Consider the following 121,948-nt stretch of genomic DNA (forward strand, 5'->3'; position numbering starts at 1 on the left):
GGTGCAGGTTTGGGGTGCGGGGAGGCACTGGACTCTGAGTGGGCTCCACAGCCCGGGGTTGCAGACACAACTGCCTGATCTACCCGCAGGGTAACCTGCCCTCTCGTCAGGGCTTCGCAGATGCCCGGACAGAAGGTCACATCCCCACTGGGCAGGTGGGCAAGCCAAAGCTGAGAAGGGGAAGGGACCTGCCCACTCTGCTGGGCAGTGTCAGAGCAGGACGCCAGGTTTCCAAGGTGGTCAGATGCTAGGCTCATCTCCCCACTCACATCTCACACAGCAGCCCCACCACAGCCCTGGGGTGTGTGGGTGCTGCCCACAGCATGTGGGTGAGGAAAAGGAAAGTGGGAGGCTGACTGACTGCGGCCTCAGTGCGGTCCCTGGTGGGCGGAGAACCCATCTGCAAGGCTCTGCCTGTGCTGTGACGTGGCTGGGTTTGCTTCTTTCCCACCCGTACACTTGAGAGCTCTTTCTGATTTCAAAATATTAGCTTTGAAATCCTGAGTCCAAATGGGGAGAATATTGGAACACACTTGGAAAAAAATTTTTCTTGAGGTATAATTGACATACAACATTATATTAGTTTCAGGTAAACAATATAATGATTCAATATTTGTACATATTGCAAAGTGATCACCACAATAAGTAATTAACATACATAGCTGTCAAGTTTTTTTATTTGTAGATTTCAGCTTTTCTTTATCCTTTGACCACGTTTCCCTTGAACCCCTTCCTGGAAAAACCCAAAGTTCAGGCTCTGCGTCTGTCCCCGTCTGGCTGTGTGAGTGCCCACAGAGGGTGACTGGTGCAGCCCCAGGGAGACTGACAGCTTCTTGGAGCATGAGACCTTGAGGGGGCTGTTCATGGGGGTGACCACCCGTTCTGAGCCACTTCCCCTGTTCCCTCTGGCCCTCATGTCTGGTCCACATTAGGCCCTGGGCACAGGTGAGAACAGGTCAGAAGGCTCCAGCCCCACCCAGCTCCATGGCTACTGCATGGTCTTGGGCAGGTCACGTCCCCTCTCTGGGCCTTTAGCCGCCTCAAAATAAATAGCATCTGAGGAAGCCCTTCAAAAGCAGAGCTAAGTGTTCTGGTGTTCTTTCTACGTCACCTGGAGTCCTAACTGGGACCCTCTGTCCCCCTCTCTCTAGCAATGGCCAATGTACATGGTGGACTATGCCGGCCTGAACGTGCAGCTGCCGGGACCTCTGAATTACTAGACCTCAGTGCTGAATCAGGACCTCACTCAGAAAGACTAAAGGAAATGTAATTTATGTACAAAGTGTATATTCGGATATGTATTGATGCCTTTTAGTTTTTCCAATGATTTTTACACTATATTCCTGCCACCAAGGCCTTTTTAAATAAGTTCAAAAAAAACAAAAAAAAAGCATTGCCTTTGCTCTTGACTGTTGCGGCGTCTTCTCTTTTGGAATTGTGTCTGCAGGTGTCCTAGGACGAGGTCAGGAGACCCACCTCAGGTGGCCTGCCAATGCCCTCTTTCCTTGCCAAAGCAGTGGTGGTGTCCTTGACCACTGGGCCATGGTGTCTGAGTACGGACTCAGCTCATTTCTCTGCTGCTGGGTCCATGGGACATGAGGAAGGGGGCCCCAGAAGGCCAAGTGCCAGACTGGCCCCCAAGGGCACCATGAGGTAGGAGGCTGTCTCGGCCCCAGTAACTCAGGTGAAGTCAGACTGGTCAAGTATGATCATCAAGCGTGGGGTCTCCAAGGCTGGAGGGAAGGCGTTTCGGACAAAGGGCTTTGGGTTGGGCCTGGAGGGTAGGGTGGATTTTTGATGGAGCTCAGGGTGTTTGAGCAGCAGAGTGATGGGGTCACATTTACATCTCAGAAAGACCACTTAGGTGGCAAGTGGAACAGTGGCAAGGTAAGACTCCAGGTAGAAACAGAAGTCACTGGCACACTGGCGGGTGATAAGCATGCCAGCCAAGGATCCTGATGAGGAAGGGCAGAGGGCTCTGAGGTCACAAGGCAGGGTGACCTCCCCTAGTACAGAATCGGGAAACCAGTTCTTGAAGCGGACTTGGTGGGACCAAGTGGGGAGCGTCGGGGCAGGCAGTGCTCTAGGTGGAGAGAGGCACAAGTGCAAAAAGTCAGGGACTTTGGACAGACAACGCGGGCATTCCAGGAACAGCAAGGAGTCACCGGAGCAGAGAGCCTGAGAATGGCCGGAGGTGACATGGAGGGGTCGGTGGGGGCAGTCAGCAGGCTGTGGACATGGCGCTGCGCTGAAGGAGGGAGTGAGGGCGCAAGTGCAGGCTGGGTTCTGCTTGCCCAGCCCTGTTCTCTGGGGCCGGGATTCATCCTTTTCCTCACAGACTTATGGAGTGTGGGGGTGGGGGAGCCATGACCAGAACCACATCTTGGAAGGGTCTGTCCACCTGCAGAGAGGAAGTAGCCTCCCTGAGAGAAGCTGGAAGAACCCGTGGGAGGCTCTTACATTTGTTCCAGCAAGAACTGGCAGTGGTTTGAGCCGGTGGAGGAGAGTAACAAGGTCAGCCAACAGAACTTGAAGGTCAATTGGTCTGGAGTGCTGGGGCTTGGAGGGGTCAGAGTGACCACAGGATCCTGCCAAGTTTCAGCAAGAGGCTTCAGGCTTGGAGGAACTGAGTTCTGAGTGGGCTAAGGGCATGATCCAAGCAGTCCAGTAGCTTCTGCGAGCCCTCTGGGTCACCTCTGTGCCCAGATCTGGGAGGGAAGGCTTCCCAGCCTTCCAGACTCTGCTTCCTCCTGGAAAGATGATGGGAAAAGCCAGAAACCACAAGCTTGGCCTGCCCCACCCAAACCGTTCCCCTCTAGGCTGGAGCCAACCCCTCCCTCCCTCAACCCAGTGGCCCAGTGCTTCCCCAGAACTCTGGGCTCCATCCTGTGGTCCTTGCCCTGGGTCAGGTCTCTCTCCAGACCAGGGGAAGGTCAACTCTACACTGACCACCATCCTCAAGGCAGAAACTGCCCATGGAAACAAGGCCAATCTAGCTGCTGACACTGTGCCTTCAGTCCCTCTCTCCTGGAACCCATCTTTCCGCCGTCTGACACTGTCTCTCCCCGAGTTCAAAACCTCCGTGGGTTTTTAATACCCCATAGCACCGAGTTCAAACTTGTAACCTGGGCGTCTCAGGCTCCTCACTGTCTGTCCCCCATGCTGCCTGTCTGTCATCCCACGGTTCTGTCCCCTTTCTTCACGGCTGCCACCACCCCGCAGTGAGTGGCCGCAGCCTGGGCATCGGTCTGGCCACGGGCCTTGGTCCCACCTTGGGTCCCGCAAGCCTCCCGGTGGGCTGGCACCTCTGGATGTCTAGACCGACCCTGGCCTCCTCTGCCCCGCGGCTCAGATCTGTGCCAGAGCCGGAAGTGGCTTTCCCGGGGCTGGGAGGGTGGACCAAGGCCCGCCCAGCAGGGCTGTTCTCCCGGGAGCTGCCTGGAGGGGGGAACCCGGATCCAGTGACGCTGAGGCCTGTAGAGACTCCCCCATCTGTCTCCTTTCACCCTCGCAATGCACGTGTGCAATTAAGTGAGTTGGTGCAGCAAACCTTCTCACTCTAGTGTCCAGCCACATTCTGTGGAATTACAAGGGGATTCTCCCACCCCAGTAGAGCTCTTGAACCAAGAGGTGACCTGTGTTAGGGTCCCCTCTTTTCCTGAGAGCTCTGGGCTTTGCGAGGTGTATCCTGGCAGAGGGCAGAGGGTAGGGGAGGAGCTTGGGGCCCCTGGCCGCCTGCCTTCTTGCTTTGCCCAGCCCTGATCCACTGGAAACGCTTCCCAAGTATTTCCTCGCAAGCACTCGCTGCTTTTTGCAGAGCAGCCCAGATGCTGTTTATGCAACCTCTCCAGAATCTCAGTGTAGTGTACTTTTTAAAGTGATTTGATTCAAAGCACTCATTCTTTAATTAAACTTCATTTAGCTGCCATCTGTCAGGGTTCAAAATGGCTTCGTGTTTTGCAACTCTAAATGAGAATTGTTACTGGATTTGTAAACACATCCACAAAAGAAAATCACAAAACACTTTCAAAAGTAATAAATGAGGAATGTGCAGAAGAAGTGTAAGGAGCTGCATCTTAAACATCCTAATTGCCGGGGATGCATTCTGGTGGGTCGGTAATCATTTTATATACAAATCTTTGTATAAAAATCTGGTATCAAAGAAAAGATCGAGATGATAGAAAATGCGAGACTTATATGTGACTGAAAACAGTAATAAAGCAATAATCAGCACAGGGACAAAGCTAGGGTGAGGCAGGTGGGGAGGGGAGGGCTGGGGCGACAGTGGGGGACAGCGGATCTCCCTGCACCTGCTCCCGTTCCGAAGGCTCCCTCACTGCCCAGGTGCTCACCTTCTGCAAAAAGGAGCTGGTTGATCCTGAGCCCCAGTAGGAGGGGCTTCACAACAGCTCAGTGGCTTTTTTAGTTTTTTTATGTTTTTAAAGATTTTATTTCTTTCTAGACAGAGGGGCAGGGAGGGAGAAAGAGAGGGAGAGAAACATCAATGTGTGGTTGCCTCTCACACGCCCCCTGCTGGGGACCCACCCACAACCCAAGCATGTGTCCTGAGTGGGAATAGAATTGGTGACCCTTTGGTTCACAGGCCAGTGCTCAATCCACTGAGCCACACGAGGCAGGACTGTTTTTATCATTTTTTTATACTTTCATTAAGAAAAGGTTTTGCCATAACTGGTGTGATTCAGTGGGTTGGGTGTCATCCCGCAGACCAAAAGGTTGCAAGTTCAGTTCCCAGTCAGGGCCCATGCCTGGGTTTCTGGCCAGGCCCCCAGTTGGGGATGTGCTAAAGGCAGCTGATGGATGAGTCTCGCTCACATCAGTGTTTATTTCCTTCTCTTTTTCCTCCCTTCCCCCTCTCTAAAAATAAATAAAATATTTCTCCCAAAAAATCATCAAAGTTTTATTAATGATAGTCTACTGCCCCTATTGTACAGGGTCCCCTTCCTCCCACCTGGCCCAGGAAAAAAAGGAGAAAGAAAAGATGGGGAGGAATGATAGCCCCTCTTTTAAGCCTTATGTGGTGGTTCCATGAAAGTGAATTTTGGGGGGAAATGACATGAACTGCGTTTCAGTGGGGAAACTGAGGCTCGAAGACAGTGCAGGAGCAGGAGTGGACGTTCATGTGAACGGCCTCTGGGCAGGCAGTTCTTGGGACACAAGCGCCACTCTTGTCGGCAACATTCTGGGTGATCGAGGTTCAGGGATGCAGAAGTGGAGATTTCGGAATTGAGGTGTGGATCAAAACAGGACCCCAACAGCCCTGCAGGTGTGGCTCAGCTGGTTGGAGCACTGTCCTGTCACCAAAGGGTTGCAAGTTTGATTCCAGGTCGGGGTGCGTGCTGGGTGGTGTGTTGGTTCCCAGTCCAGGCATGTATGGGAAGCAACCAATCCAAGTTTCTCGCACATCGGTGTTTTTCTCCCTCCCTTCCTCTCTCCCTAAAGCAAGGGGAAAACATTCTCAGATGAAGAGTAAAAAACAGGACTCCAACAACCCCAAGACTCCACACGACTGGGCCTGTGCCCCATGCTTCTCTACTCTCATTTCCTGGGCCGTCTCCACAGCACTGCCTGTCACATGGGGCTGGGCGCCCTTCGCCCACTTCCTCAACACGGCCTCCCCTTCCCAACTCATGAGGCGGCTCCTTCCCGTTTTACCTTTCACCGAAATGTCCCTGAATGTCCTCTCCTCCAAGAGGCCTTTCCAGAACACCCAGTCTAAAACAGATACCTCCACCTCGTCAATTTTCAATTCATCTCCTTTAAAAAATATATTACTACCATGTGCAATACTTTCTTTTCTGTGCAGTTATTTTCTGTCTGTCTGTCTTGCTTTATTTAGCTTTGTGATGGCAGACACAGTGTTCATCTGCTTGCTGTTAGAGCCTCACCACCTACCACAGACACAGGACACGGGAGCTGCTCGCAAAATGTGAGCCACGTGGATGCCTGCATCAACCACACCTGTGTCCACAGGGCAAATGAGTGCTCCCTTAAGTCTAAATCCCTCCACAATGATTCCAGACACCGTGCCCCTCCCCCCCCCCCCCAGGATCCATGCAAAGGAAACCATGACAGGTGCCTCTGCCTGTCCTTCCACTGTTAAAGCTTGCTGTCTTTACTGCTGGGTAAGTGTTTGGACTCCAGAAGCCCTAGATTTCAACATCAGTGTCCCTGAGACAGCCCACCCAATGAGACAGGGTAGGAAGAAACTAGGAGAGTTCCTTGGCAAGTGGAATAGGGAAACCGAGACAGCTGAACACAGTGGCAAAGCAATTTACAGCCAGGTGCAGGTCGCCTCCCTACAGATAACATCTAGGCCTCAGTGGTATTTCAGCTCCAGGCTCAGGAAGCAGCAGAACCAGGTGCAGGACACCAGGACCAACTGCAATGACTAAACACCCTGCCCTGGAGCCGACCAATCAGTGGAGACCACAGCCCAGAAGAGACTCACCTGGAAAACTGATCAATATTCTACTGAAACCCTCGCCTGAGACCTCCCCTAAGATTCCCACCTGCAAGAAAAAGAAAAGCTTCAAGATAATGAACCCAGCATGTGCTCTCCTTCTGGGGAATATACACCGCCTTCCCCTTCTTCCCCCACTTCTTTCCCCACAGGCACGCATCTCCCTAAGCTCCAAGGCAACGGGCAGCAGCAGCTCGTCCCTGGCCGAACCCTGGAACCTGTCCCCAAAGCCCCTTTTCTCTGACTTCCCAGTGAGCTAGGCAGCTTAGACGAGGCTCTCCTTTTGCTTCAACTATACTAAGCCCTTCCTTGTTTCACCGTCCCCAGCTTTAATAAATGTACCCTCATAGTCACCTGGACTCGTGTTATAAAGTCTTTTCAACTTGAAGTCAAGAAGCCACACACCACCGACTGGCCCTAGGCAGGTCCACTCGGGGCCAGGCCCCTGTCCAGTAACACAAGATGCAGGAAATGGGACCCGGGATGAACTCTCGGTGCTGGAAGAGGCAGGGCAGCCACCACTAGCAGTTCCCCAAACACTCCACCTTTCTTACACTTTTGCAGTTAATATTGGGCTGGCCAAAAAGCCTGTTATGTTTTTTTCATACCATGGCTCTGGTAGTGCTTAGTTGGAAACAATTTTGTTAGATTCATTGTGACAGCTGTCATATCAGCATTTGCTAAAAAAAAAAAACTTGAAAACTGGTGAATTTTTAACACCACTTTTGGGTGAAGTGGCAGCATGTCGTGTGGTTTTGCTGCAAGCGGTGGTGTGACAACGGAAAAAAAACCATGAATTTTTGTGCAGTCATGTTAATATTGCACAGGGAAGAAAATATGCAACATTTCCAGTGTATTATGCTTTATTATTGAAGAAAAATAAAAACGCAACTGAAATGAAAGAAAAAGATTTGTGCAGTGTGTAAGGACAAAGTTATGTGACTAATCAAATGTGTCAAAAGTGATTTGCTCAGAATATCCAAATCAATCAAGTTACTGGTGAACGTGAAAGCTTTTATTTTACAGAAAAAAAGTAAATGGACTATTTGGCTGAACCAATAGTAAAAACAACTCATATATTAATGTCTACAGTGTCACAGCCATTGGCAAGACCTTTTGTGTGCAGTTAATCTTCACAGTTCTGCAAAGTAAACATTATTTCTTCTGAAACTCAGATGAAGAATCTGAGTTTCAGAAAGATCAAGGGCTATATCCAGGGTTACACAACGAGGAAAAATTAAGCACCAAGCCAGGATTCGAGATTAGGGCCCTGACTCAGAGACTCAGGCCACCAAGTCCCTCCCAGAGTGATTCCTGCCTGCAACTGGCCTTCCAGCAGAGATGGGAAAGCAGTGGCAACTTCATGCTGGGAGGGGAGCTTCCCTCCTGGTTTCCCCTTGTTGGAAGAAGAGAGGTACAGTGCATTTGAGGAGAAAAAACAAGTGAGTGTCAGCAAGTTTGTTCAGACCAGACACCACTCTTAATCCCCAGGGAGGGGCCTCAGCAGAGACGACAGCTGGAAGGACCAGAGGAATACACGCACACTCACACACATGCACTTGTGTACACACATGCACACACATATTCATACACACATAGACACATATACTCACAAGCGTGCACACATAAAACACGCTACGCATTTGAAAACTTAATTAGAGGTGTTGCCACAATCTCCAGTTCCAGAGCACAGTGCTTGACTCACACCTATTCAGAAACTGGCATCTGAAAAAGAGCCCTGCTGCCCACAGCGCCGAGCGTGCTCCCCGACCCCAGGTTTCAGCCTGGCTCTCGGCCTGTCTCTGATGGCCTCCGCTGTCCCAGGAGGAAGTCCACAGGCCTTGCTCTGGCATCCAGGGTCCAGCCCCCAACAGCTCACTCCTGTATTTCCCAGTGCGCCTTGGACTCCAGCCAAACCACGTCCTCACTGTTCTCAGAACATTCTGGGGCCTCTCATGCTTCCACATCACTGCCCAGGGCTTCTCCCCCTGGCCTGGCTGGCCCTCCCCCCCCTTTTTTTTTTGTTTGGCAAGGGCCTGCTCTGCTTTGTGGTCCGGCAGAAGGGTCCTCTCTGTGCAGCCTCCGCAGGCGTCCCATCCAGCAGGTGCTCTCAGAGTGCTTACCTCCATGTGCCATTGTCCCCTGAAAAACAGCTCATCGAACACAGGGCCCGACACACAAACTCCTAACATCTCCTAAATATCCCCCAGAAAAAAGAACGTCCATTTCTTCTCTGGAGCCTATCAGACATCATGCTCTGCAAACTTTGAGATACAGGCCTTCTTTGCTCAGGAAATCCGCCATGCCTCTTGAAGCCTCTTTTGTTCTCCCTGCTGTAGCGTCCTCCAGACTTGTTTATTTTACATTGTGAGTGTGTACCTTCTGGCCAGCTTCATTCATTACACCCACCCCCCACCTCTGGCAACCACCAATCTGTTCTCTGTATCTATGAGTTTGGTTTTTCTAGGGTTTGATTTTAGATTCCACATGTAAGTGAAATCATATGGGTGTTTGTCTTTGTCTGACTCGTTTCACTTAGCGTAATGCTCTCTTGGCTCATCCTTGTTCTCACTAAAGGCAGAATCTCCTGTTTGATGACTTAATAATATTCCATTGTGTATATACACCACTTTTTCTTTACCACTCATCCACTGATGGACCCTTAGGTTGCCTCCGTATATTGACTATTATAAATAATGTTGCAATGAACATGGAGGTGCAGATATTTTTAAGTTAGTATTTTGGGGGGTTTTCTTGATAAATAGGCAGAAGTGGGATTGCTCAGTGGTAGGGTAGTTCTATTTTTAATGTTTTGAGGCTCCTCCATACTGGTTTCCATAGTGGTTGTACCACTTACATACCCACCAAGAGGCCCTAGGGGACCCTTTTCTCTATGTCCTCCCCAGCACTTGTTCTTTCTTGTTTTTTTTTTTTTGATAATGCCCATTCTAACAGGTGTGAGGCGATATTTCACTGTGGTTTTGATTTGCGTTTCCCTGATGATGAGTGATGCTGAGCACCCTTCCATGTACCTGTTGATCACCTGTATGTCTTCTTGGGGAAATGTCTATTGCAGTTATCTGCCCATTTTTAAATTGGATTATGTGTTTTCTTACTATTGAGTTGCTTGAGTTCTTCATATATTTTGGATATTAAGTACTCATTATCAGATATAAGATTTGCCAATATTTTTCCCATTTAGTCTGTCATTTATTGTTTTTAAAATCCGTACCTGAGGATATGTTTATTGGTTTTAGAGATAGAGCGGGAGGGAGAGAAACATTGACTGGTTGCCTCCCACAGGTGCCCCAACCCAGGATTGAACCTGCAACCCTTCTGGTGCCCAGGACAACTCTCCAGCCAGCTGAGCACCCAGCCAGGGCTCAGTGGGTCTCGAGGTGATTTGTCCTTCCCCAGAAGCTCTCCCTGCTCTTCCAGTATGTGAGGTCCTGCAGGCAAGCAGCCTGCTGGCGGCAGTCTGGCCGCGCTCCCTTGGTTTCCACCTCCCCCCCTTCTCCTTCTCCTGCTGCTGCCCACACCACCTATTAGAAGACTGGCTCTGAGGGCTCTTTGTAAGAAACGTACTTGCCTTGTCCATGGCCCCAGGGGCTTGCTTCTTCATCTCAGGACCTTGGACACCCTCATGGCCTAGGCACCGAGTTCCTTAGGCCCAAAGGGAGAGAGTGGTTTGAAGTGAATCTGGAAAAGGGAAGGAACTGCACAGGCTGAGCAAGTCACCTGTTGTGGCTTCAAGTGAGACTGGGCCCCTTGAGTTGGCTGTTAGGGCCTGAGGTGGAAGTGATCACCGTGTCTTCCCAAAAGGCCCGTCAGAGACAATTCGTCATTAAACAATCTTTCATGAAGCTCAGCCACAGCCTCTCCCAGCCCCTGTGCCCCTGTTTCTGATGGACAGCAAACAAGTACACATGTAAGTACAAGCAAAAAACAAATCTGTGAAGGAAACCGTTAGCCGGGCCCATGGCTGGGGTACGCCGAGGAAGGCCTCTCTGCCAACCTGGGCCTGAAGCCGAGTCAGCCAGGCAAAGAGCAGAAGGAAGGCAAACCCCTCCAGACAGAGGGAGCAGCTCCCGCAGACTCTGAGATGGGGGGGTGTGAAGGTAGAGAGCCCTGAGGCTGGAGCGTTGAGCCGAACTGAGACTTCTCTCAGAGCGGCCGGGACACCGCCAGGACGCTTCGGTCAGGGAGTGCCACGATCCAATTTGTGTTTTTTAAAAAGTCATTTTGGTTGCTATGTGGAGAATATGAAGAACTCCTACAACGCAACAACAACAAAAACACACAGCCCAACGACGAAACGGTTGGGCTTGAGTGGACCTGTCTCCAAAGAAACCATATACAGATGGTCAATCAGTATGTGAAAAGCTGCTCAACTTCATCCGTCATTAAGGAAATACACACCCAACCACAGTGAGATGCCATTTCACATCCACTAGGATGGCTATTATAACAAATAAAACAGAAAATCACAAGTGTTGGTGAGGCTGTGGGAAACGGGAGCCTTCACGCGTTGCTGGAGGGAATGTAAAATGGTGCGGCCACCGTGGGAAACAGCTGGTGGGTTTACAAAGAGCTGCACACTCGGTCGTCCTATGACCCAGTGCCATGCTGTAACACAGTAAGAAATATGTATTTTGGTCTCTTTCCTTTATGGGACCAGCTTCTAAAACCGTTGGGATTTCCTAAATGGTAAGAGCAATGAAGGTGTCTTTTGTTATTCATAACAAGCCCACTCACCTACCCCAGAGTTAATGTAAATGAGGTGCCTTCTGGGCTTCACGGAAGGGTGGAGCCAATCACGTGATGAAACTTTCAGGCCACCCCCTGGCCTCCAGGGAGAGAAGGTGGAGGCTAGAGACTGAATCAATCCCCAATGGCCAAGGACTTAATCAGCCATGCCTATGTAATGAAGTCTCCATATAACATCCCTACAATAATGGGTTCAGAGAATTTTCAGGCTGTGAACAAGAATGTATCCACATGCCAGGAGGGTGGTACCCCTCAGACTCTAAGGGGGCAGAAGTGCCTGAGCTCTGGACTCTTCTGGACCTTGCTCCACATATCTCTTCATTTGGTGAGGATGTAGGGAAATAGGAACCTCAATTTATGTCCTTTCATATCTTTTGTAATAAACCAGAAGCTAATAAGTAAACTGTTCACCTGAGTTACGTGAACCACTCTAGCAAACGAATGAACCCAAGGAGGGGGTCATGGGAACTCCAATTTATAACCAGTCCCTCAGCACAGGTTGATAGGTTTTCTCAGGTTCTGCAGAGGAAGAAATGCCAATCAGCCACAAAGTTAGGCAATATAGTTTTATTGGGGTTTGTGTACCCAGGCAAGGTTCTGTGGTTCACAGAGTGGGGCCAGGGAAGTCGCGCCCAAGCAGGGAATATGGTGGGGTTTTATTCTGGTTGGCTCCATTCGTGGGAGCTGGAGATTGGTCCCCTTTGAACAAAGCGGCAATGTATCATTAGTGGCTTTCCTTGGACTCAGGTTGCTATGAGGATATCTGCTTTGGCAAAGCCCGCCCTTTCGGCTCTCTGGTTTGATGTCAGCCGCCATTTTGGATTGTAGTCCAGCTGCCATTCTGTCCTACCTCGCCCATTCCAACACAGATGGCAACCTCAGCTTACAATTGGTGTCCAGCATGGGGGCAGCCTTCAGGGACTGAGACCTTAACCTGTGGGATCTGAGGCTGCCTTCAGGTAGAGAGTGTCAGAGCGGAGTTACTAAGTCATAGGACACCCAACTGGTGCTTGAGAATTGCTTGGTGTGGGAAAACCCCCACATGCGGTGACCGCGAGTGTTGTGGTAGAATAGAGGAGAAACATGGGAGAGTTTCTTCTCTTCACCCAGCAGTTTCTCTCTAAGCATACTCCCTAAAGAATTGAAAGCAGGGGCTCAAACAGGCACTTGTGTGCCAGTGTTCTTAGAAGATTGATTCACACTAGCCAAAGTGTGAAAACAACCCAAGTATCCACCATCGTGAAAACAACCCAAGTATCTACCAACGGATGAACTGATGGACAAAATGTAGTCCATCTGTACAGTAAAATAGCATTCAATCATAAAAGGGATGAAGTTCTGACACGCTCTGACCCAGGTAAATTTTGAAAACATGCTGAGTCAAAGAAGTCAGTCGAAAGGGACAAATATTGTATGGTTCCACATATAAAATGTACTTAAAATAAACAGATTCATAGAATCAGAAAGTAGATTAGAGTTTACCAGGGATTTGGAGGTGTGGGGGAGGCACAAGCTTTCTTCTACCCTCAAGATTCTTCTGGATGATCTAATCAAATAGACATGAAACAGACTGGCCAGAAAAAATAACCCAATTTAATACATGCATAGGTATGGGAATCCCCATACATGAGAGAGTCAGAGACCCCATATGCTGGAGAGCTTCAGAAATAGAAAGGGGGATTGAGGTATAGAAGACACTCTGATGCCCTGGCTGGTGTGGCTCGGTGGGTTGAATGTGGGCCTGCAAACCAGAGGACTGCACTAGTTCGATTCCCAGTCAGGGCGCATGCCTGGGTTTTGGGCCAGGTCCCCAATAAGGGGTGTGTGAGAGGCAACCACACATTGATGTTTCCCTCCCTTTCTTTCTCCCTCCCTTCCCCTCTCTCTAAAACTACATAAATAAAATAGAAAATTAAAAAAAGACATCTTGGCTAGGGATGAGGTAGTGTGCCTTGGGTCTGCTAATGGTCCCTGCAGGATGATACAGGCAGATGCTTAGTAAACAAAGTTTGTCCTGCCCTTACAGACAGGTCAGAAGAGGTGATCTTCGATAATCACTTCTTACGGACAAGGTCCCTTGTTCAAGTTCTTCCAGGTAGTGAGGGGAGAGGCAGAATTTCTCTTGAGCCTGCAGCTAAAGTTGCAAATATTTGTTTGTTTGTTTGTTTGTTTGTTTGTTTATAGAACCACACACACCTTTATTACATAACCTGAGATAGGAGGGAGGAGGGTCTACTGGCCTTTCTGGGCCTTGACTTCCTCAGCTAGAACTCCAACTCCTTGCCCTCCAGCTAAAGTTGCCTTTAGCTCAAAAAATAACAGTAGGATCTGAAAAAAAAGAAGAAACCAAAAAATTTCCCAGAAAAAAAAAAAAAAAAAAAACCCAACCATTAAAACCAAAAAACAACCCCCCCATACCACAAAGGCACATCTTCAGGTGACTAGCTCTGAGCCCCCAGAGTGAAGGGGAGGAATGGCGGTTGTTGTTTAATGGGTACAGAGTTTATTCGGAATGATGAAACAGTTCCAGAAACACTGGTGAGGGGCACACAACTTCGTGAATGTGCTCAATGCCACAGAGTTGTGCCCCAAATCGTGAATATTAATACCATAATTTTACCACAGTAAGTCGATGCTCGGTTCTTCAACGTCTCTCATCTTGAACAATTCGGTTCTTGACCAACTCGTTCATGGGAAAAAAATGCCCCGGTAGTGGAACAAAACTGTGGTTCTTGACCCAGTGACTCTTCCATGCTGACACTGGTATGATCAGTCACACGTGTCTGAAGTGTGATTCAGTTTTTGAGCAAATCGCTTCTTGAACAGCCTTCCGGAATGAATGAAGTTCGTGAACCCAGGTCCCACTGTAAAAACATTCTTTAAAAAAGCACTCTGGCTGCTGTGTGGAGCATGGCAGCCTCTAGATCATCCCCTTGGTCATCAAAATCAAATTCCTTCCTTCCATTTTTCCTCCTGTCCAGCCAAGCTGGATAAAGCAGATAGTATTGACCATACCATCCTCTGCCTGCCATTCAAAGACTCCCATCTCAGTTTCATCCCTGCCCCACCAGGTAACCCGAAACTCCGGGACACTCATAGGCTGGTGTCTGGGAGACACCACAAGCTTGATTCACCCAACCTGATCCAGCTGGTCCAGGGAAAGCAATTCCCGCCATAGCACCTTCCTGCTCACCAAGCTCACCACCGCCATCCTAGGGGCTGCAGGGGAAAGAATGGCTGCATGGACGGCTCTTTCGGACGGTGGCAGTGTCACCACTGGGTAATGTGAGAAGTGCCATCGCAGCAGATGCTACCCATAGGCATCCCCTGTGGACTCCCGAGCGGCCACTGGCACCAGGCAGAGGGCAGGTGCAAGGCCTAGTGGGGGCCAAGTAACTCTCTGGCTGAAGGAGAGAAGCAGAAATTCGATCTCCCTGGATCTCATCTGCACCCACCACATGCTGAGTGCTGGCCAGCTGTTCAAGGGCCCTGAGTCCCACTCCTCTCCCAGGCCTGAGTCTGGCATGTGGAGAGGGTTTTCAGGACAAGCGTGATGAATGAATGAGCGCTGGAGGCCACAGGTGCCAGCCTAGGAGGCAGGGAAACCCAGCCACTGCCCAGAGTGACCCACAGGGACTTGGTGGCTGAGCCAGGATTGGCACCCGGTGCCACCTCCTGGCCTGGCCTTCATCTCTGGGCACACAGAGGGTCCCTGGGCCCTCAGACCCCAGAGGCAGCTGTGAGTCACCCACATGCTCTTATCAGAAGTAGTGTTTTTCTTTTCTTTTGTGCTGTCTCCTCCTCCCCCTCTTTCCTTTCTGGGAAATCCCAGTAGAACTTTGAAAGCTGAGCCATCTTAGGATCAGGTTGCCAGATTTAGCAAATAAAAATACAGGATGCTCAGTTACATGTGAATTTCAGATAAACAACAAATGATTCTTTGGTTCCAATATGTTCCATGCAGTAAGTGGGACATACATACTAAAAAGTTATTTGTTATTCCTCTGAAATTCAAATTGAACTAGGCTCCCTGTATTTTTCTGGCAACAGTACCTTGCGAGCCAGACTCTGTTATCAGCAAACAGAAGGCCTTTGAGTGGGGGAGGGTGGAACAGGAGGCGGAGCAGTCAGGCAGGTACAGGAAAATGGCGGCCTCCCTGCCCCAGCTGCCCCTCACCCTAGCCGGGCCCTGACAGGCTGAGTTCCTTCCATGATGCCCCTTTGAACAATCCAGGGGCTCTGCTTGGTCCCGGCCTGAGTTTCCAAAAGCAGAAGCAATCCAAACACTTGCTGCAAGCTGTTGAGAGAGAAACAAGGAAGCTGCTCAGCCAGCCAGAGGGGACAGGAAGCCCCTGGCTGCTGCAAGAGAGGAAACTGGAGCAGGCAGGCAGTGGTGGGGAAGGTGGTCCAGATCCAGGACCACAGCACAGTCACCTTCATCCCCAGCACCTTGGCTGCGCAGAGTGGGTGCCATGAAGACCCAGGAAGCAAAGAGTCGCTGACTGAGAAGACAAATCATGAGCACATCGGCTTCACAACTTTCTTGTGATTTGGGACAGACACCTGGCTTGTGTGCCCCGACCTGCTTGGCTGCATGAACAGTGGGCTCTAACTGCAAGCCCAGGCCTGCAGAGTGGGGAAGGTAACTGAGCCCTGCTCCCAAAAGCAAGAACCCATCTCTGGGGATCTTGGGGCCAGCCTTCCATGCCACGGCTGTGCTATGCCACAGGTCAGGGCCCCCGAATTGCATCCCCTTACCCCAGACCCCAGCACATGCTGAGTGCTGGCCAGGCTCCTTCTCTCCTCTGCCAGGCTACACTTGCCCCTTTGGGCCTCTTGCCCGCTGGCAGGGCTCTGATAGTCCCCCAGGTGCCTGCAGTGTTAACCTGTCAGGCTGGAGCCTGACCCTCCACACTGACACCCACTGAACAACTCTGAAGCTGGTACTGTTGGCTTTAACTACACAGCTCTGCCCAGTCCTCCATCCCTACTTAGCTCGCCCAACACTCAGCCCAGTGTCCACCCAGTCACTGGGGTCCAGCTTGCCTTGAGCCTGAGCTGGCTGAGTGATAACAGGTAATTCCAGAGTGCTGTCATAGCCTCTTTTCTTTGTCCCTCTCTTTTTCTGAGGTTTCTGGACATTATTATATTTTTATCACAAAACTGACAAATGTCAAGTGTGAACAACATAGAGTAAAAATAAGAGCTTCATGATCTCTCCGTTGCCTCCAATCTCATCCCTTGCTATTAACTGTCAGTGTTAATGGTGAGATATGTATCCTTCATCTTAGGCTCAAATATTTAAGCACACACATGATTTTTCTCCCTTTTTTCCTTTAAGTGGAAATGCATCATAGAATAATTAGGACTGCATTCAGCAGCTAAGTAGTGGCTTAAATAAGAGAAGTGTTTCATTACATGATGCAGGTTGCTGCAGCTGCTAAGGCACATGACCCATCTCCTTATGCTTCCCATTTTGAAAGTGCGATGTTGGTCCCCTCCAGGCACTGAGTTCATTCCAGACAGAAAGAAGAGAGAAGGCAAAAACCAGCAGGCACAGACTAAGTGACTCTAATGAAAAGTGCATGTAATACACACTACTAGAAAAACAATAGTTTTCCCACTTCTTTTCTGCACATTTCCACTTATATTCCATTAGCCAGAAATATGTCATGTGGTCTTGCCTAGCTGCAAGGGAAGCTGAGAAATAAAGATTTATTTTTGAAGCAAGGCACATGGCCTGTGAATCAGGTGGAAGGGAGTATTAATAGTGGGGAGACACATCTGTCAATGCCTACCCCTGGTGTTACTGTGCACCTTAGTATTTCTCCCCATTTGATAGGACATGAATCTTTCCAGATTAATGCATATAAGTCTACTTCATTCTATTAAAAGCTTTACAACAGTCCCATAGAATGGTACCACCGTAATTTATAATAATATTCAATATGTTTTTAAAACAGTGATTTTTCAACCAGTATGCATGAGTGGCAGGTAGGTGTGCTATAAGAATTTTTAAAACAGACAATAACTGACTAGCAAAAAGTACTGACCTCTTTTCCCTTAGATTGTCAAAAAATTCCAACAGCCAACACAACAACAGCCCTCTGGTGTGAATGCCCTGTCTCAAACCATATAAAAAAAGTTGCATCTTATGGGTCCTGTCACATAATAAGATTGCATCTCATTGGTTAATTCTTAGCAGCAGAAATCCTTATATACAAATATAGGCACTTGATTTCTTTTAAAAGTCACTTTGGAGCAAAATGAGTAGGTAATTACTTTTTTGGGTAAAAAAAATAGAAATTATATCTAATTTTTCATCAGATTAGCAAAAAAATATATTTTTTGTTGTGCCACAGAATTTTAGTAATGAGTTTATGTCTTCCATGAGAAGAAAAAGTTAAAAACCACTGTTCTAACACTCAGACAGGGGCAATAAACATCCTTGTAGATCCATCCTTTGGCATGGGTGCTTCTGTTTCTGAAGTTCAGATTCCTCCAGGTGGCTTATTGAGTGAAAGAATGTTGTATCTATTGCTGTTACCCATTGCTATGAAATAATTGCCCTGAAACTTAGGTAGCTTAAAACAACAATCATTTATTATCTTATAATTCTAAGGGTCACAAATCCGGGAGCAGCTTCCATGGTTGTTTCTGTATCAGAGTGCCCCAGGATGTTGCACTGAACAAGATGTGGGTTGGGCCGCTGCCATCTGAAGGCTGAGTTGGGGCAGGAGAATCCGCTTCCAAGCTCATTCATGGGGCTGTGGGCACCTCAGTTTCTTCATGGCTGTGGGCTACAAGCTTCAGTTTCCCAGCCCATTAGCATCTCCTCAGGACTTCCCACGGCATGACAGTATGCTTCCTCCAGAAAGAGTAATTTGAGAGAGAAGTGAGTACCTAAGTCAGAAGCCACAACCTTTTTATAACCTAATGTCATCCTTTTTGCCTTGTATTGCTGATCACACCAACAAATGCTAGTACAACATGAGAGAAGACTACACGAGGGTGTGAACACAGGAAATGGGGGACATTGGGGGCCATGTTCCCCCAGCCACTGGCTACCACTTACTCTTTTATGTATTTATTTTTATTACCCAGCTAAAAGCTTTATTATCTCATTAGTATTCTTTTTAAATTTTTATTATTTTTAAAAAATATTTTACTCATTATGCTATTACAGTAGTCCCATTTTACCCCTTTTACTCTCCTCCACCCTGCACACCCTCTCCCACCCACATTCCCTGCCTTAGTTCACATCCATGGGTCATACTTTTAAGTTCTTCAGCTCCTACATTTCCCATACTATTCTTGCCCTCCCCCTGTCTATTTGCTACTCACCATCCATGTTACTTACTCTCTGTACCTTTCCCCCCTCTCTCCTCCTCCCACTCCCCTGTTGCTAACCCTCCATGTGATCTCCATTTCTATGTTTCTGTTTCTGTTCTAGTTGTTTGCTTAGTTTGCTTTTGTTTTTGTTTTAGGTAAGGTTGTTAATAATTGTGAGTTTGCTGTCATTTTACTGTACATGTTTTTTTTATCTTCTTTAACTTAGATAAGTCCCTTTAACATTTCATATAATAAGAGCTTGGTGATGATGAACTCCTTGAACTTGACCTTATCTGAGAGGCATTTTATCTACCCTTCCATTCTAAATGGTAGCTTTGCTGGATAGAGCAATCTTGGATGTAGGTCCTTGTATTTCATGTCTTGGAATATCTCTTTCCAGCCCCTTCTTGCCTGTAAGGTCTCTTGAGAAATCAGCTGACAGTCCTATGGGAACTCCTTTGTAGTTGACTGTCTCCTTTTCTCTTGCTGCTTTTAAGATTCCTTCTCTTTAATCTTGGGTAATGTAATTATGATGTGTCTTGGCATGTGCTTCCCTGGGTCTAACTTCTTTGGGACTCTCTGAGTTTCCTGGATTTCCTGCAAGTCTATTTCCTTTGCTGGATTGGGGAAGTTCTCCTTTATTATTTATTCAAATAAGTGTTCCACTTGTGGCTGTTCCTCTTCCCCTTCTGGTACCCCTATAATTCGGATGTTGGAACATTTAAAGATGTCCTGGAGGTTCCTAAGCCTCTCCTCATTTTTTTAAATTCTTGTTTCTTCATTCTTTTCTGGTTGGTTGTTTCTTTTTTCCTTATGGTCCACTCCATTGATTTGAGTCCCAGTTTCCTTCCCATCACTATTGGTTCTCTGTGCATTTTCCTTTATTTCACTTAGCATAACTTTTATTTTTTCATCTCATTTGAGACCAAATCAACCAATTCTGTGAGCACAGTGTTTTGAACTGTGCATCTGATAGGTTGGCTATCTCGTCGTCGCTTAATTGTATTTTTACTGGAGCTTTGATCTGTTCTTTCATTTGGGCCATTTTTTGTTTGGGCCTGTTATGTAGGGAGGGGCGGAGCCTTAGGTGTTATCCCACCAGGAGTATCCCACCAGGGTGGGATAATCCAGTTGCTGGGTTGTGATGCTGTAAGTGGGGCAGGGGTCCAAGAGGGAACAATGGAGCTTGCCCTTCTCTCTGCCGGATTTCAGTCACTTCCTCTGTTTCCCATAGGCAAATTGGGCCCTTCTGGTGCTGATTCCCATGTGGGTGGGCTTGTGTACATTCTAGGGCCCAGTGGGTCTCTCCAACGAACACTTCTGTGAGGCTGGGAGTCTCTCCTGGCACCTCAACCCCCACAGGTGTTTTCAATAGGTGTTTTGAGGCTTTATTTCCTGGCGCTAGGACCCTGGATTGTGTGGTTTGTCTTGTTGCCCAGTTTTACTTGGTTTATCTGCGTGTGAATGTGGGACCCAGGTCAGCCAGCCACCTTGTGCACTGCGCCCCTCCAGAATCCACTGCCTTTCTAGGTCTGCCCACTACCACCTTGTGTGCCTGGGGTCCGCCAGCCACCGCTTTGCAGTGACCCCTCTGCCCTGCCCCCCAACTCCACCCCTCCTACCAGTCTGGATGAATGTCTACTTTCATTCCTTGGTAGTCGGACTTCCATACGGTTCAATTTTCTGCTGGTACTGGTTGCTTTTTGTTTCTAAATTGTTGTTTTTATTTTGGTTGTTCGAGGAGTCAGTGTGTCTAACTACGCCTCCATCTTGGTCGGAAGTTGCACACACATATTCTTTTATATTTTCCTTTTCTTTTAAAAGAAATATCTTTTCTTTAAAAGAACAGATTTTATTTGTTTTTAGAGATAGAGGAAGGGACAAAGAGAGGGAGAGAAACATCAATGTGTGGTTGCCTTTCACACACTCCCTACCGGGGACCTGGCACAAAGCCCAGGCATGTGCCCTGACTGGGAATTGAACCGGCAATCCTTTGGTTTGCAGGATGGTGCTTAATCCACTGAGCCACACCAGCCAAGGCTGATTTTAGAAAAATTTGAAAACAAAAATATATACAGAAGAAATTAAAAAAAACACATAATCCCACCACTGAACAATAATTGCTACTTACATTTTTATACATTTCCTTTCACCCTTTCTTCTGTGCATATTTTATGAGTTAGGATGCTTTTGTCAAATAAAAAAAAAACTACCTTGACTCAAACAAGCTAAAATAAAAGGAGAACTGTCAATGGGAGCTCAGGGAGCAGGGAACCTAGAGGCAGCAAGGTGTTCGGGTGGTGGAGGTCAATGACTTTCCAAAGGACCCAGCTGACTTCTCCTGGCCATCCACCACTGAGTGCCTCCCAAGGGTTTGTCTGCAGCAAAAACTACAAGGGCAGCATCTGGTTTACCTCTTGCAACAGGGAGATGATTAAAGGGCCTAAACATCTGATTGGGCCAACGTGGTTCATTCCTGAGCTATTCATTGTCATTGGGAATGCCATGTTCTAGTCAACCAGTGTGGGTCAGATGAAGGGGAGGATTACTGCTGCCGGCTCAGAACCGTCATCCCCAGAGCTGGGTCAGCTTCCCTGAGCATGTGGTCTGTTCAGTCAGAAGAAGAGGAAAAGGAGGCTGGGGCAGCTGCCAGCAGTGTCTCCTACACAGACAGAGTTAGATAGCTGATGGAGTACAATTTTGTCTATCATTTTAACTAAACATCATGTTATGAGCATGTTCTTTGTGCCTTAAATAGTTTACAAATAAATAACCATATAATAGTCCAACAAGTAAAATAATGCATAATTTGCTGTTTGTAACTGTTATACTGAGATACAATACACTTGTTTAAACTGCACATGTGGTTTTTATTTTTATTTTTTAATTTTATTTATTTATCTTTAGAGGGGAAGGGAAGGAGAGAAGGAGAAAAATATTAATGTGTAGTTGCCTCTCGTGGGTCCCCTGCTGAGAACTGGCCTGCAACCTAGGCATATGCCCTGACTGGGAATCAAACTGTGATAGTGTGGTTCACAGGCCTGTGCTCAATCCACTGAGCTCCACCAGTCAGGGCTGGTATTTAATATTTTTGAAAAGATTTTATGTGTTTCTTTTTACAAAGAGGGGAAGGGAGGGAGGGAGAAAGAGAGGGAGAGAAGCGTTAATCTATCGGTTGCCTCTTGAACACACTCAACCAGGGACCAGGCCCACAGCCCAGCCATGTGCCCTGAGGTAGTCAAACCAGCAACCATTTGTCTCTGTGGGGGTGATGCTCAACCAACGGAGCCACTGTCAGGCCTAAACTGCGCATACAGTTTTTTAGTGTAGTCACAGAATTGTGCAACTATCATCACAATCAACTTTAGGACATTTTTATCACCTTAGAAGGAAACCCCATATCCACTAGCAATCATTTACCCCCACTCCCCACAGCCCTAGGCACCCATGAATCCACTTTATGTCTCTGTGGGTTTACCTATGGTGAACATTTCACATAAATGGCATCACACGATATGTGGTCCTGTGTGCCTGGCTCCTTTCACCTAGTATAATGTTTTCAAGGTTCATCCCTGTTGTGGCAGGTATTAGCATTTTTCTTTTCATTGCTGAATAATATTTCATTGTGTGGATATACTACATTTAAAAAATCGATCTGTGAGGCCCTGACAGGTAGGGCTCAGTTGGTCGGGCACAGTCCCACAAAACGATAGGTCGTGGGTTCAATTTCCAGTCCGGGCACAAGCATGAAACATGCCTGGGTTGCGGTTAGGTCCCTGGTCGGGTACATGTGAGAGGCAACCAATTGATGTTTCTCTATCACATGGATGTCTCTCTCCCTTTCTTTAGCCCTCCTTTCCCTTCTCAAAAATAAATAAATACAAGCTAATTTAAAGGTCTGTTTGTTAGCTGATGGACATTCGGGTTGTTTCCTTTTTTAACTGCTATGACTGTTGTCCATTTGGGCTGCTATAACAAAATGCTAGGTAGCACATAGACAGCAGAAGCTTATTTCTCACGGTTCTGGAGGCTGGGAAGTCCAAGATCAAGGTGCTAGCAGGTTCCGTGTCTGGCGAGACCTACTTCCTCACTGACGGCCATCTTCTCACTGCAACCTCCCCAATGGCAGTGGAAAGGGAGCTTCCAGGGTGTCTTTTAAAAAGGCACGAATTCCATTTATGAGGATTCCACCTTCGTGACCCACTAAAGGCCCTGCCCATATTTCATGTTGTTGGAATAGGTTTCCACATATGAATTTTGGAGGAGGATAAACATGCAGCAGATATTTAACTATGAACATGCATGTACAAATGATTGTATGGACATACGTTTTCATTTCTCTTGGGTGGATAATTGCTGCATTGTATGGTAATTCTAGTTGAACCATTTGAGGAACTGTCAGATTACTTTCCAAAGTGGCCGCGCTAGTTTACATTCCTGCTTTCAGTGTCGGAGGAAACCAGTTTCTCCAAATCATTGTCAGTACATGTTATTGTGTATCTTTGTTATTTTAGCTATCCTCCCAGGTGTGAAATTGTATCTTATTGTGGTTTTGATTTGCGTTTCCCTGATAACTAATGATCATGGCCGTCTTTTCATGTGCTTATTGAACATTTATATCTTCTTTGGAGCAGTAGCTATTTAAGTCCTTTGCTTATATTTTGATTGAGTCATCTTATTATTGAATTATAAGAGTCCTTTATATATTCTAGGTTCAAGTTCCTTATCAGATATATAGTTTGTAAAACTTTTCCTCCACTCTGTGGGTCCTCTTTTCATTTTCTTGATGGTGTTTATTAAAGCATAATTTAACAATATTTTTAATGATGTCAAATTTATCTATTTTAACTATTGTTGTTATGTAGTTGTCTCATCTAAGAAACCACTGACTATTCTGTTTTCTTCTAAAATTATTATGATTTTGCACTGTCTGGTGCACCTCAGTGGATTGGGTGACGGCCTTTGAACCATAGGGTCACCTGTTCGATTCCCAGTCAGGTCACAAGGCCATCAGTTGCAAGCTGGGTCCCCAGTGAAGGGCGATTGGGAGACAACAACACATCGATGTTTCTCTCCCTCTCTTTCCCTCCCTTCCCCGCTCTCTAAAAATAAATAAATAAAATCTTGAAAACAAAGGAAGAAAGATTATTATGATTTTATCTTTCACATTTAGGTCTTTGTCTCATTTTGAGTTAATTTTTGAATATGGTATAAAATATGGGTCTAATGTTATTCTTTTTTAATTTTATTTATTTATTTTTTAAAGATTTTATTTATTTATCTTTAGAGGGGAAGGGAAGGAGAGGGAGAGAAATATCAATGTATGGTTGCTTCTCATGCATCCTCTGCTGAAAACTGGCCTGCAACCCAGGCATGTGCCCTGACTGGGAATTGAACCACGATTCATTGGTTCACAGGCCCACGCTCAATCCCCTGAGCTACACCAGCTAGGACTAATGTTATTCTTTTGCATATATATATATATATATATATATATATATATGCAATTTGTATGTATATGTACCAGAGTTAGTCTTTGTTGAAAAGACTTTTTCCCCCCCACTGAATGGTCTTGGCACCTTCACTGAAGATTAACTGATCATAAAAGTGAGAGTTTATTTCTGGGCTCTCAAGACATAAATATACATGCATACTCATACATATATATATATGTAAGACATGTTTATATGTCTATTCTCATGCCAGTACTGTCCTCTATTTATTATATAACTTTGTAGTAGTTTTGAAATCAGAAAGGAGTAAGTCCTCCAACTTTATTCTTTCATTTGACAATTCTAGGTCTCTTACATTTCCATGTAAATTTAGGATCAGCTTCCCAATTTCTGTAAAAACCTAGTTTGAACTTTTAATATATTTTATTGATTATGCCATTACAGTTTTCCCATTCCCCCACTTCATTCCCTTCCACCCTGCACACCACCTCCCCCCACATTCCTTTGCTTTAGTTCATGTCCATGTGTCATAAATTCTTTGGCTTCTACATTTCCCACACTACTCTTGCCTTCCCCCTGTCTATTTTCTCCCCATTGTCCATGCTATTTATTTTCTGTACCTTCTCCCCCCTTCTCCTCCTCCCACTCCCCTGTTGCTAACCCTCCATGTGATCTCCATTTCTGTGGCTTCGCTCCTGATCTAGCTATTCTCTTAGTTTGGTTTTGTTTTAGGTGTGGTTGTTGATAACTGTGAGTTTGCTGTCCTTTCACTGTTCATATTTTTTAACTCCTTTTTCCTAGGTAAGTCCCTTTAACATTTCATATAATAAGGGCTTGGTGATGATGAACTCCTTGAACTTGACCTTATCTGAGAAGCACTTTATCTACCCTTCCATTCTAAATGAAAGCTTTGCTGGATAGAGCAATCTTGGATGTAGGTCCTTGACTCTCATGACTTGGAATACTTCTTTCCAGCCCCTTCTTGCCTGTAAGGTCTCTTTTGAGAAATCAGCTGAGTCTGATGGGAATTCCTTTATAGGTGATTGTCCCCTTATCTCTTGCTATTTCTAGAATTCTCCCCTTCATTTTAATCTTGGCTAATATAATTATGATGTGCTTTGGAGTGTTCCTCCTTGGGTCCAACTTCTTTGGGACTCTCTGAGCTTCTTGGACTTCCTGGAAGTCTATTTCCTTTGCCAGATTGGGGAAGTTCTCCTTTATTATTTGTTCAAATAAATTTTCCCCTTGTTGGTCTTCCTCTTCCCCTTCTGGTACCCCTATAATTCAGATGTTGGAACATTTAAAGATGTCCTGAAGGTTCCTAAGCCTCTCCTCATTTTTTAAAATTCTTGTTTCTTCATTCTTTTCTGTCTGGTCATTATTTTCTTCCTTCTGGTCCACTCCCTTGATTTGAGTCCCAGTTTCCTTTCCATCACTATTGGTTCCTTGTGCATTTTGCTTCATTTGGCTTAGTGTAGCCTTCATTTTTTCATCTAATTTGTGACAAAAATTAAACAGTTCTCCGAGCATCCTGATCATCAGTTTTTTGAACTGTGCATTTGATAGGTTGGCTATCTCTTGGTTGCTTAGAAGTATTGCCTCTGGGGCTTTGATCTGTTTTGCTTGAGCCATAATGTTTTGGTCTGTTCACACCTGTTATGTGCGAGGGGTGGAGCCTTAGGTGTTCACCAGAGCGGAGCGACCCAGTTGCTGGGTTGTGATGCTGTATGTGGGGGTGGGGTCAGAGAGGGAATAATGGCAATTGCTTTGCTCTCTCTCAAATTTCAGTCCCCTCTGCCACTTCCCACAAGCAAATTGGGCTTTCTGGTGCTGATTCCCATGTGGGTGGGCTTGTGTACATTCTAGGACCTGTTGGGTCTCTCCAACGAACTCTCCTGTGAGGCTGGGAGCCTCTCCTGGCACTTCAACCCCCCCAAATTTTTCTAATCGGTGCTTTTAGGCTTTATTATTTGTTGCTGAGGCCCTGGGTTTCGTAGTCTGTCTCCCTGCCCCCTTTTTGCCTGGTTTATCTGTGTGAATGTGTGTCTGCAGTCAGCCAGCTACCTTGTGTGCCTCCTTACTGGGTTTGCTTGTTTCCTCCCTGCACCTGGTTCTTCCAACCATCACCTCTTCCTGCCAGCCGCTGACTCCACCTCTCTTACCTGTCTGGAAATGGCTCGTTGTTGTCAGACTTTGGACTTGGGTACAGTTCCATTTTCTGTCTGTTTTTGTTGTGTTTTTGTGTCTAAATCTTTGTTGTCCTTAAATTTGGTTGTGCCAGGAGGTAAAATATTTCCACCTACACCTCCATCTTGACTGGAAGTGCCCTAGTTCGGATTTTGATAGTAATTGCTTTGCCTCTATAAATCAACCTGAGGAATATTGTCATCTTAACAAAATTAAGACTTCTGATCCAGGAACATGTCCTAACTTTATTTAGTTAAGGGTTTTTTTTTTTAATTTATTTTTTTCTTTATAGTTCTGGAGAGAAAATTCTTTGACAGACTTTTTTTTTTTGGACAGACTTTTTAAATACCACTTGTTTTTTGTTTTTTTTTTCCCCAAGATTTTATTTCTTTATTGTTAGAGAGAAGGGAATGGAGAGAGAAAGAGAGGGAGAGAAACATCAGTGTGTGGTTGCCTCTCACATGCCCCCACTGGGGATCTGGCCCACAGCCCAGGCATGTGCCCTGACTAGGGACCCAACCATCAACCCTTTGGTTTGCTAATACCACTTGTTTCTTAAATCTAAATTTTTGTTTTCTTCATATATATATGAAGAAATATATATATGTATATGTATATGTGTATATATATATATATACACACCCACACACACACATATATATAATATAAAAACAAAGTATAAAAATTATATTTTATTTTGAGCCTTCTCTTTATTTTACAGTTAGCTTTAGGAGATAATGAGAACATCATCATGTTTAGTTATGGCCTTCTAGAGAGCTTGCTTTGCAGTAATATTGCTACTGTGAATAACAATAGAACAGAATTGCTTGTGTCTGTGTGTGCATATATACTCTGACATCTTGTCAGGAAGAATTCCTTAATTTCTTTAATGGATGTGTAATAGTCCTCAGTGTAAAGATCTTACATTTAAAAAAAATTATTCCTAAATATTTTATTCTTGCCCTGGCCAGCGTGGCTCAGTTGGTTAGATCATTGTCCTTTAGACAGAAAGGTCACCAGTTCCATTCCATTTGGGGCACCTACAAGAAGGCAACCAATCAATGTTTCCCTCTCACATCGATGTTTCTCTCTCTCATTCTCTCTCTCTCCCCCCGCACCTCTCTCTAAAATGCAATGAAAAAGGTTCTTGGGTGAGGAATAAATAAATAAGTATGTTATTCTTTTTGATGCTATGATCAGTAGAATTATTTTCTGAACTTCATTTTTGGATTGAAATACAATCGATTTTTTTGTGTATTGGTCTTGTATCCTGTAACACTACTAAGCTCATTTATTAGCTCTGATGGGTGTGTGTGTGTGTGTGTGTGTGTTTATGGGCTCTGTAGGATTGATATATACACAATCATGTCAGTTGCAGGTAGAAGTAACTTAGTTCTTTCTTTCCAGCCTGGATTACTTTTATTTCTTCTTCTTCCCTAATTGCCCTGGCTAGAATATCTAGTAAAAAGTTAAATAGCAATAGCAAGAATGGATATCCTGGTCTTATTCCTGATTTTAGGGGAAAAGATTTTAGTCTCTCAACATTAAGTATAATGTTAAGTGTAGGAGTTTTTGTAGATTCCTTTTATGAGGATGAAGTCATTGGCACAGTTTTGGCACAGAGTAAGCCATGAGGAATATTTGTTATCCTCATCATTCACTTAATCATCCTCCCACAGTTAGATATTTTTTCTATTTGACCATTATAAATAACTCAGCCATGAATATCTGGGCTGATTCCTATGCCCTTTTAAAACTAAATAGTATCTCACAATTGTTGGGAACTGCCCTACCTGGTTTCAGAAACTATAATCCCCCCATGGTTTAGGCTGAGTGAGCGACCTTCGGACCAAAAGCCACTAAGGAGACAAAACCTATCTCCCTGGAAGGAGCACTGCTTCTGCTCCTTTTACTTTATCCACAACTGGCCCCAAATGCTTGATTGGTTAGCCAATGATGGGTAAGATTCCCCAAGGGGGGAACGACCTAAGACAGGCATGATCACAAGGAGGCCCTAGGGAAGGACTTGAGGAGCCATAGCAAAAGGGGGTGATGGACCCCCCTTGCTTTGACATAGCCTGAGTAATCATTCTATCTGCAAGAAGTCTCCTAACCTCTTGGCTGCCTTACTTCCCTTGCCTGACTTAAGCCTGAAACAATGACAGAGGGCGGTGCAGCCCTGTGCTGGAAAGGGCGGGCTCCCTGGGTGATCAATCCTAAGAAAGAATAGGTAAAATCTATGAAATCTGCTTTGGTAACAATGCTCTCAATTAAATGATAAGGGTCCAAGCAGGAAATGAGTCTGTTTCCCAAAGTTTTGTAGCCCTTTAGCTAACACACCCTGACTCAGAATAGGCCCTCGGACTTCTTTGTATGTTATCTATTGTTTGATCCTTACTGCCTGACAATGATTAATGAACTTTACCGTATTCCTGTGCAAATTGAAACCCAATAAAAATCTGTCACGGCAAGGGTTGGGCGCTCTCTCCTTGAGAGAGTGGCTGTGCCGTCCCTTTTCCTCCACAGGACTCGGTAGTTCGTGTGAATGTATCTCGTCTCATCCATAAGGCCACAAACATTGCGGGCCAGTGTCCGTGTTACACAATATGTGTAAGTCAAGTCATTATGCTGTACACCTTAAACATATACAGTGCCACATGTTAATTACCCTCAATAAAAATGGAAAAAATAGTAGCCCCAAATTTGAAATACTATATCACATCAACTGCACTCATGAAGCTTGAGAATGTGACAATTTTGCCAATCCCCAGCAGTAATATCTCCAAATCTTCTCCATAAGGAGAAGTTGAATTGTGTTGTCCTAAAAAAGCACTGAAGTCCTAATCTCCATTCCTCAGATTGTGACCTTATTTGGAAACAGGGTCTTCCCAGAGGTAATTAAGTTGCAATGATGTCATTAGATGGGCCTCGATCCAATATGACTGGTGTTTTTATAGAAGGAGAATATTCGGACAGAGACAGACACGCAGAGCTGCAGACTGTGTGCAGAGACAGAGGAGAAGGCCATGGGAAAGCAAAGGAGCGCCTGAGAGCACTGGGCAGCCAGTGGAAGCTGGGGGAGACCTGGAGCAGGCTCCCTCACTGCGCTCGGCAGGAAGCAATCCTGCTGACATGCCCATCTTGGACTTCCAGCCTCTGAAACTATGAGACAATAAATTTCTGACAATTTTAAGTCGCCCGGTTCATGGTTCTTCGTTACGCAGCCCTAGGAAATGAACACAATAACTGAGACAGGGAAAATGGAGAAATTAGGTTTCTGGCCATGTCTGTGGCTTGGGGTCTGTCTGTAAGGGGAGCCTTACTTCCCAAGTTGGACTTCTGACGCAGATGCATTCCTATCATGCACACATCAGCGGTCCTGCTCTGGGTTACAGATTAGCTGTTGTCAACTTTGCAGCTGGAGGCTGCCTGGAGCCTGGCATCTCCTCAGCCTCGTATAATGTGCACATGTTAGGGCTGGACTTGGCTGGTGGAGCTAGAACATGTTAGGGCAGTTGTGAGAGAGCTATGGCTCCGGCCCATACACACTCACTCTGAGCTCATTATTGTGATAATATTTGTGTGGAAAATGAGGTTTTCAATGCCTCATTTGTGCACACCTGCACCCATAAAACACAATGGAGCATGCACACTCTGTTCAGCACAGGGGCATCAAAGATGAACAAAGCCCATCCTCTCGGCAGAAGCCAGTCTGGGCGGGGGAGAGGCAGGAGTGCTCATGGGCAATTACAGTGTGGACAGGAGCAGCGGGAGTTCACACCTCCATGGTGCTCCCTCTGCCAGGCCCTGCTCTAAGCAAGTGAATATTAATTCATTTAAGGCTCACGACAGACAAGCCTTTGAGGCGATACTACTACCTCCCTTTTGTAGCGGAGAAAAGTTGCCCAAGGTTATACAGCTAGTCATAGGAGAGTCAAGATTTGAACCTGGAGTGGGAACTCTTGGCTCTCATGGTATTCATTCCCTCTAGAAAACCATCACAATAAAATGAATATGGTGGTCTGGCAGGAAATACAGTGACAATAAATGCAACCCTGGCAAGAAGCAGAAAGTTTTGCAGAAACAAAGAGGGGAATGAGAAACCAAAATGAGCTGGGGATGTTTCCATGGGGGAGCTATTCCTGAGCTGACCCCTGAAAAGAGAATTCACCGGAATCCAACAGTGGGGAGGTCATTTCAGGTATGTGTGAAATCAGGCAGGCAGGAAGGGGCTCACTGTGTTCAGCTAGCACAGGTCTCATTGCTACAGAAGTGCTGTCCTAAAATAACAGGGACGAAGAAAGCTAGGGAATAATTTTATTTATTTGCTTATTTGTTTTTAGAGAGAGGGGAAGGGAGGGAGAAAGAGAGGTAGAGAAACATCAATGTGTGGTTGCCTCTTACATGCCCCCTACTGGGGGCCTGGCCTGCAACCCAGGCATGTGCCCTGACTGGGAATCAAACCAGCAACTCTTTGGTTCACAGGCTGGCACTCAATCCACTGAGCCACACCAGCCATAGCCAGTTTTCTTAATCATTATGTCCTCGCTGCTCATTTCAATTATAATTGAAATGATATTTTAAAAAAGAAATTTTTTAAATTTAAATTTTAATGAAAAATACTTACATTTAACACATTTAAAAGAAACATTAGTTCTTGATTTCTAATCACATTATTTCTCTGCTATTCCAACAACTTTTGCACTGACCCACTATGACATAAAATCTGCCACTTGCAGGCCAGAGACTCCCAGGGTTTGGGGCGGAGGGAACATGACAGGTGGCAGTGACCGGAGGAAGACCGTGGAAGACAGCAAACATGGATCCTTGGCTAACCTAGAAGTTTCTAAAAATTTTCCATGAGGTGGCAGCAGTTCTTCAAGGAGTTCTGGAAAACATGATGTTGTCTGAAATTTTTTTTTTTTTGCCACTAAAGAGATTACTTTCATGGATTTGAACTTTGCTCATTTTAAAAGAAAATCTATGCTTAAAAAAATTCCTGGATTTAGAAACAGAACTGTGTTCAAGTGTCACTACCTTTTAAATGTATTTTAATTGTTGTTCAAGTACAGTTTTCTGTTTGTTTTTTTACTCTCATCCCAGCTATTTTCTTGATGTTATTTTCTACCAAATAACACAAATGGAGGTTCCTCTCTCTTTCAAGGTCATTTCCACACGGTCTAATGAAGATGCAAAATTCAATTCCCACCACAGCGACTGGAAAGCAGTGTTTAATTTTAGCCCTGCCAAACAAAGTGAAGCCAGCAGTAAGTGATTTTGGCATCTGGAAGTGTTTCATGCTTCAAGGCCGATTGAGTATGTCCTGACTTTCCACTCTCAGGCTGGCTGCCCTGTTAATTTCTATTTTCTCAGAAATTACCCTGATCTCAATTTACACTGTGAGTAAGAGAAGAATCAAGCTAGCTGAATGGCAGCAGAGAACAAAACGCTGGAATGGACGGGCCCCTACAGAAGAGAACTGTTTCAGGCTCTGAACAAAGGGGCAGATGGATTAGGCCGCTCTGAGTCCTGGCTCCACCTCTTACCAGCTGGGCCCCTCACCTGATCTCTCCAAACCAGTTTTTTCAACTCGACACATAATGACAATATCTATTCACAGGACTGTGGAGTGCAAAGGGGAGAAGGTCCTTGAAAACACTTTAAAAACTCTTTAAGTTTGGCTGGAGTTACAGCAAATACGTGTCAGGGCATGAAAATTATTTTACCCACTGGCTTCTTTTCCCTTTGCCTGTCCCCCCTACAAGAAAGACTTGTATGGAAGTAAATCAAAGTTAGCATCGTCTTGTCAACCATTCTTGTTGGTTCTCAAGCCTGGCTGCACATCAGAGTCACCAGGGAGCCCTCACCCCACCAGAGGACAAGTGACACAGTCCCTCTGGGGTGGGGCGGGTCTTGAAGCAGCCACAGGGTAACCCCCCGACTGCCCTGGAAGGGACTGGGCCTTACTCTCAGTAATCATGTGGTTTCCTTGCTGGGGATTCTGCCAGCTAAGAAGGCAAAGCTTTTGCTTAAACGAATCTGTGAACCAGCTTCTTCAAATTCCACCTAACTGATCCTGTGGGGTAGAACACTGGCCTGACCTCACCAAGTTAAATGGGTATGTTCTCATTCTGAGATTCAAGCAGCATTTTAACAAGCATCTCTGTAGAATTTCAACACTGAGAGTGGATATTTGTGGCCTGTAATTTGAGAGATCTCTAATATAATTATAAGGACACTTGTGGAATTAATGTCCAAATAGCCAAAGGCATTAGATGAGTACGCCAATATATGATTTTAGCACCTCCCTTCTTTTCCTCTTCTATGTCTGTCCCAGGTCTTCCCCCCAATAATGCTTAACTTCAGAGTTTTTTTAGTCATATAAGCCTTTCTAATGAAAATATTAGCAATTTTTGGTTAGTTTTAAGCCAAAGGCATTCATGATAAGGAATCTTTAAAAGTGAATGCTCCAGAAATTTCCTTCATGACATGTTATCAAGAATAATTTGGCATAATATTAACTTTCTCTGGAAGATATATGCCTACATTTGAAATGAACTCATAATTTTTCAAAAGAAGCCCAACATTTAAAAAAAAAGACTACTCTGATCCTGGCCGGTATGGCTCAATGAATCGAATACTTGCCTGTGAACTGAAGGATTGCTGGTTCAATTCCCAGTCAGGGCACATACCCTGAATAGGGAGCATGCAGGAAGCAACCAATTGATGCTTCTCTTTCTTTCTTTCTCCGTCCCTTCCCTTCTCTCTAAAACTAAATACATAAAATATTTTTAAAAATTCTACTCAGTATTAACCAAGGAAAGGAAAAGGGAGACCTGGACAGAATGTTGCACGTGCCCCAACCGGGGAGCAGACCCACAGCCCAGGCCTGTGCCCTGACCCGGAATTGAGGAAGCGACCTTTGAGTTTGCAGTACGATGCCCAACCGACTGAGCCACACCAACCGGGACCGAAAACAATGTTCATACATCTTTTGTTTCCAGGAGAAACAGCAGATGAAACAAGGCCTTGTTGTAAAATGTGGTCCTGACATGTCTTGGTAGAAAACAAATGTGCATTGAACGTTCCCTCTTCGAAACAGAGACGCTCTCTGTCCTGCAGCCTTAGAGACCAAGAGGAAGGGCAGCCCATGGTAGCAGCTTCTGGCCAAAAGCAAAACTCAGGCTGCTGGGGTCTAGATATGTCTCTACTGGGGACACACATCCCCTGGGATGTGCCACACGGCATATCTGTAACACCTTTGTCGTACCATCCCAACCACATCGATGGCGCATCCTAACGCTGATCACATTCCGTGCCTGCAAAGAGCTTGTGCTTGATGGCTATCCTTGCACACAAAGCCACCCACTGCTAGGTCTTACAAAGCCACAGAATATTCACCATCTTCTACAGACCAGGGAAATTGTTTTTTAACTGTGGTGAAATGCACTTAACATAAAATGTCCCATCTTATCCATTTTTAAGTGTACAGTTTGGTAGTGTTATATACATTCACATTGCTGTACAAGCCACCTCCAGGACTCCTTTCATCTTGCAAACCTGAAACTCTGTGTTCTTTAAACACCACCACCCCTTTCCCCAGCCCCTCAGCCCCGGGCAGCCACTGTTCTATTTGCTGTCTCAGTGCATTTGACTGCTCTAAGTACTGCACATAAGGAGAATCATAATCACATCAAGTTCACAGTCAGAAAGCAGAGATCCGAAAACCTGAACTTTGTGAGTAAGTATATAAAACACTCATGCACCCTGTCACACATGCACACTTTGTACGGAACTGAGGTTGAGACAAAGTCCATCTATCAAGGCCATTGACCACCTGTTTTGTGGAAATTCTGCTCCGGGTATTCCACCTGGGTGAGCAGAAAACAAAAGTGTGTATGTGGCAACTGGGAAAGGTCAAGGGCTTTCAACCTGTAGAAGAATGGACCTGCAGAGAGGGTTCTCAGGACGCAACCTGGAGCTGCAACCTGACATGAAAGCAGTTGCAAAAGAGAACAGCAGCCACCTCAGAGATCAAACCAGGGCCAGGTGCGCAGAGAGGCCTGGGGGCTCAGGGCTCTGGCCTGGGAATTTCACAAAAGACTCCGACTGGTTCTGCAGGTTTGCCTTTGAGGTATTGTTCCTGAGTCTCCCAGTGTTATCTGCACCTCTTGTGCCAACTTGGCCCAGGGTCAAGGTAGGCTGGATCCAGGAGGAACTTGCAGCAAGCAGGGGCCCTGAGGACTGCGACAGGAAGCCCATTAGGAACAGCTTATTAATGTCTGCACACTGAAAACCACTGTGTTCTTATTTTACAAAATGTTCTGGAAACTTTGCCCCCGGGTGCAAGGCAGCAGTGGCAGAGTGGAGCCGCCCAGCATAGGCCTACAGCCTGAATGTGCAGCAGGGCCGGGAGACGCGGGGCCGCCTCGCCAGCCTGCGGCTTCTCCCACGTTTCTTACTTGCGTCCAAGAGGCATGTGGGTGGCGGAGGGCCCTTGCTGAAGCCTCAGGACTGCTATTCTTCCCCTCCCCCTTTGCTTTTGTTACCTTGCAATTTATTCAGAGAGTTCCATCCTCCCTTTTACACCTCGAAGGTTTGCAAGGACCTGGCTGCCAGTGTAGGGGCTGAGCGCCCTGGGTGCGCATCAACAGGCCTCTGTGGGGCCTCACACTCACCTGGGAGGTGCCTCCATGCTGAGCCCAGGGCCCTGAGAGCTCCCCGAAAGGCCTGCTGGGGGCTGCCCTTTCCCAAGTCCTGAGCTCCCACCCTGTCCCCACTCCTGCCTTCCCCACACCTTGTTCCTTGAGGCCACAGACTGCCTGTCCCCAGCCTCAGAGGACTCCTGACCCCACCTCTCCTGGCATTTTCATGAGGGCTCCTTGAGTCCTGTCAGGATGGGTGGGGCAGGACAAAATGGTGGCTGCACTGCAACCCAGGAAAGATGGCTGACTTCAAACCAGAGAGCTGAAAGGGCGGCCTTTGCCAAAGCAGACATCCGCATATCAACCTGAGCCACCAATGATATATTGCCGCTTTGTTCAATGGGGACCAATCCCCAGCTGCCACAAAGAGAGCCGACCAAATAAAACCACCATATTCCCTGCTTGGGTGCGACTTCCCTGGCCCCACTTTGTGGACTGGAGAACCTTGCCCAGGTGCACGACCCCAATAAAGCTCTATACTGCCTAATTTTGCGGCTGATTGGCATTTCTTCCTCCTCGGAGCCTAAGAAAACCTTTCAAGTCCCATGTACTATTCCACATGGCTCACACGTTCGGAGAGGTGACTCTCGCAGGACATGATGGTGGCCATGGTGGCCCGGGCTGGAGTGGAGATGTGGGTGCGTGGATGAGTGATGCAGGGATGCCCCATATCTCCTCCCTCGCCTAGATAATCTGGCTGCTTTCTGCCACCATCACTCCCCCCACTGGCCCTAGAGAAGCTGAATGTTGGCTGGTACCTGCTCCCTTCTCCTCCTCCCCTTCTCACCTCTCCTCTTTCCTTCTCTCTCTCTCTCTCTCCCCTCCCTCTTTTCCTCTCTCTCTTTGGCAGTTATTAAAAGATTAAATTGACCCTAAGACCCAACAATTCCACTGCCACCTGTTTACCCAAAGCAGTGAAAACACGCGCACCCGAAGACTCACACGAGAACACTCACAGCTGCTCTGCACGTAACCCCCCAGCTGGCACCGTCCGACATTTACTGTGCTGAACAAACTGGGACTGCTCCATACAAACGACTGCTGCTCAGCGGCAAAAAGGGTACAAACAATAGCAAGAATTAATCTCCAAACACTAGGCTGTGGGGGTGAAGTGAGCCTGACACAAAAGCTACACACTGGATGATCCATTTGTGTGAAATTCTAGGGCAGGACGGGAAGCAGATGAGGAACTGCCAGGGCCCAGAGCCCAGGGGAGGGGCTCAGGGGATGTGAAGGGGTGAGAGGGAACTGTCTAGAGTGATGGGCATGTTCTATATCTTGATTGTTGTGGGGGTAAATACTTGTCAAAACTCATTTAAACTAAACACTTGCAAATAATCATTTTATCCTGTATGAAATAAAATAATTGAATAAAAGTTTTGTTATTGTTTTGAAGAGCAGTTTATCCCAGCTTCCCTGAGTGGGCGGCACAGTTCCGCCTGGACACGGAGGCTGGAATGAAGGGCGTCCAGGCTCACGCGTCCAGCACAGGCTGCTGAGGTGGCACAGCAGGCCCACTGTGTCAGACCAAAGTGTCGCTCCAGCCCCGAGTTCTGATCTGCCTCTGGTCCCGAGCCCCAGCCCGCACAAACCGCCCTTGCCTCTGTGACTTGTGCATTGTGACACTTCTGTTTCTTCATCAGGCTCTTCTCTTTGACTTCAACACCCCTGCCCCACCTCCTCTGCTAGGAAAGTTCCATGCATCCTTCAAAGCCCGACTCAAGTGTTCCTGCCCAGGTTCTCATTCTAGTTGCCCTGGTCCTACCGTATTAGAACCTATTTGCTGTCCTCACACAAGTCTGTAATCTCCTTGAGGCTAAGGACAGTGCCATATTTCCCTCTGCCTCACCCCCCTTTAGGGGTGCTAGGTAGCGCATCCCTAAACATAGCAACAAAATGTTCTTGAATGCCTGCTAAGCAGTATGGTAAGTCAAAATAAATTTGTTGAATAGATTCTCACGGCCTCCCTAAGAAATAGATGTTTTCCTCCCCAACTTGCACATGAGAAAAATGTGACTCAGAGAATTTGGGCAATGATGCTAAACTTTTGTGTTTTTATATAGATATTTATTTATTTATTTTTAGAGAGACAGGAAGAGGAGAAAGAGAGGGAGAGACACATCGACATGCTGTTGTGCTCTGACTGGGAATCAATTATAAGTAACCTTTTGGTTCAGAGGCCGGCGCTCAGTCCACTGAGCCACACCAGCCAGGGCTGATTCTTGAGATCTTAAAGGCAGGACGTGGCAGACTTAAATCTAAGGTTTCAAAGCCTGTGTTCTACCTACATTCAGTCAGGCAACAAACACCAAATGTGTGCTGTGAGCTAGGCACTGTCCTAGGCTCAGAGGGTGGGGCAATGAATGAAGCTTGAGAAAAGCTCACCAACAGTGGAAAATATATACTGGATGGAAATGTGAATGAATGAATGAATGAATGAATAGAAGCTGCCTTCTCCTCTGCCGTCTGCACCAGCAAGCACCAGGATGTGCAGCAGGTACCCACCTTTTCTTTGCCCTCAATACCCCTCCCTCCACCTCCTTTGCTAGGCAAGTTCCATGCCTTCATGCATCCTTCAAAGCCCCACTCAAGTGCGCCTCTTTTGCCTCTCATTTAAAGAGTTCCTCCCTTCACCCCAGAGGGACCAAATCCTCAGAACCTCGGTGCACCGCACCTCAAAGGAGACAGCCAGCTGTGAATGGAAGGGAATGGTTTGGCGGTAGACTTTCAGCCACAGCTGTGTTTTGTATTTTATTTTATTTTTTAAAAGATTCTATTTCTTTCTAGAGAGAAGGGAAAGGAGGTAGAAGGAGAAGGAGAGAAACATCTGATGTGTGAGCTATACATGGGTCGGTTGCTTCTCACATGCCCCCAACCAAGGACCTGGCCTGCAACCCAGGCATGTGCCCTGACTGGGAATTGAACCAGTGACCTTTCAGTTTGCAAGCTGGCACTCAGTCCATTGAGCCACACCAGCCAAAGCTGTGTTTTGTATTTTAAAATACAAAAATCTGGTTGATTTTATTCACTAGGTTTAGGCAAGCACTGTTTGCGTTTTTGCTAGAATTTGAGTTGGACTATGTGGCCACCGTACATTTGAGCAAAAATTAATGTTCCGTGTCAGTTTAGAAATTTAATGTCTCTGTTGGTGCCTAGAACACAGCTGGAATGTAGCGGATACCCAGATATTTGTCATAAATAAGTTTTTCCATTTTTTCTTTATTGCTATTATTTTAAAATTTTATCACAAGTTGCCAACAGCACATTAGTTTTTCTTTTCCCCATCCTGTTCTGTAGCTTCCTTGGCTCTTTGTGCCTGGATGCTGAAGAGCCAGGCATTGACATGGGCCATGGGAAGACGGGCAAAAGCCTTGACATTCTAGAATTAAAACTACATAAAACAAAAAAATACATCAACCAAAATTAAAAATGGGATGGAACCAAATTTCAACACCTTTTCCACATTAAATAATGGATTTTCATTTATTTGTGCTTTATCTCTAAGTGGAGACAATAAATAAAATTTGTTTTTAATTCTCTGTTATTAAATGGTTTCCTTTAACTTAGTCAACATTTTGGGCCTGTTGTCTTTTAGGGTAATCTATAAGATTACCTGTATCTATTTTAATTGATCAATATCCTTGGATTTTACCCTATATAATTCTTTCGAATTGTTCTTACATTTCTATTTAATAAAGAAACAAATATATCGAACTAGCTACGGTACAATATCTTAATTATTCACACCCCAAAAAGACACTGATACTTATGTGATATAATAGAGGTACTAATGCTGCAATGACACTCACATTACAATATGTAAATGTATAATGTTGTACATTTTAAACTTACACAATGTTATAAGCCAAATATATTTCAATAAAAATGAACAAATCCTTATTTAGAGAGATTTTATTGACTTATTTTTAGAGATGGGGGAAGGGAAGGAGAAAGGGAGGGATAAAAACATTGATGTGCTGAAGAAACATTGATTGATTTCCACTCGCACACCCCTAAACAGGGACCTGGCCTGCAACCCAGGCATGTGCCCTGACTGGGAATTGAACTTGCCACCCTTTGGTTCACAGGCCCATGCTCAATCCACTGAGCCACATCAGCCAGGGCTAAAACTATATTTTTAAAATGGGTACACTTAAAGTTGATTTTTAAAAATCCACTCTGTTCTCACAAACACAAAAGAACATTACTGTGTAAGGTGATGGATGTGTTAACTGACCTTACTGTGGTAATCATCTTCCAATATATACATATATCAAATCATTATGGTGTACACCTTAAACTTGCACAGTGTTATATATTAAATATATCTCAATAAAGCTGAGGAAAAAATTCCTGTCACCAGAAAGATCCACTCTGTATCATGCAAAACAGTGAAGGAGGAAGTTCTAGGAGTCAGTTGCTCCTCCACTGAAGCAAACTTTAAATGGGAAAGAACAATTATAATCAACAATTTCCAAACTCTGGAAACTAACCAAACATGTATAACAACCAAGAGAGTGCTTGAGAGGGAGGGCCCCCTGATTTTTCATAACCAGTGTACACAAAACAGCTATGCTGCCTATTCCTCAGCCCCCACTGGGACTGTGAGGAGAGCAGCCTGTGCTCTGGGAGTGGCTGGGCTGGTGCCAGAATGGTCAGGGGCAATCTTGGCTTTAAATATCTGGACTTATGAAAAGTTGTGGGTTGAGCATTTGGATTGGTCTGGTAGTTTTCTAAGGGACTAGTGCAGACTATGCCTTGGTTTTGCTCTCCTGAGGCAACTCACTTTCTAACATCCTCCCGTGCTTTGTCCAGCGCCTCCACGCTGTAGACGCTCCCTCCCATGAGTCACTTAGTAGCTGTCTCTGTTATCAGATCGACTGTCTGGGTATCGCAGAGTTGGACTTCAAGTATCCCTTTTTTTCACTTAATAATGGCCCCAAAGCGCAAGAGTACTAATGCTGGCAATTCGGATATGCCAAAAAGAAGCCAAAAAGTGCTTCCTTTAAGTGAAAGGTGAAAATTCTTGACTTAATAAGGAAAGAAAAAAAAAAAACAAACACTGTGCTGAAGTTGCTAACATTTACAGTAAGAATGAATCTTGTGTCCGTGAAATTGGGAAGGAAAAAGAAATCCGTGCTAGTTTTGCTGTTGCACCTCAGACTGCAAAAGTCACTGCCACAGTGCGTGATAAATGCTTAGTTAAGATGGAAAAGGCATTGTTTGTGGGTGGAAGACATGAACAGAAAATGTGTTCCGGCTGCCAGGCCGCCCTGGGGATCCCCGGCCTTTGCCGCGTCCCGGTCTCGCATTTTGGAGGGAATCGCCAGTGCAGGTAGCTGAAGCCGGCTGGAGCTCCACAGGGAACCGGCGGGAGCCACCACCCGCCTAGATTTTGGCCCCTGCTCCGCTCCCCTATTCGAGCGGCCGACCAGGTCCCAGGTGCAACCTTGTACTGGATCCCACCACCCCGTGCCTCCACTCACAGTTCTTGCAGAAAGGGTCTAGCGCCGTATTCCTGGCGTCCCCCGGCTCGGGTTCGCTTGCGCGAGGCTTTCTGGGAGTTGTAGTCCACTGCCCCCTCCATCTGGTTAAGGGGCACAAATCAGAAACTACAACTCCAGCTGGGCGGTGTAGCGGGTGCACAAGCGTCTCAAGCATTCTAGGAAGGAAAAAAAAAGAGGCGGGTGAGAGAGAAAAGCTTGGAGAGCAAAGAATGGGGACCACTGATCGCCAGTCCCCCCAACCCGCTTCGCCTCACGCGTTCTCTAGCCGTGGCCGCTCCCCCGCCGCGGTTCCCCCGGCCCCTCTCAAGGTCCCGCGCGATTGGATCTAGGCGCTAAGCGAGGCTCTGTCAGAGCGGCCGTGCAGCGGTGACTGAAGCTCGGCTGAGACGCACGGGCCCTCGCCCTCTCACCTCCTGCCCGCTAGTCACCTCGCCTCAGCCTGAGGCTGCTTCGCCGCGGCCACAGCTTGCGCACCGCTCACACTCGCTTTCCTTCAGCACCCCTACCCCGGCGCTGCCTGGAGGCGGCTGCACTCGGGTGAGTCCCAGTCGCCTCATTCCGCATCCCCCACCCCAGGTGCCATCGCGAGTGGGGTCTTTATTTGAGACTGCCCCCCCGGGGCCTGCACGGAGAAGAGTTTAGGGATTATCGGCGACCGAGTTGGGGTATCCCGGTTCCCCAACCCCCGGCGGCTGGCGTTGGGGGTGGGGCAGGAGCGGACGCGGTCGCGGGGCCGACAGTTGCTTGCGCGCGCCTCGGTACTCATGGGGAAGGGGCGCGCGCGCCGGCGCCGTGTTATGGTGGGGGGGGTCTCACGCGTGAGGCCCGGGCGCGGGCGAGCCTGCGGCTGCGCATGCCCAACTGCTGATTGGCCGGCTCGGGCGCTGAGGGTGCGCGCCGTTGTGCCAGGCTCAAGCTGTGGGGTCGCGTTTTGCCGGGTATCTCTAGGGCTGGAGCGCCCGGGGAGCAGACTCTCCGTATTGGCCGCGGAGCGGCGGGGGCGGGGTCGGCGCCTGGGGACTTGATAATTTCGGCCGGCGGGCGGGCGGGCTGGCGTGCGTCGCCCCTCCCCGTTCTTCTCCGCCTTCGCCCAGGTGGAACCCTGAGTGGGCTTTGTCCTCGCCCGGCGGGTTTCGTTGGGGGAAATAAACACAATGACCGGAAGGAAAACCTCAGCCTTCAGGCCACGAATATAAGCCGTCTGTATTGGGCCAGCACCCAGGCGGGTTTCAGGGGAGGAAGAAGAAAAAAACTGTCTTCTTTGCCTTTCCTCCCCACTACATATTTGCATATCCAAGTTTTTCCTTTATTAAAGCGAGGCTTTTAAATTTATTTACTTATTTTTTAGTGTTATGGTTTTGTGCTAATTTGCGGCTGCGAGTTCAGATGTCGGGTCCAGTTCAAGTAGTGCTCACTTCTGCAGATGCGGGGCCCGGTGCAGACTTCTCACCGTTTCTGCTTTCAACTTTGCTGCAGACAATGGATTGATGGATGGGCCACAGTGGCTAAGAGTAGTCTCTGGGAGCTAAAGAGACAAAAGGGGAAGCTAGTTTGCAAATGAGAATGTTCAGGAGACTGCCGAGAGGAGGCAGGGTTTTCACTCCTTCTCCCCGAAGCCTATCATTTTGGGATGACTAGTTTTATTTTCTATTACAGTAGACATCCCTCCCCCCGCCCCCCCCCCCATTCATGGTTTTGCTTCCTGTGGTTCCAGTTGAGGTCAGAAATGGAAAATTCCACAAATGAACAATTCGTAAGTTTTAGATTTCTTGCGCTGTTCTGGTTAGAGTGATGAGGTCCTGCTCTGTTCCTCTGGGGTGTGAATCATTCCTTTGTCCAGTGTATGCACACTATATGCGCCACCAGCCACTTATCAACTCTTGGTGTACAGTGCTGGTGTTCGACTAACACTTATTTTCCCTAATTATGGCCCTGAAGGGCAAGAATAGTGATGCTGGCAATTTGGTATGCCAAAAAGAAGCTGAAAAGTGCTTCCTTTAAGTGGAAAGGTGAAAATTCTTGACTTAATAAGGAAAGAAAAAAAAAAAAACCCTGTGCTGAAGTTGCTAAAATCTATGGTAAGAACAAATCTTCTATCTGTGAAATTGGGAAGAAGGAAAAAGAAATCCGTGCTAGTTTTGCTGTTGCACCTCAGACTGCAAAAGTTACTGCCACACTGCGTGATAAATGCTTAGTTAAGATGGAAAAGGCATTAGGTTTGTGGGTGGAAGACATGAACAGAAAATGTGTTCCGGTTGACAGCACTGTGCTGCCCCAGAAAGCACTGAGCCTATACGAAGACTTCAGCAAGGGACCCTCTGAAAGGAGCGACACCAAGCCATTTACTGCGAGTAAGGGGTGGTTACACAGATTCAGGAACAGGTTTGGACTGAGAACTGTAAACACTGCAGAGCCTGTGCCTGCTGTTGGAGAAGCTGCTGCCACATTCCCCTCAGAGTTGAAGCTGGTCAAGGAGGAAGGTATGTATGTACTAACAAAACATAGTGCATACAAGGTTTGGTAATGTCTATGGTTTCAGGTGTCCCCTAGGGGTCTTGGAGTATATACCCTGTGCCTAAGGGGGCCTACTGTAAATGTTTTTGCTTTGTCCGTTCTTAAGGTACTGTAGTCTACTGCCTTGTGCTTTCCTTTAGCCTGCTTCTCAGTATCTTCATTCACACTGATACAGAAAACCTTTGTTCTCCTGACCCCCAAGCACCCCGGGGAAGAGCTAGCCGGCCATTTAAGAAAGCAAATAACAGGATGTTCCCAAGGACTAAGATAAGCCCCATAGCCAGAACTAATTTCTGTATCCCGCATTCCACTTCTGTATCCCGCTTTGCCATGTAGACAGGAAGACCCTGCAGGCTATATAAACCCCAAAAACCCTTTGTTTGGGGCTCAGAATTTGGAGACTGACTCCTCTGAGCCCGTGCACATAATAAACTTCTCGTGTTTTCCGCTATCTCCTATCGGTGTGAGTTTCTTCCCACAACATTTGGTTCCCTGACCGGGAATCTAGCTCACGTGAAGCAGGCATTTGCCTCCGGTGAGGATAGCAGGGGTTCGGTGGGGAGACCCAGTTGCGAGGGGAGGAGCACATGCCCTGGTGATTTCGGGCCTCCTGGTAATGGGGGACCTTTTCGCCGCACCCTTGACTGCTCCAAACCCGGGTGAGACCGGAGAAGCGGACCACAACCTGTCACAGGCCCCAAATCGGTAAGTGCCCCGGGGACCAAAGCCAAGACCGGAAAGAGGCTGATCACCTGTCAAGTCAGAAATTTGGTCGGAGTCAAGCCCAGTCCTACCGCTGGACCCTCACTCAGGGAGGGAAATGTTTTAAATTCTGTGTGTCTGAGAGTGAAAGTGAGAGTGTTTGTGTTTGTGGCCCCACAGGTGAAAACCTACGGAGCAAGATTGGGCCCCAACCTGCGGCTTCTGTGTCAGGTCATAGGGCTAACGGCTGGCAATTAACCCTGAATTCTGGGGCAGCCTTAGCTAAGACCGACTTGGCCCCGCGAGGGGGCAGACCAGGCGGGTGAGCGAGTAAACTGCACCCTTTGTGTGTCTGCACTGAGTGGGAGGAAAACATGGGAGGTCGGCCGTCCACCATCTTAGACTGTATGCTTCAGAATTTTGATCGGTTCCAGGGGTAGGACCCCTCAACAGACCCAGGACAATTAGAAACTTTCTGCTCATAAGAATGGCCCACTTTCGGGGTAGGCTGGCCCCCCAAGGGAACTTTGAACCTGAGTGTTATTAGGGCAGTACATTTAATTGTTACTGGGAAGCCAGGACACCCCGACCTATATATATATGTATATATATATATATATGCAAGAGTTACATATATATATATAGCAAGAGTTAGCACAGGATATGCCAAAATGGCTCCATCAGTGCGCCAGAGTAGGTCCGAAGAAAACAGAGACTGCGGGCCACAAGAAGAAGTCCAAAATGTACTGTGGGAAGGGGGCCTCGTGACCCCAGACCCGTGTCCTCGTGGCCCGAGGACTGAAGCATCCCATATATCAGGGGCACCCCAGGATGACTTAGTGCCATTCCCACCCCCATATCTCAGGCCTCCGCCTGTGGCGCCAGTCGGCCCCGACACACCACCCCTGTCCGTTGCGTCGGAGGCCGACCATTCCACCTCAGGATCTGCCTCAGCCGGAGGCGGCGCAGCCGCCCCCGCAACCACTGCAGTCTTCCCCAATAGTGGGCTGGCTCAGACACCACCAGGCCTTGCAGATGCCCCTCTGAGAGGCTCAAGGCCCGCCACAACTGGGAGACGATGGGACTCTCAGGCCTGGACCAGTAGTTTTCTATTATCAGCCCTTTACAACCACAGACCTTTTGAATTGGAAACACCATACTCCCCGGTATTCGGAGAAGCCCCAGGCGCTGATAGACCTTATGGAATCCATTATGCAGACCCACTGGCCGACCTGGTTTGACTGCTGTCAGCTCTTGTTAACCCTTTTCAACACGAAGAGCAGCAGAAGATCCTTTAGGAGGCCCATCATTATCTAGACACTCACGTCTCAGCGGGTGTCTTAGACCCCCTACGATATGCCCCAGAAGCGGTCCCCGAAGCCCAGCCGGACTGGGATCATAACACTGAACAGGGCAGGGTGGCTCTTGAGCGATATTGAGAAGCTATCCTACAGGAAGTCAGATCCGGAGCCAGGAAACCTACTAATATGGCCAAAGTCTCTAGCATAATGCAGTGGGCCGATGAGTGCCCTGGGGACTTCCTAGAACAGCTGAACGAGGCTTACTGGATCTATACTCCTTTCGATCCCGAGAGCCCTGAAAGCCAGCGGGTGGTCAATATGGCTTTCGTTGCCCAGTCAGCCCCCGATATTCACAGGAAGCTCCAAAAATTAGAAGGCTTTGCAGGCATGAACATCAGCCAGCTGGTAGAAGTGGCAAATAAGGTCTACAACAACCGAGATCAGGTGGCAGAGCAGGCCGCTGTAGAAAAGCAAAGAAAAAAGGCAGCCCTCCTAGCTGCCGCCCTAGCAGCCCCAACTTCAGATCTCCAGAAAAAGGGGCAGAAAGGCCATTTTAAGGTTGAGAAAGACCAGTGTGCCTACTGTAAGGAAAAGGGAAATTGGAAGTGAGACTGCCCAAACTGCAAGAAGAAAGAAGGGCCAGTAGCACCCCCAGCCCCTAAGATCCACAGCCTTGCAGGCCTAGACCTTGAGACTGAGTGAGGAGGACTGGGCTCACTGAATCTAGGCCCCCACAAGCCCATGCTCCGAGCCAAAATGAGGGGCCAACCCTTGACTTTTATGGCAGACACTGGGGCTGAGCACTCGGTTGTCACCACGCCAATAGCCCCCACCATCTGGCTGGGAAATATCAATCGTGGGACAACCCGGCAGTCCGAAGGACCAAAGAAATTCTGCCAAGCCTGAACTCTTAAACTAGGAGGACACCAGGTCCGCCATGAGTTCCTCTATCTCCCAGAATGCCCAGTGCCACTTTTAGGCCAGGACATACTAAGCAAACTCTCAGCTGGGGTGGCCTTCCACCCTTCAGGGCAGGCCACCCTTGAGGTCGGTGGCAGTGGCTCTCATACCCGGGGAAGAGGAGTACCGAATCCACGAAGAGGTTGACGGCACAGGTGACCAAGACCCCGTCATAGATGAATTCCCAGAAGTTTGGGCCGAAGGGAACCCACCAGGATTAGCCACTGGACGAACTCCAGTCATAATAGATCTGAAACCAGGAGCGTAGCCTCGCTGTCTCAGGCAATACCATATATTCAAGGAGGCCCGGCTAGGCATCTCGGGGGTAACAGAAAAGTACCTGTCCGAAGGGATTTTAGTCCCCTGCCAATCTCAGTGGAATACCCCTCTCCTCCCAGTAAAGAAGCTGGATGGGTCAGGGTACCTCCCAGTACAGGACCTGCGAGCTATCAATGAAGTTACCCTGACTCTACACCTGGTGGTACCCAACCCGTACACTCTGCTGAGCCAACTACCCCGTCTGCGTCGCATTTCACTTGCCTCGAGTTAAAGGATACCTTTTTCTGCATACCGTTAGCCCCCTGCCAGGCAGCTGCTATTTGCCCTTGAGTGGGAAGATCCCCACACTGGGACAAAGACTCAGCTGATTTGGACTTGCTTACCCCAGGGGTTTAAGAACTCTCCTACCATATTCAGTGAGGCCCTGGCCTGGGACTTGAAGCTGTTTTCTGAGCAGAACCCCAACCTAGTGCTACTCCAGTATGTAGATGATCTACTACTGGCAGGGCCCAGGCCTCATGAGTGCTGAGCAGGGACAAGGGCACTCCTCAGGCTCCTAGCATCAAGGGGCTACAGAGTCTCCAAGAAGAAGGCCCAGATCTGTCAACGGGAGGTGCGATACTTAGGCTTCAGAATAAGCCAAGGACGGAGGACACTGGGGACTGAGCGACAGGCCGTAATCAGCCAACAGCCTTGGCAGAGTATGAGGCGCCAGCTCCGGGAGTTCCTAGGAGCAGCCGGCTTTTGCCACATATGGATCCCAGGATATGCGAGGATAGCTAAGCCGCTGTACCAGGCCCTAAAGGGACCAGAGACTGCCTCCTTCAGCTGGGGACTAGAACAACAGGATGCCTTCAGACAACTAAAAGAACTTGTCAGTGCCCCAGCCCTCGGCTTACCAGACCCTGACAAACCATTCTCCCTCTATGTCCATAAGAAAGAAAAGGCAGCTTTAGGAGTCCTCACCCAAGAGGTTGGACCTTGGCAAAGACCCGTAGCCTATCTCTCCAAACAGTTAGACAATGTGGCAGCAGGCTGGCCACCCTGTCTACAGGACCATAGCTGCAGCAGTTACTCTCCTCCAGGAGGCAGACAAACTCACTCTGGGCCAAGAAATTAACCTATTCGTCCTGCATGCAGTACACAGACTCCTGGAAGGGCAAGGACACTGATGGCTCTCCAACCTGCGGCTCACCCTATACCGGAGAATACTACAGGAGAACCCCCGAGTACATCTACGGACTGTACGGAGGATTAACCCAGCAACCTTCCTCCCGGTAGAGAGAGGAGAGCCAGACCATGACTGTGAGGAAGTCACTGACCAGATATTTGCCAGCCGGCCAAACCTAAGAGACCAACCCTTACCCCAAGCAGACCTGACCCTGTATACAGATGGGAGCAGCACCATCACTGAAAAGGGAGAACGGGTCGCAAGGTATGTGGTCACTACAAGGGACCAGGTTCTTGAAGCGGAGTCCCTCCCTAATGGCTGGTCCGCTCAGAGGGCAGAACTTTACGCCCTTATCCAGGCCATGAAAAAGGAAAAGAGTTAATATATATACTGATTCCAAGTATGCCTTTGCTACCCTCCACATTCATGGGGCCATATATAAGGAGAGAGGACTACTGACAGCAGAAGGAAAGGAAATAAAAAAACAAAGCTGAGATCCTCCAACTTTTGGAGGCCGTCTGGGAGCCCACTGAAGTAGCAGTAATGCACTGCCCAGGGCACTCAAAAGGGGATGTGCCGGAGGCCATAGGAAATCGGCTCGCAGATCAGGCGCCGAAAGCTGCCGCGCGGAAACAAGGCCCCACTGAGGCCATAGAGGGGGCCCTCTAATCAGTTCCCCCGTCAACCACCAGGAGTACCAGCCAGCTGAGGAAGAATGGGCACAGAAAGCCCAAGCAACTCGGACACCAGAGGGCCTCTAGAAGCTTCCAGACGGGCGTATGTATATACCCCAAGGTCAGGTAGTGCAAGTGGTCCAGAACTGTCATACATTGACCCATCTAGGAAAAACGGCCCTGGAGAATCTACTCCGGAGATATATCTACATACCCAACCTCGCCGCGCTTTGTAACAGCACTGCCGCCCAGTGTGTTACCTGTGCTAGGAATAATGCAGCTGGAAATAACCGAGTCCTGCCAGGCATCCAGTATCGGGGAATGCAGCCCTTTGAAGACCTTCAGATAGACTTCACTGAGATCAAGCCAAGCCGAGGGTACAAGTATCTGCTGGTCCTGATCTGCACCTTCTTGGGTTGGGTAGGCCTAGAGGCCTATCCTAGGACTGCGGACTGAGAAGGCCAGAGAAGTATCCAGGGCCTTATTAAGAGAAGTAATGCCCCGACATGGACTGCCGTCAAGTCTAGGAAGTGACAATGGGCCAGCCTTTATTTCACAGGTAGTAGAAGCCCTAGTGCGGCTGCTGAATATAAAATGAAGACTCCACACAGCCTACCGGCCCCAAAGCTCTGGAAAAGTAGAAAGGATGAACAGAACTTTAAAAGAAACCTTAGCTAAACTCTGCCAGGAAACCAGACTACCCTGGACTGATATATTACCAATAGCACTGCTTAGAGTAAGGAACACCCCAAACCAAGCAGGATATACCCCTTATGAATTAGTATATGGAAAGCCAACCCCACTAACTAAAATAGCTAACCTACCAATTTAATTATTAATGGGGAATTAGAGCAGAGAAGATATCTAGAGCAGCTAGGGAAAGTATTAGACCAGATAGGAAAAGCCCGATTAGGGTTTGAACCTAAGCCCAGAGGGGGGCCAGCGCACCCTCATCACCCAGGACAATATGTCTGGGTAAAAGACTGGAAAAAAGAACCCCTCCAACCTATATGGACGTGGCCCCATCAAGTCCTTTTAACCACCCCTACTGCCTTAAAAGGTTGCAGGGATAACGCTGTGGATTCACCACTCCCGAGTGAAGGTGGCAGCGGATCCCCAAGAAGGTGACCCTGAGGAGCCGCTCGCCCCCTACGGCTGTGATGACATAGATCAGGACGGAGCCACAGTGGAACATGGTCTCCAAAGACTAACATGGACAAATGCCCAACTGAGTTTTTAATCCCTGTGGTCCTATTAACAGGAATTGTAGGTTTAGGTTTAGGGTCCACTACTCCAGAAGATTGGACTCTAGGAGAAAGCATTGGGATTGTCATTCTATTTTACTGTGTAGTAAAAATACAGTAAAAGCCTCGTCTTACCTCTGTGTTTCCTGTCTATCATAACCTATTGCCCAGAACTACATTAATTTAGGCCTAAGCTTAAGTCTCCCCGAGTAAAGGGGGTTACTAACAGAAATGAATGGGGTATTATTACTCCTATGAGCGACAGTGGGGACAGTCCTCAACCAGCCGTATGTATGGAGGTTCTGTGCCAGGGAAAAACCTACAGTAAGGACAATAATGTAATTACCCACAACATAGGGATGCACACTTGCCCTGAAAATAGCTGTAATGGGGAGATAAAACTGACCATCACAACATCCAAGATACAAAGTGTAAAAGAGTGGATGAAACAAGGCAACTATTTTCCTGCTATCTGTATCGTAGATAACCAGCCACATGACTATTGTTACTGGTGGCCTGATAAATATGGAGGATGTCCATATTACCAACATAACATCCTAACCTATACTGGACTTAGTTCCACAGAAATAACCATAAAACAGCCAGAAGCAGATAAATGGAAGACTGGCATAAAAGGAAAGATCTATGCCTCCCAATACCATTCTGGGCCAGTAGGGGACATCTTTATATATAAAGCAGAAGAGGTTAAGAATCCCAACTTGAATACGATTTATCATGTTCAAACCGTTATAGAAGAACAGGAGAAAAGCCTGTCAGAAGAATTAAGTAACCAAAAATTGATTGGGCCCTTCTCTTGGATAAAACTAATACAAGGAGCTCAGATGTTAAATTCGTCCAATCCAGGCAACTACTGTGACTGTTTCTTATGTCCATGTCTCAACAGGCTGCTGCTGACCACAGTGCCCCTTCAACCACCCTGTAATGTCACCAGCATAACCAGCGGTCAGGGCAGATGAGACTCCTTTTCCCTCCCAGGAGTACCTTTGTTCCAAGACCCTTCTGCCAGGGACAGGGACCTGGAGTGCTATGGATCAACCAGTTCCTGTAACCAGACCCTGCCATCTTCTGGACTCGTCAGAGGCCCACCGAGAACTTTCTTCGGTGTAACGGCACCCTCTACCGGACAATGAGCCCAAACAGTCCAGCCCCGTGCTACCTGGTTGGGTTAGCTCCTCAGTACTGTATCAGACCGGCGAGCTAAATACTTCGATCGCCCAGGGGCTACAAAAGAGGGCAGTCTTCCTCCCAATGCTAGTGGTGCTGAGCTTTGCCACATTGGCAGTCAGGGCCGGGTTAGGCAGTGCTGGGCTGACAATTAGCCTCCAGTCCATAGAAAAACTATGAGAAGAACTAAACCAGGCCATGGACGCCTCAGCCTTGTCCATGGCCTCACTGCAGAGACATATAACCTCTATAACTGTTGAGCCCTAGACCTACTCACCGAAGAAAAAGGGGGGACTTGTCTATTCCTACAGGAAGAATGTTGTTACTATATAAATGAAAGTGGAATAGTAGAAGAAAACATTAACAAACTAAAAGAAACCCATAAGAGATTAGGAAATACCAATAATCTCACTGAGGGCCGCAACTGGTGGCAATCTGCCGTATTTTCCATGCTAGCCCTGATTCTAGGGCCCCTTCTCATCCTGTTCCTAGCCTTAACCTTAGGGCTAAGCTTAGTGCAGACAGTAGTACAGCAGCTAGAAACTACTGTAACCAGAAGAGCCACCGCAAAGATCCTCTCCTTACAGAGGCATCATGACCAAAGGATAGATTTTTCCGAGGGTGAACATTCAGATATTGATTATGGTGCTAAAACAAGGACTAGTGCTGTTTAGCATAAAAGGAGGGAATCATATGGAAAACCTTTGCTCTCCCGACCCCCAAGCACCCCAGGGAAGAGCTAGCCGGCAGTTTAAGAAAGCAAATAACAGGATATTCCCAAGGACCAAGATAAGCCCCGTAGCCAGAACTAACTTCTGCATTCCACTTCTGTATCCCGCTTTGCCACGTAGACTAGAAGACTCCTCTGGGCCCGTGCATGTAATAAACTTCTCGTGTTTTCCGCTATCTCCTCTCGGTGTGAGTTTCTTCCTACAACAACACTTGTAGGTTAGAATGACTTTTTCTGTGCTTCAGGCTCTTCTTGCTTATATGCATTCAGTCTTTTTTTAAAAGATTTTATTTATTTATCTTTAGAGGGGAAGGGAAGGAGAGAAGGAGAGAAATATCAATGTATGGTTGCCTCTCGTGAGTCCCCTGCTGGGAACTGGCCTGTAACTCAGGCATGTGCCCTGACTGGGAATCAAACCACGATAGTGTGGTTCGCAGGCCCACACTCAATCCACTGAGCTACAACACCAGCCAGGGCTGTATTCAGTTTTTTAAAGCCTACGTTATGTTGTTGGGTCAGAATTGGCTGTTCTCACATTATCCCAGTCAATGTGTCTGTCCCTTCTAGGAGGGCATCTTTTTTCCCTCTGTGCATGTGTTTGGTTCTGCCTTGTTTACATGTGTCTGGCCTACTCACTAGGTATTCAACTCAAGGCTTTTCTGTCTTTGTCTCTCTTCCTAGTCGACAACTGTTAAAGTGCTTAAACAGCAGCTAATATTTGAATATTTCTTATGTGTCTGGCATTGCTCTTAAGCCCTTGCCATATGTTTTCTTATTTACTCTTAAGAACAACCCTGTAATTCCATTTTATAGATGAGGAACAAACCTAGAGATCTGGGTAATTTACTGTTGATCACTCAGTTGAGTAAACCTTGACTCTTAAGGTTTGACTCCAGGCCACCTGACTCTTGATCTGGAAGCCAGTTGGTCTCAAACTACTTTGAGCATCAGCATCCCCTGGAGGACTTGTTAAAGCACAACTGCTAGATCCCTCCTGGGGTAGGGCCAAGTAATCAGCATTTCTAACCAGTTCCTTCCTGGTGTTGATACTTGAGAACCTTTCACAATGGCAGATTAAGTTTTAAGTGAGGGAAACTTATAGATGGATGCATTTCATTACTTTAAAACTAGGTTTTACCCAGACTGGTGTGTCTCAGTGGGATGAGCATCGGCCTAACTGAAAAGTTGTGGGTTCAATTCCCAATCAGGGCACGTTCCTGGCTTGAGGGCCAGGTCCCCAGTTGGGGGTGTGCAGGAGGCAGCTGACCCATGTTTCTCTCAGACATCCGTGTTTCTTTTCCTGTCTTTCTTCCTTTCTTTCCTTCTGTCTAGAAATGAATAAATACAATCTTTTTAAAAAGCTAGATGTTAAATAAAAATAATTTGATCTGTTTACAATTCATTGAGAGTTAAAAATTTTTATTACCATTGATTCCAAAATGAAGAGTTTAAAAAGTAAGAACTTTCCATTTTAAAAAAAGACCTTAGGATATTTAAATACAAAATAAAATTAGGAATCTAATACTTCACTCTCACTTACTAATTTATTCACAGCATAGGCATTTATCTCTTTCCAGAGATGCCTAAAGCTCATCCCGTCTCCACCTCGGAAAACAAATTCTGGGCACTGGAACAGGTGGGGTCGAAAAGCCAGAGCTTGGGACTGAGATAGGTCGGGCCAGGCTAAGGCTGGCAGAGCAGCTGGAGCTCCTGCCCCTCCTCCCTCAGTGTCAGGATGGGCGGGGTAGGACAAAATGGTGGCTGAACTACAACCCGGAAAAGACGGCTGACGTCAAATCAGAGAGCCGAAAGGGCAGGCTTTGCCAAAATTTTTATTACCATATATCTAAATAGCTAAATAGCAACCTGAGCTCAAGGAGAACCACCAATGATACATTGCCGCTTTGTTCAGAGGGGACCAATCCCCAGCTCCCATGAAGAGAGCCGACCAAAATAAAACCCTGCCATATTCTCTGCTTGGGCTCAACTTCCCTGGCCCCACTCTGCAGACTGGAGAATTTCACCAGGGTGCGCAAACCCCAATAAAGCTCTATACTGCCTAACTTTGTGGCTGATTGGCATTTCTTCCTCAATGGAGCCTAAGAAAACCTTTCACTCAGCTCCTTAGACCTCCCAAGAATTTGGCTTCGTTTTAAGAATATGACTACAGAGTCTGACATTAAAATACAGGATTTGGGTTTTTTTATTGTGGCACAAGTCCTGTTGAGAAAGATTTTTGCCCTGGCTGGTGTAGCTCAGTGGATTGAACGCAGGCCTGCGAACCACACGATCGCGGTTCGATTCCCAGTCAGGGCACATGCCTGGGTTGCAGGCCGGTTCCCTGCAGGCCAGTTCCCAGCAGGGGACGCACAAAACGCAACCATACATTGATGTTTCTCTCCCTCTCTCCTTCCCCCACTTCCCCTCTAAAGATAAATAAATAATAAAATTTAAAAAAAAAAAAACAAAAACAAAACTTGGTAAGAGAAAGATTTTTTTTTTATAGTGAATTGTTTTTTTAACATGGGCAGAATTTTATTGTTTTTGTTCCATATTTTTTTGCTCCATGTTTACATTTACCCTGTCAATCCCATCTTTTTTTTATACTTTCTTTTTTAAATACATTTTACTGATTATGCTACCACCGTTGTCCCACTAACCCCCCTTCATTCCCCTCCACCCTGCACACCCCCTTCCACCCACCCTCCCCTCCTTTAGTTCACATCCATGTGTTATAAGTTCTTTAGCATCTACATTTCCTATACTACTTTTGCCCTCCCTCTATTTTTTCCCCACTGTCTATGCTACCTATTCTCTGTACCTTTCCCTTCCTCTCTCCTCCTCCCACTTCCCTGTTGCTAACCTTACATGTAATCTCCATTTCTGTGGCTCTGCTCCTGTTTTAGGTGTCCGCTTAGTTTGCTTTTGTTTTTGTTTTAGGTGTGGTTGTTAATAACTGTGAGTTTCCTGTCCTTTTCCTGTTCATATTGTTTATATTTTTTATCTTCTTTTTCTTAGATAAGTCCCTTCAACATTCCATATAATAAGGGCTTGGTGATGATGAACTCCTTGAACTTGACCTTATCTGAGAAGCACTTTATCTGCCCTTCCATTCTAAATGAAAGCTTTGCTGGATAGAGTATCTTGGATGTAGGTCCTTGCCTTTCATGACTTGGAATACTTCTTTCCAGCCCCTTCTTGCCTGTAAGGTCTCTTTTGAGAAATCAGCTGACACTCTGATGGGAATTCCTTTGTAGGTGACTGTCCCCTTATCTCTTGCTGCTTCTAGGATTCTCTCCTTCATTTTAATCTTGGCTAATGTAATTATGATGTACCTTGGTGTGTTCCTCCTTGGGTCCACTTTCTTTGGGACTCTGAGCTTCCTGGACTTCCTGAAGGGAACTCTATTTTCTTTGCCATATTGGGAAAGTTCTCCTTTATTATTTGTTCAAATAAGTTTTTCACTTGTTCTTCCTCTTCTCCTGATACTCCTATAATTCTGATGTTGAGGTGTTTAAAGATGTCCTGGAGGTTCCTAAGCTTCTCCTCATGTTTTTGAATTCTCGTTTCTTCATTCTTTTCTGGTTGGATGTTTCTTTCTTCCTTCTGGTCCACTCCCTTGATTTGAGCCCCAGTTTCCTTTCCATCACTGTTGGTTCCCTGTGCATTTTCCTTCATTTCAATTTGTTTAGCCTTCATTTGTTCCTCTAATTTATGACTAAAATCAACCAGTTCTGTGAGCATTTTGATCACCAGTGTTTTGAACTGTGCATGTGATAGGTTGGCTGTTTCTTGGTCTCTTAGAGTTATTGGCTCTGGGGCTTTGAGTTCTTCTTGAGCCATAATGTTTTGGTCTGTTTGTACCTGTTACATATAAGGGGCAGAGCCTTGGGTGTTCACTAGGGCGGGGCAACCCAGTTGCTGGGTTGTGACGCTCTATGTGGGGGCAGGGTCATAGAGGGGTAATGGCGTCCGCTCTGATCTCCCTTGAATTTTGGTCCCCTCTGCTGCTTCCTGCAAGCAAATTGGGCCCTTCTGGTGCTGGTTCCTGGGTGTGTGGGCTTGTGTACTCTCCAGGATCCTGTGGGTCTCTCCAATGAACTCTCTGTGAGTCTGGGAGCCTTTCTTGGCACCTCAATCCCAGAAGTCTTTCCAATTGTTGCTTTCAGGCTCTGATTCCTGTCGCTGGGGCCCTAGCCTGACCAGTCTGTCTCACTGTTCGTTTGGTTTATCTGTGCGCGAATGGGCACAAATGTGCGAGAACGTGTGTGAATATGTGACCACTGTCAGCCAGCCACCTTGCACCCTCACTGGGTTTGCCCATTTCCACCACACGCCTGGGATCCGCCAACCACCACTTGCGTTCCTGGGTCAGTCTGGCCGATCTTTCCTGCCAGACCCGCTCTGCCGCTGACTCCGGCCCTCTTACTGGTCTGAATGAATGGTTTGTTGTTGTCAGACTTCCATACAGTTCAACTTTATGTGTTTTGGCTGCATTTTTGTTACTAAAACTTTGTTGTCTTTAAACTTGGTTGTGTGAGGAGGCACAGTGTTTCCACCTACACCTCCATCTTGGCCGGAAGTCAGCCTTCTCCCAGTTCTGATATTCAGAACACTTGTCGACAGCAAAAGCAGAAAAAGAAATAAGACAAAAGTAGGAGAAATTTCAATTTGCTTTAAACATTAATTTGAAACACTTTTTAAAAAGTTACTGGTTTTAGAGAGAAAAAGTTATTGATTTTAGAGAGAAAGGAAGGGGGAGGAGGGACAGAGAGAAAAAAAAAAGAAACATCACTTTGTTGTTCCTCCTATCTGTGCCTTCATTGGTTGCTTCTTGTCTGTCCCCTGACTGCACATTGAACCTGCAGCCCTGACACATCCCGATGAGGGTCTAACCACCTGAGCTATACAGCCGGGCTAATCTTGAAACACTTTTAAACTCACAAAATACAGTCGACCTTTCTGTAACATGGAGGTTAGGGGTGTGTTAGTATTGGCAGTTGAAAATCTGCTTATAACTTTTGACTCCCTACCAAAACTTAACTACAGATAGCCTACTGTTGATTGGAGGAAGCCTTACTAATAACGTAGTCGATTAACACATATTTTGTGTTATATACTGTATTATTATAAAGTAAGCTAGAGAAAAGGAAATGTTAAGATCATAAGGAAGACAACATACATTTACAGTATTGTATGAATTTATTGGAAAAAATACAGCCCTGGCCAGTGTGGCTCAGTGGATTGGGTGTTGTCCCATGAAACAAAAGGTCACCAGTTCAATTCCTTGTCAGGGCACATGCGTGGGTTGCAGGCCACATATCTGGTTTGTGGCATGCGAGAGGCAACCTTCCGATCAATGTTTCTTCCCTCACTTTTCAAAGTTTCTCTCCCTTTCTCCCTCCGTTCCTCTTTCTCTAAAAATCAGTAAAATCTTTAAAACGTTTTTTTTGTATAAGTGGACTTGTGTACTTCAAACCCAGTGTTGCTAAAGGATCAACTGTTGTTTCAAGAACAAACAAACAAAATTCCCCACACAGAAACCCCATTCAGTTTTGCTAAATGTCACTTAATAGCAGAAGGGTCTAATCCAGGATTATATTTTCACCCAGTTGTCTTGTCTAATATATTTCACTTTATAACAGTTCCTCAGTCTTTGAGTTTCATGCCCTTGACCTATTTGAAGATTGCAGGGCAGGTATTTTATAGACTTGGGTTTGTCTAATGCATTTTGGGCAGGAATGTCAGTGTTCTCATTGTGTTCTGTTGGGTTGGACATGAAGTTTCTCCTGGGAGCGGTGTTAACTTTGCTCACCTGGTTAAAATGGTGTGTGCCTTGTTTTCCTTTGTTGGTGAGTATTTTGTGTGGCAATACTTTGGGATAATGAAAATACCTTTTTTAGAATCAAGGAATCTCTGAGGCTGGGTATTTTTTTGTTTTTAATTTTTAGGGTAGTGCACAGACTTAAAAATTACATTATATGTGTTGTCTAAGTCCCAGAATGGTAATGTTTTTCTGAGATTGAAATATAAAAATGTTAAGAATTAGAGTAAATTTTACAGTGTGTGATGTGGTTTGAAAGAACATGGGGAATTAAGAGCAGTCAGATCTGGATTATATACTACTTAATAATTTTGTGATCTTGGGCAATTTACATCATATGTCCAAGTTACCAAAGTTATGTTTTTATGCGGGGAAAAAAGGTGTGCTTTGTAAATTGTGTCAGGTAGATGGCACTCTTTTATAAATAAGCACACCCAGATACTAAGTTAATTTCTTTGGTATCATTCAGAAGACAGATGAATATGGTCAGTGAATTACCTGGAACACATTTTCTGAGGTAGCTACTAAGTGGACATAATTAGAACAAATTGTAGTATGTTGAAAAACTGACGACAATTGTAAATTCTGTGTCAAAATCTGAACTGATTCTAGTAAATGTATACTGACATTTTAGGGATAAGTTTCCTCTTCTGAAGAACAGGTTAGCTTTTGGAATGCAGTAATTATAGGTTCAACATGGAGTTATTGAAATAGGATTAATTTCAGAGGTAGGCAACTCTTACCAGATTGCCAGAATGTAGTATTATATGCAGATATAGGTAATATTAATGCGACTGAGTCTTACTTAGGATGAAGTCAACTAATTCAAGTATTAGATCCTTTCCTTTTACTTTAGGCACCATCATATGACAGCATTTGTAACAACTTAGATGATGAGTTGTAACTTGTTCTTAGTACTCGGTTTGAAGAGATTAGTTTATAAATAGATTTTTTTTTTTTAAGTTTGAGATTTCGCTTTCTTTAGAATGAGATGATACTTGAAGTTACATTATACTTCTCACTGAAGATGTTTCTCCTAGTGTATATAGGAGTATTTAAGATTGTGCTGGAGCCTGCAGTCATTAACTTTGTTGAAACTTGGCTTTACTATAGCTTTTTATAAAATGAATTGGTGAATTTGAGTTTTACCTCATGTACACAAAATAACCTGAGAGTAGGTCTCAAAGAATGGAGACAAGTGGAAGACTGAAAAAACGAGGAAGAGACAGATAATCAGCTCATTTTAAAGTCTGGCCCAGAAAAAGAACATCCACTGCATAGGGAAGTCACACTGCATTTTTGGAGTAAAAGTCAAAAACTTAAGTTTAGATGGAAGATTTTTCTGTTAAAAGTATCCTCCTCCCCCCCCTTCAGCCTGTTGAAAAATTATAGAGTTGAATACCATTACCTTTGTTTGACACTAGCCTTTGATGAGGAATACCCTAGTGGTAGGTATTTTAGCTTACTTTGAAGATTTTCTCAGTTTTAGTTGATCCAAGTATCTGGAGTTGAGTGATGATGGCTGTAGTACAAAACATTGAGTTAGGGAAAGTGACTGATTTTTGAAATCTTTGCTCTTTATTTTCAGTTTTTCATTAAAAATATTTTTTAATGACAGGTTACATTCAGTATTATTTTGTATTAGTTTCAGGTGGTTAAACATTCATACACTTTCAAAGTGTTCCAATATTTTCAGTACCCACCTAGTGCCATACATAGTGGTTTTTGCAATCTTGAAGTTTTTTTATCATACTTAAGTAAATGTACAGGGTAGATTGTAAGGAAAAATAACAGATAACTTTAGCACTCTGCAGAAAATTGTGAAAATAAGTTTTTCTGAAGAAAATAAAATAATGGTCCTGGTGCCTTGATGAATTCAGATTCATTTCCTTCTAGCTGAGGGTGGGTCTGGGATCTTGGATTTTGTGTTACTAAGTCAAACTGTTATTATTATTATTTTTATTTTTTGACTGATTGATTGATTTATAGAGAGAGAGGAAGAGAGGGAAAAAGAGAGAGAGAGAAACATTAGTGTGTGGTTGCTTCTCACATGGCCCCATTGGGGACCTGGCCCGCAGCCCAGGCCTGTGCTGTGACTGGGAATCGAACCAGCAACCCTTGGGTTCACAGCCTGTGCTCAATCCACTGAGCTACACCATCCAGGGCTCAAACTGTCACAACTGTTTATCTGTTAGTGCCTGTCAGCAGCGTTTTGTGGTGTAAGTTACGTGTTCATTAGACAGTTGTTGTGTAACACATTCACATGTTTATCTTTGAACCAAATCCTTTATTTCCTTTGCAGAATGTGACTGATGTTGATATAATTCAGGTCCTCAACTCATCCATAATCTTTGTGTCATGAACAAAAAAGATATTTTTGCTTCAGTTTGTTTACAATGAAGGACAGTTAATTTACTGCCTCATAAAGATTGCCTAGTGCTACAGTGTAATTACTATATAATTATTTACCTTTTAATTTAGCCTGTCTTTGATTATTATTGTGGATGAAAGGAGGTAGTTTAGAATTTGGAGATATGGATTCTAGTCCTTTGTTATAAAAATAACTGTATAACCTAAGTAAGGTGGGTAATCTTTCTAGGTTGGGCTTACTTATAATATAATACGACAAAATAATGGCAGTAAAATATTTTATACTTTCTTCTTGATTAGATTGTACATTGTAAGTTTGAAATGGGAACATGTTTGTTGAAAACAACATAACAGCACAAGGAAGAAAAGGTATGAATGTAATGAAAGATCAGATCAGGGTTTGGTACCTCCCTCACTCAGCAGTCTGCTTAATTTGAAGCAGATGTATGTTGAAGATTTAGTAATATTTTAGAGATCGACATAATAAAAAATATTCACAACAATACCAGTTTTTTTGTTAAGAATGATGATAATGTGTGTGAAAATCTTCAAGAGGTCTTTGACTCACTTTAATTTTTGTTATTTTCCTGTTCAGTATTAATAACAAGGATCAGTAAATTCAAAGCAGAAATATGGGCAAATGAAAACCTTTATATGCAATTAATTATTGGCATATGTTGAGATAGAACAGACCAGTAAGGTCATAGTGAAACCTAATGCCTGAAATGGATCTCCGACCAGAAACACAAGAAGGTTTTAAAGAATGGCTGGAGTCTGTTTTCAGAAAGATGAAAGAAGGCCATGCATGTATCTATGAAACAATAGCTGACAAGGATGAAAGATAAGGAAATGAAACAGGAACAGGGCAATTAGTTCATATTTGAAACTCATAAAGAAGGATTAAAGTCAAATTGGCACAAAAGATAATAAAACTTAGAATGAATTCAGGAAATTGAAAGAAGACAACTCGGGTAGCTGATATGTTCTGTGTTCCTGGCATGCTTTTCTCATCCCTTTCTCCAGTGAGGGTCCTGTTTTGCCTTGTGAGTAGCTGCCTGTCTTCCTATTTCATGTGGTTCTAGCTACAGTGGCAATCACAGTAGGCTTGGATATGGTAAGCTCGTCACACACTCCTGGAACTTTTGTGCAGACAGTAGGAGGAAGATGTGATAGTCCGTTGCGTCTGGGATTACAGTACAGGCGTGTGGTAAGCTTAAAGATGTATGTGGCTGTCATCTCTGTTTTGGAGCAGAAGCCCATCTCATCTGCTCAAGTGAGGCAGGCCCACAGGGAGGGAGTAGAGATAGATCTAATGGCAAGTCTTACGTTCCTGGGTCTAGCTGTGTGGAGTCAGTGCAACCTTTAGACTGAATAGTTAAAAATAAAAATAGAAATTCCCTTCTGTACCTGAGATGGCTTGAATTGAGAGTTTTGTAACCTTATAACCTGGCTAATTCATAACTTGTTCTTGAGAATGAAGGCCATTGTAAGGTGTGGTTCCTGGAGTTGGTGGGAAGTTGATAAGGTAGAGAGGAATTTGGAGGGTAATGTGAAAAGGCTAATATTAAAAAGAAAATGGGAACTGCAGTATGAGAAATGAGAATTACCTTTGCCCTGGGCATTTGCTAGTTTCAGCACATCGACTTGAGGTTTGCAGACCTTGTGAGGTGAGAGGCTCAGAAATTTCCTGGACTCAGGAAAGTCCAGCCCTTCCTGGGTAGCTCAGTTGCTTAGAGCATCATCCCAATAAGCCAAGGCTGTGGTTTTGATCCCCGGTCAGGGTGCATGTAGGAATCAACCAGTGAATGAATAAATGGAACAACAAATTGATGTTTCTCTCTCTCTAAAACAAACAAATAAATAAATAAAAATAAAATGTTTTTGTTAATGACAAAATAGCACACTAGTTTAAAGAAGAAAGAAATCAAAGTTGAAAACCTGGCCAAAATTCAGGGCTAATATTGGAGACTCTTCTCATATTAAGCTGGGGTGCAAAGAAGGCGACTGAGAAGTAAACCAGCTTACATCCCTGTTTGCGGTCTGGGTTAACATCTTGGTAGTCCAAGGAGCTTGAAGCCTTGAAGTGGGATTATGGTGATCCCAGGCAGGTAGTATTTCCAGATACCTGGAGGAAACTACCTTCATCGTGGGCCTCAAATTTAAAATAATTTATGAATGTAAAGTTATCAGGACATAGTAAAAGGTAATCAGGCATACATGGGCTCGAGTATCGTAAGTGTGAGCAAAATCCCCCAAAACAACAGAAGTACACTTACAAAACTTGAGATTTTTAAATTATCAGAGACTATGAAACAATTACCACTATTATGTTTAAAGAAATTTGTCACGCTGGCAACTCTTCAAGGAGTAGGAAATGATACCATGTGACATAGCAACAAATAGAAATTCTAGAAATGAAAATGATAAACAAAATAAAAATTCAGTAGGTGGTTTTAATAACAGAATAAGCAGAGTTGAAGAATTAATGACATTGAAGATAAGTTAGAAGATAAGGTAGAGTTCAGTTCAGAGACAAAAATATGCAAGAGGGGAAGAGATTTAAGGACTAACATGCAGTTGACCTGAGTCTCAGTAGGATAGGAGATAGAAAAGGGGGCGAGATAGTGTCTGAAGAGTCAATAGTTGAGAATTTGCCACAACTGAAGGTCAGTAATTCTTAGTCAAGAAGCTCAGTGAATGACAGACATACTGGGTAAAAAGAAATCTGTATCTAGGCACACAGTGCAACTAGAAAACCAAAGACAAAACATCTTTAAAAACAAGGGTGGGTGGTGGTAGCAATTACCTTCAAAGTAACTACAGATGACTTGTGAATAGCAACAGTGGAAGCCAAAAGATAATGAAATAACCTCAGTGTACTGATAGAAACTGATTGTCACCCTGACTGGTGTGGCTCGGTGGCTTGGGCATTGTTTCTGCAGTCAGAAAGAAAACCTGCCCGTTTGATTCTGGTTGGGACACATGCCTGTATGCCCCTGGTGGCCACGTCCCTGGTGGGGGGCTTCATGTAGGAAGCAGGCGAGGCAACCTGTTGATGTCTTTGTCCCTCTCTGCCTCCCTTCCCCTCTCTCTAAAAATAAATAAATAAAATCTTAACAGTAATTGCCAACCTAGATTTCTATTTCAATGAAAATATCTTTCAAAAATAAGGGAAATTTTAGTAAATAACAGTTTGCCATATGAAGGAGACATTCTAAGGGCTTTATCTTCAAGCAGAAGAAAAGTCTAAGATGCAAGAAAGAAGGAGCAAAGAATGACATAAATGTGATTGAATGAAAAATTGTTTGAGACAAAAATACTGCATTTGAAAGTACAGAGTTAAAATAAACATAATAGGAAAGCTGAATAGTTAAGGATCTGCATGTACATAATAATTATCAGAATTAAAAGAATGGACTGGAATAGAAAATGTTGACTATTTATGCAAATATGTAGTTACTATCAGACATCAGTTTAGTAATGGCTTACATGATGAGTCACCCAAGAAGAAATACAAAAACTATGAAAAGGGTTTCTGTAGTAAGCAGAGAAATGAAACAGTTTTAGTGTAATGAGGTATTCATAGTGATTAGGTCATAGATCTGAAATGTTGGTGAGACTGAATTTAGTATATATAAACATTTCTGGTAGCTATTAGAAATTTTGGCATTATGCATCAAGATTTATAATGATGTCCATGCTATTTATTTCATATCTTAATATTAAGAATTATAAAATATGGAATTAAAAAGGCAAAAGCTAACTTATTTACAAAGATGTTAAGAAAATTGTGTGATTCCATTTTGGTGCCGGTTGATCACTGAGGCAAGGTCACACTGCACCCGTGTGGGTTAGGCTCTTTGGAGTTTTATTACTTTATCCTAAGAATCTGTGTCCCTGATGTCTCACATGCATATTAATTAGGCGTAGCTTATCATAAGACTGTATTTCTGTGTTCCTTTTCTCAGGGAATCTACCTCGCTCCCATTCCACGGGATACCCTTGTGCCAATAATCTTTGGAGCTGGGCAGTGAAGAATGCTCACATGGGGTTGGGATGGACCTTTGTGTACCGGCTCGTACCTTCTCTTTTCCCTCGGTTAACTCACTCTTCTACTAGAGCTCCCACCATGGTGGTGCAAGGGGGCATGAGGATTTATTCAACATAGATTAATCTCTATAGCAGTACAAAAGTTTTCGTGATCATGAAAATGCTCTTTGTCTGCGAACTTCACTATAGTAACCACGAGCTACATGTGGGTGCTGAGCACTTGGAGTGTACCAGTGCTTCTGAGGAACGGAATTTTAAATTTTATTTAATCTTAATTAATTTAAATAGCTACATGTGGCTATTGGCTACCACATTGGATAGCACGCACATAGGGGGACACCCTTCCTGCTGTTCCTTGACTACTGATTTTCTGCCTTAGATGATGACCTTCTTCCTTATGAAGAGAGATCACCTTTTCTCCCCACACCGCTCCTCCACCAAGGCAGCATCAGCCACAATGGGGAAGCAGGAACCTTATGTTACAGACACAGAGACCAAAGTTGTTTTCTCATCTAACACTGGCTTCAACATGTGAATTGTCTCAGTTCAATTTTTCTTCTGTTGCTGTTAAAAAGGTTTAAAGAGGTCAAGTCATCCTTTTTGTATTTAATGTTTTATGGAGTACGTGATCATTTTGGTCATTTTCCCTTTTGTTCCAAAGAAGTATTACTGATGAAGTTCAGAGGTACAAATCATGCTCACTTGAATTACTTACGAGTGCAGAGCTAAATATGCCATTCTAGTTCCTTTAAATTTTTTGTTTGTATGTTTAATTGTTGTTCAAGTACTGTTTTCTGACTTCTACTCCCATCCCAGCCCCCCCCCCCCACCCCCTGGTGCTCCTCACCTCCCTCCCATTTTCATCCCATTATTTTTGCCCATGTGTCCTTTATGGTAGTTCCTGTAAACTCTTCCCCTAATTCCTTTAAATTTTTTGTTTCATGGCCTCTCATGGGAGAATGTTTCACTAAATGTTTCTTTCTGTCTTGTCTGTCCAACTCATTTGAACATGAGGGCGCTCATGTAAGGTCAGGAACTTTCACTGTAAATGGTTGATTCAGTGTTGCTTCTCTGTTCATAGAAGGGGAGCCTGGGTGCTGCCCATTGGAGTTAGAGATTTTGTTAGTAGTCAGGGCAACCCACCACTGGCTTTCTTGGTGGCTGGTTCTGGGAGGACCAGTGCCTCATGCCTCATTAAGCTTGCATCACTGGCCTGGTATGTCCTCTGGTGTAAGTTATTGCCACTGTGTGAGGCATTTTCTTTTGGGGAAAGGGCGAAGAGAGAGGCGGCAGTCAGTGAATGATGGGTGCAGGGGGAAATGTTCTATGAATAGTCTCGACTAAAGGGAAATAACCTCTTGGGACTGCAAAGAACAGTTCAGCAAACTTGTTGTTCAGATCCAAATTTACCCATTTCTGAGAGCAGAAAGCACCCAACAAAATGTGCTGTTTTCTATCAAGCTTGAGTGAACTTGGTCACCTTGAGGTTCTTTCCTTTGAAGATGCTTCCTGAAAAGTTCTGCTAATGGGATAGGACCTCTCGTTGCTTGTGGTACCGCTATGGGAGTGTCGGTGTGGCAGCTGTCTCCTGTTTCTTAACTTTCATTGTGGATGACATCATACCAGATTTATGGCATTTTAAAGTGAGAAGTGGAAATAGCAGTAGGTGAAAAATTGCCCTAGTGTTATTCTGGCTCTGATAGTGGATATATGACCTTGATAAGTCACTGCATTTGTAAATTGAGAACACTTTTTCTTTTGCTGGAGAATTAAAAGGAAAGTGAGATCACTAAGAAATACAAACTTTCAGAAATAAGGACAGCATTCTAAGTGAATGCTTTGATTATGGAAAAGTAATGTGCATTTGTTGTCCATTTTGTCTGAACTACATTTTAATCTAAATTTATCCAAGAGAAAAGAATTAAGGAAAACTTTTTCTGATTTAATTACTTCCTTGCTTGATGCTTTTCCTGATGCTGTCTCCATTCAGAATAGAGATCTTGTTTGGGGAAACAAAATTGCCTCTATTTGTTCATAGACATGTGGCAGTAAATGTCAACTGGTTTTATTACCATTTTTTATTAATCAAATTTTATTTCCTCAGTATGTATACTTTATTATTTGTTGATGCCTAAATCTAATCTAGCAGTTAATTTATGTGGTAACAGATGGAAGATATTTCAGGGTTTTTTTTTCAAGATTTTTAAAATGTATTTTTAGAGATAAGTTTTTATTTTTAAAAATATTTTATTTATTTATTTTTAGGCAGAAGAAAGGAGGGAAAAAGAGGGAGAGAAACATCAGTGCAAAGTTGCCTTCCGATCTCCCCAGTGAGCACCTGGCCTGCAACCCAGGCACATACCCTGACTGGGAATCGAACCGGCATCTCTCCGGTTTGCAGACTTGTGCTCAATCTACTGAGCCACACCAGCCAGGGCTAGAGGTAAGTTTTTAATAACAGTAGATCATTCTATTTAGTAGTTGGGAAAAGATTTAGGTACTGTTTGTTTTTTAAAGAGTTTGTTTACTTATTTTTAGACAGAGGGAAAGGGAGGGGGGAGGAGAAGAAGAGAAACATAAATGTGTGGTTGCCTCTCCCTGTCCCTGTGTTGGTGACCTGGCCAGCTGACAACTTTTTGGTTTGCAGGCCTACACTCAATCCACTGAGCCACAACAGCCAGGGCTAGGTACATTTTTAGCCAAAATAATTTTCATATGTACTCTGGGATGTTGGGGCTTCAGTTAAGGCATACCCAGATAATCAGTAAATTAATTATAGTCATAGATAGGTTTTTAGAATTTGCATTCAAACTTACAGTCTTTAATTTTTTAACTATCCTTTCATTTGATTACTTGATATTTAGCTAAAACTAGAATTCAACAAAAATTAAAAGAGATAACTTTTAAAAATTATTTTTCTTTCTTTTTAGAGAGAGAGGAAGGGAAAAAGAGGGAGAGAAACATCAATGTGTGGTTGCCTCTTGCACACCCCTCTGGGGACCTGGCCTGCAACCCAAGCATGTGCCCTGACTGGGAATTGAACAAGTGACCCTGTGGTTCGGGGCCAGTGCTCAATCCACTGAGCTATACCAGCCAGTGCAGAAAGAGATGACTTTTAACAGGCATCTAATTTAGCATACTGATGGATGGGAAACAATTTTTTAGCATGATCATTTAAAAAAATTTGCTCTAGATTTTGCCTTAAGAGTATTTTTAAAAAATATTTTGTTTATTTATTTTTAGAGAGAGGGGAAGGGAAGGAGAAAGAATGGGAGGGAAACATCAATGTGTGGTTGCCTCTCATGTGTCCTCTACTGGGGACCTGGCCTGCAACCCAGGCATGTGCCCTGACTGGGAATTTAACCAGTGACCCTTTGATTCACAGGCCTGTGCTCAATCCGCTGAGCTACACCAGCCAGGGCAAGAGTATTTTCATGTGGTGTTATTGCTTTTACATTTTGGGGAAATACTCATAACAAAATGTATCATTTTAATAATTTTTAAATGTACATTTTCCTGGCATTAGTGCATTCTCATCGCTGTGTGACTATCACCACTTTCTTTTTTTATTTTAATTTAATTTTAATTTAATTTTATTTTAAAATATATTTTATTAATTATGCCATTACAGTTGTTCTATTCCCCCCTTCATTCCCCTCCACCCTGCACCCCTCTCCCCCACCATCCCCCCTTTAGTTTATTACCACGTGTCTCAAGTTCTTTAGATTCTATATTTCCCATACTATTCTTACCCTCCCATCTATTTTCTACCTACCATCTATGCTACTTATTTTCTGTACCTTCTCCCCCTTCTCCTTCTCCCACTCCCCTGTTGCTAACCCTCCACGTGATCTTCATTTCTATGGTTCCTCTCCTGATCTAGCTGTCCTCTTAGTTTACTTTTGTTTTAGGTGTGGTTGTTAATAACTGTAGTTTGCAGTCCTTTTACTGTTCATCTTTTTTATCTTCGTTTTCTTAGGTAAGTCCCTTTAACATTTCATATAATAAGGGCTTAGTGATGATGAACTCCTTGAATTTGATCTTATCTGAGAAGCACTTTATCTGCCCTTCCATTCTAAATGAAAGCTTTGCTGGATAGATCAATCTTGGTTGTAGGTCTTTGGATTTCATGACTTGGAATACTTCTTTCCAGCCCCTTCTTGCCCATAAGGTCTCTTTTGAGAAATCCGCTGACAGTCTGATGGGAACTCCTTTGTAGGTGACTTGTCCCCTTATCTCTTGCTGCTTCTAGAGTTCTCTCCTTCATTTTAATTTTGGCTAATGTAATTATGATGTGCCTTGGTGTGTTCCTCCTTGGGTCCAACTTCTTTGGGACTCTTTGAGCTTCCTAGATTTTCTGGAAGTCTATTTCCTTTCCAGATTGGGGAAATTCTCCTTTATTATTTGTTCAAATAAGTTTTCCACTTGTGGCTGTTTCTCTTTCCCTTCTGGTACCCTTATAATTCAGATGTTGGAACGTTTAAAGATGTCCTGAAGGTTCCTAAGCCTCTCCTCTTTTTTTGAATTTTTATTTCTTCATCCTTTTCTGTTTGGTCATTTTATTCCTCCTTCTGGTCCACTCCCTTGATGTGAGTCCCAGTTTCCTTTCCATCAGTATTGCTTTCCTGTGCCTTTCCCTTCATTTCAATTAGTTTAGTCTTCATATGTTCCTCTAATTTATGGCTAAAATCAACCAGTTCTGTGAGCATCCTGATCACCAGTGTTTTGAACTGTGCATCTGATAGGTTGGCAACTTCTTGTTCGCTTAAATTTATCGGCTCTGGGGCTCTAAGTTCTTCTTGAGCCACGTTTTGGTCTGTTCGCACCTGTTATGTATGAGGAGAGGAGCCTTAGGTGTTCACCAGGATGGGGCCACCCAGGACGCTGGGTTGTGACACTGTATATGTGGGGACGGGGTCAGAGAGGGACAATGGTGGTCCCCTCTGCTGCTTCCCGCCGCTGGGGCCTGCATGATCTGTCTCACTGCTAGCTCCTTTGTCTGTTTTATCTGCGCGAGAATGTGTGCCCACGATCAGCCCTCAGTGAGTCCACCGCCTTTCGCCCTCAGTGGGTCTGCCCGCTACTCCACACCTGGGATCCACCCACGGCTGCTGGCGCACCTGGGTTGCACACCCAGGTCAGTCAGGTGGATCTTTTCTGCCTGACTCCGCTCTGCTGCTGGCTCTGCCCCTCTTACTGGTTTGGCTGAAGGGTTTGTTGTTGTCAGACTTCCGTGTAGTTCAATTTTCTGTGGTTTGGCTGTGTTTTTGTTGCTAAAACTTTGTTGTTTTTAAACTTAGTTGTGTGAGAAGGTGCAGTGCTTCCACCTACGCCTCCATCTTGGTGGAAGTCCTCACCACTTTGTTTTGAACTTTTTCGTCATCCCAAAGTAAAACTCTGTATGCATCAAACAATAACTCCCCGTTATTCTCTCCCCTAAGTTTTTGGCAACTACCATTGCACTTTCTTTCTCGATGAATTGGGTATCTTATGTGAGTGGAATCATACAATATTTGTCCTTTTGTATCCGACTTATTTTACTAAGAATAATGTTTTTTATTACAGAATATTTTCAAGATTCACATATGTCATAGCATATATGTCAAAACTTCATTTCTTGTTAATGCTGAATTCTGTTGTATATATATGTATGTATGTGTATGCATATGAAGTCTGCTCAGACAGTATATAGCCATGCAAATATGAAAAGTAGAGGCATAATGAAGAAGATATAAGAAACGTTGTACATAGGACAATGACACCTCACTCCCCTTCAAAGTAGGCACCTTGAGACCTCATACAGTTTTCTGAATCCATCAGCTGAACCTTCATATTTTCCTGAAACTCATCGAAGGTCTGAAATTTCTTCCTTGCAAAGGTGATTTTAGTTGTGGGAAAAGCCAGAAATCGGGCTGTAACAGAGCTGAGTCACATGGGTGATTTGGTGATTTGATGTTTGGCCAAAAAACTCTGCCTGAGACATGAGGCATGAGTGGGCTCACTGTCATGATGAGGCTGCCCATCACCTGTTGCCCATAGCTGTGGCCCTCTGAATCATCTGCATAGTTTTTGAGGCAGAATGTTCCAGGTTGATGCAAAATTTGATGCGGGTTCATTGCTCTACTCGCTCAGTCATCTTGATCAGCATGGGACTTGAAACTTTTGCTCCATTTCCTACCTGAGCCAGTTCACCCCTCCTTAGGCAACCTGGTGGCTCCTGCCCCTGGGAGGTCACCATATTGAGTCTGAACTTAGTGAGGACACTTGTTCAGCATAGCACACTAGAGCCTAGAACTCCTGTGCTCAAGTGGTCCTCCTGCCTCAGCCTCCCACGTGGCGGGGACTACAGGCATGCGCCACCGTGCCCTGCTTGCTCAGTCATTTTGAATGCTATGGCCACCCAGTACATATGGCTCACTCAATGGCATCTACTGCCCCGATTGACTAGTAGAGTGAAGTCGTCATTGTTCACACATGTGTATTCCAGTCCACTCTCCTTGGCTGCCAGTTCACATGGATGTTGCACAAAGTGTTCTCATTATATTAGCAGTGGCTGGATGTTTTCCAGACAAACCGCATACATCACATTTTGTCTACCCATTTATATGACAATGGACTTTTGAGTCGTTCCCATCTTTTGGCTGTTGTGAATAATTCTGTGAACATGGGTGCACAAATATTGTTTGAATCCTTTTCTTTCTTTTGGGTATGCACCCAGAAGTGGGATTTCTGCATCATGGTAATTCTGTTTAATTTTTTTTAGAAACTGCTAAATGGTTTTCTCCAGTGGATGCATCATTTTACATTCCTAACAGCAATGTACAGGGTTCGGATTTTTTCCACATTGTTGCCAACACTTGCTATTCAAAGTGTGTATGTTGTATTTTTATAGTGCTGGAAATTCAGTTGAGGCTTTTTGCTGATATCAAAGTATCAGAAAATGTTTTTTAAAGAGTAATATATCGTATTACTAAGAAATCTTAGATGACATTTTTCCTGCAACCCATTTCCTTTATTTTTTAGAAAATATTTTATTTGTAGAGAGGTGGAGGGTTGGAGAAAGAGAGCGACAGAAACATCAATGGGTTCTTTCTCGAGTATGCCCCTTCTGGGGCCAAACCTGCAGCCCAGTCATGTGCCCAGACTGGAATCGAACCAGCATCCTTTTGGTTTGCAGGAGAGTGCCCAAGAAATTGAGCCACACACTTTTAGGCACTGTTTCCTTTTTGGTAAGAAGGAAGAAATTATCTTCATGCAGCCACAGTTTACTTTGCCTACTGTTTTCCATAATCAGTGTGTGTATGGGAGAAAGGGAATTGCGCATCTGTTTCCTATGCTGATTTTTTTTAAATTTATTTTTATTGATTATGCCATTACAGTTGTTCTATTCCCCCTTCATTCCCCGCCACCCTACCCCCCATCTCCACCATTACCCCCCCTTTAGTTTATGACCATGTGTCTCAAGTTCTTTAGATTCTATATTTCCCATACTATTCTTGCCCCCCCCATCTATTTTATATCTACTGTCTACGCTATTTATTTTCTGTACCTTCTCCCCCCTTCTCCTCCTCCCACTCCCCTGTTGCTAACCCTCCTTGAGATCTTCATTTCTATGTTTCCACTCCTGATCTAGCTGTCCTTTTAGTTTGCTTTTGTTTTAGGTGTGGTTGTTAATGACTGTGAGTTGCTGTCTTTTCACTGTTCATGTTTTTTTAACTTCTTTTACTTAGATAAGTCCCTTTAGCATTTCATAAAATAAGGGCTTAGTGATGATGAACTCCTTGAATTTGATCTTATCTGAGAAGCACTTTATCTGTCCTTCCGTTCTAAATGAAAGTTTTGCTGGATAAAGCAATCTTGGTTGTAGGTCTTTGGATTTCATGACTTGGAATATCTCTTTCCAGCCCCTTCTTGCCTGTAGGGTTTCTTTTGAGAAATCTGCTGACAGTCTGATGGGAACTCTTTTGTAGGTGACTGTCCCCTTATCTCTTGCTGCTTCTAGGATTCTCTCCTTCATTTTAATCTTAGCTAATGTAATTATGATGTGCCTTGGTGTGTTCCTCCTTGGGTCCAACTTCTTTGGGACTCTCTGAGCTTCCTGGATTTCCTGGAAGTCTATTTCCTGTGCCAGATTGAGAAAATTCTGCTTTATTATTTGTTCAAATTAGTTTTCCACTGGTGGCCATGCCTTTCCCCCTTCTGATACCCCTATAATTCGGATGTTGGAGCGTTTAAAGATGTCCTGGAGGTTCCTAAGCCTCTCTTCATTTTTTTGAATTCTTGCTTCTTCACTCTTTTCTGTTTGGCCAGCTTCTTCACTCTTTTCTGTTTGGCCATTATTTGCTTTCTTCTAGTCCACTCCATTAATTTGAGTCCCAGTTTCCTTTTCATCGCTGTTGGTTTCCTGTGCAATTCCATTCATTTCAATTAGTTTCGCCTTCATATGTTTCTCTAATTTGTGGCTATAATCAACCAGTTCTGTGAGGATCCTGATGACCAGTGTTTTAAACTGTGCGTCTGAGAGTTTTGCTATTTCTTCTTCGCTTAGATTTATAGGCTCTGGGGCTTTGAGATCTTCTTGAGCCATTTTTGGTCTGTTCATGCTCCTTAAGTATGAGGAGCGGCGCCTTGGACTCCCAGGTCGCTGGGTTGTGACGCTGTATGTGGGGGCGTGGTCAGAGTGGGGAAATGGCGACCCCCCTCAGCCGTTTCGCACTGCTGGGTGAGGAGCAAAACCTTAAGTAGTTCACCAGGGCAGAGTTCACCAGGGCAGGGCCAGTCAGGTCGCTGGGTTATGACGCTATATGTGGAGGCTGGGTCAGAGTGAGGAAATGGCCGCGCCCTCTGCTGTCGCTGGCCGCTGAGGCCTGCTGGGTCCCGTCCAGTCGCCCACTCCCTCACTTGTCTATCTGCACATGAATGCGCAACCACAGTCAACCTGCATCCCTGCTCCCTCGCTGTTTCCCCGCCGTCGCTCCCTGGGTCGCTCACTAGGTCCAACCCTGTGCCTGGATTCCACGCGCCTGAGTCCGTCTGACCGAGGTTTTCCTGTGCAATCCCACTCCTCCAGCTGCTGGTTTCACCCCTCTTACTAGTCAGGCTGAAGAATTTGTTGTTATCAGACTTCCGAAAAGTTCAATTTTTTGTGTTCTGGCTGTGTTTTCTATTGCTAATATTTAGTTGTCTCTAAACTTGGTTGTGTGAGAAAGCACGGAGTCTCCACCTATGCCTCCATCTTGGCGGAAGTCGAGGAAGAAAACCCCCTATGCTGATTTTTTGATAAACTATTGCTAGGTTGTGAAGTGTATCACTTCTTCCTTCTACTTGGGAGAAATTTTAACTTGTTCTGGGATTTATATGGGGGGATGATGCTGTCCTAATTTTATGGAAATAAAACTAACTGGATCCGTGGCTCCAGTGGATTGAGCGTGGACCTGCCAAATGGTTACCGATTTGGTTCCCAGTCAATGCACACACGTGGGTTGAGGGCCAGGTCCCCAGTGGGGGGTGTGTGAGAGGCAACCACACACTGATGTTTCTCTTCCTCTTTCTCCTTGCCTTCTCCTCTATCTGGAAATAAAGAAATAGAATCTTAAAAAAAAACAAAAACAACTAAGTGGAAAGTTACAGGATAGATGCTCTAATTTATAGGATAAGAGTTTGTGGCAAATAATACTTGGGTTTTGAGCCTTATTTTTCTCTCAATGCAGTGTAAATTAAAGCAGTCTGTGGAGGACCTCATACCTATAACGTTATGTTTAGCAGGACACTGAGGATTTCTAACCGCTCACTTTCTTCTTTCTTCTCTCACACAGGGAGCATGGCCCAAGTAGCAATGTCTGGCCTGCCAGTTGAGGATGAGGAGTCTTCAGAGAGCAGGATGGTGGTGACATTTCTCATGTCAGCTCTTGAGTCCATGGTGAGACGGCTTTACAGTTCTATCAAACATTCCATATTCGGATGGATATGGGCTTGTGGATGAGATTGGTTTGTTCTTGTAAAACATATGGTTTTCAGTTTACTAATAAGAAGAATATATTTTACTTGAGTAATAGTTATGGATTTAAGCCTTTCAAATCAAATTTTATTACCAGTTTCAGAATATTCTTAACTTTTCTAAATGTTTAATATTTTACATTTAATTTCAACTTTTATTTACAAATATCTTAGGTAATCCCTTGTTTTGCAAGCATTAATTTTATATGTAATATTGGAGTTTCTCAGAATGAGTTGGTATATTATAGTGTGGTGCTGGTGTTTTATTATATCTGTATAAATGACATTACCCGAATTTTGGGCCATAAGAGTGTTCACTATTTTATATCTTTTACTTTGTGGTGCTGTGCATTCATAATTTCCCTTACTCTGCTACCTGATTCTAAACATGCAGTGTGTTAGCTCTTAGCTCTTTATTTTCAAAAGACCTATATTAAACATAATTACAGCAAAATACTAGTGTTACAACTTGCTTATCATGCTTTTAAATAGGTAGCTGGAAATATTGTGTTTGATCTCATAGATTTTTTTTAAAAACAGCATCAGACTTCATTTCTTTTTTTTTTAATCTTCACCTGAGGATATATATTTATTGATTTTTAGAGAGAGAGGAAGGTGAGGGGAGAGAAATAGACATCGACTTGAAAGAGAAACATTGATCACTTGTGCCCGGACCAGGGATTGATGCAACCTAGGTATGTGCCCTAACCGGGGATTGAACCTGCAACCCTTAGGTGTACGGGGACAACGCTCTAACCATCTGAGCCACCTGGCCAGGGCTAGGTATTTTTTTGACACATTGAAATAAAATATTCTAAGTTGGAGGAAGGTGTATTTTCTGTGTTAAGTGTTGACTGGTATTAGGGTGTGTTTTAACCCCATAAATCGCAGTATGACATAGTTTTAGATTCCTTTTTCTTTTTACATTAGGGAAATTTTTTTATCTAATAATTTAAAATTATCTCCTTAAAGAAAGAAAAATTTTAGAATGGTTAGTGGCTAACGATTCTATTTGGAATCATTATTTTCTGAAAATCACTTATTTCTTTCTTGTAATCATAAAAACTGTCAAAAGTTGGGCCTTAATGTTAAGTATTAATTTAGAGATTAAATCTACTCTGTTGGCATCAAAATATTTTCTGCTGATCTGTGCATAGAATGAACATAGGGTAGGTCACATAGGATCTGTTTTATTCCTTAGAATGTTTAGAGTTTTCTTATCGTTGTCGGTCACTATTATTCTCAGCTTTTATTTCCTCCTCACCAGCAGGAGTAAGAGATCTCTCCTCATGTTCCTAGGTGTATGTTATGAAGTATAATTATAGGCGTATAGGCTGGTTTTGTCCTTCCCTTGGCCTATAGGTTTCTTTGATCTGATCCTTGGATAGTGCATGAACCTTGCTTTGCTGTGTCGTAAATACTGCCTTTGGTGACGGGGCTGTCCAGCTAAGAGGGTGGATAGTGGGACAAGAACGCACTGCTCTTACAGGTGAGCAGCCAAAGTGCTTCTCATACAAATGCAGTGTAACAGAGTTTGGGTATAGCATGATTCTTCCTGCTGGGAACGACTTTTGGCTCACCTCTTGGTCTGATGTTCTTTACTACGGCTTTATTATAGTTCAAAAGATTTCTGCATTGCAGCAGGTATAACATTATTTATTCTAGATGACATTTTAAAGTAATACATGGAAGCACTTTCCATTTAAGAAATCAGAGGGCTGTTATTGTACAAATCAAGGAGAAATGGAGGAAAGATGTGGTTTTCAACAAATGAGAACAGACTGTTTGGCAAAAAAAATTAAAAATTTAGTGTTTATCATGTGTCAGGTTAAAATCTAGATGAGGAAAAATAAAAAATAGTTATATTAAGAAGAATTTAAAAATCAGAAAAATTTTGTAATTGTGTATTTAATTCTGAAAGCAGCTTTCTATGCCTGACATTGAGGATTTTTATGCATCAGTGGGGAAACACTACTAACACAATAGTAAAAATAGCAAAGGATATATTAATTGACAGAAAACTACCTAAAGTACAAAACTCTTTCATTTTAATACCAATCAGTGGCTTATTGACTATACTAATCACCCTTTTAAATGTTTCTGGGAAATTTACACAATAATATTTGCTTGGTAGGGAATTGTTAGCTCTTTTAGAACTACAAGTGGGAGTATAAACTGAAAGAGCCTTGCTTTCCCCTTTTTGTAGATTTTGAGAACCTTAAAAGTATTTATTTTCAGCCCTGGCTGGTGACTCAGTTGAACTGTTGTCCTGTACACGAAAGAATTTCATCCCTGGTCAGGGCACATGCAGGAGGCAACTGATCAATATTTCTCTCACATTGATGTGTGTCTCTCTCTCCCTCTCTCCCCTTCCCTTCCCCTATCTCTTTATAAAATCTATAAAGATCCTCAGCTAAGGATAAAAAAGAAAATATTTCCTTCCTTCCTTCCTTCCTTCCTTCCTTCCTTCCTTCCTTCCTTCCTTCCTTCCTTCCTTCTTCCTTCTTCCTTCCTTCCTTCTTCCTTCCTTCCTTTTCTTTCCCTCCCCCATTCTGCCTTCCTTCCTGTCTTCCCTCCCTCTCTCTCTCTCCCTCCTTCCTTTCATTTATTTATTTTTTGAGAGAGGGGAAGGGAGGGAGAAAGAGACAGAGAAACATCAATGACAGATTGCCTCTCATGGACCCTGTACTGGGGGCCTGTTCTGCAACCCAGGCATGTGCCCTGACTGGGAGTCAACCAGTGACCTTTGGTCCTCAAGCCGGCACTCAGTCCACTGAGCCACCCCAGGCAGTGGAGAAAGTATATTTACTTTCATAGTCAAAGCTTTCCATGTCTCAGTCTCTTCTGAGAAGGTCGTTCAAGATACATATGAATGTTTTGCTCCCAGATTATTATCTCAGTGTTGATTTTAGGAGTGGTAATTAGGATCGCTAACATTTTCAATAAGGTTAGCATGAAATGAATTATTGTATAGCCATAAAATGGAATGTTATACTGTATACTCTTACTAAGATTTTATAGAATATTTAATCTCATGGGAATATACTTAGTAAAAACCATTCTTAGTAAAAGTATACACACCTAAATGTTTCCAGCTGTGTATAGCTGCGGAGATACTTCTGGAGGTGGGATTATGTAATGCAGGGGTGTCCAACCTTTCTGCATCTCTAGGCCACACTGGAAGAAGAGTTGTGTTGGGCCACACATTAAATACACAGACAATAATGAAAACCGATGAAGGAAAAAAGGGCTTTAAGTAAATGTACAGTTTTTGTGTTGGGCCTCATTCATAGCCATCCTGGGCCCTCTGCGGCCCGCAGGCCTCGGATAATGGATGTTGCGCTGTGACTTCCAGACCTCTCTTTAGGACTGATGGCACTTATCACCCCAGCTCCTGTGCTTGGTAGAGGATCCCTTGCCCAAGATGTCTCTGCTTCTTTGGGAAGGGCCATTTCAGTTCCAGAGCTCTCCTGATGCAGGTGTGTTTGCTCTCAGCTCTCTGGCTCCTGCGCCCTTTGTAGTGCACAGGTGTTGTTACCGAGAGTACTCTCCAGTAAGCATGTATGTGTACCTGAGTCGGTTTCTTATGAATTTGACCTTTAACAGATCAAATGGCATGTGTTTGCAGGGATCACTGCCTTTTTTCTTATAAATTCTGTAGTTTCTTCTGTTTAAAATCAGCAGTAAAAACTATAGGAAAATAGCCCTGGTTGGTGTGGCTTAGTGGATTGAATGCTTCCTGTGAACCAAAGAGTTGCCAGTTGGATTCCCAGTTAGGACACATGCCTGACTTGTGGGCCAGGTCCCTGGTTGGGGTGGGTATATTAGAGGTAATGACACACTGATGTTTCTCTCTTTCTCCCTCCCTTCCCCTCTCTAAAAATAAATAATAAAATCTTTTAAAAAAACTATTCAAAAAGAAACCCCCCTTGAAAAAATGGGGACTCTTTGTTTTTGTATATAACTTAAGGCCAAAAAGTAGAAACTTTGTTTCCAGGTTATGTATTAAGACAGTTTAAGGGATAAGATTTTTTTATTCACCCATCAGAAACAATATTGCCGGGGTCCAGCCTCAGCAGGGTTCAGGGTCCCTGAAGGATGCATGGCGCAGGCAACAAATGATGAGTCAGATACCCGATTGGATGCTGGAGAGCAGCCAGGCTCTGTGGGTTTGACCAAACTCTCAGAGTTTGATTTAGGCTTTATTTTTATAGGATTGTTGTATAACGTTAAAGGAACAGGTGCATGGCATGATCAATTAAGCAGAAAAAACCAATACAGAGGTAACCAGGAAAAGTACAAGAATTTCCATAGTTTCAGTTATGTTAAACAAAGGTTGTTTTGACCAGGAGAACGATTAATCAAACAATTTGAAATAGCTCTATGTACAGAGTTTGAATGTCTTATTGTTTATTAAAGGCCTTAGAATTTGGCATGGGGCAAAAGGGTATGCTAGACCAAACAGAGGTTTGGAAATTCATTATGAGGCCTTTGTGATATCTAACTTAGCTATCTTTCTGTCTAAAATGTTTCTTTATGTAATATGGACTCTAACTCCTTGGTAATTGTTTCTGCGTGCTTAGTTTGTAGTAGTTAACCAGCTTCTCCTGTTTCTTTGCCTGTCTAATTCTAATTAATATAAATTCCTGTCCATGGAAGAGGAGGGGCTGTTACTCCATCAACTTTTAGGTATTCAGGTGCTACTTCATTAGGGGGGACTTTGTTCTCTGGCCAAGAAATCATTTTGTACAACTTCATTGGAATTCTGCGGATCATTGGACCTGAAATGCAGGTGTCTGAAAATCCGCCACCTATTTATCGCAAAGACAAACATGCAAGGAGAGATAGACAGGAAGACCAGCCATAGTTGCCTCTGCTGTGCAGATGCATCTCATCCATCCTGACTGTGTCAAGGGACGGCTGTTGGTTGACTCCTGACACAATACTTTTAAATTATATCATATGTAACACTTCATTTTTTCTATTTCAGTGTAAAGAACTGGCCAAGTCCAAGGCAGAAGTGGCCTGCATCGCAGTGTATGAAACAGACGTGTTTGTCGTTGGAACTGAGAGAGGACGTGCTTTTGTCAACACCAGAAAGGATTTTCAGAAAGATTTTGTGAAATACTGTAAGTATTATATTTTTTGCTTTTGTATTTCATAGATATTAAAGCTGAATATTTGTGCATTAACACATCATATTATATTCTAAAGGAGAATGACACTTATAGTAAAAAAGTACTTTCTGAAATGTCCGTGGAGACATTGCAAAATGTTCAAAATGAGCCCTGGCCAGCGTTGCTCAGTGGATTGAGTGCCGGACTATGAACCGAAATGGTGCTGGTTCCATTCTCGGTCAGGGTACATGCCTGCTTGCGGGCCTGGTGCCCTGTTGGGGGCTCGAGAAAGTCTAGAGAGAGGCCTAGAGAAAGTCACTGTTGGGTATTAACACCTATTCCCTTGCACAGTATGACAATTTTGTATCTGTATTTAACCTAACATTGTTCATAGCTTTTATTGGGTTTTAATTTTTTTGAAGATTTATTTATTTTTAGAGAGAGGGGAAGGGAAGGAGAAAGAGAGGAAGAGAAATATCAATGTGTGTTTACCTCTCGCACGCCCCCTAACTGGGGACCTGGCCTGCAACCCAGGCATGTGTCCTGACTGGAAATCGAACTGGTAACCCTTTGGTTTACAGGCCTGTGCTCAATCCACTGAGTCACACGAGCCAGGGCCATAACTTTTATATTAAGTGTGATACAGAATTTTTTAAAATACAGAAAGAGAACAATAAAGATGAGTATGTTTATAGGCATATAATATACTTGTTGTTAAGATCCAAATTTAAATTTCCATTATCAAGTTAGATCCAATTTATGATAAGTCAAGCAGATTATGGGTAAGTAAAAATAGGCTTCTTAATTCATGAATTGCAATTCACAATTACATTTTTAAAAAACATCTTCTCTCCTTCACTATATTCCTTCCTCCCCACCCAGCTGTGAGCTTTTAAACTTTATGGTAGTAATCTGTCTTTAATTTTTTCCATTTCTTGTCACTTTATGAGTTTTTAAGAATTTGGTTATGTTTGTGTATTTGTTTATACTAATGTTGCTTCAGTGACATCTTGTGTGATGTGTCCCATGAACACTGTCATCCCACTGGCAGCCATATTTGTGTTCCTGTTCCAGGTACTGTCTTGCTTGTGTGTTTCTCCAGTGGTTGGAACTAAGCTTTACTGAAATTGTCCTCCGTTACAAATTGTAGTCATTGCCTATCAGTATTCACACTGTTTTTCTTTAAAAATTTTTTTAAAGATTTTATTCATTTATCTTTAGAGGGAAAAGGAAGGAGAGAGGGAGAGAAATATGAATGTATGGTTGCCTCTTTGTGTGTCCCCCACTGGAAACTAGCCTGCAACCCAGGCATGTGCCCTGACTGGGAATTGAACCTTGGTTGCTTGGTTCCCAGGCCCGCGCTCAATCCGCTGAGCTACACCAGCCAGGGCCACACTTTCTTTTTGTTAACACTAATTTGATGCAATGATGAATAATTTTTGGAGAAAATTCTTGGTTCCCTAATAATTTTATAAATTATTTTGCAGATATGGATTAATACAGGTCTTCTGAAGCCCAATCAATAGGTTTGTGGTCAGTTTTAGAAAATACAGGGGAGAAATCAAAGCTCTTTTCTGTGCTTTAGAAAAGCATTAGAAATAATATAATGTGAATAACTTGTGAAATTTAGAGTTTTCTAGTTATGGTATTGTTAAAAAAAAAAGAAGAAAGATGTGAAATCCATTTTAGTGGTTATATTCAAACCCACTACATCTAGAATAATATCATTCAACATGTAATCAATATAAAATTATTAATGGAATATTTTGCATATTAGTTTTTATAGTAAGTCTGAAAAATCCAACCTGGTAAACGTAAAACACATCTTAATCTGGACTATCAACGTTTCAAGTGCTCAGTAGCTGTAGTTGTCTAGTGGCTGTTGTGTTTGAACTCTGCAAGGCTAGAATACGTTTTGTGTTGATAATCTTCCCTTATTTAAGTTTGTAGTTGATAAATTACTCTTAAGGTAAAATTAGTAGCTTCCCTAGCCAGGTAGTTCAGTTGGTTAAAACATCAGTCCCATGCACCAAGGTTGTGGATTTGATCTACTGTCAGGGTACGTATAAGAAACAACCAATAGATGCATGAATAAGTGGAACAGCTCATTGCTGTCTGTCTCTCTCTCTCCTGTCAGTTAAAAAAAACCATGTAACTGATTTATAGGATTTTTAGTTAAAGCTATGCTTATGTCACAGATGATAATCATTTCTTATTTTCATTCAAGTAACACGTCTTTTAGCTTTTATTAAAAAAATGTTTACAAGATTTTATTTATTTACTTTTAGAGGGGAAGGGAGGGAGAAGTAGAGGGAGAAAAACATCAGTGTGTGAGAGATACATTGATCGGGTTGCCTCTCGCATGCCCCCAACTGGCGACCTGGCCCACAAACCAGGCATGTGCCCTGACTGAGAATCAAATCAGCCACCCTTGGGTTCCTGATCAAATCAGCCACCCTTGGGTGGCTGACCCTTGGGTTCACAGGCTGGTTCTCAATCCACTGAACCATGCCAGCCAGGGCTATCTTTTTATTTTTATAATTTACCCTCACCTGAGGATACAGTTACTGATTCTAGAGAGAGAGGAAGGGAGTTGGTGGGGGCAGGGAGAGAGAGAAAGAGAAACATCAATCAGTGACTTCCTGTACATTCATTCCCCAGCTGGGGGTGGAACCCACAACCTTTTTGGTGTATCGGACTACATTCCAAACAACTGAGCTACCTGCTCAGGGCTTTGCTTTTATTTTTAAAGTTCCCCCCCTTCCCTTTCCTTTCTGTGTTTATATAATACATCATAAATGTTAGAATATTGGAAAAAATAATCATGCTGAAAGCTGGACAATAAGAAATGGATGCAAGCCTTTGTATATCATTAATTATTTTACAGGTGTTGAAGAAGAGGAAAAGGCAGAGATGCATAAAGTGAAATCTACAACCCAGGCAAATCGGATGAGTGTAGATGCTGTAGAGATTGAAGCACTCAGAAAAACCGTTGAGGACTATTTCTGCTTTTGCTATGGTAAGATTATATACTTGAATTTCTTAAAAAATAGATTATGTGACTGAGTTTCCTAAAAGGTAGGTTTAACATCATACAACACACTCTCACAAATTGAATGAATTTATCTGTCATTGTTGGATGTTAACATTAGGAACAACAGCCTTATTTTCTGTTTGCAGTGTGAAGGAACCCAGAAACAAATACAGTATTAGAATTTTTTTTTTTTCATTTAGAGCAGGTTTAGAGTCACAGCAAAATCAAGGGCAGGTGCGCAGATCTCCCGCATACCAGTATCCCTCACACATGCGTAGCCTTTTGCCATCAGGATCCTGCACCAGAGAAGCTGCACCGGCACATCATAATCATCCAGAAGGAATTGTTTATTTTGTATATGTATGCCAGTGTCTCAGGAAAAAAACCACCTTTTGTTAATCTAATCATGTGGTAAACAAAACTCTTTTAAGGAAAAAAAGTGGTCAGAGGGGGGCGATACAGGTTATGGTGTAAGGTCGTACGTAAAATTGAACTCTGGGGGATGGAGTTCCAGCATCCATGGGCTCAATGCGTCATACATACTGACAGCATGACAGAATCCAGTCATTTGTAAAGGTAGGTTTTATTCATCTAGTAAGTTTTCAGTGAGAATATTAATCAAAAATTGCCTCTTGTGGCAGCATTTGGATTTGTCAGGTTCCCATGTTCTGAGGCTGAGTTGTAAATGGACAGATTGTGTTGTACCAGAGTGGGACCATGGCAAAGAAAGAGAGTAGTGCAGGCAATTGACCATTGTTCCTGTCAGTGTAGGTTTATATAAGTGTCTTATGTACTTGCTTTGTTGCCCTTTGGATTTGTTTGTGGTTTAGAACTTTTGCTAACATGGGACTAGGGCCCTATGATATTTCAAAGTAGTTTTGCAATTAGATGCCACAAGATAGCATGAATACCATTTATTGACCCATGATAAACTGATGGTTTAGTTTTCAACCTTAACGTTTAATGATGTTTATCTTCTTTCCACGTCACCTCTTCTTTCCACTGTCTCCTACCCCAGGGAAAGCGTTAGGAAAATCAACAGTGGTGCCTGTTCCCTATGAGAAGATGCTGCGAGACCAGTCGGCGGTGGTGGTGCAGGGGCTTCCGGAGGGCGTTGCCTTTAAACACCCTGAGAACTATGATCTTGCAACTCTGAAATGGATTTTGGAGAACAAAGCGGGGATTTCATTTATCATTAAGAGGTAAAGTATTTGTGTCCCTTGCCCACCAATATGTACTTATATAAAATGGAATAATTCAGCTTCTTTTATTATATTTTAAAAATTAATGCTTACTGTAGAAGTCATTTAAATTTATGCTCTATAGTAATTTGGGTTTATGTATTCTTAGAATATTTTTGTTTTCTTTTAATGCAGACCTTTCCTGGAGCCAAAGAAGCACTTAAGTAAGTGATTGCTTTGCCCACGTGATAGCTGGTTGGGTTCCTAAATCCTTTGGGCCGAGTGTAATATATTGTAATGATTTCTCTTACTTCCTTTGAGAATATGATGGGAGATATTTGGAGTGGAGCATTATGATATTTATATAAACCAATGAAAAGTCTTTGAGCTGAAAAAGTAGAGTTGTTTTCAACTCTGCTACTTTGTTTATGATGTGTATTCAAAGTTTTATGGTTGCAAGATGAATATGACTTAATTTATTTAATATTTATTGAATAGGCATGGAATTATTAAGCACAAGATCATGTGGGGAGGGGATACACGACTATGTGTAAGCATTAAAGCTTTTGAGTGCTGGCAGTCTTACGGAAAAGATGAAAAAATCCATAGTCACCCGAGCAAGAATATGCTGCAGGAATAGGTAGCGAAAGTACTGTGGAAGTTTGTTGGAGGAAGGATTCTTTCATAGCCCAGGAAGGCGTTTATGAAGAAGAGAGCATAAAGATGAGCCCTGAGACTTCCACCAAGATGGAGGCATAGGTGGATGTGCCGTGCCTTCTCACATAACCAAGTTTAGAGACAACTAAATATTAGCAACAGAAAACCAGCCAGAACACGGAAAATTGAACTTTTCGGAAGTCCATTAACAACAAATTCTTCAGCCTGACCAGTAAGGGGCGAAACCAGCGGCTGGTGAAGCGGGGTTGCACAGGAAGACTCGGTCAGACGGACTCAGGCGGGCAGAATCCAGATGCGTGGAATCCAGGCGCAGGGTTGGACCTAGTGAGCGACCGCGGGGGAGATCGCGGGGGAGACAGCGGGGGAGCAGGGCTGCGTGTTGACTGTGGTCGCGCATTTGTGCGCGGGTGGACAGGCAAGGGAGTGGGCGGTTGGACTGGGGCCCGGCGGGTCCCCGCGGCAAGCGGCAGTGGAAGGTGCCGCCATTTCCCTGCTCTGACCCCACCTCCACATACAGCGTCATAATCCAGTGACTCTGAGTGGCCTGGCCCAGGTGAACTACCTAATGCGCTGATCCTCACCCAGCTGTGAGAAACAGCAGAGGGGGTCGCCATTTCCCCGCTCTGACCACGTCCCCACATACAGCGTCACAACCCAGCGACCTGGGAGTCCCAAGGTGCCGCTTCTCACACTTAAAGGGCGCGAACAGACAAGAAATGGCGCAAGAAGATCTCAAAGCCCCAGAGCCTATAGATCTAAGCGAAGAAGAAATAGCAAAACTCTCAGATACACAGTTTCAAACACTGCTGATCAGGATCCTCACAGAACTGGTTGATTATAGCCACAAATTAGACAAATATATGAAGGCGAAACTAATTGAAATGAATGGAATTGCACAGGACACCAACAGCAATGAAAAGGAAACTGGGACTCAAATCAATGGAGTGGACCAGAAGAAAGCAAATAATGGCCAAACAGAAAAGAGTGAAGAAGCAAGAATTCAAAGAAATGAGGAGAGTCTTAGGAACCTCCAGGACATCTTTAAACGCTCCAACATCCGAATTATAGGGGTACCAGAAGGGGGAAAGGAACAGCCACCAGTGGAAAACTTATTTGAACAAAAAATAAAGGAGAATTTCCCCAATCTGGAAAGGAAATAGACTTCCAGGAAATCCAAGAAGCACAGAGTCTCAAAGTAGTTGAACCCAAAAAGGAACACACCAAGGCACATCATAATTACATTAGCCAAAATTAAAATGAAGGAGAGAATCCTAGAAGCAGAAAGAGATAAGAGGACAGTCACCTACAAAGGAGTCCCCATCAGACTGTCAGCTGATTTCTCAAAAGAGACCTTACAGGCAAGAAGGGACTGGAAAGAGGTATTCCAAGTCATGAAATCCAAAGACCTACAACCAAGATTGCTCTATCCAGCAAAACTTTCATGTAGAATGGAAGGACAGATAAAGTGCTTCTCAGATAAGATCAAATTCAAGGAGTTCATCATCACCAAGCCCTTATTTTATGAAATGTTAAAGGGACTTATCTAAGAAAAAGAAGTTAAAGAAACATGAACGGTGAAAGGACAGCAAGCTCACAGTTATTAACAACCAACCACACCTAAAACGAAAGCAAACTGAAAGGACAGCTAGATCAGGAGTGGAAACATAGAAATGAAGATCTCAAGGAGGGTTAGCAATAGGGGAGTGGGAGGAGGAGAAGGGGGGAGAAGGTACAGAAAATAAGTAGCATAGACAGTAGATAGAAAAAAAGATGGGGGGGGCAAGAATACCATGGGAAATATAGAATCTAAAGGACTTGAGACACATGGTCATAAACTAAAGGGGGGTAATGGTGGGGATGGGGGGGTAGGGTGGAGGGGAATGAAAGGGGGAATAGAACAACTGTAACAGCATAATCAATAAAAAAGTTAAAAAAAAAAAAAGATGAGCCCTTAAAGAAATGAGGAGTTGCACAGGATTTTCTTTTGGAAAGTCAAGCCATTCCATTCGATGGGAAGAGTGATAGTTAGAAGACTGGGACTCCTTGGAGCAAGGTTTATTTGAGACTTTTGAAAATAAATAAGCATTGTCATTGGCAGCCTTTTAACCAATGTGAGGATAAAATGTAAGGATAATGTATACACACCCAAACCTATTTTGTTTTCTGTCAAGTAACCTTTATTTTGTTCTCATCATGATGAAAAGATGAATTTTTAGAAGCTTTATTGAAGTATAATTGACATGCCATAAAATTCACCAATTATATCATTCAGTGATTTGGGGGAGATGTACAATTAAAAAATTAAAAAACAGAGTTTTATAACCCTTGTCACACTCAAATTTGAGAATATGTCCATCATCCCCGTGTGTCACTTCATGAAGGTTATATAATTGAACTGCACAGGATGTATCTTTACAACACGTCACTCTGAGACGGCGCTTCAACCAACTGAGCTACTGGCCAGGGCCTTGAAATTAGCTTTTTACGCTGAGCATAATTCATTTGAGACATCCTTGGCCCATTGATTATGAATGTGGCCCAGGAGAAAATTGCAAATTTACTTTAAACATGAAGAGATTTTTGTGTTTTTGTTAGTGTCTGTGTATTTCATGTGTGTCCCAAGACAGCTCTTGTTCTTCAATCACGGCCCTGAGATGTCAGAATTTGGACACTCCTGATCTAGGTTGTTGGGCATATCACTATTTTTTTCCTTTTTTATTACTGGATATTAAGTATTCCATTGCGTGACTATACCACACATTTACCCATTTATCAGTTGATAGACATTTAAATAGTTCTCACTTGGCTGTTATTAACACTAATACTTTAACCGTAATTAAACAAGTTTTTATCTGTATGTACTTGAATTCGTCTTGGATATATGTATACCTAGGAGTGGAAATGCTGGATCATAGTGCAGTTTTTCATTTACCTGAGAAATTGCCAAACTGTTTTCCAAAGTGACTGTTTCTTTTTTTTTCTTTTTAATATATTTTATTGATTATGCCATTACAATTGTCCCATTTCCTCATCCATAATTCCCTTCCGCCCTGCATATCCCCTCCCCCACCATTCCTCCCCTTTAGTTTATGTCCATGTGTCACAAGTTCTTTAGATTCTATATTTCCCATACTATTCTTGCCCTCCCCACTGTCTATTTTCTACCTACCGTCTATGCTGCTTATTCTCTGCACCTTCTCCCCCCTTATCCTCCTATCAATCCCCTGTTGCTAACCCTCCATTTGATCTCCATTTCTATGGTTCTGCTCTTGATCTAGCTGTCCTCTTAGTTTGCTTTTGTTTTAGGTGTGGTTGTTAATTACTGTGAGTTTGCTGTCCTTTCACTGTTCCTATTTTTTATCTTCTTTTTCTTAGATAAGTCTCTTTAACATTTCATATAATAAGGGCTTGGTGATGATGAACTCCTTGAATTTGACCTTATCTGAGAAACACTTTATCTGCCCTTCCATTCTAAATGAAAGCTTTGCTGGATAGGGCCATCTTGGTTATAGGTCTTTGGATTTCATGACTTGGAATACCTCTTTCCAGCACCTTCTTGCCTGTAAGGTCTCTTTTGAGAAATCAGCTGACAGTCTGATGGGAACTCCTTGTAGGTGACTGTCCCCTTATCTCTTGCTGCTTCTAGGATTCTCTCCTTCATTTTAATCTTGGCTAATGTAATTATAATGTGCCTTGGTGTATTCCTTTTTGGGTTCAACTACTTTGAGACTCTGTGCTTCTTGGATTTCCTGGAAGTCTATTTCCTTTCCAGATTGGGGAAATTCTTATTTATTATTTGTTCAAATAAGTTTTCCCCTTGTTGGTCTTCCTCTTCCCCTTCTGGTACCCCTATAATTCAGATGTTGGAACGTTTAAAAATGTCCTGGAGGTTCCTAAGTCTCTCCTCCTTTTTTTGAATTCTTGTTTCTTCATCCTTTTCTGTTTGGTCATTTTTTTCCTCCTTCTGGTCCACTCTCTTGATATGAGTCCCAGTTTCCTTTCCATCACTATTGGTTTCCTGTACATTTCCCTTCATTTCAGTTAGTTTATCCTTCATATGTTCCTCTAATTTGTGACTAAAATTAACCAGTTCTGTGAGGAACTGTGCATCTGATAGTTGGCTATTTCTTGGTTGCTAAGAGTTATTGTCTCTGGGGCTTTGAGTTCTTCTTGATCCATAATGTTTTGATGTGTTCCCACCTGTTAAGTATCAGGGGTATAGCCCTAGGTGTTCACCAGGGCGGGGCAACTCAGTGGCTGGTTTGTGACACTGTATGTGGGGGCGGGGTCAGAAAGGGCCAATGGCGTTTGTTCTGTTCTCTCTTGGATTTCGGTCCCCTCTGCTACTTCCTGTAAGCAAACCAGGCCCCCCTGATGCTGGCTCCCGAGTTTGTGGGCCTGTGCACCCTCCAGGACCCTGTGGGTCTATCCAACAAACTCCCTGTAAGCCTGGGAGCTTCTTCTGGCACCTCGACCCCGAAAGTTTTTCCAGTTGATGCTTTTAGGCTTCAGTTCTTATCGCTGGGGCCCTAACCTGAGCAGTCTGTCTCACTGCTTGCTCCTTCGACTGGTTTATCTGAGTGTGAATGTGTGACCACGGTCAGCCAGCTTCCTTGCGCCTCCACTGAATCTGCCCATTGCCACCCCACACCTGGGATCTGCCAACTGTCACCTGTGTACCTGGGTTGTTCGGGCTTCTTTTTCCTGTTGCAACTCCACTCTTCGAGCCGCTGACTCCGCCCCTCTTACCAGTCTGGCTGAATGATTCGTTGTTGTCGGATTTCCGTACAGTTTCACTTTCTGTGTTTTGGTTGCATTTTTGTTACTAAAACCGTGTTGTCTTTAAACTTGGTTGTGTGAGGAGGCACAGTGTTTCCACATATGCCTCCATCTTGGCCGGAAGTCCAAAGTGACTGTTTCATTTAATGTTCTTGCTAGCATTGTTTGAGGGGTCAAGTTTTTCTACACCCCTTTGGTTTTTGCCACCCCAATGAGTATAAAATGGTATTTCACTGTGGTTTTGATTTGTGTAACCCTAATTATTAAAGTTGAGTATCTTTTCATGTGCTTACTGGACAGTCAATGTGTATATTCTTCAGAGAAATGTCTAATCAGATCCTCTCCCTGTGGTTCGTTTTCTTTAATTTTTTAAAAGATTTTATTTATTTTTAGAGAGAGGGGAAAGAGGAAGAAAAAGAGGGAGAGAAACTTTGATGTGTGAGAGATACATTGATTGGTTGCCTCTCACATGCCCCCAGGTGGGGACCTGGCCACAACCCAGGCACCCCAGGCACATGTGCTGACAGGGAATCGAACCAGCAACCTTTCAGTTTGCAGGCCAGCACTCAGTCCACTGAGCCACACCAACCAGGGCCCTTCCCACATGTTTTAATTGGGTCCTTGGTATTTTTATGACTGAGTGATAAGAGTTCTTTATATAGTCTCCCTATAAATATTATCTCTAGTTCTACAAATTGCCTTTTCACTTGCTTGATAATGTTCTTCAAGGAAGAAAAGTTTTTAATTTTTGTGAAGTTCATTTCACTTTTTATTACAGTGCTTTTGATGTTGATATCTAAGAGACTATTGGCGAATCTCAAGGTCCTGAAGATTTGATATGTTTTCTTCTGTAAAATTTTATAGCTTTAGTTCTTACATTTAGATATACTTTCAATTTTGAGATAATTTTGGTACATGGTAAGGGTATAAATTCATACTCAGTTTGTGGCAGCAGAATTTGTTGAAAAGACTATTCTTTCCTCTAGAATTGCTTTGGCATCTTTGTTAAAAGTTAGTTGACCCTGACTTTATTTCTGGGCTTTCTACATGGTGAATTATGTTGTGTGTGAACTGAGACAGTTTATTTTTTTGCAATATGAATGCTTTTTATTTCTTAATTCTGTTGATGGGGCCAGAACATCCAATAGAACATTTCACCTTGTCCTAGATGTTAGCTGGAAGGCATCCAGGTTTCTGCCGTTATGATGTAGCTGTTGTTTTTCTGTGTATGTCCTTTTTAAGACGGAGAAAGATTTCTGTGTCATGTTGAAGTTAAAATTCAGACATTTTTGTGGTCAGTATATTTTTTCCTTAAAAGTTTTCTAGATTAGGCTTAAGTCTGTTATTTGTTTTTTGTGAAATCTTTTATTTTAGAAACTTGCTTTCAAATTTTGTGGCCTGGGCATTAGTCAATGAAGATTTTGTTTGGGTTTACCTATTTTTTTTTTTTCAGAGAAAGGGAAAGGGAGGGAGAAAGACAGGGAGAGAAACATCAATGTGTGGTTGCCGCTTGTGCGCCCCCAAATGGGGACTCGGCCTGCAATCCAGGCATGTGCTCTTATGTGGAGTCAAACCCAAGACCTTTTGGTTTGTGAGATGATGCCCAACGCACTGAGCCACACCAGTGAGAACTAATGAAGGTTTCTCCAGGGTGTTTTGTAATGAGTGATCTGAATTGGTGGGTTTGTATCACTTGGCTTTCTTGCCATACCAGCTCTCAAAGTAATTGAAATGTTGTGATTGTGATGGGATTATATTTTATGCCTGTAAAGAGTTTTAGCAGCTTTATTGAGATGTATATTCAATAAACCCACACATATTTAAAGTGTACAGTTTGATAAGTTTTGACACTGTGAAACCATGAGTACAATCCAGATAGTGAATAGGTCTTTTGCCCCAGTTTCCTCACACCCCTGGGTGATTCCTCCCCCTGGTCCTTCCACCCCTGTTCCCTGGGCCACCACTGATCTGCTGTCACTCTAGATGGTTTGCATTTTCTAGATTGGTTTATGCTAATGGAGCCACATAGTATGTATCTTTTTTTGGTTTAAGTTCTTATTTGGAGACTTAATTCATGTTGTTTCATGTATCAGCAGTCCTTGTTTTTAAATTGCTGAGTAGTAGTCCATTGTATCGGTATACTACAATTTGTTTAGTCATTCAGCTGTCCATGAAAATTTGGTTTTTCATTACTTGGCTATTACAAAGAATGTGCTATGCATATTTGAGTGCAAGTCTTCATGTGACTATATATTTTCATTCCCTTTGGTAAATACATAAAGTTAAAATGGTTAGATCATATGGTAGCTATACATTTAACTTTTTAAGAAACTGCTGGACAGCCCTGGCTGGTGTGACTCAGTGGATTGAGTGCCAGCCTGGGAACCACAGGGTCACCAGTTCAATTCCCAGTCAGGGCACATGCCTGGGTTGTGGGTCAGGTCTCCAGTTGGAGGCACACCAGAGGCAATCACACACTGATGTTTCCCTCTCTTTCTCCCTTTCATTCCCTCTCTCTAAAAATAAATAAATAAAATCTTTCAAAAAAAATAAAGAAAAGCAGCTGCTGGACTGTTTTTACATGATTATTCCATTCCCACTAGCAGTGTATGAGACTACAGCTTCATCAGCATTTGGTAGGGCAGCCCCTTCCTTCCTTCCTTCCTTCCTTCCTTCCTTCCTTCCTTCCTTCCTTCCTTCCTTCCTTCCTTCCTTCCTTCCACACAAAATTCTTGATGCTAAAGTGTACAATTTATTGGGTTTTAGTATATTCACAAGATGTACAACTATCACTACCATGTTATTCCAGAGCATTTTCATTACCCCAGAAAGAAACCATGTGGTTCTCAGCAGTCCCTTTTTTCCATGTTCGCAAAACCAGCTCTAGGCTTAATAGAAATCTTTATCGTTTATTCTTCAATAGAGTCTCACTCTACATTACCAGAGTAACAGTATATTGCTGTATTTGTTTCATTGATAAAAAGAAGAGTGTTTCCTTAAAGGGAGGGTACTGTGGGTGAGGGGATGAAAGTGGCTAGATCATTGTTGTGTCTAATTCTCTTCCTCGGAAGGGAGAACAAAGGACACTTATAAACAGTGCTGTACTCATTCTAGTATTACCCACAAGTGTGAGCTCCCCTTCTGCCAGTTCATTCTATGTTTAGGGCCTTTGGGAGCATTAGTCCTATTTTGAGTGTTGAAAGAACCTAAATCTGTTTTTGTACATACAGGTGGTCGTGTGATGGTAACAGATGCTGAAAGGTCAATGTTGTCTGCAAGTGGAAGGTAAAAAAATCCCTTAGTACTAATTAACTTGCACACCTCATCAAGTTTTAGTTTTTCAATTACCGAGTTACTAGAATATTAAAAAGTCGGACATTTTGAAGTTTAATATGCAATCGACTCATTCAGGGATCCTCTGAAGATGCAGTTTTTGACTTACTAGTTCCGCATGAAAGTAGTTCTTTGGGTGAAACTGATGTGATTCTGATGATCAGATTGTAATAGACAGAAAGGCCTTATTTGTAAAGTGGAATTTGAAAGTTAATTTGCTGCTCTGTATTATTTTGTTAATACTCCCGCACTCCAAAAGTGTTCAGTTAGAACTAAAGCACTACATTCAGTTGACAAGTCATAGTTAAGAAAGAAATACGTAAATGTCACAGTAGATTCAGTTTGCATTCAGCTTGGTCAGGTGGTTGATTTTATACTGAGATCCAGGGCGTTTGAACACTGTGTGAGTGGCCCTCACCAATGCAGAGCTTCCTTTTCCTTTTAGCTGTGGCTCCATCAAAGTGAAAACTGAACCCACAGAAGATTCTGGTAAGTACTAGTGCTTTTAGAATCAACTATGACATTTAAGTAAGGAAGCCTTTTAACTTAGTAGGTTTTACTTTCACTCAGTGCTTATTATTTTTAAAAATATTTTATTTATTTATCTTTAGAGGGAAAGGGAACAAGACAGGGAGAGAAATATCAGTGTATGGTTGCATCTCATGGGTCCCCTGCTGGGAACTGGCCTGCAACCCAGGCATGTGCCTTGACTGGGAATCGAGCCACGATCGTGTGGTTTGCAGGCCCGCACTCAACCCATTGAGCTATACCCGGCAGGGCAGGAAGCCTTTTAATTTAGTAGGTTATATTTTGACTCAATACTTATTATTTTGATGAGAAGTACAAATTTATTTCAGTGGTGATATTAGTGTTAGCATATTGTACGAAACCTCAAAACATAGTAATTTGATAAATGGTAGCTAGAAATTTGCTAAATACACATTTGTAGACAGTTTTGTGTGGTTTTTTTTCCAGAAGATTTTATTTATTTATTTTTAGAGAGAGGGGAATGGAGGGAGAAAGGAGAGAAACATTAATGTGTGTTTGACTCTTGTGTGCCCCGTACTGGGGACCTGGCGCACAACCCAAACATGTGCTCTGACTGGGAATTGAACCAGAGACCCTTTGGTTCGCAGGCCAGCACTCCATCCACTCAGCGACACCAGCCAGGGCTAGACAGTTTTTTAAATAGTGTTTACTTTTCAGTTATACAGGAATAATAATGTACAATGCCACCTAGTTTCTTTTCTTTTTTTTTTTTAATTTTTTTTAATCTTTGGAAGAGAAGGAGAGAAGGAGAGAAATATCCATGTATGGTTGCTTCTGGTGCATCCCCTGGTGGGAACTGGCCCCTGCTAGGAATTGTCCTGCAACCTAGGCATGTGCCCTGACGGGGAATCGAACCGCGATCTTTTGGTTTTCAGGCCCGTGCTCAATCCACTGAGCTACACCAGCCAGGGCTCTCTTTTTTTTCTTTACAAAAATCAATATACCGCTTTTTATTTGCACACTCCCATTTTTTAAAAGATTTTTTATTTATTTATCTTTGAGAGGAAGGGAAGGAGAGAAGGGGAGAAACATCAGTGTGGTTGCCTCTCATGAGTCCCCTGCCAGGAACTGGCCTGCAACCCAGGCATGTGCCCTGACTGGGAAACGAACCGAGATCCTGTGGTTTGCAGGCCCGCGCTCAATCCACTGAGCTATGCCAGGCAGGGCTTGCACACTCCCATTTTCTACTCTCCAAGAAAACTGTTTGCCTTTTTTGCTATTTGGTTCCTGCTTCCCTATTTTTAAATGTTATGTTCATAACGTTATTTCATATAATTTTTTTAGATAGCTTTATTGAGATATATTTTGTATGCCACAGAATTTACCTATCTTAAGTGTTTTTAGTAGGTATGTAGTTTTGCAGTGGTCACCACAGTCTAATTTTAGAACATTTCCATCAGCCCGACTAGAAACCTAGCCGCTGTTTTGAGTCACCCTCTGTACCCAGCACTGATTCAGTTTTAGTAGGCAGTTGTTACCTGTGGAATCAAACAGTACATAATGTTTTACATTTTCCTTCTTTTACTTTGCATCATGTTTTGAGGCTCATGTTCAAAAAACGTTATAGTGCATTTAAGTAGTTTATACCCAAATGCTACTCCATTCTACTAGTTTACTATCTTTTCTTTATCCAAATACCATTTGGTAGACGTCTCAGTTTTCCCCACAGTTTGGTAGTTTTGAATACCACTGCTTTGAACATCCACTTACTTATCTTTGCGTGGAAATATGTCTGTGTTTCTTCTGAGAGAATATCAGGAGTGTTGCTGTGTCTGTGGTTAATTCTATGCTTAACTTGAGCTGCCGACAAACTTTCCCCAGTGGCTGCACCATTTTGTGCGTTAACGCCAGCGGATGAGGGTTTCCGTTTCTCCATGTCGCGGTTGGCGCTTGTTATTGTCTTTTTTTGTTGTTATAGTTGTCCTGGTGAATGTTCTGTTTCTTTTCTTTGCTTTTATTTTTTTTTCGGGGGGGGATTAACATTGAATTAAATTAATTTAATTTTATTTTATTTTTTAATTTTTTTATTGATTATGCTGTTACAGTTGTTCTATTCCCCCCCTCATTCCCCTCCACCCTACCCCCCCATCCCCACCATTACCCCCCTTTAGTTTATGACCATGTGTCTCAAGTCCTTTAGATTCTATATTTCCCATACTATTCTTGCCCCCCCATCTTTTTTCTATCTACTGTCTATGCTACTTATTTTCTGTACCTTCTCCCCCCTTCTCCTCCTCCCACTCCCCTATTGCTAACCCTCCTTGAGATCTTCATTTCTATGTTTCCACTCCTGATCCAGCTGTCCTCTTAGTTTGCTTTTGTTTTAGGTGTGGTTGTTAATAACTGTGAGTTTGTTGTCCTTTCACTGTTCATGTTTCTTTAACTTCTTTTTCTTAGATAAGTCCCTTTAACATGTCATGTAATAAGGGCTTGGTGATGATGAACTCCTTGAATTTGATCTTATCTGAGAAGCACCTTATCTGTCCTTCCATTCTAAATGAAAGTTTTGCTGGATAGAGCAATCTTGGTTGTAGGTCTTTGGATTTCATGACTTGGAATACCTCTTTCCAGTCCCTTCTTGCCTGTAAGGTCTCTTTTGAGAAATCAGCTGACAGTCTGATGGGGACTCCTTTGTAGGTGACTGTCCTCTTATCTCTTTCTGCTTCTAGGATTCTCTCCTTCATTTTAATTTTGGCTAATGTAATTATGATGTGCCTTGGTGTGTTCCTCCTTGGGTCCAACTTCTTTGGTATTCTCTGAGCTTCCTGGATTTCCTGGAAGTCTATTTCCTGTGCCAGATTGGGGAAATTCTCCTTTATTATTTGTTCAAATAAGTTTTCCACTGGTGGCTGTGCCTTTCCCCCTCCTGGTACCCCTATGATTCGGATGTTGGAACGTTTAAAGATGTCCTGGAGGTTCCTAAGACTCTCCTCATTTCTTTGAATTCTTGCTTCTTCACTCTTTTCTGTTTGGCCATTATTTGCTTTCTTCTGGTCCACTCCATTGATTTGAGTCCCAGTTTCCTTTTCATTGCTGTTGGTGTCCTGTGCAATTCCATTCATTTCAATTAGTTTCGCCTTCATATATTTGTCTAATTTGTGGCTATAATCAACCAGTTCTGTGAGGATCCTGATCAGCAGTGTTTGAAACTGTGCGTCTGAGAGTTTTGCTATTTCTTCTTCGCTTAGATCTATGGGCTCTGGGGCTTTGAGATATTCTTGCGACATTTTTGGTCTGTTCTGGCCCTTTAAGTGTGAGAAGTGGTGCCTTGGACTCCCAGGTCGCTGGGTTGTGACGCTGTATGTGGGGGCGTGGTCAGAGGGGGGAAATGTCGACCCCCTCTGCTGTTTCTCACAGCTGGGTGAGGATTGGCGTCTTAGGTGGTTCACCAGGGCCAGGCCACTCAGAGTGGCTGGGTTATGATGCTGTATGTGGAGGTGGGGTCAGAGCAGGGAAATGGCGGCGCTCTCCCTGCCGCTTGCCGTGGGGACCCGCCAGGCCCTGGTCCAACGGCCCACTCCCTCTCCTGTCCGCCCACGCACAAATGCGCGACCACAGTCAACATGCAGCACCGCTCCCCGCTGTCTCCCCCATGGTCGCTCGCCTGGTTGCTCGCTCGGTGGCTCACTAGGTTCAACCCTGCGCCTGGATTCCGCGCGTCTGGATTCCACGCGCTTGAGTTTGTCCGACCGAGTTTTCCTGTGCAACCCCATTTCACCAGCCGCTGGTTTCGCCCCTTACTGGTCAGGCTGAAGAATTTGTTGTTAATGGACTTCTGAAAAGTTCAATTTTCCGTGTTCTGGCTGTGTTTTCTGTTGCTAATATTTAGTTGTCTCTAAACTTGGTTGTGTGAGAAGGCACGGCACATCCACCTATGCCTCCATCTTGGCGGAGGTCTCTTTGCTTTTAAATAGACATTTTATAGCAGTTTTAGCAAAATTGGACGGAGGGTACAGAATGTTTCCATACACCTTCTTCCTCCACACGTGCACAGCCTCCCTTGCTGTTAGCATCCCACACCGGAGTGGTACGTTGTTCATACTGGTCAGCCTGCCTAGACGCAGCATGATCTCAGAGTCCATAGTTTACATTAGGCTTGTGTCTTGTACATTCTGTGGATTTTAACAATTGTACATATCCACTGTTACAGTAACATACAGAGTAGTTTCACCGTCCTAAAAATTCACTGTGCTCCGCCTTTTCATTGTTCTCCCCTGTCACCTGGCCAACATTGATGTTTCTACTGTGTCCAGAATGTCCTACGACAGTGGTTATAATTTCATTTTCCTAATGATTTTTAAAAGTGATTTTATTTATTTATCTTTAGAGGTAAAGGGAAGGAGAGAAGGAGAGAAATATCAATGTATGGTTGCGTCTTATGTGTCCCCTGCTAGGAACTGACATATGCCCCAACTGGGAATCGAACCACGGTTGTTTGGTTCACAGGCCCACGCTCAACCAACTGAAACTACACCAGCCAGGGCTCATCATTAACTTTTGAAGGTGATACTATATTTATAGAACTCAAAGAGAATTAACTAGACACCTACTGAAAATAAAACATTCATAATCTGATTTTTACTTCAGTAAGTGTTGAAAATTCCAGATAAAATAATAACGTGGATCAAAAGCATTTGAAAAAAATTTTTTTTAATTTTATTTATTTATCTTTAGAGGGGAAGGGACAGAGAGAGGGAGAGAAACATCAATGTACGGTTGCCTTTCATGCATCCCCTGCTGGGAATTGGCCTGCAGGGAACCAGCCTGCAACCCAGGCATGTGCCCTGACTGGGAATCGAACCACGACTGTCTGGTTCGCAGGCCCGCGCTCAATCCACTAAGCTACACCAGCCAGGGCAGCATTTGAAAAAATTTAATAATCTTTGAATGCTTTGAAAATTTAATACTTTGAATGCTTTTTAAAAAAAGATTTCATCCATCTTTTATTTTAGAGAGAGGGGAAGGGAGGGAGAAAGAGGGAGAGAAACATCAAAGTATGGTTGCTTCTCATGCGTCCCCCACTGGGCACCTGGCCCACAACCCAGGCACATTCCATGACTGGGAACCGAACCAGCAATCTTTTGGTTCAGAGGCCAGCTCTCAATCCACTGAGCCAAACCAGCCAGGGCTGAATGAAGAAAATTTTAATGTAAAGATTAACAAGTTATAGTTATTAACTTTATAAAAGGAGGAGTATGCTAAGGTATCATGTAAGTAAGAAGGTAAGGAATTGGCTGCTACCCCTTAAACTCTTAATTGTGACTTCTAAGTTGGGAGATTGTGGAGTATTGATACAGTTCTGGTTGATGTATTAGGGGACATGTTGAAAGTCATTCTGGGAGAGTTGGAAAAATTGTAAGTGGGTCCGTCTGTGGGGAGGGTCTACTTTCAGGAGGTTGAAATAGTATACCAAGCAGTGAGTGAGTCCTGACAAGAAGGTGAGAGAAAGGTGCAGGTCCCTCTTCTCTCCTCTGGTCTCCGCACTGTGCTCCTCTGTGGCGGACACTCAAAGGAGCCAGTTGGTTGCTTCAGCAGAGTCTGCGAGGGTAGATCTGGACCTGGGACAGCGGCCTGATGACTGCACAGGCTCCCCTTTCACCAGTCAGCATCCACACGACCCCTTCTCCGCATCGTTTAACTTCCGTGTAACAAAGGACCGTTCCCGTCTAATTGGATACAGTTTTCCATTTTACAAAATGATTCATCTTCACCCTCTCCCCGAAGTGCGATGCGGTGCTCCAACAGTCATTGTACTCATCTCGGGGACATTGGTTTACTGTCCAGTCATGAGCTGTATTAATTCCTCTTCAGATTCACTCCTAGCCCATTTGACTGTTCTCTTATCTAATGGCTAAACGGTAAAGGAAATGCCAGCAATACTTCTGTAAAGCAATAATGTGAAGGATAAGGGAGAACAGTTAATATATCCAAATGTGTAATATTCACAGAAACATACTGATAACAAGGAATAAACTATGCACAGTGCGTGCCCATGTTCCTGCCACTTGTGACAAGAATTTATACCTTCCTTAACTCGTTACCCATTTTATTGTGTTTCATTTGCTGTTAGCCAGGGCCTTAGCTGGTAAAGTTCTTCAGCTGGGGGAGGTGACCCAGACCTTCATTCCTGAAGGGTCTGAATCCCCCGTGGATCTGCCTTTTTTTGTTTGTTTTGATTTTCTATTAACTTTTACTGACAAACAGGATGTCCTGAAGAGGCAGCCCACAGAATGGCAGGGCTTCCAGGCATTTTCCCTGACCGTGCTCTGGCAGCCAGCCAGTCAGTTTCCCCATTGGCAGTGATGCCCACAGAGTAACCCCTTCTTTGCTGGTTGCTTTAGAGGTAAATGTCCTTCAGCATATCAGTCTAACTCTTTTTTTGAAAACTATTTATTTCGTTTTAAGATTTTATTTATTTATTCTTAAGAGGGTAAGAGAAGGAAAAAGAGAGGGAGACAAACATTAATTGGTTGCTTCTTGCATGCTCCCAACTGGGGACCTGGCCTACAACCCAGGCATGTTCCCTGACTCGGAATGGAACCAGCGACCTTTCAGTTTGCAGGCCAGCACTCAGTCCACTGAGCCACACCAGCCAGGGTGAAAGCTGTTTTCTTTAGTTGAAAGTATTCTTTGCAGAGCTTCTCAAATCACATGACACCAATGCAATATTAAGTTCATAACAGGACTGGTATGATTAAGGTTGAGTATCTTAGTCTGAAATGTGTACAGACACTCATTTGTTTTGTTTTTAGTGATTAATTAGACTGTTCAGATCTCACCGGCTTGTTGTTTATTTCTTGATGCTTGCTCTCTTAGAGTATTACTTACTCCTGCAATCATATGAGGAAAACAGGGTTTTTTGTTTGTTTGTTTGTTTTGAAAGCGCCTATGGTGTAACCTCATTCAACTGCTCAGCAAAGGATGATCATTTATTTTTTTCATTATTAAAATTTCTTTTTCAGTTACCATTGACATTCAACACTATATTGGTTGCAGGTATATCACTCAGTGGTTGGACACTTATATAACTAATGAAGTGATTCCCCCTATAAATAAGTCTAGTACACCCCCAATACCATATCTAGATATTAACAATATTATGGACTATGTTCCCTATGCTGTATTTTAAATCCTTGTGATTGTTTAGTAACTGCCCATTTGTACTTTCTAATCCCTTTACATTTTTCACCCTTTAAAAAAATTCTTACCTGAGCATATGTTTATTGTTTTGAGAGAGAGAGAGAGGAAGGGAGGGTATGTTTATTGATTTGAGAGGAAGGGAGGGAGAAAGAGAAACATCGATTGGTTGCTTCCTGTACTCACCCTGATTTTCAGTTGAACCCACAACCCTGCAACTTGTGTATGTATCCTGACCAGTTCTTGAACCTGCAACCTTATACTGTACCAGATGACACTGTAGCCAACTGAGTCATCTGGCCAGAGCTTCACCCTATTTTCTAACAATACAGAGTGAGGCAAAAGTAGGTTTATACTTGTGAATACACCTTTATTCTTGTGTTATTATTCACTAATTATTGTATTAATTTCCATATGAGCAAATGTATACCTACTTTTGCCCTACCTTGTATATGAGTAATACATCTTTAATAAGAATTTATTAAAGAATTTGTTAAGAATGTTTCTTAAAACTTTAAATTGAGATATCATATAAAGTATAAGTGAAAAATAAGCACACCTCTGTAACCTAACACTCACATCAGGATACTGAACAGTAGTGATACCCCAAGCAGGCCCTCTCCTATCCCCTTCTCATTCCTCTTCTCCCAAAGCCAAACACTTGCTTATTTTTTCACCAGGGTTCTGTGTGTTTTATTTTATTGTTTCTTCAGCTTTATTGAGGTATACTTGCCATTATTTCAGTTTTAATAACAAAGATTTCTTTTCCCTAATTTTTGACCTTTCTGTGTGTGGAATTCCATAACATGATTGCTTTTATATCTGGCTACAAAGTGCACTTCAACTTATCAACCCTCTGATTGTTGGCAAAGGGTTATACATAAAAGTGTGCTTTTGTACTCTTATTGACAAAGGAATTTTTTAGGAGGAAAAAAAATCAGTGTATCTCATTATTAAAATGGGTAAAAATTACGCCGTCTTAACTCTGAAATATTCAGTCATTAAACCCAATACTCACAAGTCATTTTCAGTGGCTGGTACAAGTATTTTTAATAGTGGATGAGTACAGAGTGTGACTAATTTTCTTTAATTCCAAAGATAGGAACTGTTGGAGAAAACACGAGCAGCAGAAAATCCCAGAACATTAACAGTAGTTAACACTTAGTCTAGGGTGGGTTTCAGGTCATTCCCCCACCAGCCCCTACTTCCAGCCCTGCTGCCTAGACTCCTTGTCCTTCCAGAGTCTGTAGAATATGCTTTACCGTGCGTTGTGAGGAGGCAGGAGAGGTTTCCCTGGACCACTTAACTGAACGTCCTGAAGTATAATCGTATAATTTCATTTACTTTTACAGGTATTTCCTTGGAAATGGCAGCTGTGACAGTGAAGGAAGAATCAGAAGATCCTGATTACTATCAATACAACATTCAAGGTAATCCCATCTAATACAGTTTTTCTTTCCAAAAGTTATTACTGCTAAAAATTTAAATTTATCAGTTGCCTGAGTTCTTTAAATACTTCTTTTATATTGTTCCTCGATTCCATGTGTACCTGTAATATATAATAGAATATAATAGATTAAAAAATTAGGCAGTACAATAAACTTAATTACAGGGGAAACATAGAAAAGCCATTACTATTCTCGAAAGGTACAGTAAAAGTGGCACAACCTAGAGTTCAATTCCAGTTTCTGATATTTGCAAGGCACGAATGATCTTCTGAAACTTTAATAGTTCTTTTTAAAAACTTTTTTAAAAAAATTAATTTTATATTTTATTGATTATACTATTACCGTTGTCCTATTTCCCCCGTCATTCCCCTCCATCCTTCACACCCCCTCCCCCACCATTCCCCCCCATTTAGTTTCTGTCCATGTATCACAAGTTCTTTAGATTCTATATTTCCCATACTATTCTTGCCCTCCACCATATCTATTTTCTACCTACCATCTATGCTACTTATTCTCTGCACCTTCCCCCCCTCTCCTCCTCCCACTCCCCTGTTGCTAACCCTCCATGTAATCTTCATTTCTATGGTTCCTCTCCTGATCTAGCTGTCCTCTTAGTGTGTTTTTTGTTTTAGGTGTGGTTGTTAATAACTGTGAGTTTGCTGTCCTTTCACTGTTCATCTTTTTTATCTTCTTTTTCTAAGTCCCTTTAAAATTTCATATAATAAGGGCTTGGTGATGATGAACTTCTTGAATTTGATCTTATCTGAGAAGCACTTTATCTGCCCTTCCATTCTAAATGAAAGCTTTGCTGGATAGATCAATCTTGGATGTAGGTCTTTGGATTTCATGACTTGGAATACCTCTTTCCAGTCCCTTCTTGCCTCTAAGGTCTCTTTTGAGAAATCCGCTGACAGCCTGATGGGAACTCCTTTGTAGATGACTGTCCCCTTATCTCTTGCTGCTTCTAGGATTCTCTCCTTCATTTTAATCTTGGCTAATATAATTATGATGTGCCTTGGTGTGTTCCTTCTTGGATCCAACTTCTTTGGGACTCTCTGAGCTTCCTGGACTTCCTGAAATCTATCTCCTTTGCCAGACTGGGGAAGTTCTCTTTTATTATTTGTTCAAATAAGTTTTCCACTTGTTGCTCTTCTTCTTCCCCTTCTGGTACCCCTATAATTTGGATGTTGGAACATTTAAAGATGTCCTGAAGGTTCCTAAGCCTCTCCTCATGTTTTTGAATTGTTGTTTCTTCATTCTTTTCTGTTTGATTGTTTCTTTCTTCCTTCTGGTCCACTCCCTTGATTTGAGTCCCAGTTTCCTTTCCATCACTATTGCTTTCCTGTGCATTTTCTTTCATTTCAATTAGTTTAGCCTTCATTTGTTCCTCTAATTTATGACTAAAATCAACCAGTTCTGTGAGCATCCTGATCATCAGTGCTTTGGACTGTGCATCTGATAGGTTGGCTATTTCTTGGTCTCTTAGAGTTATTGGCTCTGGGGCTTTGAGTTCTTCTTGATCCATAATGTTTTGGTCTGTTCGCACCTGTTAGGTATCAGGGGCATAGCCCTAGATGTTCACCAGGGCGGGGCAACTCAGTTGCTGGGTTGTGACACTGTATGTGGGGGCGGGGTCAAAGAGGGTCAATGGTGGTTCCTTCTGCTACTTCCTGCCGCTGGGGCCTGTGAGGTCTGTCTCACTGCTCGCTCCTTTACCTGGTTTATGTGCACATGAATGTGTGACCGTGGTCAGCCTGCCGCCTTGCACCCTCAGTGAGTCTGCCCATTGTACCCCCACGCCTGGAATCCACCAACTGCCACCGATGCCTGGGTCGGTCCCGCCGAGTTTTCCTGTGCAACCTTGCTCCGCCAGCCCCTGGCTCTGCCCCTCCTACCGGTCTGGCTGAACGGGTTTATTGTTGTTGGACTTCCATATAGTTCAATTTTCTGTGTTTTGGTTGCGTTTTTGTTAATAAAACTTTGTTGTCTTTAAACTTGGTTATGCGAGGAGGCACAGTGTTTCCACCTACACCTCCATCTTGGCTGGAAGTCTATTGGTTGATTCTTGTATGTGCTCTGACTGGGGATCAAACCCACAACCTTGGTGGATTGGGTGGATGATCTGACCAACTGAACTGTTCAGCTTGGGCATTGAAACATTAATAGTTCTATTTGTGCAACAAAAACAATTGTGTAAACATTATCATTATCTTAAAAATCTATAAAAGGTAAGACAGTAATAAGTTTTAGCTACTTTTTGTTACATGTGTTTTTGCTTGATCATGAGGAAGGAATTAAAATTTATAATTTCACGATGAATTTTGCTTTTAAGCCTTAATGGATTTTAGTTTAGAAGGATGTTTTCTAGATTTAATAGTAAGTTTAATTTTTTTTGCATGTATAAATTACATTAAACCATTTAAAGAGTAAAATCAGATTAGTTTTTTTGTATATGTTATCAAACCATCTTCACTTCAATCAGGATAAGGAAATGTCCATCATGTCTGAGTTTCCTTGTTTCCCTTTGTCAGTTCACTGCTCTCCCCTAGCAACCAGTGATGTGTTTTCTATCATTTTAGATTAGTTTCTATTTTTTAGAAATTTATATAAATGGAATCATCACCAAGTATGTACTGTTATTCATGGAGGGTGGTGTGCTTGTGAATTCTTTCATTGCGTACAAGTGTTTTGCAGTCCACCCATGGTGTTCCATGTACCAATAGCTAGTTCCATTTTATTTCTGGGTATTATTCTGTTGTATGGCCATACTGCAACTTGTTTGTCCCTTTGTTTATTGATGGACATTTAGTTTTTCCCAGTTTGGGCTGTTAGGAAATAAAGGTGCTGTCAACTTTTGTGTGCAAATTCTTGTGTGGAAATATGCCTTCCTTTCTCTTGAGTAGATTCGTAGAAATGGAATAGCTGGGACATATATGGTAGGTATTCAACTTTTTAAGAAACTGCCCACTGCTTTTCACAGTGCATGAGTCTACTGTTTTACATTTCCTTCAGCAGAGTATCAAGTTGCTTCACATCCTTGTCAGAACTTACGTGGTCAGTCTTAATTCTGTGTAGTCATCTTATTGAATATCTTAGGATACCTCATTTTGGTTTTAATATGCATTTGCATAGTAGGGTTAGTTCATTTAAAGAGCTAAACCATTATCAGTTCCAGAATGTTATAAAAGTGTTATGAATTAATTTATTTTGGTTTGTAATGATGGGAATGAATACCTGTATCCATATGTTAAAGTGTTTTATGGTGAATTTCATGATTTTTATCTGTCAGTTTTGAACATTTTATTGCTTATGACATTAAGAATTGCACGGCCAAAAGCTTGAGGTAAATGTGAAGGTTTTTAATTAAAAGGTTAAAATTTTGGAAGGTATTAACAACTTCATAGCAGTTGTTAGTACCTAAAAAACATGCATAAGTTTATTAAATACTGTTTCATGTTTTTTCAACAGATTTTTTAATTTTTTAAATAATAAGTTTATTTTTCTTCTTAGTATTGTCTTTCTAATATTTGTTATGTCAACTAGGATTATAAAAGGTTTTTTTTTCTGTTCCCCTTTTGAAATTAGGAGTGTGATTTTAAGATGATGCCTGAATAATAAGATTTGAAAATGAGATACTGTGAGAGGAGAAAGGTGGTCTGAATGATAGTATCTTAAATGCAGTTGAAGAAGGTGGAGCTAGACAACTGGTTTTTTTGTTTGTGTTGTTCTAATCTAGCAAGCTGAGAGATACCGTCCATGAAGTTTGGATATTTTTCTTGATAATTGAATTTGGACAGTTCCTTGTGTATTCTGTGTAAAAGTCCTTTGCAGTGTGATTTGCGTACTTAGGGTTTTTTTTCCTTGTATGATTTGTGCTTAAGTATGGTAGCTAAGAAATCGTAGTCTGACCCAACATCATAGAGGTTTTCCTTTTATTTCATAGAAAGTTTTATAGTTTTACACATAGGACTGTGATCAGTTTAGACCTAGGTTTTGTACAGAGTGCAAAATAATGAGTATCCAGTTTTCCCTGCATCCTCTGTTGAAAAGGCTGTTCTTCCTGGCTGGCGTAGCTCAGTGGATTGAGTGCGGGTCTGCGAACCAGAGGATCACAGTTCGATTCCCAGTCAGGGCACATGCCTGGGTTGCAGGTCAGTTCCCAGCAGGGGACGCATGAGAGGCAACTATACATTGATATTTCTCTCCCTCTCTCCTTCCCCTCCCCTCTAAAGATAAATAAATAAAATCTTTAAAAAAAAAAAGAACAGAAAAGGCTGTTCTTTTTCCATTGCATTAGCTTTACATCTCTTGTCAGTTTCCTGAGTGTATTCTGTTACATTGATCTCTGTGTCTGTCGGTCCTTTTCCAAAATTACATTGTCTTGAAATCATATTGTAAGAGTCCTTTGAAATTGTTCTTTTTCAAAATGATTTTGTTTATTTTAGCTTTTTACCGTTTCATACGAATTTTAAAAGTCAGCTTGTTGATTGGTTAAAAACTGTGTTGGGGATTTTAACGGCAGCTGTGCTGAATCTATAGAGTAAGTTGGGTTAAATGTCCTAATAGGGAACCTGTGATTCATGAGCATGGCACGTACATCTTACCTCTTCAGCTCCTCCTTGATTTCTTTCATCAGTGCATTGTTTTCAGTATAGAGATCTTGTACACACTTTCTAAGATTTATATCTAAATAGTTAATGTTTTTTGGTGTTAGTAAGTGGTACTGTTCTTTTACATTTCAGCTTCCAATTATTTATTGCTAACTACAATAGATTTTTTACGTCTGAACTTCTATCTTGTGATCTAGTTAAAATTCACTTATTTTAGCAACTTTTTGGTGAAATCTTTTGGCATTTCTGAATAGCTGTTGTTATTTCCTTTTTCCCCCCTTGTGTTAGTTGTGCTGGCTGGGATCATGTAGTGTTATGTTGAGTTGGGGTAGTGAGAGCAGATAATCCTACCTTGTGCACAGTTTTAGAAGAAAATCTTTCAGTATGATAGCTGTGGGTATGTTATTGTGTCGGTTTGTGAAGAGTTTTTATGGTGATTGGGTGCTTGTGAAAGGTTTTTATTGCAGCTATTGAGGTGATTACATGGTTTTTCTTGTTTAGAATATTCAAATGATAATTGACATTAATTTCGAAATGTGGAATCAGCCAGGTATTCCTGGGATAAACCCTAGTTGGTTAATTTCTGTTTATTTATTTTTCTGTTTCATCCTCACCCAAGGACATTTTTAAAGTTGCTTTATGGGGGGGCGGGGAGGGAGACTGCAGTATCAATCAGCTGCCTTCTTGCATGCCCTGACCTAACCCACAGCCTGGGTATGTGCCCTGACCTGGAATTGAACCTGCGACCTTTTGGTCCCCAGGAGGACACTCCAACCAGCTGAGCCACACTGGCCAGACCCATACCTGGTTAACTTTTAAATTTCTTTTTATAGTTATAGGACTATTCAGTTTACATATTTATTCTTGACTGATTTGGCACATTGTATCTTTTAAGGAATTTGTGTATTTCATCTTGAAGCTTTTTTAATTTTAATGTTTGTAAGGGTTTATCCTGATTCCTCATTTTCAGTTTTGTGATTTGTGCCTTTCATTTTTTTCTTGATTTGCCTAGCTCAGGTTTATCAGGCTTGACAGTACAGATACTTAGATCAAACAGTTAACTGTTGTATGCTATGTGTTGTATGATGTTCAGTAAACTCCGTGACCTCTAACTACTAGGTAGGTATCAGTAGCAACTTGCGAGTTACAAGAATTAAAAATGTGTCCAGACAGTGCCATGTCCCCGGGGAACGGTATCATTCCCAAAACAGAACCACGGGTCCAGCTGTGTAGTTTTCTCAAAAATACTTTTCCTCACTGATTCAGCTTTTATTTTGCAGTTTTTGTTCTTAATGTTTCTTTGTTTTCTGCTTGCTTTAATTTTGTTTCTTAAGATAGAAGCTTAAATCGTTGATTTGAGATCTTTTCCATTACAAGCATTTAATGCCATAAACTACCCCCCTCGTAAGCATTAGTTTAGCAATGCCTCATGAACTTTGATGTGTATTTTCATTCAATTCAAAATATTTTCTAATTTCTCTTGTGGTTTCTTCTTTGTCCTGTGTTTTACGTAGACGTGTGTAGTTTTAATTTCTCCAAATTAAAACTTGTGGACATTTCAGACATCTTTCTATTAATGATTTTCTGTTTGTTTTATTGTGCTTAGAGAACATTCTTTGTGTAATTTCGTTTAGCTTTGTTAAGGTTGATTGATAAAGTGGTACATACAAACCTGCTCGATCCTTTCTCACATTTCTGTCTCCTTGTTCTGTAAATCCCAGGAGTGTAGAAATGCCAGTCGCCTCTGTGGGTTTCTCTGTTTCTCTTCTCACTGCTGTCACTTGTGCTTCATGCGTTCTGAAGGTCTGTTGTTAGGTGTCAGTCTCATAGAAGCTCCTTCTCTGGGGCTACTTTCCTGGCAACCAGCCCTTGTCCTGATGTGTAAGAACCCAGATTAATTTTGTGTGTTTTTGTATTTCATGTAAATAGAATCCCTCAGCAGGTTGTCTCCTGTTTCAGGCTGCCTTTGTAAAACAGAATTTGTGAGACATTATCTTTTGGTGTACTTCAGTTTTTGCACTGCTGTATTATATTTCTAAAATGCCTTTTTAAAATGAAATGTTTCAAATCTACATACAAATTGTATGTCTGCCCAGGCTTACTGAACTCTTTTGTCGTCCTCATCTCCGCAGGACACAACCTGGTAAATGTGTAATTGACATGCTTCTTTGAGCTCTGCCAGACGACCGCTTTCTCCCTGTTTCACTTGAGTTAACCGTTCTATTGAAATAAGGGTTGTCCTTCCTGATAAGGGTTTTGTACTTGTACCTTGTATGTAATCCCACAGAGGTGTCTGTGTGTGTATCTGTGCACATATATTTTATGTATAGATTTTCTCAGTTTTTAAGCTTGACATGAATGGCATCATACTATATGTATTATTATGTATGTGTTCTCGTGTGTTACTCAGTATAAGTCTTCAAGATGTATGTATTTCTTCACATGTAGATTTAATATTGTCATTGTGCTAGTTATATTGTGATCATTTGTTCATTCCTCTACATTTATGTTTTCTTCCAAAAGTTTGGTATCCCCAAATAGGCTTGTACATATTTCTGCGTACATGTCAGTCTCCCTGTAAGATAGTGGCACTCAGATATGAGTGTTGGAAATATGTGATGTTCACAGCGATTGGTAGACACTACCAGGATTTTGAGTCTGAGGGTCAAATATGAATAAAATCCAAATGTGTGCTGTTAAAACAGGTAGCTAAAATTAAACATCATAGATAATTTGAAATTTTAATGATCTATGACAGTATACTAGAAGAAATTAAAGTTAACCAATATTAATTTGAGGCCAGAAAAGGAAAAGATAGGCATAAATAGTAAAATTATATAATATATATAGTTATAAGTTACTAAGTTGATAAAGCAATCATTAATATTATATACCTAACAACGTAGCCTCAAAATAAAAGTAAAAGAATCAACATAATCATGACATGTTTACAAATCCACAGTCATTGAGTACTTATAAATGACAAGTAGAATATTTGAACTCTACAGTGTATCCAGAACTCTATACCTAACTAATAAATGTTTGTTTACAAATCATGGATCTTTTACAAAAATTGACTTTATACTTGTTCACAGATAGCCTTTAAAAATTCCCTGAACACAATGTAACGTATAACTTAGTAATAAAAAGATTATTTAAAATAGAAACCCTATATAATGGAAGCCTAAGAAATATACTTGGTTGCAACAAGGACCTCGTGAAAAAGAATTCAGAAAAGAACAATACTGAAAATACCACATAGGTAACCTTGTGAAAAAGCAGTTGAAGCAACATTTAGAAGTCAGTTACTGCCCTTAGGTATGGTGTCATGAATTTTTTTCTGTACGTCTTTACCCAGGATCACATGACTAGGAAGCCGTGAATTTGGCATTTAAATTTAGGGCTCTTTCATTCAATGCCCTGCTCTCAGTTATGATTCCAAATACAGTTTTTGTATTTTCTATAAAGTTGTGTTTCTCTGTGATGTGTCCTTTGCATATAATGCGTGGTTTTGTGCCTCTGTGAAATTCCTCAGCATTAGCAAACCAAAGAGTCTTAGGAAGGATATTTTCCAAATAAATAGAGATAGTTTGTATATTTCATATTCATGCAAGATGTTTCATGTTAAGTAGCCATTGAAAACACTTTTCTTTCTCTTTTAAATGTTTCATTACTAAAGTGCTAGAATAATAACATGCAAATGTTTATCATAATCTGCATAGCACTTGGCAAAGATTTAATTAATCGCAAATACTTTATATGTTAATAATTGGAAAGAACCATGTTAAATTATTTGAAAGTGCTTATGAATCTGCAGGAAAGGGGGATTCTGAATTAACTGTTAGTTTGTCATGTTTCTATTTCCAAGGAGGTTCAAGCTTACTGGTAGGTTAATTACATGACTTGAGAGATCCTGAGTAAGCTGTAAGAACTTGATTCTGCATTTGTCTTCAGTATGACAAAAGATTAAGCAAATTTTTGTCAAGGAAGGAACAAATACACCTTGTAAAATAATCCTGCACTTATACGCTGTACAATGTAAAAGTTGCAGTTTGCTGTTATGAACCTTTTACCGTTGTTTTAAAAAAATTCATATTCACCATTTCAGCCCTGGCTGGTGTAGCTCAGTGGATAGAGTAGGGGCCTGCAAATCAAAGGATTGCAGTTCGATTCCCAGTCAGGGTACATGCCTGGGTTGCAGACTGCTTCCCTGCAGGCCAGTTCCCAGCAGGGGATGCACGAAAGGCAACCAACCATACATTGATGTTTCTCTCCCTCTCTCCTTCCCCTCTAAAAGTAAATAAATAAAATCTTTTAAAAAAAGCCATATTCACCATTTCAGACGTATCATTCCCATTCACTTCATGTCTAGTCATTTTCAAAAATGCTTTTGACTGTCTATATATGAGTTTATCTGAGCTCAATTTTTTCATTCACTGAGACTGTAAATTGACGACATTCATTTTGTCAGTCTTTTTTTTGTTGTTCAGGAAAAGGCTGTAGTATTCCATATGTTTCACCCAAATTTCTTTACTAAAGTGACCCAAAATACATTTTTGGGATTGCTTTTGAAGTGTTATCTTTGTATTCCAAAGCAGGCCCTTCTGAAACTGATGATGTTGATGACAAACTCCCCCTTTCGAAGTCTTTGCAAGGTATATATAACTTTTCACTTCCATCTTACCGAATACTGTTTTTATTCAGTGTTTCTTTATATTGGACGGACTGTGTTTTATAGTATTTATATTCGTATTATTACTTTTCTAAATGGAAAAGGAAAAATGTATTGGCCTTTTTATTTTTTGAAAAACATAAATGAACTTCACAAGCAACAATTTTTCAAAACCAATTTTCCCTTTTGTGAATCTAGTAATGAATCTCGAAATGAGTTAAACTGTTAGGATGTAGTATGGCTTCCTATTTCTAAGTGGTTTGTATAATTTCCAAAAAGTTTTTATAATCGTTCCCAAGGCAAATGACTGATAAGGTAACTGAATCTTGTTTTAGAATTATTTCTCTCATAGGCTGGTCGTGTTGCACCTTATTTATGTAGGTTAAAAATGAAGTATGTTGTGTAACTTTATACTCCATATATTTCCTTTGTTTATTTTTAAAAATCATTAGTTTGATCTTTTACCCTCTCTGAGTGGAGGGACTTCTTAATCTTTCCAAATTCAATTTTATAAGTAAGGTTTCTAACTGGAACACGTGTCCTGCAGAAATAGTAAGATGCTCATTTTAAACAGTACTTTAGATTTATTTTTGTTTTTAGAAGATAGTGTACATGACATTTTTTTCCTGTGTGGAGATAATTTAATATTTTCAATGTAAGAAAATCTTCTATTTTGAATAGGTGGTATTTACAGCAAAATACCGATATAGAGTATACATGGGACAGGTTTCATCAGGCACTATGAATTACTTCACAGTTTGCAATTCTGTAATTAGATATTAGGCTTTCGCATACTTTATTTTTGAGGAGATTTTTGTTGATTTATTGCAGTGTTAATAGAATTCAATCAAACCTGGGTTCTGGTCTTTATTCCTTTACTAACCAATAAACAATCTTTGGCAAATCAATTAATCTCTCAACCTTTTCAAAATCAAAGAGAGTTGATAAAGATACTTTCTAGCTTCTAGCACTAACATTCTGATGTACATATATTTCTTTGGTGCAGTAACACAAATATTAATGAAATATGTAATTTTTAAAGGAATATTGCATATAACATTAGGGGATATAGTCCTTATGCATTTTTTTATAGTCATTGTCTTAACCTAAAGGTCCCCACTGCAAAAAACTGTGGTTTGACTTCACAGTTAAATCACTCCTAGGATTTCTGATAGCAGAAGAGAAATAGTAAAAACAGGAAAGAAAAAAATAAAGGCTTTATTTTCTTTTTAGCATTTTCTAGTTGTAGTAGGAAAAAACTCTTACTTTATTATAATCTTACTCCTCCAAAAATAGAAGGTTTTTTAGTCCATCAGTGCAGGTAACTTGGTAATATCTAATAGTTTTCCAGAAGTTTTCTAGTTTTTGGTTTTTTATCCCTATTTCTAAGTAAAGGGGCCAGATATTTTAGTACATATGAGATGAAATAAAATGCCAGTAAAACTTGATAGTAGGCTGCTTTTGGAGTGTCAGATCAATAAAATGTTGGAACAGAGAAAGTGCTTTATAATGAATGTCATTTTAGAATTTTATTTCTTTCAAGATTCTACTCAACATGTCCCTTCAGAAGTACGTGAAGACCCTGAAGTTGAGGTGACAATTGAAGGTTAGTTACCGAAAAGCCTTGATTCCAAAAGTTTACTTCTGGTCATAAAAACACTTGTCACATTCACATTTCTAAGTATGCATTTTATCCATATTTAGATGTAAATATTTCATCCATTCTTTTTTTTTTAAGATTTTATTTATTTATCTTAGAGGGGACGGGAAGGAGAGAGGGATAGAAATATCAGTGTATGGTTGCCTTTCATGCTCCCCTGCTGGGAACTGGCCTGCAACCCAGGCATGTGCCTTGACTGGGAATCGAACCGCTATCCTCTGGTTCGCAGGCCCATGCTCAATCCACTGAGCTACACCAGCCAGGGCTCATTCATTCTTAAAGGAAACTTGTGATAAGAATTGAAGCATATATGTGTATGTCTAACCAAAGCAGCCCGCTTCCCACCAGTGCACCCAGTGCTTTGGGAGTTTTATACAACAATAGTAAGCTGTGAAAATGAGCAGTGGTCCAGGTTATGCCCTGTTGTTGGGAGTTGAGAATAAAAAATGAAAACTATGACCATCAGATCAAATTCTGTAATCTGTTGCTGGGTTGTGATAGCTATATCTAATTAGTATCAGTAACCTCTGTTATCTACTTGAGTAAAGTGAAGAAGAAAGTGTTGCTAGGTTAGTCAATTTTTAAAGGGAGTTTTCTCCTAAAATACTATTAGAAGCTAACATATAACCTATTCCTAAAAACTGTTTTTGAATCAGTAGCTACAAATATATTTTAAACTAATCTTTATAGCCAGAGTTGCTTTAAACCTAGTTTTTTCCTCAAAGATAATGCATGAATGTAGATGAGCCAGTTTATCCTGAATTATTTAAAAATTCAGCTAATAAGACTTTTGCCAAGATGGAGGCGTAGGTGGAAGCACTGTGCCTCCTACCACAACCAAGTTTAAAAACAACAAAGTTTTAGCAAGAAAAACGCAGCCAAAACTACAGAAAATTGAACTTCAGGGAAGTCTGACAACAACGAACCCTTCAGCCAAACCGATAAACTGGTGAGGGAGGGAGCGGTGAGACAGACCATGCAGGCCCCAGTGGCAGGAAGCGGCAGAGGGGACTGCCATTGTCCCTCTCTGACCCTGCCCCCACCTACAGCATCACAAACCAGCGACCTGGGTGGCCCCGCCCTGGTAAACAACTAAGGCTATGCTCCTCATACCTAACACACATGAACAGATCAAAATGTGGCTCAAGAAGAACTTAGAGCCCCAGAGCTGATAAATCTAAGCAATGAAGAAATAGCTGAACTTTCAGATGCACAGTTCAAAACACTGGTGATCAGGATGCTCACAGAACTGGTCAATTTTAGTCACAAATTAGAGGAACATATGAAGGCTAAACTAATTGAAATTAAGGGAAATGCACAGGAAACCAATAGTAATGGAAAGGAAACTGGGACTCAAATCAAAGGAGTGGACCAGAAAGAGGGAAAAAGTCACTAAACAGAAAAGAATGTAGACAAGAATTCAAAAAAATGAGGATGGGCTTAGGAACCTCCAGCACATCTTTAAACATTCCAACATCAGAATTATAGGGGTGCCAGAAGGGGAAGAGGAACAGCCATGAGTGGAAAACTTATTTGAACAAATAATAAAGGAGAATTTCCCCAATCTGGCACAGGAAATAGACTTCCAGGAAATCCAGGAAGCTTAGAGAGTCCCAAAGAAGTTGGACCCAAGGAGGAACACACCAAGGCACATTATAATTACATTAGCCAAGATAAAAATGAAGGAGAGAATTCTAGAAGCAGCAAGAGATGAGGGGACAGTCACCTACAAAGGAGTCCCCATCAGACTGTCAGCAGATTTCTCAAAAGAGACTCTACAGGCAAGAAGGGGCTGGAAAAAAGTATTCCAAGTCATGAAATCCAAAGACCTACATCCAAGATTGATCTATCCAGAAAAGCTTTCATTTAGAATGGAAGGGCAGATAAAGTGCTTCTCAGATAAGATCAAATTCAAGGAGTTCATCATCACTAAGCCCTTATTATATGAAATTTTAAAGGGACTTAGAAAAAGAAGATAAAAAAGATGAACAGTGAAAGGACAGCAAACTCACAGTAATTAACAACCACACCTAAAACAAAAGCAAATTAAGAGGACAGCTAGATCAGGAGTGAACCATAGAAATAAAGATCACATGGAGGGTTAGCAACAGGGGAGTGGAAGAAGGAGAAGGGGGGAGAAGGTACAGAAAATAAGTAGCATAGATGGTAGGTAGAAAATAGATAGGGGGAAGGCAAGAATAGTAGCGGAGACATAGAATCTAAAGAACCGGAGACACGTGTTCATAAACTAAAGGGGGGGGAATGGTCGGAGAGGGGGTGTGCAGGGTGGAGGGGAATGACGGGGGGAAATAGGACAACTGTAATGGCATAATCAATAAAATATATTAAAAAATAAAATAAAAATTCAGCTAATATAATTGTTAACAGTGTCATCGTTCATATTTAATAGTTAAGTCCATATTTTTTCTTTTTACTTTGTCGCACACTACTCCCATATAAATTTTTTTCCCTCAAAGTAATTCTCTTCTAAGGAAAAATATTGAAAGAAAAGAACAAATTACACTGTTATGTTCACATCTGCCCTGTTGTAAAGTCCCTCTACTCACTTGGTTGTGTACGCATCTAAACGTGATTTGATTTATACACATGTATATAGGTAGTTTTATAACATACCTGCTTTCAGCATATGCAACATTCTAATGAACATTTAAAATACACATATATCACATTTCCCATAGGTTTTTTCCCCCTATAACCACACATCTTGGTACTTCACCTTTTTCTTTTTTAACTGCTGCTTAGCTTTTCTTGGATTTCCTTCTCTCTCTCTCTCTCTCTCTCTCTCTCTAATCACTCACTTTCTGTCTCTCTAATAACAAGTCTCCTCCTGGTGTCACTTGGTCATTTATAGTATTTGGCCACTTAACAACTCACTGCTCAAAATGTATGTCTTCATTGCTTCTAAAAAACTATGACTATATTGGTAGCTTTCACCTGACATGAGATTTTTCTCATACTTCATGTCTCAAAATAATATATCTATTTCTTTTATCATTAATAAAATTTTGCTTACCTAAAAGCAGTTATGAATTGTTTATAGTTTAGCATTAAATAATTGAAATTTTTATTTATAAACCTCATTAACTATTGGAAAAGGAAATGTTAAGAGTTTATAAACATTATAAATACTGAAAACTTTGTCTTTTCTATACAAATAAGGAAAATGGATTATATTAAAATTTATTAGGACAAAGCTTTAAATAGGAAAATAACCAAGTTATTTTTATCATATCTTATAGAACAGATAACGGCTGTATTAAATTTGTTTGGAAAGGAAACACATGCTTTTATAATATAGGACTTTTAAAGAGATGTTAATGATAATCACGAAATAAATGGCTCATGAACCTGAAATGTGTCAAACTTTTCAATTTTAAGTCTTTGGAAGAAGTGATAAATCTTACTATTTTAAACTAAAACATATAGTACAGAAAGCTTAATCATCCAAACTTGTCAACGAGTAGTTGAATTTTGCTATGTAGATGGCTTTTGTTCACAATCAACACCAATGAAATACCAGGTCTGTATAAGTAATTACTTTACAGAGTAGACTTTTCTATGGCACATATGTATGTGAACAAACTATATATCAACCTTAGTTAAATTGCTACTGCATTTGCCTTTTATAATGCGTATTTTTTACCGAAATTTTAGGGGAAAATAAAGATATGCATTATACATAGGTAGTAGTAATTCCCTATCATATACGTGCTTTTAATTCTTTTATTTATGCTTATGCATTAAAAGTGTAACTCTAGAAAGCAATAACGATATCTGTGTGCAAAATAATACCCTGGAATATGATATTTGTTTTGCTGAACTTACGGCAAACTTACAATGAAAGCAGTTTTCACAAACGATTCAATGAAATGAAACAAAGAGCAACGTGTTGTTATCCTCAGAGAAAGATAGATGATGCCGATGGGAATCCACTTGATGCAGACAGGTGATGCAGACTTTATTACCATCTGGTGAACAGCACATTTCTCTTCGTACACTTTGGGCGGGAGAAATTATGGGAAAAATCCCTTGGAAAATGTCAAAATGGTTTTCATACACTGCAAGCTTTAAGCCAAAAGCTATTAAATATGCTAAAAAGCATGGCAACAGAGCTGCCGAGAGACACTATGGACCTCCTCCCACAGAGAGTGTCATCAGACTGTGGAGGCAACAGGAAGAAAAGCTTCTTCAGATGCCAAGACAGAAGAAGGCAGTCAATGCGAGGGAAACCTCCAAAGTGACCGGAGGCGGAGCAGGAGGTCGAGACTCATAATTTGGAGCAGCGTCACACTGGGGTCTCTCTTTCGACCAAGATGATACAAGAAGAAGGTAAAAGGATTGCACAAGAGAAAAACATTGATGATTTTCAGGGACTCCTAAATGGTTTTGCGGTGAATAAAGCACCTAGACGTTTTTTTATCAGTACACTATGGAAGGTGAAGTTTAAGTCTGTCATATTAACAAGAAAGGTCAAATGAGAACTTGTGCATCTGTTGGATAAATACTGTTTATTTTTTCTGGAAAGATTGCAGAATGGTAGAAACTCACCAAATACTATAGTTCAGAAATTAACTTTTGATGCGTCTTCATAATAGAAAAAATATACAGGCACTGAAATTGTGATTTTTTTGGTTTGTTTAGAGTAAATGATCCAGAAAAAGGTCCCTGTTGTCATATGTTTAGTTGAGGAGCGGGGAGGAACTCCTGCCCTTCACGAACAAGTCAAGTTTAAAAGAAAGTGTATGTGGAGAATGATGTTAGTTTTGTTCAGAAAAATACTGGAAGGAGAAGATAATCCTGCATGCCTGTGGATGACTTTTATTTTCTGTTGTATCTTTCTGCATTTCCCAAATAGTTTATAGAAAAGCTTAAGAAAGAACTCGGCTGTCTGAGTCTGTCAGGTTCTCCACACCACTTTAACTTTGATATATTTCTTTGAAGTCATGTGGCGTTCTGCGGGACTAACTGGCGTTAATGCAGATGCATTATCTCTGCAGGATAACGGTCCGTGCCCATTGCCGGTGGTGCACTCTTCCATCTGTGGTGGTCCCCCCTCTACGTAGATCAGAGGGGCACCTTTATAAGTTGTGCGACTTAGGTTTGAGAAGTAGCCCTTAGAATTATACAACTGTGCAAGCCTTAATTTCATAAGCACCATGAATGACTATGTTTTTGGGTAAACTCAAATTGCTCTCCCGTCTTTGATGGGCTTATCTTTTACGTGTGCTGAGAACGTCTTAATGCATCCTTGTTTGAGATCTAGCTGTCATGAAAGAAGCTAATATGGGAAGTTTTTAAGACTGCTTTTAATTGATTTTAGGCAGATTCATTTAAAAATTAATTTTGTATCTTTCAAAGTAAGCTGTCTTTGAAATTTTCAAATTTCATTCTCATATATATTTAAAAGTATACCTATATATTTGAACAAAAGAGTGCAGTTCTCCATGTAGTTGGTGCACTTCACCTCCTCCAGTATATGGACTACAATTCAGGTAGCACTGTTTTGGAGCTTCAGGAGTTGGATTACCTGTCATCCTCTGGTGGTATCCGTTTTTGTGAAATTCATGCTTAGGATGCAGGTACATATTTGGCTGCTGCATATGATTAAGGCTTACACTATTCAGATGTTCATTTAAACATTCTACAAATGCCAAGCAACTTGTATGTAGTGGAGAAGGATTGCATCAGATGCCAAGGGTTTAGGAGTGAGCAAGGTAGGCAAGGTTCACTGGAGGGTGTTGAACAAAGGAGCAACAGGTTCTGTCCTTCAGTTTGGAGAAACGGCTTCTGTGTTGCAGACGTCTGAGAGCAGAGCATAGTGGAAGCAAGAAATCCAACTTAGGACGCTGTTAGAATGGTCTAGGGCAGACAGCATGGTCCTTTAGAATAGGACGGTAGAAGTGGACATAAGGGGTTAAATTCTGGGTGTTTCTAAAGATAGAGCTGAATATGCTCGGGTGTTTGTCATTGTTTAATTACTGTGCTTCTCTTTTTATTTTTAAAGATTGTATGTATTCATTTCTGGAGAGGGGAAGGGAGGGGGGAAGAGAGGGAGAGAAACATTGACCTAAGTGAGAAACATCAATCACATGCCCTGGCCCACGACCCAGGACCATGTGCTGATGGGGAATCCACCAGCGACCTTTCAGTTTGCAGGACAACACCCAATGCACTGGGCTATACCAGTCAGAGCTCCGTTTACCTTGTAAATGTAACTGGGGAGTTCATAGAACCTGTAACCGAGTAAGTCAGCATTTAAAGATTTTGTTAGTGGAGTTATGACCTGGATCCATGGGTGAAAAATGCCAAATAGTAATTTGAAATGTGAAGGGTAATTAATATCTTTGAGTGATTTCCGAAGGGATACAGTGCTTGGTTGATTTTGATTTGTGTTTTGTTTAGTTTGAATGGGTATCAGTTTGTATGACAAAACATTACCAATTTGGTTATGAAAATAAAAGTATCAGGAAAAAGCTTCATATTCTAGTTATGCATTTCCCAATGAGATTATAGTAACATATTTAATTCTGAAGTCTGTATTATCTCTAAGGTATTTGTAAAGAGGATGCTAAAGAAAAACAGATAATTTTCTAAACATGAATTTTGAGTTGGGGAGCGTTGCTGCCATCTTTTGAGGTGTGGAACCTCTAGTGTCAGTACTGGTAGAATAAATGTCATTTCTGATTAATAGGTTTTGTATGTTAAAAACATTTTGAAACGTGTGTTTCTAAGCTTTTAGTTTTGATGCTATGAGTAGTTTGGGCTTCATTTTGAAGCATCCTGAAATACGTGTCTTTTTACACAAAAGTGGTTGTTTATAAAGTCGGAACAGCATGATACTTAGAAATGGTGCTATGTCCTGGACCCAGTTGTTGGAGGTAGTCTCGGAGTTTTCTTTGTATTCTCTGCTACAGAGAAAGAATTTTGATTTTGCAATCAATAAAAACATTTCTCATCCTTTCTTGATACTAATTATAGTTGTTTTCAGCAGAGTGGAGGAAAAAATGGAAGGTGTGGCTAAGTTGATAGCTATTATGATTTAATTTCATGTTTTATATGAATTAAATGGGTTACTCTTTTAATGTAATATGTGGTATGATATTTTATCATTACAAATAATTAATCTCTTTGTATTTGTTCACATATAGTAGCCTGAAATTCATTATTTGTCCCTTCAGAAACATGATAACACTTTTCAATTTTTTATAATCTTTGTTAAAGATTTTAAATCATTGTTGTCTTGTTAAAAAATACTGTCCCAGATTTGCCTTTCTTCTGTTTACAATCAATGATGTTACTTTTCTAAATGTATTTATACTGTTTTAAACCCTTCGTGTCCTCAAATAGGTTTGACCGAAGAAGTGAGGTCTTGACACTAAAGAAAATCACTCTTGGCCTTTCACCTCGGCCTCAGTTTGAAACAGTGTAGATGATCATTGAGATTAATATAATCACTGCAGTTCTTCCTTATCATCCTACAGCTGTATTTTCTTTTTCATTTTATGTAACTTAATTAACCAGTTTAAATGATGATCTATAAATATTTTAGGCAACATTAGCCTACAGGGAACATATTTTTGTTTTAAATCTCATTGTTTAATGTTTCGGAAGAAATATCAATACTAAACATTAAAATGCTTTGATAATATTTATAGATAAAACTAGTATATTTCATTTTACCTTTTGGAAACTAGCATAAAAATACTCTTAGGGTTCTAACAATCTGTTAGGAGGTTGGAAAAGAGGGTTTATTCTTTGAGCATCTCTCCAGAGTTGAAGGCCAAAGGAGTGAGTGACACCTAATGTTTTCCCAAGTGTATCTACTTAGGTTTAAATCTAATTATTTAAATAATCTACTGTTGGTCTTTCAACCATTTTTAGTTCTCGTTGTAATTTAATAATTATAAATCCAGGTGACATTGTCATGTTTTATTTTACTAGTAATTTGTCACTTTTCACTAGTACTGTACCATGGTTTGTTGTGGGTTTTTCCTGTATTTGAACATGCATTTCTACAGTGTTTTCTACACATGAAAGTTTTTATAGTGTTGTAAATTGTCTTTATGATGTTTTCCTGAAATAGTGTCTCCTAAATTAGCATTTTTGCCTTTGCCAGCACACAAATTGGATCATAATGGCACTGCATGTGGTACTGGTGACATTGGTAGGTTTCCCTCCTGCAGTCAGGTTACTGGAATATCTGTAGTCATGACGGGAAGAAGCCAAAGTCCGTGCGTCCAAGCAACAATGTTTGTACTCAAGGCTGTGGTAGGGACGAGATGCCAAATGTTTCAGGCTTCAGGCAGATTATTTTCTTGATTAATATGCAACATATATAATAGTTATCCATTACTTGTCCAGGCAACATTGTGTATTAGCCTGAATTTGGATTTCATGTTACCTGTTTGAGAGTTTACCTGTTAGTTTAGTGGAAAGAGTTTTACCCATAATCCAATCTCTGCCGCACTGTCTAGAGTTACAACACGGTTAAGTGGAGTAACATTCTCTGAGCTTGTTTCTTGACCTTTAAAATGAAAATGAGAATTACACTGATCTAAAGAGGTAGCTTATATTTTAACGGTATCTTTTTGTTACTGCTAGTTTATTTTACACAGTAATTATTTTCTATCCCATACTTAAAGTATAAATGTAAAGTTATAATTTCAGTTATTTACACATGGTATTTGAGCAGAAATCTTAGTAGTGTGCAGTGACATTTTCAGGGACTATATGATGATAGTGACAGCTTTTTAATTTGAGCCCAATGTCCTTAATTTTAGCATTAGATATGTTAAAGTATCATAGCGGTGTTCTGTTACATCCTTATCCACGAACAAGTCAACATGAACTCCAGCTACAAGTGTGTGCGAAGTCTGTATTCTGTGCCTAAATATCTGATTGGTCATTTCTACATAGGTTTTGTATTGACCAAATCAGTATTACCTGTTTCACAAATAATACAGCTATATTTCTTTAATTCTATATATTCTGCATTTAAGGGTTTGATACATAGTTGTTCATCCTCCCTTGTTTATGTGCCTGAATTGTATGTGAGTTTAACTAATTTTCCACTCAAGCTGTATTTTCTCTTCCCTTTCTTACATATTTGTTTAATTGTAGGTAGCTGTCTCCATCCAAACCTTTTTTTACAAAGACAAAATAGAGTATAAGTGTAGGCAGTTATCTGAGAGCAGTTAATGAGAGGAGAAATTTATAGTGACAGTTCAGATTAAGCAAAGGAAGAAGGAAAAACAGTGAGGAAGACAGGGAAAAGGAGGGATATTCACTTGAGCACACCCCAGTAGAGTAGGAAAACCTCACATGTAACTAGGGAAAATATGCTGAAAATGCCAATACAGGAAGAATGATTTCAAACTCCCCTTACCTTTCGACTGTTGAGGATGTAACAGGTGATGACTCTAAGTCATTTAGTCTGCCCCCCCACTGATGGCAGTTTTCTTTTTCAAGATGATGATTATTCTCCACCTACCAAGAGACCAAAGAGCAACGAGCCACCCCAGCCGCCAGTCACAGAACCTGCCAATGCTGGAAAACGGAAAGTGAGGGAGTTCAACTTCGGTAAGTTCTTGATTAAGTACACACCCTTTTTCTTTGATTGTGAACTTTGTGTGTTACTGATAAAAGTTTTGACATTCTTTAGGGGTGTGTTTCCAATGTATTACTATTTGATCATCTACTCTGAGGAAAACCATGGACAGTTTGAAGTAACTTGACATTGTTTAAACATAGTTTGGGTTTACCAGAGCATAAGACGTTGTCTTTGTGATGTTAATTACAATTAGTAGACTTTAAATCAGTGTTCATGACTTAGTAATTTGATTATTTTTTCAGCTTTAAAACCTCTATTTTTTAATATTTTCATTATTTTTTCCTTTTTGTGTAACTGTCAGCAGCTAATCTAACCAAAAGGCTGTTGCCAGTGGCCTTTTGAAGGGACTAAAGAAAATATGAGTAGCAAATTGTGTTTGTGATGTCCATATTGAGTAGATAGAACGTTTACTGTATAAAATATTCAAGATAGCATGTTAATATTTTAATTTGTCGTACGGTGTCATGTTCATAAAACGTAGACGTGATTTAGAAACATTCCTGAATGACCTTGGAGACCTCACTCTTTTTTTGCCTTCACTTCGTAGTCTTTATTGTATTACAATGGTCTTTCTGCCCTCCTGCTTTTCAGAGATTATAAAGCTAAAAAATAGGGACTTGGTATGAAGTGTTTCAAAAATCAACTTTAAAACAGCTCCTATTGAACCAATTCTAAGAACCACCAAAA

At 42.5% G+C, this 121,948-nt stretch overlaps 2 protein-coding genes across 6 annotated transcripts in view; both read left to right on the forward strand.

The window, feature by feature from the left end:
* LOC128626992 (general transcription factor II-I repeat domain-containing protein 1-like) overlaps positions 1 to 1,766 on the forward strand; it is a 9,348-nt gene extending 7,582 nt beyond the window's left edge. The window contains exon 6 of the mRNA XM_053662685.1: positions 1,152 to 1,766. Coding sequence (XP_053518660.1) covers positions 1,152 to 1,220 — 69 coding nt within the window. The 3' untranslated portion in view covers positions 1,221 to 1,766. The remainder of the gene's footprint in view (positions 1 to 1,151) is intronic.
* A 38,860-nt stretch (positions 1,767 to 40,626) lies between these two features.
* On the forward strand, positions 40,627 to 121,385 carry LOC119039394 (general transcription factor II-I-like). 5 transcript variants are annotated; one of them, XM_053662686.1, is made up of 12 exons: positions 40,627 to 40,969; positions 73,252 to 73,355; positions 78,423 to 78,561; positions 81,437 to 81,568; positions 82,602 to 82,785; positions 82,960 to 82,988; positions 91,452 to 91,506; positions 92,000 to 92,043; positions 100,593 to 100,670; positions 109,894 to 109,953; positions 111,514 to 111,576; positions 121,120 to 121,385. In XM_053662686.1, exons 2-12 carry the CDS (start codon positions 73,257 to 73,259, stop codon positions 121,383 to 121,385), a joined length of 1,149 nt encoding a protein of 382 aa, XP_053518661.1. In that variant the 5' UTR covers positions 40,627 to 40,969; positions 73,252 to 73,256. The 5 variants fall into 5 exon arrangements, with proteins under 5 accessions (XP_053518661.1, XP_053518663.1, XP_053518664.1 ...); XM_053662688.1 differs by having other exon boundaries at positions 109,897 to 109,953; XM_053662690.1 differs by lacking the exon at positions 40,627 to 40,969 and adding an exon at positions 42,633 to 42,916 and having other exon boundaries at positions 73,256 to 73,355.
* The last annotated feature ends 563 nt before the right edge of the window (positions 121,386 to 121,948 follow it).

Source organism: Artibeus jamaicensis, unplaced genomic scaffold (assembly GCF_021234435.1).
Source record: "Artibeus jamaicensis isolate MK-2021 breed Jamaican fruit bat unplaced genomic scaffold, CSHL_Jam_final contig_2738, whole genome shotgun sequence".
Lineage (NCBI taxonomy): Eukaryota > Metazoa > Chordata > Mammalia > Chiroptera > Phyllostomidae > Artibeus > Artibeus jamaicensis.

What these genes read in the sequence shown, in the direction of transcription:
- LOC119039394 (XM_053662690.1), top strand. Translation starts at nt 42,633, where the DNA reads ATGGAAAAGGCATTAGGTTTGTGGGTGGAAGACATGAACAGAAAATGT. An exon ending in TGTCAGCTCTTGAGTCCATG is followed by an intron (nt 73,356 to 78,422) that starts GTGAGACGGCTT and finishes TTTCTATTTCAG; the next exon opens with TGTAAAGAACTGGCCAAGTC. An exon ending in CCTTTCGAAGTCTTTGCAAG is followed by an intron (nt 109,954 to 111,513) that starts GTATATATAACT and finishes ATTTCTTTCAAG; the next exon opens with ATTCTACTCAACATGTCCCT.